Genomic DNA, 144,179 nt, shown 5'->3' on the forward strand with positions numbered 1-144,179 from the left:
AACACAAGCATTTCCAACTTTTATTATAATCAGAAACTAAAATTTTCATTAAATTTAAGATATGTATAAGGAAGGTGTGGCTCGATCTAAGCAGGGTCTATTTCTATTACAAAGGAAATATCTAGTAGACTTGTAAAATAAAAACTAAAATCCTCGATTGCAAGCCTGCAAATGTTACAATTCTGTAGATTAATAAACATAAAGGAGAATATCCCGATCACGTTCCAACAAACAAAGAGCGGTACTATAAGTTGGAGGGTAGTTAATTTACTTTGTCACACACATGACCTGACATTGCACATGAGATGTGAGTGTGGTGAGCATGTTGAGCATGCTCCTTGTGAAGATCAGATAAATGTCCTAATTTGAATTCTTCGACACTTGAAGGCAACTCCAAATGCAAGGGTTTATGTTCACGAAACATAATCATTTTCTTGTGGAGGGACATACTGATGCATATTGAGCACGAAATATTATAGAAAGAAGGTCCACATCCAGTTATTTAACATTTTGTTGAGATGATAATTGTTGATAAAGAGTCTCACATTGATGGAAGGAATGACCTTGCCTAAGTTTATAAGAGGTTGAGCAACTCCCCATATTGCCAATTGGTTTTATGGTGGAACTCCAACTTTCTTCATGATATTAAAGCAAGTTGAACGATTTTTAATAAATTTAGGGGCTTATTTTACCAAAATAATAATCCACAGACTTAATTTTTCACTAAAGTGATAGTTCACTAAATCGGCACTTCACCCTAAGCAAAATAATATAACATGTGTTTGTAATATATAACACGTACATATGTGAGCACTACATGTATGATTGAAATTAGACATGTATAATGTAACTTTTTTTTTCTTCCGAACTTTATAGATGGCTTAGTGTCTGTAAAAATATTACAGACAAATTAGGGACATTTGTATCATATCTCAAAATTAAAATTTGTTTACTCAGATAGATGTTAGCGTGATAAACATGGAATTAAACCCACTAGCTAACTCAACTGATTCAGTTGTTTATTTAATATTATTTTCTCTATTCTTAATATAAATTCAATATAGACTGATTTTATTATGTGAATTCAACTGTTTTAATTGATTTATGAGGGGTTTCTTTTAGCATGATCTATGATTTATTCATTTACTTCAAATATTTGACTTTTCTTTTGTCAATTTACGCATATAAATACATTTAAAACGTGTAAGTCACGCGTAGCATGATTCAAAAAATGCCTTATGCATGCGCATGAGCCCGTGCATGAAGGCTAGTGTATGGAAATTAAACATGTATAATGTAACTTTTTTTTCCTTCCAAACTTTATAAATGGCTTAGTGTTTGTAAAATATTAGAGGCAAAGTAGGGACGTTTGTATCATATCTCAAAATTAAAATTTTGTTGGCATAATCTACATTTTGTTTGTGCAACCAAAAATAAGCACTGAAAATGGACAGAAAACAATTTGTAAGACTCGAATGCATGTTGAGCATGACTAGAATATTTCTGGTGATAATCGATTGATGACTGATCGAATGAAAATACGTACGCCGATAGAAGTTAGCGTGATAAACACAGAATTAAACCTACTAGCTAGCTCGACTGTTTCAATCATACGGATGTACAATAATCGACTTGACTCCATGGATAAGTGCTCTGCCTTGTTGCAATCCAAGGAATGGTTTTGCGATTAACAAGTCTGCTCCTGCAGATTCTTTTGTTTATCCAATGGTGGCATCTTGGACGTAAGAAGAAGGGACGAGTAATTGTTGTCCATCAAAGGAGTACGTAATTTCGGGCAACAACTAGAGATGTTTACTTGTCGCCTAACTAATGGTAAACTCTTGTAGACTAGCTAATGGTAGACTCTTGCAGGCTAGCTAGAGGTGTTTACTTGCAAACGGCTCATATGACTTCTAAGTTTTCAAGTGATCGAGATCGGCATTTTATTGGCTTCATCGTCTCCTTATTTGGTTTTCTTTTTCATTTCTTTTTTGTCACCACTCAATGACTCATCACCCATCCCCATATTTTTCTGGGTTTGTTTTGTGAAGAATAATACTTGTGTTCTCTTTTTTGGGATGAGATTATTTTCCCACTTACAAATAGATAAATATTATAATTGGAATCTTTCAATTTCTTAATCTTCATTTACAAAACATCTCCACAAAAAATTTTCAAATGAAGATTAAGAAATTGAACGATTCTGATTATGAAATTTTTGCAGCGAAAGATACTTTATTTGTAAGTGGGAGAATGAGCTATCTCTCAAGTGGGGGACATAAGTGTTGCCATAAAGTTTTTTGTGATGGAAATATTGGCGATTCGGATGCTACTTCTCCTACAACAAATCACATTTAATTAATATTAGTATATCACAATTTTATCACCACAATTTATTAAATATAACAAACCAAATATGATAAAATACTTATCTCTTGTAGGTAGAGAACTCTCTTCATCGATCACTAATTAGAACAAGATTTTAGGTTGAGGCATGTAAATTCACTGTCCTTAAGAGTTGATTTTGCCCATCTAAGACAATGTCTTGGTGTAACAAGTTATAGCGCCCTACCCTCCATCATACAACAACCTATGATCTTTGTAAGCATACACACGCAATACTTGGATCGAGTAAACAACTCAAAGGATGTCACTTTGAAGAGTGATGAGAATATATTTATATGAAAACAAAATGGTCTAAAACGTTAGACTATATAATTACCCAATTAATGGGTACATCAAGATGGCACTTCACAATGTATAACTCGCTCATTTAACTCTCAATTATAATATGAATGAAATGAGTTGGCTAGCTAGAAATAAGACTATAAGTGAGTGATGAAACGACCATGCAATGATATCAAATAAAAAACAATAATATGGCATAGTGAATGGGAGGAAAAGAAACGGTTGCAATGAATTTGTATTTTGAAATACTCAACAAAATTCCAACATTTTGGATAATATTTGTGTTTGACCCATGGAAGAACTTACTTGTCTGTCATTTACGATTAACGTATCTTCACGTCTTTACCGTACGAACATCATAATCGGAACCATTCTTTCTCTTTATCATAATCATATATGCAAAAAGTCCTTCAATTCAGAGATCTTTTAATCATTCATTCATGGCAAACCAATTAACGATTTTGGTAACAAGTAACATCCTCATAATGAACTATTTATTATTTATTTTATGCATATGAATTGTTAAAAGATCTTCGAATTGAATGATGTTTTGTATGTATGATTTTTAGATGATAATAAAGAGAATAAACGGTGTCGGATTATGATGTTTGTAAAGTGAAGATATGTTAATAGTAAGTGGGAAGACAAGTAGGTTTCTTTATGACAAAACACAAGCATTTCCAGCTTTTATTATAATCAGAAACTAAAATTTTCATTAAATTTAAGATATGTATGAGGAAGGTGTGGCTCGATCTAAGCAGGGTCTATTTCTATTACAAAGGAAATATCCAGTAGACTTGTATAATAAAAACTAAAATCCTCGATTGCAAGCCTGCAAATGTTCCAATTCTGTAGATTAATAAACATAAAGGAGAATATCCCGATCACGTTCCAACAAACAAAGAGCGGTACTATAAGTTGGAGGGTAGTTAATTTACTTTGTCACACACATGACCTGACATTGCACGTGAAATGTGAGTGTGGTGAGCATGTTGAGCATGCTCCTAGTGAAGATCAGATAAATGTCCTAATTTGGATTCTTCGACACTTGAGGGCAACTCCAAATGCAAGGGTTTATGTTCACGAAACATAATCGTTTTCTTGTGGAGGGACACACTGATGCATATTGAGCACAAAATATTATAGAAAGAAGATCCACATCCGGTTATTTAACATTTTGTTGAGATGATAATTGTTGAGAAAGAGTCTCATATTGATGGAAGGAAGGACATTGCATAAGTTTATAAGAGGTTGAGCAACTCCTCATATTGCCAATTGGTTTATGGTGGAACTCCAAATTTCTTCGTGATATTAAAGCAAGTTGAACGATTTTTAATAAATTTAGGTGTTTATTTTACCAAAATAATAATCCACGGACTTAATTTTTCACTAAAGTGATAGTTCACTAAATCGGCGCTTCACCCTAAGCAAAATAATATAACATGTGTTTGTAATATATAACACATGTACATATGTAAGCACTACATGTATGATTGAAATTAGACATGCATAATGTAACTTTTTTTTTCTTCCGAACTTTATAGATGGCTTAGTGTCTGTAAAAATATTATAGCCAAATTAGGGACGTTTGTATCATATCTCAAAATTAAATTTGTTTACTCAGATAGATGCTAGCGTGATAAACATGGAATTAAACCCACTAGCTAACTCGACTGATTCAATTATACAGATGTACAATATGCGATGTTGCAATCCAAGGAATGGTTTGCGATTAACAAGTCTACTTCTCTAGATCCTTTTGCTTATCTGAGTGAGAATATGAAGGTAAAAGAGTCCCGTATTGATGAAAGAGAAACCTTGCAAGGGCTATAAAAGGTTGGGCTATTCCCCATACTGCCAATTAGTTTTATGATGGAACCTCAACTTTCTTCATGGTATCAAAGCAGGTTGGCCCAATAGCCACACGTGCTTCACATCACCCAATTCTTGTTGGCCACGTGTTTGGCTTGAATATTTGCCACATGTGAAGGGGCGTATGAGAATGTGAAGATAAAATAATTCCGCATTGATGAAAGAAAACCTTGCAAGGGCTTAAAAAAATTGGACCACTTCTCATATTGTTAATTAGTTTTATCATATGGTGGAACCTTAACTTTCTTCAATTCAAAAGTTGCGTCTTGGATGCAAGAAGGAGATGGGACGAGTAATTGTTGTTCATCAAAGGAGTACGTAATTTCGGGTTTCAATGCTATTGATGCAACCCTTGTGTTGCCCATTTGTTACTATGGCCGGAGGAACTCAAGATTTTTAAGATGCTATTGATGTAACCCTTGTGTTGGTCTTTTGTATTACTGAATTATAAATGCAATTTCTATTTTTTCTTAATGTTATTTTTAGTATTTATCATGATAAGAACATGAGTGGTAATTACTAATTAGCAATGCCTTAGCAATGCCTTATCATGTGGGACAATTGTCTATTTTTTCTTAATGTTATTTTTTTCTTAAGTTTTTTTTTCTTTCTTATACAAATTTGGCCTTAATAGCTTGACTTCAACTGAGACAATTGTCTGATACCCAATGCCAATAACTAGCAACTACATTAATGGTAGACTTGTAGGTTAGCTAGAGATGTTTACCTGCAAACGACTCATATGACTTCCAAGTCTTCGAGTGATCGAGATCGGCATTTTATTGACTTCATCGTCTCCTTGTTTGGTTTTCCTTTTCATTTCTTTTTTGTCACCACTCAATGACTCATCACTCATCCCCATATTTTTTTTACATATGTTTTGTGAAGAATAATACTTGTGCTTGTTTTTGGAATGAGCTTATTTCTTCACTTACAAATAGTGAATTTTTACAGTATAAATTTTATAAATGGAACATTTCAATTTTTTAATCTTTATTTTAAAACCATCTCCACAAGAAAATCATTTGAATCAGAGGTCGTTTAGATCCAAATGTATCAAACAAATTAACAGTGTAAGTACCAACTAACATATATATGATAAAATGTTGATTTATTTGTTACATTTAGATGAATAAATAATATCTAATTCGAATGATATTTATAGGCATGATTTTTAAATGAAGATTAAGAAATTGAACGATTTTGATTATGAAATTTCTACGGTTAAGATGCTTTATTTGTAGGGTGTGATATCCACACACCCCATTTTACTTCTCACACACCTTTTTAATTTTCAACCGTCGGATCAGATGAATTGAAGAAGATCAACGGACATAAATTATCAAGGGTGTGTGAGAAGTAAAATGGATGTGTGGATAGCACACTCCTATTTGTAAGTGGGAGAATGAGCTCATCTCCCAAGGAGTACAAGTATTATCACACACCTTTTTGGATAATGCTTGTCCCCTCATTTACGATTAACGTATCTTCACGGTACGAACATCATATCGAAACTGTTTATTCTCTTTATCATAATCATATCTGCAAAAATCCTTCAATTCAGAGGTCTTTTAGTCATTCATTCATGACAAGTCAATCAACGTTTATAGTAACAAGTAGCATCTTCATAATGAACTGTTTATTTGTTTTATGTATATGAATGGTTAAAAAATCTCTAAATTGAATAACTTTTAGCCTTTAGGTTTGCGAACGTCTTCCATTGTTCTCTTTGATCCCAAAACCCTAATTAGGATTTAGTTATGCAAGTTATTTTTGGAGTGCATGATTTATTTATTAGTTCATGTTGCGAGAACTTGTTACTCAAGTGATCAACACAGCGTACCGAAAAACTTCGTACATAAATATATGATGCTAAACTAGTGTACCGAAATGTTGCTACCTAAATATATTATACTAAACTAGTGTACCGAAATGACCGTACCTAAACATATTATTATTATACTAACCTTGTATACCTAAATATATTGTAATGAATTAGTGGTACATAAGAAAATGTGGAAAAATATAAATGTACCGAAATGTTCATACCTAAATATATTGTAATGAATTAGTGGCACATAAAAAAATATAGAAAAACATAAGTACTACGAAAAATAATATTGGAGTGAAGAATAATACTTGTGCTTGCTTTTTGGAATGAGCTTATTTCTTCACTTACAAATAGTGAATTTTTACGGTATAAATTTTATAAATGGAACATTTCAATTTTTTAATCTTTATTTTAAAATCATCTCCACAAGAAAATCATTTGAATCAGAGGTCATTTAGATCCAAATGTATCAAACAAATTAACGGTATAAGTACCAACTAACATATTTATGATAAAATGTTGATTTATTTGTTATATTTAGATGAATAAACAATATCTAATTCGAATGATATTATAGGAATGATTTTCAAATGAAGATTAAGAAATTGAACGATTTTGATTATGAAATTTCTACGGTTAAGATGCTTTATTCGTAGGGGTGCGATATCCACACACCCCATTTTACTTCTCACACACCTTTTTAATTTTCAACTGTCGGATCAGATGAATTGAAGAAGATCAACGGATATAAATTATCAAGAGTGTGTGAGAAGTAAAATGGGCTGTGTGGATAGCACACTCCTATTTGTAAGTGGGAGAATGAGCTCATCTCCCAAGGAGCACAAGTATTATCACACACCTTTTTGGATAATGCTTGTCCCCTCACTTACGATTAACGTATCTTCATTGTACAAACATCATATCGAAAATGTTTATCCTCTTTATCATAATCATATATGCAAAAATCCTTCAATTCATAGATCTTTTAGTCATTCATTCATGAAAGCCAATCAACGTTTATAGTAACAAGTAGCATATTCATAATGAATTGTTTATTTATTTTATGTATATGGATGGTTAAAAAATCACTATGAAAAATCATAAGTGTACCGAAAAATCACTACGAAAATATTTTCTTATATAAAATACTTACCATAATGAGGAGAAATTATAGAGTGGTATTGTATCACCACGTCAGTTGTGATACTTCCACTCAAAATTTGCCATGTATACAACTTATTTACAGTTGGAATAAATATTTATTTTATACTTACAAAAAAAAAAATTTCAAAAAAAAAAAAAAGAAAAATGAAAATAATTCTGCAGCCATCGCTGCTGTTGTCGACTTTCCCTTTCTTCTTCGACCTCTTTCTCTCTCTACAACTCTCTATCAAATATCAGGGTCGAAGAGAATAATGACAACTTTCAATAGATGAGAACCCTATTGATGATTTTGTGGATTTTGGTGCTGCATTTCGCAATCTGGCAATGAATTGGAAGGGCATGACCCTTTTTTCTAATTACCTGTCTAAACATTATTTGTAATTGTAATTTATCGGGTAAAGAACTTGTTGAAGTCTGGGGAAGAGATCAAAAGGGGCGGCAGCCTCAGAGCAAGGGGTGGAATTCTGGAGAACTGCACTGAGAATACGTAGGAATCGAGGTGGTTATGGGTATTTTATTTTCTTCAAGTTTTTATTTATTTTTTAAATTTCATTTTTTATGTTAAAATAAGTTTTAATCCCAGCTGTATAACAATTGTACATGTGTCAACTTTTAAGTGGAAGTATCATGTGCTGATGTGGTAGTACAGTACTACCTAATAATTTCGAGAATTAAAAATTATAAATAAAACAGAGAAACATTAAATACATATGCTGACATTAAATAAAATCTAAGGACTAAAATTAAATTTTAATCTTGTATAAGATATTTTTCTAAACTTTATCTTATTTAAATATTAAAATCTAATTTTTTATAAAATTAATCATGTTACATCCTGCAATATATAATTAATATTGTGCGCACCCAAAAATTTGTGTTAAGTGCTGAATAGGATATTAGCTAGCTTCGAAAGACTTCCATCGATTCGTCGGCCTGTATCTTTGAATGCATGGTTAGCTTTACAAGAACGTTTATGTTGATGATCAGTGGCTTATAATCTGGTTCACGAAGACCTCGTGCCCGTGATTAGTGGAACAAAAGCTGCTTTGTTTATGAAAGAGATAGCAGCCTCAGTGACATTTTTATTGGAAGGAGTGACAATTAATTGATTGGTATGTGTGCAAAGCTCGAGAAAATAAAACATTAAACCTAAATTGAAAATAATTAATATTCTCGTACTATTGAATAAATTGTGTGTATATATAGTAAATCCTACTACATGGACGAACTTCAACTCATGTAATTAACATAAGATAAGTAAGTGTAACGATAAATAAATTGAGGTAAGGAGTGTATATATACAGAACTAGAACCTGTATTAAAAAGATAAATAAGCGTTGAGATGAGTCACATATGCAAAAACGATGACTTGACTTCAAGTCTTCATGTGATGGTAATCAGCTGATTCTATCTGCTCAAATTATTATGTTCACATTCTTTAAGATCAAACGAGCATACAGATAAAACTAAACGATCGAGTTTGCAAATTATTACATGCAAACGATGACTTGACTTCAAGTCTTGAAGCGATGGTCTGAACAAATTATTATACAAAAAAAGGGACATCGATTTCTCCACCTTTAATTATGTGACATCCTAAGCATATTTAATTCGGACATAAAAAAATAAAAACAAAAACATACATCATAATCTGAAAAAATAAGGGTCCGTTTGATAACCAAAATTTTTAGTTTTTAATTTTGAGAAATGAAGTCATTTAGTACTACAGTTTAGTGATATTACTCTTTAATTGTAAATGAGAGATTTTAAACTCGAATTTCATGAATAATGAATTCATACCAATTTATTCCCCAACCCTTTTGGGAAATAATAACCACACACTTGTCTCCCCTACAACAAACACGTCATTATATCTAACCAGTGCATTGAAGAGATGAAACAAAAACGACGACTAAGATTAAATAGATGTGTGTACGGTTAGAAAACTAGAGTATTTACAACATTTCTCTTCGATTTTTAGTTTTCAATTTTCAGATTTCTTTGGAAGGATTGAATAAAGGAAATTTAATTGGTAATTGTTCTCAGTTTTCAACAGTTAACTAGTATTTATTAGAAACTATATTTCCGCTGATTGGACTTTGTGGTGCCTTGTTTATTGATTTTCCCATCATGTTTTGATGTTCCAAATGTTAGCATGTTTCTAGAGGATTCTCAAGATTAGGACGTGGCACTAATTCTCCCATTTTTTGAGCGGATTGATTGAAATTGATAAGTTTCCTTAATAATTAATCTATATTCTACTTCAAGGGTTACATGTTCTAATTCGATCCTAATTCGATCCTAATTCTCAAGATTAGGCTGTTACATCCAAACGACTTACTCTGAGCCAAAACAAACGTTTCCTGGCCGCCAGGTAAAGAAGAAGAATCTTCTTCAAAAAGAACTCATGACTTCCAAGTCTTCAATTGATCGAGACATCAATTCACCACCCACTCATCGATCGACTCATACTTTTTTTTTAATTTATGCTTTGCATGAGTCGTGTCTATAAAAGAAGTTAACTTCTCGACTCTTAATTATACGAGAGCCAAAAAACAATATTTCCTATAACTAGAAACACACTGCCATGGAAATGGAATCTTGGTTGTCCAAGTTTACCTGTTTCCATTGTCTTCTTTTGCTATTACTCAATGCTACTCACTGTTTTTCATTTGTGCAGACTCAGACACGAACACTTTGCTACGCTGATGAGCACTCCTTCTTGTTACAATTCAAGGAAAGCTTTATGATAGACAAGTCAGCTTCTTCATCTCCTTTTGCTTATCCGAAGGTTGCATCTTGGGCTCGAGAAGCAGATCAGAATCAAAGTAATTGTTGTTCGTGGGATGGTGTTAAGTGCCATGCGGCGTCTGGCCGTGTCATTGGCCTTGACCTCAAGAGCAGCTGTCTCTATGGTTCTATCAATTCCAACAGCACCCTCTTCCGACTTGTTCACTTGCAGATGCTTGACCTCTCAGATAATTACTTCAATTCCTCTGAAATACCATCGAGATTAGGCCATGACCTTTCAAGTCTATCCTATCTCAACCTTTCACTATCTGCATTTTCCGGCCAAATTCCATCTGAAATTTCAAAGCTATCCAAACTATCTACCCTTGATCTGTCTCACAATAATGGTTTGGAGCTTAGGAAGTCCAACATGAGAATCCTAGTCCAAAACTTGACCAACATAAAACAACTTCATCTTAGTGATGTGGGCATGTACTCCACTGTGCCTAATATCTTGGTCAATGCATCTTCTCTCACATCTCTCAATCTAAGCTACTGTGGGTTGTATGGGGAATTCCCAGTAGGCATTTTCCACCTACCAAACCTAGAGCAGCTTATATTGCATTCGAACATAAACCTAAATGGTTATTTTCCTAATTTTAACAGGAGCAATTCCCTCAAAATGCTGGTTGTTTCAGGGACAAATTTCTCTGGTGAACTTCCTAGTTCTATCGATAACCTTCATTCCTTAAATTACTTTGATATCTCATACTGTGTTTTTGATTCCCATGTTCCATCTTCATTCAGAAACCTTACCCAGCTCAGCTTCCTTGGGATGCATTCATTTTATAACGTGTCCGTAGGCCCATTCTTAGTTCCTGATTCCTTGTCTTGTTTTGAAAAATTAACCAAGCTCAACTACTTGGATCTTTCGGATATTAACTTACAGGGGAATTTCCCACATTTTGTGGCTAACCTGACCCAACTTGCGTTCCTAGATTTGTCTAACAATTCATTAACTGGTGAAATCCCTAAGTCGCTTTTCCACCTCAGAAATCTTGAACGTCTTGACCTTTTCGGTAATGATTTGAGTGGATTAGTTGAGTTTGATGAGTTTTCCAACCTCAAAAAGTTGAAGTTACTTGGTTTATCGAATAACAGGTTATCCATGCGTTTCAAATCTGGTTCAAGTGCTACTCTTCCAAAGTTCGAACTTCTAAAGTTGGGTGGATGCAACTTGACAGAGTTTCCAAAATTTTTGGAAAATCAAAACGAATTGAGAGTCCTAAGCCTTTCTAGTAACAACATTCATGGCCAAATACCAAAATGGCTCTGGAATGCAACTAGAGAAACTTTGGTCAATCTCCACCTCCGTTCTAACTTCTTAACAGGCTTTGAGGAGAATCCAGTCACTCTTCCATGGAAAAATCTACAACTGTTTAATCTTCGTAATAATCGGTTACAAGGGTCATTGCCAATTCCACCACAATCTATCATGGTTTACAAGGTCAACAACAATAATTATAGTGGAGAAGTTTCACCATTGTTCTGCAACTTGAATTATCTTCAAGTTCTTGATTTGGCCAACAACAACCTGAGTGGTATGCTTCCACAGTGTTTGGGGAAGTCCAGTAGCTTGGAAATACTGCATTTGATGTTTAATTCTTTCCACGGCCATATTCCTCCATTTTGTGCTAACAAAAATAGTTTGAAATTTGTTGGGTTGGGTTACAATCGGTTACAAGGGATGCTACCAAGATCAATGGCCGATTGCATTCAGTTAGAGTTTCTTCACATTGGCAACAATCAGATCAGTGACATCTTCCCTTCTTGGTTAGGGGTACTTCCAGTATTGATGTCACGCCCCAATCCCGACATACGTCCAGAATTGACACGTGGCGTCAACAAAAATCCGTATCTATCATATCCCACCTCCGGGATATGGCCAAGCACAACTCAGTAATCGAATCACATAGTTATTTTCGTATGCTTTATGGCTGCATCTAACCTCCCTGTTAGACTGCCTACGTACCCTAGACAGGGATTAAGCCATTCGTAGTTCGTCATGCACAATAATTGACATATAACACAGTCCGATTAAGTCGAAAGGTATAACATTTCTCAATCAGTCAATAGAACTTGACAAGCATGAAAATACTAGACTCAGGGTTACATAACAACCCATCTGAAAATCATGATTTCCCCTCCAACAATATATAGGCCATTATGTCACAACATGATACCGCAATTCACAACATATATCATTTCAAAGAATCAACGATGTATAATACCATTCTCTAGCCACATTTATCAACAAGTCTAGTCATAACAATAACCATGGTATCCAACATAACAATCCCACATGACGATTAACATATCCCACTTCAACCCTCACATAAATTCCTCACGTTTCCCACATAAATTCACGTTTCATAGCGAGTAACATATTTAAGAATTAACAAAGAACATATTAATCTCTAGAAACATTAATCAACTAAAATACTCATGATAACTCCACTCATATCCAACGTCATTCCACAATCACATCAATCAATAATGTCAACCATCACATCATCAATAACACATACAAAAAGTCGAAACGCAAGGCTAGAGCAACACAATTCAATTGAAGACTACATCTTTGGAAAAAGGGGATTTTGGACCGCACAACGGACCAAGGCTCCAAAGGGGATTCCGGACCATCACTCAACGGAATCCAAACAGAACTCAGTTCCAATCCACCCAACCGAATTGAACGGAAGTCCAAGAAACATAACAACGGCTCGAAGGAACAAGACATGATTCAAGTTACCCAATTCACGAAACTCAACGAAACAAAGCAATATTTGAGTAAAATCCACATCACAATGGGTCATCGGTCATTTACTAGCCTTACATCTCCCAAGCAATTCAATATGCATTACAATCATGTGTCATAACCATTTCCAATACCCAAGTTACATCACATTTCACTTCATCATACTAATCACTATACTTCCAACATTATATTTCAATACATAGCTTGTAACATATCAAGGAATCACGAAGTACAATATTAACATTTAATTACGTTAATCAATCAATGAGATACATATCATTTCACGAATTTAATTAAAGAACTCTTCATAATTCCCAATTTGGGTTAAGAATAATAACATGATAATTCTAATTTATTTTCACAATATCTATTGTGGGTAATTCCCATCTACTCGAATTTAGGATTCTAAATCACCTTACGGAATGAACAAGAGCAAGGATTCCGGACCACTCAACGGAATCCAACAACATTGGGTTCCGGACCACTCAACGGAACCCAAACCAAGATACGATTCCGGACCGTCACTCAACGGAATCGCGGAGTGGAGTAGGAAGGATTTCGGACCATCACTCAACGGAATCCAAACCAGGATACGATTTCGGACCATCACTCAACGAAATCGCAGAGTAGAATGTGTAACACCCATCGATAAAACAAGACATGGATCAAGTTACTCAAGGTACAAAGACTCAATGAAACGAGAATGAATAATGACACGAGGGTTGAAACATGTTTCGAAGCAACAAACCCCATAACAATGGGAAAAAAGTCCACTACTAGCTCTCGCATTTCATCACATCAATCCAATCATACAATACAAACCATATTTCCAATCCACAAGTCAAATCATACTTACTGAAAATAGATCACTGGCCACAAATAAAATAACACTTCAATAGAATTCACATTTAATTAACATAGGTCTATGGCGTATGTATATATATAATTCACATTTCAATATGCAATTCGAATCACTTTTCCACAATATTACCCATCCATAATCAAACCACATTTAATAAAAATAGATCGATGGCCAATTATAAAAGAAATCACATTTTAATAGCTTAGTTTGGTTAGTAATGTGTGCTACTTGTATTTATACTCTTGATTGTACTTTTGTGTTCCGATTAGGCTCTTCAAAGGAACAAAATTAATATTATCTAAAGAAAGTACACTGATTATGGAATCTACCACTCAAATAATATCACTCAATTAGTAGTAAAGAAGATTAGAAAGGAAACTGGAAAAGAAAATAGATGTGGCAAAAAAAAGTACTCTACTTCTCCACAAAATCTGCAGAAAACAGCACTATTAGACCAAGTTTAGGCTCCCCTTGGGACATTCCAAACTAAACCAAATCATGTGATATTATATGGGTTTTGAAGCTTGTGTTCTGTACTTTAAAAGCATACAAAGTTTGTAGAAAACGGAGCTCTAAATTGGAAGTTATGCCAAAAGGAAAAACGGAGTCTTGAAACTGGAAACCCAATTTTCTGCTGCTGTTTGGCAGCCCGCGACCCAAACTTAAAGAAGGTTTTGATCAACCAAAACTCAACGAAATTGAGTGAAACCAATTGGGTTACGATCATGAGCATATATACTTTCAACACCCTAAAAATTTTCTCCAAAGGAGCACATGAAGGCCTAGAAATTAAGAGCCAAAGAAGGCTACTCGAAACTTGAGTTTTCTTTGCAAAGAAATCAATTTTCTGCAACTTACGTAACAACCCACTTCCAATTCATATCACACATCCCAAAATACTTCCCGGTAGTCCAGAAGTCATGTACACAACATCCAAAACTAACATGACTCAAAATTAACAAGAAATTGACCTTTGAACCAAACCCTTGATCAAGAAATTTGATCTACACACCCAACAATTGAATCTTTGGAAACCAAGCTAGACATAGGTTCACATGGTCACTAGAAGGTATTTAAAACCTAGACAACGCTCGGGAACGATCCCACGCACTGCCACACGCGGTGGAAGCCAAGATGGAGGGTTTACAAACCCCGAATTTCAACCTTAACTAGAGGAGCTCAAATTTACGTGGTAGCTAGAGCTCAACAAGGGAAACACTTTTCACAACTAGGCCGGCGATAAATTCTAACCGGAAACAGTCCAATTTCACCGGAGAAAACCGGATTTCTAGGTGTTCTAAACACCCAACTCTAAAATGAATACGAAAGCACAAACTAAGCATACCCACTTGAAGATTATGAAGAGTAGATGAAGTTTCATACCTCACTCGAAGGAAATCGTTGCCGGAATCACCGGAAAGATGATAAATCCACCGGTAAGGTCGTGGACTTTGCGACCTCGAACTGCACGGATGGAAAAAGAAATGGGAAAATATAAAATCACAGAGATGTAAAGCTCGTCAAGAGCTTTCCAGGGACACCAAGATCATCCAAAACGGAGCTCGGATGAAAAAGATACAAGCGGGTCAAGTTTGGTGGTTTTATGGGTCAAATTTCCCCCTAAAACGGTTTTGTGCAGTTTTCCCCCCTCCCATTTTCTGAAATCCCCCCAATTTATAGCATTTTGGTAATATAACCAAAATGCCACCAACTTCAAACGACTCTAACTTCTCCGTTCAGACTCGGAAATAAGATCTGTTTGCGCCTACGCGCTCATGGAATCGAACTCTACCTAACCAATTCAAGAGTTGACCGAAAAGGTCGAGAAAATTAGAAATGACTAAAGTACCTCTCACTTCGTTTTCTTAAATTTGGAGAAATAAAGAACTAGTTCCAATCAAATCTTCGAAATACGTCAAGAATAAAATAAAATAATAATTTTGGGGACAGGATACCACAATTGAGGTGTCTCATTTTGGGGTCGAATGCATTTCATGGGATAATTGGGAAGCCTCCAACTGATCATGAGTTCCCAAACTTATGCATCATTGATTTATCCAACAATCTATTTTCAGGTATGTTGCCTTCTAAGTACATGGAGAACTGGAATTTCATGAAATATGTTGTCACGAACAAGGGAAGCCGGTACTTTACAGTCTCATTGAACGCCAGCGCAAATAAATATGGATGTTACCTTCATTTTTCATACGAGATGATAATTCTTGTAAAAGGTGTTGAGTTGGCATATGATCAGACCCCCTATGATCTGAGACTCATAGATTTCTCAAGTAATAGATTTGAAGGAGAGATTCCAGCAAGTATCATTGGGAGTCTAGGAGCACTTCTTGTGCTAAACCTCTCCAACAACACTCTCTCTGGTCAAATCCCCTCATCTCTAGGGAACTTGACTGCTCTTGAATCGTTGGAGCTCTCTCAAAACAAGCTCTCAGGAATGATCCCTGGTTGTTTGGCACAACTTACTTTCCTTGAGTACTTCGACGTGTCGTATAACCATCTTTGGGGGCCTATACCACTTGGCCAACAATTTGGTACATTCCTAGAAGATTCATACCAAGGAAACTCAGGTCTATGTGGAGAGCTTTTGTCCAAGAAATGCGAGGCTTCTGAGAGCTCGAGGCGACTGCCACGATCAAGCTTTGAAGAGGATGAAGAGGCTGGGTTTCCATTTGAGTTTGACTGGTATGTAGTCTTGCCGGGAGTTATTAGCGGACTAATAGTGGGAGTGATTGTTGGAAACACATTGGCAGACAAGAAGCATGAATGGTTTGTGGAGACATTCAGCAGGAGGAGAAAGCCAACAACCGCAAGGGCGACGAGGGGACACCGAACTTAGCTTGATGTGTCTACCGGCTAGAGAAATGTTTGGGCCTTCAAGGCCAATGTCATGTTTTTTATGATTTCTGGTGCTTCAGCATATGTTGTTATGTTATATTACAATAATGGGGTTCTATAAGTTTGCTTTGTATAATATTTCTACTTGATCAAATTCAGTGTTATCAACTAGGTAGTTGGAATTACGTTTCCTGTTTCCATTTGCTTCTAGGTCAAAACTAGCAAAAGCGTCGTGCTCTGCTGTGGGTTTTAAATTCGTAGTTTATAGAAAATATGAATCATTTCCCTAATAAAGAGAGAGTTTGAATAACAAGTACATAATAAGCAATTGATACTCAAAAGCTACCAACACCTTAACTGCATTCATAAACACATATATCACTATACACATAATAGATACTTCTGAAAATTCCATAAATTCACAAATCAACCCATTCATTTCTAAAATAACCCTTTAAGTTACATTACATTTTAGTTACTTTGCATTCAAAGCATAAGTGCAATCCAAATGGGAGATTTCTAAGTTACAGTTATATACATTTCCAAAAGTTTCCCACATTGATTAGTCGTTCATTCTGCACCTGCATTTTACTAATTCTACATTAAGAGTTCTATATACAACTCAGAAAAGCAGATTTTAACAACTACAAGGACGGACAGTAACACCACATGACGGTGTTATGATAAAAAATGATAAACAACATACTAAACAGAAGTGATGTTTTAAGTCTGGAATGAATGCATACCTGAAGAGCTGATTTCAAATTGGCGATCCCTTTCCCAACCTGGTAACATTTATCAATTGGAATCAATAAAATGTCAATTTATTGGAGGTGCTTTTCATTTTGTGATTTAGTTTTATTCCAAGATTTGTTAACCCAATTGCCATTTTACATTTAAGTTAAGTTTATTCCAGGGTTTTTCATTTATGCCTCTGTTACTTTAAAGCTTCATGTTTCTTTAAACTTCGTGTTTTACAAGAATCTAGGGCACAGATGAAACCGTGCCAAACTTGGCATTTGGTCATTCAAACAATTGAATGAAAGAAGAAAATTATGGCAAAAGTGGTTGTTAATGAATCTGGATTCATATGGTTGTTGATTTGAAATTGCTTTTCACTGTGAGCAGGGTGCAAGTGGTTAATTAGTTAATTGTTTTCACTCAAGTTCTGCTGATTGTTCAAATGAGTTTTAATCACCTAAATCATGTTCTGTTTTTAAATAGGGAGGTTACTGGGATCTGTTTTCATAAGTCCCTTTATCTCTCGATGTGAAGCCCACAAACCAATTAGTGACGGTTGAAAGCCTCAAACATTGCGGGCGCGAAATGGAGGTACAGTGGCGGTCAACAACCGCCTCCATTGTCGATGACGGTATGTTGAATTTCTCGAATTTCCCTTATTTGGGTTTCCTCTATCCTTTTTGCGTTTGATTGGGAGTTTATAAATTAGGGTTCTTGGGGATTTTAAGGTTTTCTGACTCCTTTTTTTTTTTTTTTCAGAAATTGCGTTGTATTTCTCAGATCGGAGCTGTTACGAGTGGAGGCAAGCTAGAGCTGGTATAGATTACGAATATTAGTTTGATTGGTAAGGAGGTCATCCTAATTTAAAAAAAAAAAACAGCCATCTTTCAATTCAATAGTAAAGGCCCTCATTCAAATATGAGTTTTGCATAGCACTGTAAATAGTGTGTGTAGTTGCAGAATTCCTATTTTGATTGGTAGCTTTGTTGTTTTTTGTTAAATTGATTTGAATTTATAACGAATTTACTTATTTTTTAGTACAATTATTTGCTTTCTGGTATTTTGAATCTTTGGATGGAGTTAGTCAAGAGAGGATTGTAATTTTTCAAATTTAGGCTCGACAAATGATTGAAATTTTGAAACTTTAAGCAATTGAAGGCGTTTGATTTGAGTTTCCACATTTCATTCACTATGTAGTATATGTGACTGATTATGTTTTTGGTTAAGGATTGGGGATTTTGGGTGATTAGGTTTTAGTTTCTAGCTTTTGGGTTTTTGGGTATATTTTGTGAGAGAGAGAGAGAGATTGGAGATCCAATCGCAGCGACGAATTGAAGAAGGTGAAGATATAGTGATGAACGGAGACGAACAGATCCTCTCCTTAGACATCGATCCTTCTAGAATGTAAAACCCTTACTTTTCACTTCAGCAGAAACCCCCAAATGATATTATAGTTCTTTTGATTAATTTTGAAGTTCAAGTTCTCCTTTTTTTTACTTGAATATTTTTTTTGTGATAGGTTGAGAATATGAAAGCTCTGGTGGAGGTGGAGGTTTTCAATTCATGAAAAGAAACCATATCTACGAGAAGGCCATGCTGTGTTGAAACTCTAAATTTCACTCTTTAGGCCCTCTTTGACTTGAATTCATAGCCAGTGTGACTGCTTTTGCAAATTGAATTCAATTTTTAGCTTGGCAGAAGGCGTTTAAATTGGTGCAACTTTCCACTTCTTGGTTCTCTAATCCTAGGGTTTTGGTTTTGGTTTTTTTTTTTTTTTTTTCTTTTCTCCTCTCTCTTCCTCTTAGTACTTTGATTTGGGGCGACAATGATGTACCCTGATCCACAACAGCACAAACAACAGCACCCGCAACATCAGCAACAACACCCTCAACATCAGCAGCACCACCCTCAACATCACCACCGGCCCCAATGATGCGTCAGCCGTCAGTATGGCCCCTGTGTATCACAACCCGCCTGTGCTCGCTCCTCCTCTTCCTCCTAATGATGGTTTGTACCAAATTATGCCTTTGTCTTTGCTATTTTGTTCTGGTTCTTTCCTGTTTCGGTTGGAAATTAATGGAGAATAAAAGACACAATTTGAATTGTGGGGAAGTACCTAAACAAGAATTTGGTTGCATTATACTTATTTTGTTGACTGGGATTTTCAACTTTAAAGTGCATTAAACCGTTAGAACTGGTTTTGGATCTTGAGGTTATTGAGATTTGCAATTTAAAAGGGTGGGCCAGTGAGGCCAAGGGTGTAAATGATATTTGCAAATAGTGGTTTAATTTTGTTAAGAAGTTTAGTGCAGAATTTAATGAATTTTCCCTTTTTTTATAATGAGTGACAAATGGTTTGTTTGTTGCAGCTCATGCTGACAGTTTTCTTGGATAAAAGATGAGAAAGCTTGCACAGAGGAGAGCAGTTGATTATACTAGCACTTTCGTGCGATATATGCAGGTAAAGTATTCATTTTTTTTAATACTTTTGTTCTTCTCTCTTTGACTTTCTTACCGTCATCATTTCGGCAAGCAGTCATCCTTTAATTTGACTGGCACATGTAATTTTGGGTGTGCATTTATTTGTTCATTTTTCTATGTTATATGAACCCATATATTTTAAAAGTTGTCATGCGATATGGTCTTATCTCTTCTTAAGGAAGGGACCATCATTTTAACATCTGTTCCGGGCCAGTAAACAGTCCAACAGACCTCCCTGGAACGATCCAACCACAACCCCTACAAAGTGCAGATCAGAACAGCAAACACCACACTAAAATTAAAAATAAACTCCAGTCCAGATATTAAACTCACAAAAGAAAACTATGTTATGTCCTTTGGATATGTCTGTTTCATTTTAGGTGTAAATAACCTTTTTAAGGATTCAGGTTGTCATTGTCTCTTAAACTTGCAAATTTATATTAGTGATCAAGTATCCTAAAATCATTTATTAGTGTTCAGTTACTGGTATGATTTTTCTTTTTTGTCAAAATGGTGAGTTTCTCAATACAGTTTTAATTTTTTTTGCAAATAATGTTTGTAAAAAGTGTGTTTTTATTTAGTTCATTGCAGATTCTTATTCTTTTATTTCGTTCCCCATTCATGCTTTTAAAGATAAGAAGTGCAACGCTCTCTCAGATGTTAGTTTTGGGAGGCAAAGTTTTGAGCTTTCTACATTAAATGTACTATTTTTCGGACGAAATTTGGTGTTTTAAGATGTAATGAACAAATTGTTGCTGGTTGGGTTTTGTGTTGTTGCGAATTTACTTGAGATCCTCACTTGATATCCCATTTATGCTTCCTATGCTTCCTTCTGCATAAGGACCAACCCTGGACATCCATTACTCATACACTTCCTCTACTTTATAGCAGGCTGTGCTACCGAATTTGAGTTAATTTCTGGTAACTTTTTTTTAATTGTTGAATTGGCTTCTAATTATACATTTTTGCCTTTTTTATTTACTGAGAAATTGATGAAATTAGAATGGAAAGTTATTTATTTGGTCAAAATAGTTGAAAATTCACATTGCTTATAGCAATTTTATTGGTTGAGGTAGAATTTGGTACTTTTCCATGGGGTGCAAAATTTGTACTATAATATTAACTGGATATGCTCTTACTTTGATCTACCTGTTTAATGGGCAATAATCTAACTATCTGCTGAGTTGAAATTAGTCAAATAGGTTCTTTATTGACTGGGTTTAATAGGTTTTTGGTGGCATTTTTTATGAAGGTAATTTTCTGGTGGGTTTTGTGTTTACTGTAGTGACTTTTGGGTGATTATGTTAGTGGCGTTTGTATTTGGGTTTGGGCTTGATGGGGTTTTTTCTTGATGATTGGTTATTATTGGTTATGAACTTACTTTCTTGGATTTTTTTATATTTTGTTAATTAAATGTGATGTTTTTTTTCTTGGTGAAGAATTAAATGGGATTTTTTATAATGTACCACTAAGATGGGTGCTTTGTTTTTGGATGGTGAGAAATGGGGAGGAAAGGAAGCTGTTTTCATTGTTGTGTTCTTTGAAATTAGAAGAGATAAAGATGCAAAAGGAGCCACATGAACGTATGAGAAGAATAAGAAAATGCAGTTGAGTTTTTTTTTTCCAACTCATTCAGTTTCCAATATTTTATTACTTCCCGTTTGGTGAAATTCATTCCAATCATATGTTTCACCACCACCACGTTCTTTTCTTTTACTTTTCCATTGGTTGTGTCATGTTTGTTTATTTTTTATCAATCAATCTGTTTGGTGCAATTCAAATATTTAACTACTGTTGCTTTCCCTTTTGACGCAGGAGTGTTGATGGTAGGAATATTTTCTACAGTACATAGTTTCCTTCAATTTTGTTAATTCGTTTCTTCTATTTTCTTTCCATTTTATGAACAAATACATATCTATTGTATATCCTACACACACCATAATGATTGCGAGATAGTTTAATCTTTCTCAATTTCATTTCTTATGATCACTCCAATCATAGTGTTTGATATGGTGTTGAAAAGTCTTCAATTTCCTTCTACTTATGTACAACTTTCGTTTATTTTAGATGCACAAGAAATATAAAGGAATAAATTGGAAAGTCAATGTTTTCTCTTTCTCTTTTGATTGCTTTTGGCACCAGGAGCATATCTATTTTTCTACTACTTTGGAATTGGATTTTTGAAGGATCATTCTTATGCAAATATTTTCTTTTCTCTTTGATTCTTATACAGGGAAAAATGATTGGATTCTTTATATATCGTTGCGTCCCTTTGTGAATTGTGTTTTGCATATATTAAGTTGTCTTCTCCCCAATTTTAAATATTTGGAAGTGACCCAAGAAGGGTTAAGATTTCTCTAAGCTTCCTATGTAATAGTGTCCTGAATGCATATGTACGTTTGTTAAATTAGGGCAGTGAGTTCTGCAACATCCTGGAGCTGCATATATTGTCACACTTTTAAAAGTTATATTTCTCAGATATATTGGGAATTTAATTAGTTTTATGTCATTTTCGTAGGGCAATTTAGTAGAGATTTTGCACATAAAAGAAGATGCGTGAATCAATACAATTAACCTAATAGTGTTTTGGTTCAACGTAAAGACTACTGCTAGGGCACTCAAGTCATTTTCTTAATTTATGTGCATATATATATTATACGTAACCAGCACATGTTTTCAAAGGATGTTAGTTAGTGTTCATGCTTTGCTGATATTTTATTCTGTTCTGTTCATTTTGATTTTATTTTTCAGTTGCGGTTATAGGATTGTTCTCTTTTTTTTTTTTTTTTTTTTTTTTTCCCCCTCTGTACAGCTTTTCTAAAATTCAACTGTTCTCAATTTGGTTATTTGAACCGAGGTCAGTTAGGCTGCCTTTGGAAGGTCTCACTGCTTTTAAAGTTGAATGTAATGCAATGTATGTGAGTGCATACAGTGTGCAGTGTGCCAACTCACTTGTGCAATGTGTTTATATGCCAGCTCACTTGAATGTATATAAAAATAAAATTAAAAACTGTTTTATCTTATTGACCTTATTCATTCATGTATCCCTTTGTTCATAATTGTGTTGAATTTATTCAACATAAATGTGTTTTATTCATCCGATTACACCTGAAACAACCGGTTCTTGCAGCAACGCGCGGGCATATTTTCTCGTATTAACTATTGTGGAATTGCTTTAACCCTATTTTGTTGGGAAAATATTTTTTGTAACCTTGAGTTATGTTATCTTAATTTAATTTTAAAAATATTTTAACATAAAAAAATTTAAATTTTGACAAAAAATTTAAAACCGAACAAATCACACCAATCAACCACTTAACCAACCAAAACTTCAATATAGATGATAATTCATAACATAAACTAAAAATTTAAACACTAATTGAAAATATAAATGATAGTTCATATAAGCTAAAAGTAGTCGCTTTGTCCACGTGATGGAATTGGAAAATAATTTTTTAAAGTTGATCGTCTTAAAATTTTTATTTTATTATTTTGATGTTGAAATTAAATTTCATTCGTTGGATCTTTATTCTATATCGTGGATTTGAAGAATTAAAAAATATGGACCACTAGATCAAAATAAAAAAAATAAAAAAAAAGAAAAGGAATTTTAATCTAAAATTTTACCGCGCATGCACCCTAATCCCACCAGAAGGTTTTTGGCAACCTTAGTGGGGAAGTTTCCTTTCCAAAAGTACCTTTAAAAGTTACCACAGTCAGGTTCAATCTACTTTTGATTAGCTTTACAAATTTGTGAGATTAAGTAGTTCATCAGAATTTCTCCAATTAACTCACACAACCTGGGTTTTAAACCAACCTAAGCACAGATTCAAACCATTAAGCAAAAAACAGCAAGCAATGCAAACCATTAAGCACATATGCAATTTATATATGTAATACCTAATTGCACATATTATGAATGTCCATTGTGTGGTTTAGTTCAAATCCTCTAACCTCATACACAACCCATAAGAGCCATTCGGAAACCAAAACAAACCCCCCTTGCAATTTAGCTCACTAACCCAATTGAATCAAAACAAATTCAATCAGGAAGCAGAAAGTTAAGAACAGCCCAAAAACCAAAAGAAACCCACTTGTAGTTTTAACTCACTAATCCATTGAATCAAAACAAATTCAGTTAGAGAAAAACTAGAGTCCAAAATCATATATATATATATATATATATATATATATATATATATATATATATTATCTAAATGTAAACCAATTCTTAGCTAATTAACTGAGTATACCAAAGAATCAAATTAAACACAAATTCTTAAAAGTTTGGCATCCCAATAATCAAATAAGGAAAAACAACAATGTGTGTACTGCGTGTGTGAGCGTATGTGTTGCATAAGTGTGAGTGTATATTGTATTGCCGAGGAAAAACAACAATATCTTCCAAGCGATGAAAAAAGGTATAAGCGTGTGAGTATATGTTGTACGTGTTGTGTGTGTATAAGTGCATGACAGTGTTTGTGTCACACTGCATGTGTATGTATATAAAATGTGTAAGTGTAGGTAAGTGTGTGTACACTGTGTGGACAAGTGTATGTGATGTGTGTGAGTGTATATTGTATGCGTATGCAGTGTGCGTGTGCATATCAAAAAAGGTAAGTGTATGCAGCGTGTATAAAAAGTTACAGTAGGGTAAGGCATATACCAAAATCATTATTGAAGTTAAGAATGATTTCCTAAAGAGATGCAAAATTACAGTAGGGTAAGGCTATACCAAATCACTTAGTCGGAATATACATAAACTCTACTCCTCATAAAAAGAGAGAAAAAAAGTATATATAAAGAATGAGGAACACAAACCTATCCAAACAATAAAGATTCCGTAATAAGTAAGAGCTTGCAAAACACCAAAAACTAATAGTTAGAAAAATAAAACATATATCAGGAAGATGAGACGAATTTGTAAGTCGAAAACTCCACCTATAACAGCTATACTAAAGCATAAACATTCATGAAAACTCATAATCTATAGCTAAAAAGCACAAAGTATTTTTGCGGAAATATAAAGATCCCTTTTGTGCCCCAAACCCCCATCTGTCCTCTCTTCGCCTCCCTCCATCTTTACGTATGATTATTTTTTATTTTTTATTTTTTTCCTGATGTTGGAATTTTGATCTATGGAGTTTAAGGCTCTGAAATATAGTATGATTTCAGAGCATCTGTATCGCTCAAGTATTTTTCGAATTTTTGCTGACCACAATTACAATTTTGAATTTGAAGCTCTATGAAATAAATAGAGTTTGTAAACGCAAAAGATTTGAAACCGACTTCTCACCTTTTTAATCAGCTGAGGTAGGCATGGGTTTCAAATCTCAGTCACTCTCTGCAAGCATGGCCTTCTTTCTCAATTTCCGGCCTTCCTGTCTCTGCGCGCGCTCTCTCTCCCCCCTTCTGTGTCCTTCCCTCCGGCAAGTGTTTGGGTTGATAATTAATCTTGGGCTTAAATCAAAGGAAGCCTAGTTGTGCAAAGCATTTGTTTTGGGCTAGTGACTGCTATGGTGAAGGCAGTGGCCCAAAATATTAAAATGATGGTGCAGGGCAGCTAATAGGCAGCAACCCTACACATAGGCTGACCGAAGGTAAGGGGCAGTAAGGCCTTAGCAGAAAGGCACCTTTTGAATGGTAAAATTGGTAAATAATGGAAGATTTAAGGTGATTCACCCCTTGCCCAAGACAATCACACGGGATTGAAATTGTGCTAGAAAGGAAAAAACTTGAACACTTGGATTAAGAAGTCCATAAAAACAACAAGAAAAGCAAGACAAAATGACACTTTAACTCTCTGAACAAAACAACAAGACTTCCCAAAATGCTCTATTATTTCCTGTCATTTCCCTTACATTCTTTCTGCAACAAAGCTATCCTTTGTAATTTTTAGAAGCTTTGCTACATGTTCTTGTGCAGTATCGATTCTCTTTGTAAACATTCAGTACCATTTTCCTTAAAGAAAGTTTTTACATTGTAAACAAAAGAAGAAGTGCTCAACAAGGCAACAAACCTTGCCCGACAAGGTTGAAACCTTGCATGAGCCTCTTTTATTTACATTTTTGTGTAGTAGATCTGGCTTTTATGTGTTTTCTATAATTTTCAATGCTTATTTCAGGGCTTTACATTCTTAATGGTGTTGAACTAAATGCTTTTACTTACCTTGTCGTTGATTAAAGTTGGTTTCAAGAAAGTAGACAATCTTAATGAACAAAATATTCCTATAAATTGGTATATGATACATGATAAAAAAGTCCTTGTTTACAAGGCATATAAAAGAACTTTTTACAGACTTAACTTATCTGTAAACAATCATTTGGAATTAAGAAGCCTAAGTAAATTGTGGCGCAAGTAATCAACTTATCTGACCACAATACAATTTCCAATCTAAAGCTCTATGAAATAAATGGAGTTTGTAAACATAACCCTAAAGAACAAAGATTTGAAAATGACTTCTCACATTTTTAATTAGCCGAGGTAGGCATGGGTTTCAAATCTCAATCACTCTCTGCAAGCATGGCATTCTTTCTCAATTTCCGGCCTGCTTGTCTCTGCGCGCTCTCTCTCTATCTCTCTCTCTCTATCTCTCTCTCTCTCTCTCTCTCTCTCTCTCTTTCTCTCTCTCTCTCCGTCTCCTTCTCTCTGGCAAGTGTTTAGGATGATAATTAATCTTGGGCTTAATTCAAAGAAAGCCCAGTTGTGCAATGCATCGGTTTTGGGCCAGTGACTGCTTTGGTGAAGGCGGCGGCCCACATAATATTAAAATGATGGTGCAGGGCAGTTAAGACTCCGAATCCTAGACGGATCCTCTTTGTGAGGATTCCGAAGATCCGTTAATTATATTCGTTTATCGTACATTGTGCAGTTAGAAATTATTTTAAATATTTTTATTTAAAATTAAATACAAACAGTACCTTATAAATACTGACCACACGATATACGATGAAGGAATAAGATTCATGGAACTCCAGAATCTTCATCAAAAGAATCTGAAGAGGATCCTGTAGGGGCAGCTAATATAGGCAGCAACCCTACACTTAGGCTGACAAGAGGTATGGGGCGGTAAGGCCTTAGCAAAAAGGCACATTTTCAATGGCAAAATTGGTAAATAACGAAGGATCTAAGGTGGAGACTTGACGTCGTGTTTCATTTTGCCGTGGGATGGTTTTTTCCCTCCCTTTCTTCACAGTGAACTTCAATGCATTATGCATGGGTATTTTTTTTTTAGTATAATGATATCTTACGTTAAGGAAATAAAGAATTCGGCTAAGCCACATAATGAATAACCTAATTTGATATTAAATTTATTGTCTACGAGATTCGAATATAAAATATCTCATTTAAACAGAGTAATCACTCATTTTAGTGATGTAATTACATCGCTCACAATATTTAATTTACCTATTATCTAACATAGAGGGTGTTATTACCACTATAAGACTTTGGGATTTACTATTTTCACTTGCATTTAGTCAAATATCTTAATAGATAGTGTGTTTGGTTTCCATCTATGAATTCTAGATTCAAAACTCCCATCTCTCAAATTATTATAATAGTTTTGAGGCCTTTCCTCTTACTAATAATTTATTTTTGTTTTTTACTATTTACACTTGATAATTATCTGTTCTTACCTAGCAGAACTCAAAGTTTCCATTTTACCCTTTTAAAGAATAAAGATATATATATAAAAAAATAATAAATAAATAAATAAAAACTTAAAACAGTAGTCGGAGCTCTCACTGGAGTCGGCGGCTCCCAACTACCTCCTTTCCCCTCCTCTTCCATCTCCGTTCTAGTCCAACGCGTGGACCCACTTTTACGGCTTAAAGTCTTGAACCAAATTACACACCTTTCACTATCGCCGCAAGCATTCTCGTCAAGGGATTAGTGTGAAACCATATGTTTGCTACTAATTAATTAAGGCTTATAGTCTTGAACCAAATTATACGCCTTTGATTATCACCACAAAGAGCTGCCAAAGACCATTTCTGTAAATTTGAAGTTGGATGATAAATTAAAGGGAGTTAAGATAGATGAAAGTATAGTGGTAGTCATTTTCACTTGTAAGTGAGATCTTATGTTCGATTCTCACCAAATAACCAAATGCGAATTTGAACTACATTATTGCTAGCAAATTATGAGGCTTAGCCTATCCTCTTCCTTTAGTATAGATAATATCGATTGTTAAAAAAAAAATTGGATGAAGGTGAGTCTGGTACATCTTTGTAGTTCGAAGGGAGTGATGCACAGACAAATTTGTTTCAAAACTTAGTAATGCCCTTGTGTATTTCTAATCCTCGCACCCTTACATCCTACTGTTACATATCAATTTTGAACGTATCTTGAGATTGGAGCGTGAGAAAAAGTGTATGTGCAAATGAAGAACAATGAATGACGTTGTCGAGGAAAAAACAAAACAATACCAGGTACAGAAAACAAGTTAAATCACGAAGATTCCATGACTTTTTTTTTTTTTTTTTTTTTGATGATTAAATTGTTTTTCGCTCCCGTGTAATAAAAGTACCTTTAAACTTTTGAGGTTGGAAAGCTGATCAAATTCAACCAATCCTCTCAACTTATTAAGGGAAAGGTCCATATCAGTTAATTGGGTCAAATACCTTGTAACCCAAGATAGGATTTAACCAGTTATTTCATTAGAACACAAGTCGGGAGAGGCTACTGTTGGAGTTGATAGAACCGTAGAGACAACTGCTACCGAGTTCAGGGCCAATGACATGGCCAGACTCTTCATTGCACTCAACATCATCCCACGAACAACAGCTACTTTGATGAATGATAAAATTTACAAAAATGACAACTTTGTTCGCTCAAATTATTGTAATAATTTCGAACTTTCCTCTTACGTTAATAATAATAAAAAAGAATTTAAAAAAAAAATAACTATTTGCACTTAATAATTATCTATTCTTACCTAACAAATTTCAAAGTTTCCATTTTAAAGTTGTTAAAAAAAATAAAAAATAAATTTAAACGGTAGTTGGAGCTCTCACCGGAGTCGGTTCCTTTCCCCGCCTCTTCCATACCATCTCCCTTCTGACTCTACGCTGAACTCATGTTCCACTAATACTTTTCCATTGATTCATATTGCTAAAATGCTAATCTATCTACCTTTGGCAAAGTCTTGAACCAAATTACACGTCCTTGACTATCACCACAAATACTAATCCCTTGAGAGTGTTTGTCCTACTAATTAATTAAGTCTTATAGTCTTGAATCATATTTTCGCTCAACTTGATTAACGATGAAATTTTGAAAAATGACAACTTTTTTCGTCATCGTGGTGAAGTTTCTGAGTCTGTACAAAGGAAAAATAATTGAGTACGTAGCATCGAGTAACAGCAAAATTAAACAATATACAAAAAGTAAACTTCGACCACTGCCACTGCATTACCATGGCAATTTTGTTTTATGTTTAAAGGGATGTCTATGGCTCTCACATAAGAGAAATGCTAAGGGGAAAGTCTATGGCTCTCCATGAACTGCCTGTCACCTAATGTTTTTGGCAAAATGTTTTATAATGTTGGCACGTGAATTGACATTAAACTATAAGGTGGCAGAGAGTCCATTAAAAGTCCCACTTTTGAGGGAGTCTCCTTAGCATTTCCCTCCCATAATTGTGGAGAATCAACGTCATTCATGTTAGTCGAACGTGAAATATTTTACAAGTTAAGAATGATTTTCAAAGTAAGAAAGGCAATCTATCGATCTGCGCCCCTTGGAAGGGATGTATAAACCATTTGGATCTTATTAACCACTCCAACCAATTAGGCGATCTATATTGAACAAAAATTGGTGAAAGTATATTTGATTTCCCCTCCTCTTCCATCTTCCTTCTAGTCGTATGCATAATGCATGGAACCTCTTCCATTAATTTCCTTGGTGTTTATCAAGCTGAACTCATGTTCCACTCATCTTTTTCATGAGTTCATATTGCTAAAATGCTACTCCATCTACCTTTGTTTTCTCCCACTTTTTGTTGACAATATCCAAAGGTTGTTAGAGTTGTTACCAAAATTAGTTAGTTAAATAGCTTAGGCTGCAAGTTAGTCATGATGGCTATATAAACTGTATTCTCATAGTTGTAAAGATTAATTCAGTATCAATGTAATCAATTACTTTCTCTCTCTCTCTCTCTCTCTTATTTTCTTTCTGCATTTCTGTGCTTCTCTACACTACTGTTAATATGGTATCAGAGCTCTTTCTTCATTGAAGGCCGATTGCCGAAGAAGGTTGTGTTTCTTGATTTCTGTGATTGTAAGAAGTTGATTGCTGGATGGTCTGCTTCAATCTCAAACTGGGCAATCCCAGTTGAGATTGAGGGGGGATGTTGACAATATCCAAAGGTTGTTAGAGTTGTTACCAAAATTAGTTAGTTAAATAGCTTAGGCTACAAGTTAGTCATGATGGCTATATAAACTGTATTCTCATAGTTGCAAAGATTAATTCAGTATCAATGTAATCAATTACTTTCTTTCTCTCTCTCTTATTTTCTTTCTGCTTTCTGTGCTTCTCTACACTACTGTTAATACTTTTCAGGCTTAAAGTCTTTGTTGGAACCAAATTACACGCCTTTGACTGTCACCACAAACATTGTCCTCAATAACATAAACAATTATTTACACCAGTTTTAAGGCTTGAACTAAATTACACGCCTTTGACTATCATCACAAACATTCTCGTCAAGGGACAAGTGTTTGTCCCACTATTGATTAAGACTTATAGTCTTGAACCATATTTTTGCTCAACTCGATGAATGATGAACTTTGAAAAATAATAACTTTTTTCGTCATCGTGGCAAAGTGTCTATATCTATACAAAGAAAAAACAGTTGAGTAGCATTGAGAAATAGCAAAATTAAATAAGCTTATTTTTAACTATGTTCCTTGAAACTTCATTTTGATCTCATTTTATCCCTTGTAACTAAAAAATTACAACTTTACTCTCTAAAACTTAAAATTCGTTCCACTTTGACTTGTGGACTCTTTCTTCTTCTTGAAATTTATAGGATGCCTCCTAAGACATATGTGGGACCCAACACCCAATAAGTCTATGCCACATAACAATCAGACAATATCACTACTAGAAAATATAATTTTGCCGACAAATTATAAACCGACAAAGCAAAATTTTGTCGGCACAAGAGTCCTTTCTCGACGAAAATTTTAATTTGTCGGCTAAATACTCACGATAGAATCAATTTATAACACCAATCTTAGCCGAGAAAATTGGAACGTTAGCCGACGATCATTTTGTAGGCGTAAATTTGATGCCCTGACAAATTTTGTTTTGACGGGTAAACTTTGGCGGGAACTTTTCCCGTTATATTGAAATATTAGCCGATGATGTGAGGCAACAAAGTATTTCATCGGCAAATTGATTAAAGAGGCAATAAAGTATGTCATCGGCAAGGTAATAATAACTCTACGTGAGAGGTTTTCACCAGTGCACCTTTCCATTTTTTTCCGAGGAACGCAATCAAAGCTCTTGGCGACTATTTATGCTCTCATTCTGTCTTTCTTGTTTCTCTATACGGACGGAAGCATATATAGATAAAGAGATATCTAGCATTTCATATTTCTGGATTGTAGTTTTATGCCATCAATAATCTATATTGACAATTTGATTTCATAATATGTGAGTGTTTGGAAAAATAAAAAATTCCTTATAGTATTAGTCTTGCAACTTAACCCAATCTCTTTATGTTCGCTTCCATATACATTCCATGCAAACTAACTAATATTCTCATGCGAAAAGTATGTTGTAAAACTGTAAATCTAGATCAAGTAGTGAAAAAGTTCTTCTTATCAATTCTGACTCCAAACTACTTTCTAGCAACAGATAACTTGGTTTAGGTTATGATCAATTATTAGTCAATTACAATTGTAAATTTGAATATGGTTGTATGTAATCATCCATTATAAAAACATAACATATAATTATAAGAACAAACTTATAAATTTGCCAAGGCAATCCAAACCTACATCCCCCAATTGCATGATCTCCCTCCCATTTCTTCCTAATCCTATTTTGCCGCCACATGATCTCCCTCCCATAATCGGTTCACATCCCCCAATTGTCGGTTCACATCATGATCTCCCTCCCAGTTGCATGCTAATCCTATTTTGTCGCCTCATGATCTCCCTCCCAATTGCATGCTAATCCCGACTTCCCTCCCATATTATTCTCTCGCGCCATCCGATTTCAGTTTGATAAGGATTCTTATTTATGAAAAAACTTAGCGGGGTCTTTACCGCTCAAAAATAATTTTAACGATTTCTATCGTAGGTTTATATATTAGATGATTTTCATGGATTTGAACGGTTTAGATTATGAAATTCGTGCGCCTAATAAACAAACATCCATACACTACTAGTCTATTACAAAATATTAAATGTGTAAAGATATAATAGATTCACTAACAATTAAGAGTTTATTCATACTTTCATTAAGTATAATATAAGATTTTGTGGTATCCACTAGTGTAAATATTTTAAATTGAAGATCGAGTTCATTCATTGCACTCGTATAGGGTCAATGAGTGTAGCTGTAAAAAATCATCAAAATCGGAGTTAAAATAACCGTTAAATCGTGATTTTTCATTGATAACCGTCGAAAAATTTTGCCCCATTACTTGATCTCTGAATGTTTGTTTTTTGCAATTTTTGGCGTATGTGATCTCGAAGTATATACAAACATGTTTGACGGTTGGATCGTTGAAACTAGTTTCGTAGAATGCGTATCCCATCAAAATAATAGATTCACTAACACTAAAGAGTTTATTCATACTTTCATTAAGTATAACATACGATTTGTGGTATTCACTAGTGTAAATATTTTAAATCGAAGATCGAGTTCATTCATTGTACTCGTATAGGGTCAAGGAGCGTAGCTGTAAAAAATCATCAAAATCGGAGTTAAAATAACCATTAAATCGTGATTTTTCATTGATAACCGTCGAAAAGTTTTGTCCCATTACTTGATCGCTGAATGTTTGTTTTTTGCAATTTTTGGCATATGAGATCTCGAAGTATATACAAACATGTTTAACGGTTGGATCATTGAAACTAGTTTCGTAGAATGCATATCCCATCAAAATAATAGATTCACTAACACTTAAGAGTTTATTCATACTTTCATTAAGTATAACATAAGATTTTGTGGTATCCACTAGTGTAAATATTTTAAATTGAAGATCGAGTTCATTCATTGTACTCGTATAGGGTCAAGGAGCGTAGCTGTAAAAAATCATCAAAATCGGAGTTAAAACAACCGTTAAATCGTGATTTTTCATTAATAACCGTCGAAAAATTTTGCCCTATTACTTGATCTCTGAATGTTTGTTTTTTGCAATTTTTGGCGTATGTGATCTCAAAGTATATACAAACATGTTTGACGGTTGGATCGTTGAAACTAGTTTCGTAGAATGCGTATCCCATCAAAATAATAGATTCACTAACACTGAAGAGTTTATTCATACTTTCATTAAGTATAACATAAGATTTTGTGGTATCCACTAGTGTAAATATTTTAAATTGAAGATCGAGTTCATTCATTGTACTCGTATAGGGTCAATGAGCGTAGCTGTAAAAAATCATCAAAATCGGAGTTAAAATAACCGTTAAATCGTGATTTTTCAATGATAACCGTCGAAAAATTTTGCCCTATTACTTGATCTCTGAATGTTTGTTTTTTTCAATTTTTGGCGTATGTGATCTCGAAGTATATACAAACATGTTTGACGGTTGGATCGTTGAAACTAGTTTCGTAGAATGCGTATCCCATCAAAATAATAGATTCACTAACACTGAAGAGTTTATTCATACTTTCATTAAGTATAACATACGATTTGTGGTATTCACTAGTGTAAATATTTTAAATCGAAGATCGAGTTCATTCATTGTACTCGTATAGGGTCAAGGAGCGTAGCTGTAAAAATCATCAAAATCGGAGTTAAAATAACCGTTAAATCGTGATTTTTCATTGATAACCGTCGAAAAGTTTTGTCCCATTACTTGATCTCTGAATGTTTGTTTTTTTCAATTTTTGGCATATGTGATCTCGAAGTATATACAAACATGTTTGACGGTTGGATCGTTGAAACTAGTTTCGTAGAATGCGTATCCCATCAAAATAATAGATTCACTAACACTGAAGAGTTTATTCATACTTTCATTAAGTATAACATACGATTTGTGGTATTCACTAGTGTAAATATTTTAAATCGAAGACCGAGTTCATTCATTGTACTCGTATAGGGTCAAGGAGCGTAGCTGTAAAAATCATCAAAATCGGAGTTAAAATAACCGTTAAATCGTGATTTTTCATTGATAACCGTCGAAAAGTTTTGCCCCATTACTTGATCTCTGAATGTTTGTTTTTTGCAATTTTTGGCATATGTGATCTCGAAGTATATACAAACATGTTTGACGGTTGGATCGTTGAAACTAGTTTCGTAGAATGCGTATCCCATCAAAATAATAGATTCACTAACACTAAAGAGTTTATTCATACTTTCATTAAGTATAACATACGATTTGTGGTATTCACTAGTGTAAATATTTTAAATCGAAGATCGAGTTCATTCATTGTACTCGTATAGGGTCAAGGAGCGTAGCTGTAAAAAATCATCAAAATCGGAGTTAAAATAACCGTTAAATTGTGATTTTTCATTGATAACCGTCGAAAAGTTTTGTCCCATTACTTGATCGCTGAATGGTTTTTTTTTTTTTTTTTTTCTTTTTTTTCGATTTTTTGGTGATGCGATCTCGATGGATATACAAACAAGTTTGACGGCTGGATCATTCAAATTAGTTTCGTAGAATTTGTATCCTATCAAGTTCAATGGTGTGTGTGTATATATATATATTTATTATGTAGATTTAAATTTATTTATTTTGTACGTATAACACTTACGAAATTTAATGGTATGTATGATATGAATGATTTGTAAAGATAATTGTTAGGGTCAAAGCACATAACTACTAAAGATTATACATAACAAAAAAAAATTGAATAAGAACCGTCTATTAAAATTAGAAATCAGTACAAGACAAAATTTAATTGCATGAATTGCTAGCCAGTGCTATTTGAATGCAGCATGTCACTCACAATTCTAAACTTTAAGAAAACAGTATTTAACAAATTAAAAGGAGGCGCGGAGTTGAAAAAAAAAATTAAGAATTTAGTCCTTGAAGCAGTTAACTCTCTCCGTCCCACCCTTCTCCCTCTTCCTCTCCCGCTCCACCTTCATCTCCTTCTCCACCTCCATCTCCGTCGCTGCAAATAGACAGACCGACAGCATCCTTCCGGTGGAAATCGAAACCATCGTCAAAGTCAAAGCCTAAAAAGGTTTTTCCCTCCTAATTGTTATCTTCAATTTACGTTTCTGATGGATAAACCCATCAGTTTTCTGTGTAATTCTCTTAGGGTTTTCAATTTTCTTTTTCGATTCTTTTGCAAGTATATTGTGGGTTCTTCCCCTTCTAATTCTCATCTGCAATTGTTTTACCTTCCATTCAATTTTTTTACTGGGTTCTTTTGCGAGTGTATTGTGGGTTCTTTTGCGAGTATATATTGTGGGTTCTTCCCCTTCTAATTCTCATCTGCAATTGTTTTACCTTCCATTCAATTTTTTTACTGGGTTCTTTTGCGAGTATATTGTGGGTTCTTCCCCTTCTAATTCTCTCTAAATTTGTTCAATTTTCCTATACAGAGGGCGGTTACAAGGCTGGGCTTATATACTGAAGAATCTGATTATATTCTAGGCTAGCTGCTTTCTTTGGTAAGGTATGTTGTTACACTGTCACCCTCAGCCTATCTTATTCATTGTTTGATTGCTGGTCCTAATGAATGTTGCATGTAAAATTAAATTTGTAAACAGGGAGTAGATACTTTATATGCCATGGACAGGGAATGGATACGAAATCCGAATCGATTTGTATAATATTGGTAAAAACAATGTCCCTTGACTTTAATTCCAGATTTCCAATGTAATTATTCGATATTGTGGTTTACGTTTGACATATTTGTTTTTCCTTTCTATAACACTTGCAGGTTGTCTATGGCTAAGTGGAATTCTGAGCTAGATAGCTTACAACTGATATCAGCACGGCATGGAGACCAGTGTGAGGATCATTCATGCCAGGTAATTTTGATATTTGAGGATTAACTTGATTAGTAGATGTCTATATCTTCTTGTTTACACTGATAAAGATTATAAACAGTGATGAATTAGGGTGCTTTAGTATCGTTTATTTATGTTTCCAGGTGCATATGCTTATGTTCTAGAGTTATAACCTACTTAGCTAGGTTGGTAGTGTTATGTTTATATACATTATAGACCTTTCAAGGATTTATATCATCTACTTATCATGTTGCCTTGTTTACAGAGTGTGAGAATCATGTTGCCTTGCTGTTATGTTTATCTTGTTGTTTACAGTGATGAATTACGTATAAGTAGTTGATGCTAACTTGATTATTACCTGGTATCTATTAAACATGTAATTTTTCTAGGTTGTGATGCTGCATGGTGTTGGTAAGTTAACTTGATTAGTAGATATCTTTATCTTGCTGTTTACACATTTATGGTTTCATAAGTTATTTGTTTAGAAATACCACTCTAGTGTGGCCTTGCATTTCCTTAGTGTCAATGATATTTAGCACCCTTAAAGTTTGCTAATCAAGTTTTTTTAATTTGTTTTTCTTCTACAGTTGTTTGATACTGGAATGTTTCATGATGATCCTAATCGTTTCCCATTTTCATGATGCTGAATATCAACGTGATGAGGACTATAGTGAGAATGGTGATACTTAAGGATATTTTATCTATATTATAGTAATGTCGAAATGAAAATATAGATTTTTTTGTATTTTGTAACTAAACCGAATTGTGAACCTTACATTATTTTAAATTACATGAATTTTGTGTTGTTCCTACATTAATTCTTCATTCACGCCCCTTCTCGATCTCTTAAGCTTGCTTGTTTGTGATGGTTAAAAATATTATTAAAAACAAATGTGAATAAAAATTAGAAAATATTGGACTTGACATGTTTTGTCGGCACAAAAACAATTAGCCGACAAATGTTTTTGTTCACAAAAGATTCAACCAACTAATTATTTTGTCTACACAAGTAATTTGAGCCAACAAACCAGTTTGTTGGCATAGGACTACGTAGCCGAAAAACCATTTTGTCGCGACAAGATTACTTAGCCGACAAAATGTTTTGTCGCGACAAGATCACTAAGCCGACAAATAACTTCATCGTGAAAAAACAACCTATGTTGACAAAATATTTTGTCGCAATGTTGGTTTGGTGACGGGCACAGTTTGACGGCTGAGATTTGTCGCCTTAAAAATGAGCCAACGAAATATTAAGATTCGTCGAGAAAGATCTTGCGCGACATGCTTTTAGCGACAAAATTGCCGACAAAATTTTTTGTTGGGAAAGGCTCTTTGCCGACGAATTTTGACTTTTGCCGACAAACTAATTTTGTCGGCAAAGTGGAAATTTCTAGTAGTGTATTAAGTTTAAAAGAAATTAAAGAGATGAAAAAAAAAATAAAAATGAAATTGATTAGCTTGGTGCACACAAATCAACCACATAAGAAATTAACAGATGTAAGATAATGTGAAACGAATTTTGAGTTTTATGGAAACGACTTTAAGTTTCAGGGGGCAAAATGGAATCAAAATCGAGTTTCAGGGGGCAAAGTGGAGCGACTTTGAATTTTAGGGAGTAAAGTGGCTACTTTTGAGTTATATGGAGCAAAGTGAGATAAAATCAAGTTACAGAGCCGTAACTAAAAACAAGCCATTAAATAATGCACAAAAAAGAAAGAAAAAAACAAAAACTTCTATCACCGCCACTCCATTATCACGGCAATTTGTTTTATAATTAAGGGGAAGGCTCTCCCATAATTGTAGAGAAATCAACATCATTCATGTTAGTCAAACTTGTAATCTTTTATAAGTGAAAGAAAGATTTTCAAGTAAGAAAGGCAGTCTCACTAGGACCTATGATAATATAGTGTATGTGCTTGAGTGGACTAAAAATTTGTATGAGCCCCTGAGGTCGTTGCAACACTCAAGGGTTTTGAGCTAAGACTGATTAAGCATGCTGAAGAAGGAGGAATGACCAAAAGTGCATTTTTAATCCTAAAATTACAATATAGAGAAAGCTCACAAGCTAGTAATTCTAAGGAGAAGAAATTTTGGAAGAATAACGACAAGAAGGTAGTTTTAAGACTAGTGAGAATTTGGTACAATTGTGAAACACAATAGTAACAGGGAAGGCACAAAAAGAGGCCTGTAAAATGGAAATGGATCCTCTCCGGATCCTTAGTCGTTCTTCGTATATCGTGCGGGTAGTTTTCATCAGGTATTATTTGTGTTTAATTTTAACTAATAAAAGTCAAATGATTTCTGACCGCATGATACACGATGAACGGCTGAGATGTGAGGATCCCTAGGATCCCCACATAATGGATCCAGCGAGGATCCATTTCCCTGTAAAACCTGCAACAAACTGCACTTTGGTGAATGTTGGTATAAGGTTAAAGCCAAGTGCAAAGACTAGGGGTGGTTCCGTATGGGATTTCAAATCGAAAATGGGATCCCAAATCCCAAACAAAAAATTTTCAGGACGAGAATTTGAAGACCAATCCAGAACCGAAATTTCTGTATTCCCAATTTTCAGGATTCCCGAAATATTTTCGGCATTGCTGGATGGTTCGGTATTCTCAAATTTCATACAAATTAAAATACCAATCATTCATACCAAGTTAAATTAACATGGGTAGGGATGAGAATATATATATAAGGATTACACCCCTGGGCGATGTGGGATGTCACATGTATACCGTCACGTGACATTGTATATTTAATCAATGATAGAAAAATTACATATGGTATATTTATGTTTTATGCCTAAACTTTGTATCATATATTTATATTTTTAGTTTGTACCCACTTTTAATTTGCAACATTTTTTTTTTAATTTGTAGTATTTTCTTTTTAGTTTTATTTTGTACCCATGTATTAATTTCTTTTAGCGCCTATATTTTTAAAAATTCATTTGTACTCATAATTTTTAATCTTTTATCTATACCCTAATTTGTTTATAATGTACCCATTCTTCTTTATTAATCTACCACTTTGTTATATGTGAAATGTACCAATTTTTTTAACACTATGGATACATTCTTTTGCCATTTATTATTTCTTATTTTTACATAGTTTTTATCCATTTATTCAATCAAAATGTTTGAATTTTTTTATTGTAACCGTTTCTAGTAGTATTATAATGAGGGATTTTAAATTTATAGGATTATAAATCTCATAAAATATCAAAAAATTAATGTCGAAACTATAAAATATAAATATTAATAGTAATATAATGAGGTGTACAAAGTCAAGGGACCTTGATCAAACTTTGAATACTATTAAAGTTTTAATCAAAGAATGTTAAGAATTAGAAACCGCATTCAAAATATTCCTTTTTTTTATTACATGCCAACGATGAATTGACTTCAAGTCTTCAAGTCTTCTTTTTTCTTTTTCTTTTTTCCTTCTTCCTTTTTTTTTTTTTTTTTTTTCGTCGAACAAGTCTTCAGGTCTTCAAGGGATGGCGATGGGCTAATCTTATCAAACGATGACTTGACTTCAAGTCTTCGAGTGATGGTCTGAGCAAATTATTATGTTCACCTTATCACCGCCCATTTCTCCACCTTCTTGACTTCTTGCATGTTTAGAATTATGATCACCATTTTTTGTATTCTTTTGTAGTCCATGGCTCCCCAAGTTCATTGAAAGAAACAACTTTGTATATACTGTCTACAAAAAAGCGACGTCGATTTCTCCGCCCTTAATTATGTGAGGTCCTAAGCATATAAAATTATAAATAAAACAGATAGTCATTAAATACATATGCTGACGTTAAATAGAATTTAGAAATTAAAATTAATTTTTAATCTTGAACAAGACATTTTTCTAAACTTTATCTATAATCAACTTAAATCCTGCAATAAATAATTAATATTGTGCGCACCCAAAAATATGTGTAAGTGCTGAATAGGATATTAGCTAGCTTAGAAAGACTTCCATCGATTCGTCGGCCTGTCACTTTGAATGCATGGTTAGCTTTACAAGAACGTTTATGTTGATGATCAGTGGCTTATAATCTGGTTCACGAAGACCTCGTGCCCGTGATTAGTGGAACAAAAGCTACTTTGTTTATGAAAGAGATAGCAGCCTCAGTGACATTTTTATTAGAAGGAGTGACAAGTAATTGATTGGTATGTGTGCAAAGCTCGAGAAAATAAAACATTAAACCTAAATTGAAAATAATTAATATTCTCGTACTATTGAATAAATTGTGTGTATATTAGTAAATCCTACTACATGGACGAACTTCAACTCATGTAATTAACATAAGATAAGTAAGTATAACGATAAATAAATTGAGGTAAGGAGTGTATATATACAGAACTAGAACCTGTATTAAAAAGATAAATAAGCGTTGAGATGAGTCACATATGCAAAAACGATGACTTGACTTCAAGTCTTCATGTGATGGTGATCAACTGATTCTATCTGCTCAAATTATTATGTTCACATTCTTTGAGATCAAACGAGCATACAGATAAAACTAAACGATCGAGTTTGCAAATTGACTTGACTTCAAGTCTTGAAGCGATGGTCTGAACAAATTATTATACAAAAAAAGGACATCGATTTCTCCACCTTTAATTATGTGACATCCTAAGCATATTTAATTCGAACATAAAAAAATAAAAACAAAAACATACATCATAATCTGAAAAAATAAGGGTCCGTTTGATAACCAAAATTTTTAGTTTTTAATTTTGAGAAATGAAGTCATTTAGTACTACAGTTTAGTGATATTACTCTTTAATTGTTATTGATTTTTCTGGTTTGAATTGTAATATTTTTCATATCTTAGAAAGCCTTATGGAAGGCATACTTATACAATACAAAGAAAGCTGAAAGCAAAGCTGAAAGCTTTACACCCTACACTGAAAGCTTTACACCCTACACACTTGTAATCTGACAGCACACATGCACTTGCACGTTCCTTGCTGTGCTGTCTGTGCACGTTCCTTACTGAGCTTGCCTGTATGTGCACGTTCCTTGCCTTTTTCTTCCAATACTCCCCCTCAAGCTGGATCCAGCAGGTTGATGGATCCAAGCTTGGAGAGGAGTCTTTGAAACTGATGAGAAGCCAGAGGTTTGGTGAATATATCAGCCAGCTGATTGAGGCTTTTTACATAATGTGTCTGAATCACCTGCGACTGTACTTGTTCACGGACATAATGACAGTCGACTTCAATATGCTTCGTCCTCTCGTGAAAGACGGGGTTTGATGCTATGTGCATGGCAGCCTGGTTGTCACAGAATAAGGTCATTGGTTGAGCTGTGAACACACCTAAGTCACATAAAAGTCCTTTTAGCCATATCAGCTCACACGCGGTTGAGGCCATTGCATGATATTCAGCTTCGGCACTTGATCTTGCGATGACAGTTTGTTTCTTGCTCTTCCACGTGACCAAGTTTCCACCAACAAAGGTACAATAACCAGTGGTGGACTTGCGATCGATTGCGTTTCCTGCCCAATCAGCATCACAGTACCCCATGATTTGAGTGTTGTCATTCTTTGCCATGAGGATGCCACGACCAACAGACCCTTTTAAGTAACGTAAGATTCTTTTGACAAGGTTCAGATGCTCGATGGTGGGAGAGTGCATGAACTGACTGGCAATACTTACTGAATGTGAGATGTTTGGTCTGGTGATCGTTAGGTAGATCAGCTTGCCGACAAGCCTCTGATATAAGCTGATATCCGAGAGTGGCGTGCCTCCCAAGTCAAGCTTGAGCTTGCTATCAAGAGGGGTAAGTGCAGGCTTGGCATCACTCATATTTGCATCTTTAAGTAGGTCCATGACGTACTTTCGTTGATTAAGAAATAGTCCCTTGTAAGAAGATGCCATTTCGATTCCAAGAAAATGCTTCAACACCCCAAGATCTTTAACCGCAAATTGTTGTTGAAGTGATTGTTTGAGTGTGGTGATTTCAGCAGCATTGTCACCTGTAATTATTAAGTCATCCACATATATCAACACAACTAATTTGCTTGCAGCTCTTGTGCGAACAAATAATGATGAATCTGCATTACTCCTTTTGAACCCAATGCTATGAAGAACGGTACTTAGTTTTGCATACGAAGCACGTGGTGATTGCTTCAGTCCATAAATTGACTTATGTAACTTACACACCAAATTAGGCTCTTGGCTTTGAGGGTGTCCTGGTGGCAATCTCATATAGACTTCTTCTTCAAGATCACCATGTAGAAAGGCGTTCTTCACGTCCATTTGATACATAGACCAGCCTTTATTGACGGCAACAGACAATAGAACCCTTACTGAGTTCATTTTTGCAACAGGAGCAAATGTTTCCTTGTAATCCACCTCAAATGTTTGAGTGAATCCTCGAGCCACCAGCCTGGCTTTATGCCTCTCAATCGAACCATCAGAATTAAACTTGATCTTATAGATCCACTTACAGCCCACTGCCTTTTTTCCTTGTGGAAGTTTGGTGATGCTCCAGGTTTTGTGTTGGTCTAGTGCTTTGAGTTCTTCTCTCATTGCTTCTTTCCACACAACTTGATTATTAGCCTCATAAAAGTTTTGAGGCTCACTGTGACTTGAAATGTTGTTAAGAAAGGCAGCATGAGATGGAGTTACCTTTTGATACGACACGTAATTTGAAATTGGATGCCTCGGTTTATATGTGACAAAATCTTGAAACCTTGTGGGAGGTTGTCTATCACGCCGAGGATTGCGTCGAGGTACTAGGAGGTTTGTCTCATCCTCATTCAAATTTCCAACCACTCCTTGAGAATTTTCTATGTTGCCGTTGTCATCATCATGCACCGAGTCATCATCATGCACAGAATTATCAGGATGAGTACCTTCATTATTGACTTCAATGGGAGGTGTAGAAGTACAGATTCTTGGTAGAGGAATTAGGTCTAAGATGCACTCCCCCTGACTTGTGGCTTCATGTGATTTGCTGAAAAAAAGGTTAGCTTCATGGAATCGTACATCTTTAGATACAATTATTTTTCTTAGTTGAGGATCATAGCACTTATATCCTTTTTGTGTTGATGAATAACCAAGAAAAATACATTTGAGAGCTCTAGGGTCCAACTTATCTCGATGGTGTGACTGTATATGAACAAAACAGACACATCCAAAGACTCTAAGATGGGAAAGGTCGATTTTTCTTCCTTTCATGACTTCAAGTGGAGATTTAAACCCCAAGACTCGGCTAGGAAGTCTATTGATGATGTACACAGCCGCCATGACTCCTTGTGACCAAAATCTTTTTGGTACGTTCATTTGTAACATTAATGCTCTCGTTTTTTCCAGAATGTCACGATTTTTCCTTTCAGCTACACCATTTTGTTGAGGTGTGCCGACACAACTTGTTTGATGCATGATACCATGATTGCTCAAATATAATGACATAATATGGGACATATATTCGGTGCCATTGTCAGATCTTAAGGTTTGAATTTGAGAGGAAAAATGGTTCTTAACGAGATTGTGAAAATCCTTAAAAACTTCAATCACTTCACTCTTAGACTTTAAAAGGTACAACCATGTGGCTCTAGAGAAATCATCAACAAAAGTTACATAATACTTATAACCATCAAAAGATTCAAACGTTGGTCCCCATACATCTAAGTGAACTAGTTCGAAAACTTTACTAGTCTTAGATAAGGATGAGGTAAAAGACAATTTGGTGGCTTTAGACAAATGACATGTTTCACACGAAATTAAATCATTACCTAAGTTTGGAAACAAGGAAGACAAAACAGGTTGGGAAGGATGAGCTAAACGTTGATGCCACAATTGACTATCTTGGGATGGACTGGACTTGGCTTGAAATCCTCTGGGACTGTTTTTTGATATGTAATAGAGGCCATCAAGGTAAAACCCTTCACCAATCGTCTTCTTGGTGAGGCAATCCTGAAAAATGACATTGTGAGGAGAGAAAATGGCCAAACAATTTAAGGTATTGGTGATTTTTCCCACAGATAGAAGTTGAAATGGAAAAGAAGGAACAAATAAGGCTACTGACTCAATTTTGTCTGATATTAAGTTGATATTCCCCTTCCCTAAAACCTTAGAACTCTCACCATTGGCAGTTGAGACTTGAGACGGTTTTGAAAATTTTTCAAACTTGTGAAACTTAGAAACATGGTTGGTCATATGATCTGTGGCACCCGAATCAACAATCCACAAATCATGCATCATATTTACATTAAGAGCAGTTTTAAAAGCAGTCATGATACCTTGCATGTCATCTTGGGCCATGTGTTGTGTTTCTGTCAGAAATCCAGCAAACTTGCCTAGCAAAGCTGTTGAACTTCCATCTTCAAAGCCGACCGTTTGGTCATTCTTAATCCTTTCTTTCTTGCTTTGAAGATACACTGCAAACTCATTTATGAGTGCAGCTGGATTTGCAGTGAAGCTCTTGAGTGCATCAGACCTATGAGAGGTTGAGGTAGTTGCATTGTTGGCTCTATGTGGTGCACGGTTCAGTCTTTGTGAGCCCTTGTTATCCTTCATGAACTCTGGCTTTAATTCTGGATGTAAAATCCAGCATGTCTCCTTAACGTGACCAGTATAGTTGCAGTGTTGGCACTTTAAGTGTGGATTCTTCACTTTGTATTTTCTTTCGTTGGCTAGATAAGCCCTTGCTTCAGTTACACTGGTCTTTGTGCCAGTGTTCATGACTTTCCTTCATACTTCTTCACGTTGGATTGTTGCACATACGCTGGTGAAGGAAGGTAGTTCGGGGTTCATGAGTATGTGGCTTCGTAGGTCTTCGTATCCTGGATCGAGACTTGACAAGAGTTGGAATATCTTGTCTTCTTCTGCCCTTTTCAGTAGTAAAGACGCCTCAGTTGTGTGAGGCCGATACATTTCCAGCTCATTCCACATGCTCTTCATGCTGCCTAAAAGTTGAACAAAGGGCTTTCCTTCATGTTGTATGTTGGAAATGTTCTTCTTCAATTGAAACACACGTGCAGCATTGTTCTGGCTGCCATACATTTCCTTGACTGTCTGCCAAAGTTTGAATGATGATTCAGAATAACTGAATATTTCAGCTAGTTTACGTTCCATGGAATTTAGGAGCCATGACATAACTAGCTGATCCTTGCAAAGCCAGATTTCATAAGTTGGTGAAGAAACATCAGGAACTTCGATGCTTCCATTTATGAACCCTAGCTTGGACCTTCCACCTAGGGCAAGACTCACTGCTCTCGACCAAGGTAAGTAATTAAACTCATTTAACAAGACTGAGCTTAATCTTTGATTTGGATTGACATCCACCTCAGACATGGTTGAGGAGGAAGGTATCTGGGAATCTCCAAACAAATAAGAATTCTCTTCCGCCATATAAAGAAATCTTTGGATGAAATCTGTAGCTTCCTCTCACGGAAAAACACTTTTCTTCTCCACCAGAAGCACTTTCTTCCTCCCTGCTATAAAACCCATACCGCCAAATCCATTTCTTTCACTCACAGAGTGTCAGGAAAAAAAAACAGAGGGAAAAAAAATCACCGACGAAATCACCGGGAAAGGCTCGATCGGGCAGGTGTGCCAGATGATCGGAGCCGTCGTCGATGTGAGGTTGAGGAGGGACTTCCCCCGATCTTGACGGTGCTTGAGGTGCTGGACAACTCGATCCGGTTGGTGCTCGAGGTGGCTCAGGACCAGGATTTGTTCTTTTCGATCTGGGTGGTCTCGGATTCGGATCTTCAAACTCTCAAAAAACAGTAGCCTCGATAAGCCTTAGCATTCCAACTCGTTCTCTCCACCGAGTCGACTCAGAAAATGGTTCTAGGCGGTGGAGCAGCTCCCCCAAGAGGAAGTGCAGCAGCTACTGCAAGCATGAGGAGAAGGAGGACGACGAGCGGTGGTGCTTCCGGAGGTGCAGCAGGGACTATGCTCCAGTTTTCATTGTCTTCTCTTCGGCCTCGGCCTTTGACATCGTCAAGCTTCTTGAGAAGCAGTCGGAATTGAGCAGCTTCACACCAACTACCTCAAGGAGACCAAGCTCGGCGACGAGATCAACAAGCGCAGCACCATTACAGTGTTGGCAGTGGACAACGGGGGCATGTCAAGCATCTCCGGAAAATCCCAAGATGTGATCAAGAAGATCCTGAGCGCACACGTTGTTTTGGATTACTTCGACCAGAAGAAACTGACCAGTCTGGCTTCACAGAGCAACGATCACCACCCTCTCTTGGCAGTGGAAGGATAACAGGTCGGTGCCATCCGAATCCGTCATGGATAAGATGATGCAGAAGCAGGTTATTTTTCCTGCTCTGATACCATATTGATTTTTCTGGTTTGAATTGTAATATTTTTCATATCTTAGAAAGCCTTATGGAAGGCATACTTATACAATACAAAGAAAGCTGAAAGCTTTACACCCTACACTGAAAGCTTTACACCCTACACACTTGTAATCTGACAGCACACATGCACTTGCACGTTCCTTGCTGTGCTGTCTGTGCACGTTCCTTACTGAGCTTGCCTGTATGTGCACGTTCCTTGCCTTTTTCTTCCAATAAAATGAGAGATTTTAAACTCGAATTTCATGAATAACGAATTCATACCAATTTATTCCCCAACCCTTTTGGGAAATAATAACCACACACTTGTCTCCCCTACAACAAACACGTCATTATATCTAACCAGTGCATTGAAGAGATGAAACAAAAACGACGACTAAGATTAAACAGATGTGTGTACGGTTAGAAAACTAGAGTGTTTACAACATTTCTCTTCGATTTTTAGTTTTCAATTTTCAGATTTCTTTGGAAGGATTGAATAAAGGAAATTTAATTGGTAATTGTTCTCAGTTTTTAACAGTTAACTAGTATTTATTAGAAACTATATTTCCGCTGATTGGACTTTGTGGTGCCTTGTTTATTGATTTTCCCATCATGTTTTGATGTTCCAAATGTTAGCATGTTTATAGAGGATTCTCAAGATTAGGACGTGGCACTAATTCTCCCATTTTTTGAGCGGATTGATTGAAATTGATAAGTTTTTCTTAATAATTAATCTATATTCTACTTCAAGGGTTACATGTTATAATTCGATCCTATACAATGAGGCCTTAGTGAAAAATAAAGAAAAAAAGTGCAAAATGATATTTTTTTTTGAACGCTTATAATGATTTTCAAAAGTTAGTGTTCGGATTAAATGTTAAAAAATAAATTTGCCAAATTTTTAATACCCTTGTCCTTAATCGCTTGACTTCAACTGAGGTTGCCTAATAGATACGCAAAGCTTTCCTACAGTAGCTAGGCTAGCTAGAGCTGTTACATCCAAACGACTAACTCTGAGCCAAAACAAACGTTTCCTGGCCGCCAGGTAAAGAAGAAGAATCTTCAAAAAGAATTCATGACTTCCAAGTCTTCAATTGATCGATCAATTCACCACCCACTCATCGATCGACTCATACTTTTTTTTTAATTTATGCTTTTCATGAGTCGTGTCTATAAAAGAAGTTAACTTCTCGACTCTTAATTATACGAGAGCCAAAAAACAATATTTCCTATAACTAGAAACGCACTGCCATGGAAATGGAATCTTGGTTGTCCAAGTTTACCTGTTTCCATTGTCTTCTTTTGCTATTACTCAATGCTACTCACTGTTTTTCATTTGTGCAGACTCAGACACGAACACTTTGCTACGCTGACGAGCACTCCTTCTTGTTACAATTCAAGGAAAGCTTTACGATAGACAAGTCAGCTTCTTCATCTCTTTTTGCTTATCCGAAGGTTGCATCTTGGGCTCGAGAAGGAGATCAGAATCAGAGTAATTGTTGTTCGTGGGATGGTGTTGAGTGCCATGCGGAGTCTGGCCGTGTCATTGGCCTTGACCTCAAGAGCAGCTGTCTCTATGGTTCTATCAATTCCAACAGCACCCTCTTCCGACTTGTTCACTTGCAGATGCTTGACCTCTCAGATAACTACTTCAATTCGTCTGAAATACCAGCGAGATTGGGCCATGACCTTTCGAGACTGTCTTATCTCAACCTTTCACATTCTGCATTTTCTGGCCAAATTCCATCTGAAATTTCAAAGCTATCCAAACTGTCTACCCTTGTCTTGTCTTACAATAATGGTTTGGAGCTCAGGAAGTCCATCATGAGAATCCTAGTCCAAAACTTGACCAGCATTAAACAACTTCATCTTAGGGATGTAGGCATATACTCCACTGTGCCTGATATCTTAGTCAATGCATCTTCTCTCACATCTATCGATCTAAGCTACTGTGGGTTGTATGGGGAATTCCCAGTAGACATTTTCCACCTATCAAACCTAGAGGAGCTTAGATTGCAGTTTAACATAGACCTAAATGGTTATTTTCCTACTTTTAACAGGACCAATTCCTTCAAAACATTGGTTGTTTCAGAGACAAATTTCTCTGGTGAACTTACTAGTTCTATCGGAAACCTTCATTCCTTAAATTACTTTGATATCTCAGTCTGTGGTTTTGATTCCCATGTTCCATCTTCATTCGGAAACCTTACACAGCTTAGTTTCCTTGAGATGACTTCATTTCATAACGTTTCTGCAGGCCAATTCATAGTTCCTGATTCCTTGTCTTGTTTTGGAAAACTAACCAAGCTCAACTATTTGGATCTTAGGTATATTAACTTATGGGGAAATTTCCCACGTTTTGTGGCTAACCTGACCCAACTTGCGTATCTAAACTTGGATATCAATTCAATAATTGGTGAAATCCCATCTTGGTTAGCACTAGAGTCGATCCAATTAACTCATCTGCAGCTCGCCGTCAACAATTTGCAAGGAGCAGTTCCAAAGTCGCTTTTCCACCTGAGAAATCTTGAATTTCTTGACCTTTCCTATAATAATTTGAGTGGATTAATTGAGTTTGATCAGTTTTTCAACCTCAAAAAGTTGAAGAGACTTAGTTTATCTCACAACAAATTATCCGTGCATGTTAAGTCTGGTTTGAATGTTACTCTTCCAAAGTTCGAAAATCTAAGGTTGGCTGATTGCAACTTGACAGAGTTTCCAGAATTTTTGAAATATCAATACGAAATGGGAGCCCTAGACCTTCCTGGTAACAACATTCATGGCCAAATACCAAAATGGCTTTGGAATGCAACTAGAGAAACTTTGGTCAATGTCAACCTCGACTCTAACTTCTTAACAGGCTTTGAGGAAAATCCAGTCACTCTTCCATGGAAAAATCTACAACTGTTTGATCTTGCTAATAATCGGTTACAAGGGTCATTGCCAATTCCACCACAATCTATTAGGGTTTACAGGGTCGACAACAATAATTATAGTGGAGAAGTTTCACCATTGTTCTGCAACTTGAATTATCTTGAAGTTCTTAATTTGGCCAACAACAACCTGAGTGGTATGCTTCCACAGTGTTTGGGGAAGTCCAGTAGCTTGGAAATACTGCATTTGATGTTTAATTCTTTCCACGGCCATATTCCTCCATTTTGTGCTAACAAAAATAGTTTGAAATTTGTTGGGTTGGGTTACAATCGGTTACAGGGGATGCTACCAAGATCAATGGCCGATTGCATTCAATTAGAGTTTCTTCACATTGGCAACAATCAAATCAGTGACATCTTCCCTTCTTGGTTAGGGGTACTTCCAGCATTGAGGGGTTTCATTTTGGGGTCGAACGCATTTCATGGGATAATTGGGAAGCCTCCAACTGATCATGAGTTCCCAAACTTATGCATCATTGATTTATGCAACAATCTATTTTCAGGTATGTTGCCTTCTAAGTACATGGAGAACTGGAATTTCATGAAATATGTTGTCACGAACAAGGGAAGCCGGTACTTTGCAGTTTCATCGAATGTCAGCATAAATAAATATGGAAATTTCTATCAATATTCATACGAGATGATAATTCCTGGAAAAGGTGTTGAGTTGAGATATGTTCAGACCCCCTATGATCGAAGACTCATAGATTTCTCAAGTAATAGATTTGAAGGAGAGATTCCAGCAAGTATCATTGCGAGTCTAGGAGCACTTCATGTGCTAAACCTCTCCAACAACATTCTCTCTGGTCAAATCCCCTCATCTCTAGGGAACTTGACTGCTCTTGAATCGTTGGATCTCTCTCAAAACAAGCTCTCAGGAATGATCCCTGGTTGTTTGGCACAACTCACTTTCCTTGAGTACTTCAACGTGTCGTATAACCATCTTTGGGGGCCTATACCACTTGGCCAACAATTTGGTACATTCCTAGAAGATTCATACCAAGGAAACTCAGGTCTGTGTGGAGAGCTTTTGTCCAAGAAATGCAAGGCTTCTGAGAGCTCGAGGCAACTGCCACGATCAAGCTTTGAAGAGGATGAAGAGGCTGGGTTTCCATTTGAGTTTGACTGGTATGTAGTCTTGCTGGGAGTTATTAGCGGACTAATAGTGGGAGTGGTTGCTGGAAACACATTGGCAGACAAGAAGCATGAATGGTTTGTGGAGACATTCAGCAGAAGGAGAAAGCCAACAACCGCAAGGGCGACGAGGGGACGCCGAACCTAGCTTGATGTGTCTACCGGCTAGAGAAATGTTTGGGCCTTCAAGGCCAATTTCATGTTTTTTATGATTTCTGGTGCTTCAGCATATGTTGTTATGTTATATTACAATAATGGGGTTCTATAAGTTTGCTTTGTATAATATTTCTACTTGATCAAATTCAGTGTTATCAACTAAGTAGTTGGAATTACGTTTCCTGTTTCCATTTGCTTCTAGGTCAAAACTAGCAAAAGTGTCGTGCTCTGCTGTGGGTTTTAAATTCGTAGTTTATAGCAAATATGAATCATTTCCCTAATAAAGAGAGAGTTTGAATAACAAGTACATAATAAGCAATTGATACTCAAAAGCTACCAACAGCTTAACTGCATTCATAAACACATATATCACTATACACATAATAGATACTTCTGAAAATTCCATAAAATCACAAATCAACCCATTCATTTCTAAAATAACTCTTTAAGTTACATTACATTTTATTTACTTTGCATTCAAAGCATAAGTGCAATCCAAATGGGAGATTTCTAACTTACAGTTATATACATTTCCAAAAGTTTCCCACATTTATTAGTCGTTCATTCTGCACCTGCATTTTACTAATTCTACATTAAGAGTTCTATATACGACTCAGAAAAGCAGATTTTAACAACTACAAGGACGGACAGTAACACCGCATGACGGTGTTATGATAAAAAATGGTAAACAACATACTAAACAGAAGTGATGTTTTAAATCTGGAATGAATGCATACCTGAAGAGCTGATTTCAAATTGGCGATCCCTTTCCCATCCTGGTAACATTTCAAAATCCAAATCAGAAAATAAAACAAAATTGAATGAACTATGAAGAAAATTTATTCTCCAACAGAAAACTCAGCGCTACACAAAATCATTGAATTGGAATGAAACTAATGAGAATAAATTGAACAAAACCTAACTCAATTGAAGCTATTCTCTGAAAATCTTCCGAATTAAATTAATAAAACAAAAATAAAAATTGTATAAAGTTAGAGATCATAAGAAAGCATATTAGCAGGCAAAAAAAGACGGAGACAGAGCATCAACTAACAGCAGATTTCCTCCAGACTTGCTTAAGAAGTTGAGTACAAATATGTCTTCTAATGCAAAACCATAAAGTGAGTTGTAATCTAAAGGCTCCTACCTTAAAATTAGACGTATTTATCAAATATATCATTTAATAATCCTCACGCATGTAATTATCCTAAATAATCAAATGGGAAACATATATCATAATCTTCGTTTGAGAAAGTCAGTTTGTTTTATGGGGTTTTCACTATTTTCAAAATCAATATCAAATTTTGTAAGGAAGAGAAAAGAATTTACCTCTAGGAAAGTCTGAACGGTTGCGGCGGTTGGTAGAATCGAAGAGATTTTAGCAGATGAGGCGAGGAGGAAGACGTGGAGAGTAGAGGCAAGCAGCGCGGTGAGCGTTTTAGCGGTGAGAAAAACGATGTGGGAACTGGGAAATATCTAAAGAAATGGTGGGTTTACAAATTGGAAAGATTTTTTAATATGTTTGGAACACGAGGTGATGTATCATGTGTTTCTATATAAATTGTAAAATTTTTGTATTAAAAAATTAATAACATAAAAAATAAAAATTTTCACCGTTTATATAATAACATGTAGTGTATCAAATTTCCCGATAAATTGAAGAGGCATGCCTTTTTGGCCATCTTACAATGCAGCTAAAAAAAGTAGCACTGAAAAATGATAATGAAACAGGGGCTTTTTTGTCCCTTCACTGTACTTAGAAACTGTGTTTATTTTCCTTATTGAGCTTTAGTATAGATAATTTATTACGGCTTTTCACGTGTGAATTCTCCATAAGACCAACTTCAGATTTTGGACCTAAATTCAATTTTTTTTTTTTAGTACATCGATATTTTACACTAGGGGAGGGAGAGTTCGGCTATGCCACATAATGAGCAACTTAATTTGGTATCGAATTCACCATCCACAAGATTCAAAGACCTCTCACTTCCAAGTGAAGAGAAATATCAAACTGTAGTACTGAGAGGCCCCAAACTCAAATATTTTAGTTTACTAAAAGACAAAATCTAAGTCTATGAACAGTGAATGTTACTCAACCCTTAAAACCTAAATTTCATGACTTAAAATATATTAACAATTGTGGAATTGCTTTGACCCTATTTTTTTTGGGAAAATATTTTTTGTAACCTTGGGTTATGTTATCTTAATTTAATTTTACAAATATTTTGACATAAAAAAATTTAAATTTCCACAAAAAATTTAAAACCGAACAAATCACACCAATCAACCACTCAACCAACCAAAACTTCAATATAGATGATAATTCATAACATAAACTAAAAATTTAAACACTAATTGAAAATATAAATGATAGTTCGTATAAGCTAAAAGTATTCATCTTGTCCTGAGGATGGGATTGGAAAATAATTTTTTAAAGTTGATCGTCTTAAATTTTTTATTTTATTATTTTAACGTTGAATTTAAATTTCATCCGTTGAATCTGCAATCATACTATAGAGTTCATCTATAGTATGATTTCAGAACCCAAACCTTCCTTTAGATGAACTCTATGTGTGCATGTTCCCAATAAAACAGAACGTTTAACCATAGAGTTCATCTTCAATGAAAGGCCAACTTTATTTTTTCATTCCCCCAATTAAACCGATAAACTCACGCAAGCTGGGTTTTAAACCAACCTAAGCACAAATTCAAACCATTAAGCAAAAACAGCAAGCAATGCAAACCATTAAGCACATATGCAATTTATATATGTAATACCTAATTGCACATATAATGAATGTCCATTGTGTGGTTTAATTCAAATCCTCCAACCTCATACACAACCCATAAGAGCCATTCGGAAACCAAAACAAACCCCCCTTGCAATTTAGCTCACTAACCCAATTGAATCAAAACAAATTCAATCAGGAAGCAGAAAGTTAAGAACAGCCCAAAAACCAAAAGAAACCCACTTGTAGTTTTAACTCACTAATCCATTGAATCAAAACAAATTCAGTTAGAGAAAAACTAGAGTCCAAAATCATATATATATATATATATATATATATATATATATATATATATATATATATATATATATATTATCTAAATGTAAACCAATTCTTAGCTAATTAACTGAGTATACCAAAGAATCAAATTAAACACAAATTCTTAAAAGTTTGGCATCCCAATAATCAAATAAGGAAAAACAACAATGTGTGTACTGCGTGTGTGAGCGTATGTGTTGCATAAGTGTGTGAGTGTATATTGTATTGCCGAGGAAAAACAACAATATCTTCCAAGCGATAAAAAAAGGTATAAGCGTGTGAGTATATGTTGTATGTGTTGTGTGTGTATAAGTGCATGACAGTGTTTGTGTCACACTGCATGTGTATGTATCTAAAATGTGTAAGTGTAGGTAAGTGTGTGTACACTGTGTGGACAAGTGTATGTGATGTGTGTGAGTGTATATTATATGCGTATGCAGTGTGCGTGTGCATATCAAAAAAGGTAAGTGTATGCAGTGTGTATAAAAAGTTACAGTAGGGTAAGGCATATACCAAAATCATTATTGAAGTTAAGAATGATTTCCTAAAGAGATGCAAAATTACAGTAGGGTAAGGCATATACCAAATCACTTAGTTGGAATATACATAAACTTTACTCCTCATAAAAAGAGAGAAAAAAAGTACATATAAAGAATGAGGAATACAAACCTATACAGACAATAAAGATTCCGTAATTGGTAAGAGCTTGCAAAACACCAAAAACTAATAGTTAGAAAAATAAAACATATATCTGGAAGATGAGACGAATTTGTAAGTCGAAAACTCCACCTATAACATCTATACTAAAGCATAAACATTCATGAAAACTCATAATCTATAGCTAAAAAGCACAAAGTATTTTTGTGCCCCAAACCCCCATCTGTCCTCTCTTTGTCTCCCTCCAACTTTACGTGTGATTTTTTTTTTTTTTTTTTTTTTCTTTCTGATGTTGGAATTTTGATCTATGGAGTTTAAGGCTCTGAAATATAGTATGATTTCAGAGCATTTGACAATTTAGTTGTAAGCAAGAAAGTTAATAACTATGGCGGGCATATGAGAGAGAGAGAGAGAGAGTTGTAGGCGGAGCCAATGTATCCCATATAACCACATTAAACGTGGATGCAAATGTAAATATCCGAGGCAATGTTTAAGAAACTTAGAAGATAGATTATTATCCATTAATCGATTGATGCAAAAGAGAGCAAGAAGACATTCAGCGAAAAACTAACATCAACTTTTTGCAACCAAACAGAGGAATCCCAACAAAAAACAATGGTCCTTGACATAGGAAAATGAACTCACCGCCCCAACAGAAGCCTACAACACTAATCCTGAAACACCTTTAATTCTTAAACCTTCAATCACTACCTTTGCATGTTCGATTGCTCTCCGGATCATTCTCTCAGGATCCGTCGGCCCAAGCAGTCTTGGCCAATCAAACTTGATCTTGGGATTAGGAACAAAATATTTTTTTAACTTTCCATTTGATTCTTTGCAGCAGCAGCCATGGAAAGGCCATATGCATCTGCATCCTTGGCTACTTCTTAGACATTCTGTTGACCTTAAAAATTACAAAGCCTACGTGGCGCGCAGGCCGAGTAACTAATGAGTCAACTACGTCCTTCGGTTGATACGGGGCGTGCCAACTTGTCAGCCGGGCTTGGCCAAGGAGTACAATTTGTTGATGTTGCATTGAGCGCATTGCTGACTTCTTGATCTTGCGATTACGGCTAAGGAAGGAACAAGTCTCGACCTTTGGGTTCTCGAGCCTGAAGACAAGGTTACTAGTTCTGCGAAGTTCACGAATCGTCGGCACCGGATTCGGTCACAGTAATTATATTCGTAAGAGTCTAAGCACGTTGAATCGACACCAGACTATATGGACACAAGTACTCGAATGAGATGTATGTCTTGATGGTAAATGTGGTTTGGCCGTCAGAATGCCGAACTCCGAAACTCACTTGTGAGTATCCAATCATAAAATCACTCGGCGTTCAATGTGCCAAATGTCATAACTTGTAACACCTTACTTCACCGGGAAGGCTAATAAGATGACCTCTGCCAATAAGGATTCGGAAACCCTTCTCGACCGAGACTTCGATAGGTAACCAGTCGGCCTCGACACAGTGCTGGTTATCCAAACTGAAGGTGCTCCTCGGTCGGCTGATTCTACGGCAACAATGTTGTTTATCCAAACTGAAGATGTTCGTCGATTGCCTCCACAGTGCTGTTTATCCAAACTGAAGATGTGTCGACGGAAAAAGAAAATAAAAAATCTCAAGATGTTTGAGAAGTTTGTGCAGGGTAGTTGTGTGTTGAATTGGAGGGGGCCTTTCTTAGCATTCAAAGCCTTGTATTTATAGAATTCGTAGTGCTCCGTTGCCGAAATAGATTTTCCCAGTTCCACTCTAACTCTTCTACATCCGAATATTGTGATAAAAACCCTTTGATAATATCACTTTGCCTTAGTTAATGTGTCAATGCTGTGCTCCAATTTGTATTATTATCTTAACATATTAATTGGAAAGATAATTAATTGGAGCGACAATTCACTTCCCAAAACAATCACCTTACTTTTCTCAAGAATCCGTATCCCCCACATGTTGCAAATGCCTATCCAATTTGCAATTCAAATTCATCCCATCTGCAAGTTTCCCATGCATACATGAAGACCACGTATCCCAATAATTCTGATCAAATTGTATTGCCACCTTATCACCACCACGTGTAAAATCTTTTCCCATTGTTCCACGTGGCTTTGTACGCGAGTCCATTCAACCATAGACCCAATGCAGCCGACTAGATACCAAGTTGACATCCATCACCTAACCTTATTAGGTTTCCTTTTCACCATTATCTTTGGTTTGTAGATCCATGTTAGGCCACATGAAGTGTCCAAGAATCTGTATAATTTATTTTGTATAAAAAAATTAAGATAATTATTATGATTAAGAACCATAATATTATCTCTTAACAAGAGCAAATTATCCTAAATTTCTTATCTGATGATTAAGAACCGTGCTCACTCAATGGCCTCGATCGCTTGGACCAATGGTGTAAAATCGAGTCCAAACACATTCAAGTATTTTTTGAATTCTTGCTGACCACAATTACAATTTCGAATTTGAAGCTCTATGAAATAAATAGAGTTTGTAAACACAACCCCAAAGCACAAAGATTTGAAAACGACTTTTCACCTTTTTAATCAGCTGAGGCAGGCATGGGTTTCAAATCTCAATCACTTTCTGCAAGCATGGCCTTCTTTCTCAATTTCCGACCTTTCTGTCTCTGCGTCGCTCTCTCCCCCTCTTTTTCTGTGTCCTTCCCTCTGGCAAGTGTTTGGTTTGATAATTAATTTTGGGCTTAAATCAAAGGAAGCCCAGTTGTGCAAAGCATTTGTTTTGGGCTAGTGACTGCTTTGGTGAAGGCAGTGGCCCACAATATTAAAATGATGGTGCAGGGCAACTAATAGGCAGCAACCCTACACGTAGGCTGATCGAAGGTAAGGGGCAGTAAGGCCTTAGCAGAAAGGCACCTTTTCAATGGAAAAATTGGTAAATAATGAAAGATTTAATGTGATTCACCCCTTGCCCAAGACAATCACGCGGGATTGAAATTGTGCTAGAAAGGAAAAACTTGAACACTTGGATTAAGAAGTCCATAAAAACAACAAGAAAAGCAAGAGAAAATGACACTTAACTCTCTGAACAAAACCACAAGACTTCCCAAAATGCTCTATTATTTCCTGTCATTTCCCTTACATTCTTTCTGTAACAAAGCTATCCTTTGTAATTTTTAGAAGCTCTGCTACATGTTCTTGTGCAGTATCGATTCTCTTTGTAAACATTCAGTACCATTTCCCTTAAAGAAAGTTTTTACATTGTAAACAAAAGAAGAAGTGCTCAACAAGGCAGCAAACCTTGCCCGACAAGGTTGAAACCATGCCTGAGCCTCTTTTATTTACATTTCTGTGTAGTAGATCTGGCTTTTATGTGTTTTCTTTGATCCCTATGATAATTTTCAATGCTTATTTTAGGGCTTTACATTCTTAATGGTGTTGAACTAAATGCTTTTACTTACCTTGTTGCTGATTAAAGTTGGTTTCAAGAAAGTTGACAATCTTAATGAACAAAATCTTCCTATAAATTGGTATATGATACATGATAAAAAAGTCCTTGTTTACAAGGCATAGAAAAGAACTTTTTACGGACTTAACCTATTTGTAAACAATCATTTTGAATTAAGAAGTCTAAGTAAATTGTGGCACAAGTAATCAACTTATCTAAAGACTAAAAAGACAATCTATTAAACAAAGATAACCGTGGCATGCTCAGATCTCCCTTAGTTTTGATTGTGAGCCTAAATGCCTACCAAAGACCGCACAAAGGCACCTTTCAAACTAACTCCAAACTCATGATTCAGAAAAAATAAGCGGCAAACCTTGCCTATCAGGCAAGACAAGAGGAGTTATGCGCGGGACATTCTAGCCTGAGCAGCAAGCACTCTCTTATTTTCTCGCTTGCTTTCTCTGTCCTTGAAGTTGTGCAAGGCCATACCATCGATAGGACCTCACCTTTAACCAAACAGGCGATCTGGATTGAACAAAATTTGTTAAAAAGTTAATTGTGATTTCCCAAAAGAAAAAAAGCGAATTAAGAGACTCTAAAAATCCAAGCAAGTAAAAAAAAAAAAACAAAAAACAAAAAACAAAAAAAAAAAAACAAAAAAACAAAAAAACAAAAAAAACAAAAAAAATCCCTTAGCGGTATGAGTGAAATTTTATTGGTAACAAAAAAAAGAAGTTACACCTAGTCAGAGGGGACATAAACCTTACCCCTCATAATACAAAGAAAAGAAGAAAAAGAACATGAAAAAAAAAGGATGACATAAACCTTACCCCTCCAAAAACGAAAACATAAAAAATACAAGTGAAAAAGGATGGGACGTGAAACCTAATCTCTCTAGAGCCAAACCAAAAAGGTCAAAACCAAGCCCACTTATTGTAAGATACCAGCATGAACCAGACCACACATAATAGTACAACAGACACTACCAACAGCTGCAACATGAATTTCAAGGACTAAGTCATTTGCCCCCTCCAACCTCTTTTGGCTATTAACTGCCTCCTCCTCTTGCTAAATGTCTCTACAAACCATTCATGCTTCTTGTCTGCAAAAGCGTTCCCGGCAACGAATCCGACAAGTAGACCACAAAAAACTCTTGGAAGAACCATGTACCAATCAAACTTAAATGCAATTTCAGGGTCTTCATCTTCTTGGAAGATCGAAGGTGGTAAGGATGTTGAGCTCTTTGAATCCTTGCATTTCTTTGACAGAGGTTTTCCACACAAACCCGAGTTTCCTTGGTATGAATCTTCCTAAAATATATTAAATTGCTGGCCAAGTGGTATAGGCCCCCAAAGATGGTCATGGGATACATTGAAACACACAAGGAAATTGAGTTGGCCAAATTACTGGGGATACTTCCTGATAGCTGGTTTCCAGAGAGATCCAATGATTTAAGAGCTGTCAAGTTCCCAAGAGATGAGAGTATGAGAGCACTGAGAGTGTTGTTGGAGAGGTTCAACAAATGAAGGCCTCTTAGTTTCCCAATGATACCTGCTGGAATCTCTCCTTCAAATCTATTGCTTGATAGATCTATAAGTCTCAGAAGATAAGGGGTCTTCAAATATTTCAACTCAGCTCATTTGGCAAGAATTGTGATCTTGTATTGATAGATATAAGTGGCATTAGTTGCGTTGGTTGAAGATACTTCAAAATAAGTTTGATTGGTTTCATTAACAAATTTCACGAAATTCCAGTTCTCCAAGTAGTTAGAGGGCAACATACCGGAAAAACCATTGTGAGATAGATAAATGATGCATAAGTTTGGGAACTCATGGTTACTTGAAGGCTTCCCAATTATTCCACGAAATTCATTATAAAGCAAAATGAGAGCCTTTAACACTGGCAGTTCCCCTAACCAAGATGAAAATATGTCTCTGATGTAATTATTTCCGAGATTAAGAAACTCCAACCGAGTGCAATGAGCCATAGATCTTGGTTACTTGGTACCTTCCCCTGCAAATGATTGTCGCTTAAATCTACCATTCTCAAACTACTTTTGTTTGGACATAGTTGAGGAATATCTCCATCAAAAGAATTGTTCGACAAGTTAAGTACTTCCAAAGCACTAGAGTTCCCCAAACATTATGGAAGAATACGACTTAGGTTGTTGTCGGCCAAATCATGAACTTGTAGATTCATGCTGCAGAATAGTGGTGAAATCTCACCGTTATAATCATTGTTTGCAACATCATAAGTTATGATTGATTGGGGTGGAATTGGCAGTGAACCTTGTAACAAGTTGGACCTTACTGCAAAAAATACCAGATTTTTCAATGAAAGAATGGGTGGATTTTGGTCAAATGACTCGAGACCTGTTAAGACGTTATGCGACAGAGCCAGATTCTTCAGAGTTTTTCTAGATGCATTACAGAATCATTTTGGTATTTGGCCATGAATCCTGTTGTTAGAAAAGTTTAGGTCATACAACTCGTCCTGGTTTTTTTGAAACCCTGTTAAGTTGCATGAAACCAACCTCATAATTTGAAACTTTGGAAGAGTAGCATTCAAATTGGGTTTAATTTGCAGAGAAAGTTGGTTGGACGATAATCGAAGTTTCTTTAAATTTTTGAGGTTCGAAAATTGATCAAATTCAACTAATTCCCTCAACTTATTAAATGAAAGGTCTAGATAAGTTAATTGGGCCAAATTTCTTGTAACTCAATATGAGATTTGACCAGTTAGTTTATTAGTACCCAAGTTTAGTTGCATAAGTTATGTCAAGTTAGCAAGAAAACATGGGAATTTTCCCATTGAGTTGGTAGACTCAAGGCCCAAATGATCAAGTGCAGTTAACTTTCCAACCCAAGACTAGGATTAATCAGAGAGTAAAGATTGGTATTTTGTTGTGAAAATTTCTTTTCGAGGCCAATACAATGGATCATAAAATGAAGAAATGTCAAGGTAAAAGAGCTGAGTAAGGTTTCTGAGTGAAGACGAAACATGGGGATCAAAATTACAACGACAGATGCCAAATACAGTTAAGGAACGAAGATTTCCGATAGACGTAGGCAGTGGACCAGAGAAACTTGCTTCCCCAACGCTCAATTTCTTGAAGGAATCGTTCCTGTTAAAGTTAAGAAAATAACCTGTTAGTTTAAAGTTCTTGTGAACATAAAGAACCTCTGAGTTTGGTAGATGGAAAACACCAACAGGGAACTCCCCATATAACCCACAATGGGGAAGTTTGAGAGATGTGAGGGATGATGTATTGACAAAGTTATCAGGAAAAGTGGAGAATATTTATACCCAACCAGATGAAGTTGTTTTAAGTGGGTCATGTTTTGGACTAGGATTCTTAGATTGGGTTTTATCAATGTTATATAGACACCATATCGAGTGAAAATTTTATCATTGTATGACAAATCAAGGAAAGATAACTTTGATAGCTTCGAAATTTCAGATGGAATCTGGCCCGAAAATAAGGACTATGAAAGGTTGAGATAGGTTAGACTCGTAAGGTCACAACCTAATCTTTATGGTATTTGAGACAAATTGAAGTTGTTATCCGAGAGATCAAGTCTCTCTGCAAGTGAACAAGTTGGAAGAGGCTGTTGTTGGAGTTGATAGAACAATAGTGACAGCTGTTGCCGAGTTCAAGGCCAATGACATGGCCAGACTCTTCATCGCACTCAACATCATCCCCCGAACAGCAGTTACTCTGATTCTGACGTCCTCCTCATAACGTCCAAGATGCAACCTTCGGATACGCGTAAGTCTCCTCAGAAGCGGAGCTATCAATCAGAAAGCTATTCTTGAATTGTAACAATACAGAGCACTCAACGAAATGTGCAAGTGTCCGCACAAATGAAACAGAGTGAGTGACATTGAGTAAAAGCAAAACAATACAACGTACAGAGAACAAGTTAAACCATGAAGATCTCATTCTCATTCCCATTCCTGCTCCCATGACTGGAATTTTTTTTTTTTTTCCTTCCAATGACTATAAATGTTTTTTCCTTCTCTCGTAAACAAGAAGAGCAACAGAAGTGCTCTTATAAAACAACCAAATTTCTAAAAAGCACTAGACCCTACTACTTTGTTTTTTTTATTGTACATATATTTCCCCTTTGTGCTTCAACACACATCCGTAAGGATGACAAGGATCGAGCTTCAAGCAAGGATTAAGATGCTGCCATGTGTTAGTAAATTAGGCATTGTAGCTGTTAAGTTAGTTATGTTTGTTGTCAAATAGGTTGCTTAGGGAGTAAGCAATGTGACTAGTATAAAAGGAATGATTACTCTTGTATTCTTAGTAGTTAAGAAATATGTCAAAGAATTTATCTCATTTCTTGCTCTCTCTCTCTCTCTCTCTCTCTCTCTCTCTCTAAACTTGTCTCTCTATTTCTTCGATCATACTGTCACCATTGATGAACTTGAAACTTAGTTCACTGCATTTCTACATGGTATCCTCGCCGGCAATAGGGAATTCTCTTCAATCCTGACTTGTTCTGCTTCCGCTACCTTCTCTGATTCTGTTTGTGGTATGCAATCTTCCCCGATCTTTCTATGTTTAGCTGAATCTTGCTCCTATTGAAATCTAGAATCTTGAATATATGATGTTTGATGAAATGCGTTCAAAGATGTCTTCCTTCTCCCTCAAATTTTTGCACCAATCTGTCCTCTGAATAGTTGTTTTTCTTACAAATTAATCAAGAAATAGTGTCTATCTGCAACCCTAATTTCTTCAAGAATTCAAGAAAATATGATTACTGATGCGCAATTACAAGTAGTACAGTCTCCAATTACAAGTTTGGTTCCGAATGTCTCTACTTCTGTTACTGTGAAGTTGGATGATACGAATTATTTGGTCTGGCATTATCAATTACTATTGCTGCTTGAGAGCCATGGTATTCTTGGATTTGTGGATGGTACAAAAATGTGTGCTTCTCGATCTGTTGAAGATTCAGACAACGAAAGTGTTGAAACTGAGAATTAGCAGATATGGAAATTGCATGATTGAGCATTGATAAAATTAATCATTGCTACTCTTTCACCTACTGCTATGTCATGTATAGTTGGTTGCACTAGTGCACATGAGATGTGGATGAGTCTGAGAGATAGGTTCTCTTCAGTCACAAAAGCTAGTATTTTTCAGATGAAACTTAAGTTGCAAAACATTCAAAAAGGTTCTAACTCCATTTCTCAGTATTTACATAGAATTAAGGATGTTCGTGATCACATGTCAGCTGCTGGTGTCTCTTTTGAGGATGATGACATCGTGATTCTTGCATTGAAATGTTTACCCTCTAAATATAACACCTTCAGGACAGTGATTCGAGGCAGAGAAAATGTCATTTCACTTGAGGACTTCAGAGCTCAGTTACTTGCTGAAGAGGTTACAATTGAGAATAATCAACTTTCTAGTTCTTTTGTAATTGCAATGCTTGCCAAGGATAATGAATTAAAGTGCAAACGTCTTATGCTTGAAGAAAGCTCCTCTCACAGTAAGGGCTCATCTCAGACTTCATCAGCTCAATATCATCATGGTGGTTTTTTCCACTCAATGGACTCATTCTGACAACTACAAAACCAATGGTACTACCTATAATTCTGGAGGCTACATGGGTTTTAATAACTATAGAGGTAGAGCACGGGGAAGAAACAATTATGGTCATAATCCTAGAATCTCTGGAAATAATAGCCTTGGCATTCTTGGACCTGCTAATCCCCATATGTCCACTTGCTCAAAGCATGGGAATGATGTTCCTACTTGCCAGATATGTAACAAAAAGGGTCACATTGCTTCTGATTGCTTTTAGAGGAACTCTTCTACAATTGTGGCATCTTCTCCCATGCAATGCCAAATTTGCTAGAAATTTGGACATTCTGCAATACAATGTTGTCACAAGGCAAGCTTCTCCTACCAAGGAAGATCACCACCATCAACATTGACTGCAATGCATGCCAATTATCAACCCTCAGCACCTCAGGAGCAATTTTGGATGGCTAACACATGTGCCACCTCTTACATGACTTCTGAATTGAGCAATCTCAACATGGCTACTCCATTCATTGGTGCTAATACTATAGCGATTGCTAGTGGTTCAGGTTTGCCAATATCTCATACTTGCAGTTCAACTTTACATGTCCCTAAATATGCATTTCAGTTAAAAGAAATATTGCATGTTCCTTAACTCTCTCAACATTTGTTGTCAGTCTATAAGTTGTGTAAAGACAACAAATCTTGATTTATCTGTGATGAATTTTACTTTTGGATTTAGAACAAGATCACGGGGACAATACTTCTCAAGGGACTGTGTAGAGATGGCTTGTGCCCGATCCCATTTCATATACCTCAACATATACTTGTTGGAGTTTGAGACCCTTTTGTCCCACATTGGTCAATAGTATTTTTTCACAAGCCTTTATATAGGCTTATTCACTTTTCTTAGTAATTAGAACTTGGACCATTTGGAAATGGATTGAAGGCTTGGGCCTTATGGTTGTGTGGATTAGGCTTGAATATAATATAGCCTAAATACAATTAATATTAATTAATCAAGACAAGGGCCTTGGGCCTTGGAATTTAAAATTAATCAGATTCATTAATTTTAATTTTTGGATTAAGTTTTTTAATTAATTTATTAATTAAAAAACGTTTTGATTAAAAGACACAGCTATTAGAAAGAGTTGTACTTTTTGATTAAAAGACACAGCTATTAGAAAGAGTTGTGTGCTTTCAAATACACTGAACAGGTATTTGAAAGGGTGTGAAACAGCCTATATATTTGCAATCACAGTATCTAAGTGAGGATCATCTTTTCTTCCTCCTTATCTTCCGTACAAAATTTCCAGAGAGTAAACACACAATGCAATTCGCTAGAGTTCTATAATCCAGTGCGGGTTGTAGAATTTGGTAGTTGTATCATGGTCGAGCAGACGTTGTAGAACCACAAGCACAAGAGTAGGACGGAAATACTGTTCAAATGACATAGCTTTTAAACTAGCCTCTACTTTCTGTGATCAAGTTAGTATCATTGATATTTTTATATTAGTTTATGTATTTATTGTATAATTTCATTCTGCACGTCAAGTATATTTGGTAAATAAAATATTAGAATTTCAAGTTCTGTTTATTTCTGTTATTTTTGTTTATTTCTGAATTGTTCTCCAACAATACTTACTCAAGCATATGAAGCATCTCACTCACTCAAACAACACCAACACTGCTTTCTTGGTCATCAAGTCAATACAAGTTTGTGGCACAACAGATTGGGGAATCCTTCCAATGTTGTTGTTTCAACAATGTTGCACCAATCACAGATACCATTCTCTGTTGATCAATCAAAGCATGTGTGTCTCTTGTCTAGAAGGAAAAATTACTAAGCTTTCATTTCCTTTTCCTACAAATAAAACTGTAAAACCTTTAAAGGTTTTACATAGTGATGTGTGGGGACCATCACCAATTGTATGAGTTGAAGGTTACAAATTCTATGTTACTTTCATTGATGAATGTACTAGGTTTACCTAGATATTTCCTTTAATGAATAAAAGTGAGGTGCTTTAAACATTTGTGCATTTTCATGTTGTTCTGTTAACCCAATTTTCTGCAACTGTTAAAAAATTTCAAAGTGATGGTGGTGGTGAATATTGTACTAAATTCCAACAGTTTTTGCTAGACAAAGGTATTATATATCAAAGATCATGCCCCTATACACCTAAACAAAATTGCCATGCTGAAAGAAAACACAGGCATATTGTTGAAACTACATTAACCCTACTAAGTACTGCACAATTGCTATCTCAATTCTAGTTTCATGCATATGCAAACTTTGCATACTTGATCAACAGAATGCATTGTCACACATTGTCTATGAAATCTCCATACACTTGTATATTTGATAAGCCTCATGTTTTGACACATTTAAAAGTGTTTGGTTGTAGCTGTTATCCATTGTTAAATCCTTACAATACCAATAAACATCAATCCAATACAATTCAATATGTCTTTTTAGGGTATGCAGGTCAATACAAAGGTTATATTTGTTTCAACCCAATTTCAGGCAGGTTTTATGTTTCAAGACATGTCATTTTTTATGAAACTAATTTTATATTGATTTTTTTATAGAGATAATAATACAAAAAGCAATAGAAATATAAAATGTTGACGTGGCTTAACCGTGACCGCACAAATAGGAGGGGATGGGAAGGGCACCCAAACAGGAGGGCAGACAATCTGCCTCTTTTTTCCCTTCCTTTCTTCTCAGTGAACTTCAATGAATTATGCATGGGTATTTTTTTTAGTATAATGATATTTTACATTAAGGAAATGAAGAATTCGGCTAAGCCACACAATGAGCAACCTAATTTGATATCAAATTTGTTATCTACGAGATTCAAATATAAAACATCTCACTTAAATAGAGTAATCACTCATTTTAGTGATGTAATTACATTGCTCACAATATTTAATTTACCTATTATCTAACATAAAGGGTATTATTACCACTATAAGACTTTGGGATTTACTATTTTCACTTACATTTGGTCAAATATCTTAATAGATAGGGTGTTTGGTTTCTATCCATGCATTCTAGATTCAAAACTCCCCTCTCGCAAATTATTATAATACTTTCGAGCCCTTCCCTTCCTCTTACTAATAATTTGTTTTTGCTTTTTATTATTTACACTTAATAATTATCTGTTCTTACCTACCAAAATTCAAAGTTTCCATTTTACTCTTTTAAAGAATAGAGAGAGAGAGAGAGATATATATATATATATATATATATATATATATATATAAAATAAAATATAAAAAAGAAAACTTAAAACAGTAGTCGGAGCTCTCACTGGAGTCGGCGGCTCCCAACTACCTCCTTTCCCATCCTCTTCCATCTCCGTTCTAGTCCAACGCATGGACCCACTTTTACGGCTTAGTCTTGAACCAAATTGCACGCCTTTCACTATCACCGCAAGCATTCTCGTAAAGGGATTAGTGTGAAACCATATTTTTGCTACTAATTAATTAAGGCTTATAGCCTTGAACCAAATTATACGCCTTTGATTGTCACCACAAAGAACTGCCAAAGACCATTTCTGGAAATTTGAAGTTGGATGATAAATTATAGGGAGTTAAGATAGATGAAAGTGTAGTGGTTTTTCACTTGTAAGTGAGGTCTTAGGATCAATTTTCACCAAATAACCAAATTCGAATTTGAACTACATTATTGTTAGCAAATTATGAGACTTAACCCATCATCTTCCTTTAATATAAATAATATCGATTGTTAAAAAAAAAATATAGATGAAGGTGAGTCTGGTACATCTCTATAGTTAGAAGGGAGTGATGCATAGACAAATTTGTTTCAAAACTTAGTAATGCCCTTGTGTATTTCTAATCCTCGCACCCTTACTTCCTACTGTTACGTATCAATTTTGAACGTATCTTGAGATTGGGGCGTGAGAAAAAGTGTATGTGCAAATGAAGAACAACGAATGATGTTGTCGAGGAAAAAACAAAACAATACAAGGTATAGAAAACAAGTTAAATCACGAAGATTCCATGACTGTTTTTTTCCTTGATGATTAAATTGTTTTTCGCTCCCATGTAATAAAAGGAAGAGGAACTGAACTCCATTCATAGTCACAACTCCTCATTGCTTTCTTTCGATAAGCTTAAAGCTAGGTGAGTGGTTACAAATAATGTTGATCTTTAAAGAAAAATAAAAACATTAGACCCTAACCTATAAAATTAAAATTTTCATTGGAGATGACTCTTATGCCAACAAAATTTTTCTTTATCGATTTGAAATTTGTTGGCAAAATGATATTTTCTAGTGTGTCTTTTCCATCTCTATCTCTCATATCATCAAATCCTACCCTTTTAGAGACAACTTTGCTAGTGGATGACTAGTAATGGTGGAAAGAAAATTAATGAACAGATTGGTGAGAAAAAAAAAATTAGCCACTTCTGATCATATTTGCAATTCTTTTTATTTCTGTCGGTAACTAAGATAAGGCATACTTTTTCTATTAAAGACTTGTCGAGACAGAAGTCATTGAACATAAATAAATTAGAAAGTAAAAATAATTCTATTCTGATATTTCCTAGTCTGAGCTTAGTGCTCTTGCAAACCTTACAACGATTCGTATCTTAATGCTTACAACCGAGACAAACTTTTTAAGACACAGCCAATTCCGGAAAGGAATAGGGTGAAGATGGTTGTTTCTTTTTTAGATGGTGATGTGCATGTGCGTTTATGGGGGAACAAATGCAAGAGTCTATATTTCACTCCCTGATCCCGAGCTACGTTCAGGATCACACGACATCACCACGTTCTTGATCATCAAACCTCTATGTTAGACTGCCTACATACCCTACAACAAGATCAAGCCATTTATAGTTCACCCTTCCTTTAAGCTCTAAAATTCTCAAGGCATTAATTGACAAGAACATCGAGTTCCAAAATCACACAAGGGAACCAATTGAGCATGCCTTGCTAGATTTTCGTCTACATAATGAAATCATATGTGAAACAAGATTGTCATTCACCTATATCACAATATTTTCCAACACAATCCACAATGACAATAATTAAGTGATCCAACGAATCAAAGATGCACAATGTTAACATTTAACTACGTTAATCAATCAACAAAATCACATATCATTTCACGAATTTAATAAGGAACTCACCATAATTCCCTACCTGGATTCCAAGCAATAACATGAAAACTTTAATTTACAAACATATCCACTGTGAGCAATTCCTATGCACTCGAATCTAGGTTTTCTGACTAACTTAATGGAGACTAACAAGAACAGGGATTTTGGACCACTCCACGGAATCCAACTAAAATATGGTCGCCTATCGAAATTAACCAAGTACAACTAATCCTCACAACCCTAGGTAGGCAGTGATCACCCATCGCATTTACACTAAGCATGATCACCCCCATCATATGTACGGTCCTCAATCGCGAATATAACAAGCAGAACCGGATTCTAACTCTAGGTAGTGATCACCCATCGCGGATATACCAAGCATGGTCATTCCTAGAATGCGTATAGTCCCACATTGCAGATATACCAAGCAAAACCATAGGCATAGTCTAATCATGCAGGCAATGATCACCCATCGCGGATATACCAAGTATGATCACCCCTATTATACGTACAATCCCCCATTGCGGATATACCAAGCAAAACCATATCCTAATTCTAGGTAGCGATCACCCATCGCGGATATACCAAGCATGATCACTCCTAGAATGCGTATGGTCCCTTATTGCAGATACACCAAGCAGAACCATAGGCATAGTGTAATTGTGCAGGCAATGATCACCCATCGCGGATATACCAAGCGTGATCACTATCATATGTACGGGCCCCTTCACGGATATACCAAGCAGAACCGTATCTTAACTTTAGGTAGTGATCAATCATCGTGGATATATCAAACATGATCACTCTTAGAATGCGTATGTTGTCCCCCATGGCAGATATACCAAGCGGAACCATATGTATAGTCTAATCGTGAGACAGTGATCACCCATCACGGATGTACCAATCATGATCACCCTTGAAAACGTATGATCTCCTATCGCAGATATACCAACCATAACCATCTTTGTACCACTAAATGCAACCGATCACCACACATCTTATCGTCTACCTCAGCACTTATGATTTACAATGTGAGCGCACACACTATCAATTTCACATGACAACTAAATATATTGACATACAAACATACAAGTTCTATAGAATACTTCTAATAAGGTTCGAGGCTCATATTTTCGTACTAGTAATCATATACATCATTCGTAACAACTGTAAGCTCAATAAACATGTATATCAACCGTAGTTGTTTTCAAGTAAGGTGCCATTGTGATTCCAACTAAATACCAAGAATAATGGGTTCCTCTAATTGGAGAAATTTTTTACTCATCAAGATTCATATCAACTCTAGTTGTTTTCAAGATGAAGGGTGAGATTTTTCTAGTGGAGGAGACTCATGGAAGACCAAATATGGATCAATTTTAACTATAAAAGATAAAGAAAATAAAATGTTTCAAATCTTGAAAAAAAAAAAATTAAAGTTTCACATTGGTAAGAAAAAAAAGTTGTCACTTTTCATCACACTAGCAATTTTTTTATTTCTGTAAGTGGACTCGTGTGTCACCTGCCGTGGTGGTGAATGAAACGCCAAAGATCCCCTTCTAATTTGTATATAACTGAGGGGGTGGGTTGAGATGGTTATTTCCTTTCCTTTATTCTTAAGTGAATTTTAATGAATTATACATTCTGAGTTTAAAACTCTCAATTTCCAAATTATTGAAATAGTTCCAAATTCTCCTCCTCTCCTTAATAATTTTTTTTTTTTACTATTTGCACTTAATTAATTATCTGTTATTACTTAGTAAAATTCAAAGTTTCCTATTTACCCTTTTAAAGAATAAGTTGTAAAATAAAAAATAAAAAATAAAAAAAACAGTGTGGGAGCTCTGACCGGAGTCGACGGCTCCCAACTACCTCCTTTCCCCGCCTCTTCCATCTCCCTTGTAGTCGTATGCATGGATCCACTTTTAAGGCTTAAAGTCTTGAACCAATTACACGCCTTTCACTATCAGCGCAAAAATTCTCGTCATGGGATTAGTGTGAAACCATATTTTTGCTACTAATTGATTAAGGCTTATAGTCTTGAACCAAATTATACGCCTTTGACTATTACGACAAAGTGTTTGGAGGTGTTTGTTATAGTCGCATTCCTGAACAATTGAGACACAAGCTGGAGGAAGCTTCAACCAAAGGTATTTTTGTTGTATCTGTTAAAACCAATGCTTAAAATATCAGTAACTGTGGAAATATTGATAAGTAAATTTGTGGAAATATCAACGGACATATTAAATATCAGTTGCTTTCTATAATTCTTAAACATTGATTTGGACGAAGTATAAGATTTTTTTTCGATATTTAATAGATGTAGAAAAAAATATCGACGATATATGTCGATTTGATCCTAAAGTTAAGAGTTTTTCCAATACAAGGTGAAGTTTAGACTTCACCCCCCATCTCCATATCTTTATATGATTTTTTAGATATTTCTATGAAAATATCGACTGCATCAAAGAAATTTTAAACCCTGGTTAAAACAATGAGTGACTTTGAAGGAAAACAAAACAATACAAGGTATAGAAAACAAGTTAAACCACGATGATCCAATGATCTTTTTTTTTTTTCTTGATGATTAAAGAAAAATAAAAATATTAAACCCTAGCCCGTAGAATCATGTACTTTTCCATCTATATCTGTCATATCATCAAATGCTTCCCTTTGGAGACAACGCTAGTGGATGACTAGTAATGGTGGAAAGAAAATGAACAGATTGGTGAGAAGAAGAAAAAAGTCACTTTGCTCTCCTGCGGTTTAGAGAGGACTCAGCCTAACATAATACATCTTCGTAATGAAAATTGAGTGGAAACATGAAAAAGCCTTTGGAGAACAATAACAAGAGTAATTAATGACAGATTCTCACTCAAATCATGCTTCTGAAGAAGATAAAATGTTTCACTTGCCATAAAGACTCTATCTCCACAGCCGCCTTCTTTTGCTTCTTCCTTCTTTCTGCTGGAAAATAGCTCTCCGCGTCATATTTGCATTTCTTTTTAGGGGTGTGCTCTCCACACACCCTTTTTTACTTCTCACACAACTCTTGTTGATTTATGTCCCTTTATCTTCTTCAATTCATCTGATTCAATGGTCGAAAATTAAAAGGGTGTATGCGAAGTAAAAAGGGATATGTGAATATCACATCCCTTCTTTTTATTTCTATAGGTTACGTGCCATGGTGATCGATACGCCCATAAGCCCCTTCTGATTAGTATATAATTAAGAGGGTCGGATGAATAATGGTATGGTATTTATAACTAGCTTAGAAAATTTTTACTTGTATATGTTAAGATTTTGTTTTTAGATGAGTACATAAATTTTCAGTCTTACAGTGAGACGCTTTTTTTTTTTTTTCTTTTGGTCAAAGGTGAACATAATAATTATTGCATGCAAATGATGAATTGACTTCAAGTCTTCAATAAGCGTTGTGATGAGTCACATATGCAAACCACGACTTGACTTCAAGTCTTCAAGTGATGGTGATCACCTAATTTTATCTGCTCGAAGTATATTATGTTCACATTCTTTAATATCATATGAGCGTACATATAAAACTAAACGATCCAGTTTGCAAATTAATACATGCAAACGATGAATGACTTCAACTGAGGTTGCCTAATAGATACGCAAAGCTTCCCTATAGTAGTTGCATCCAAACGACTTACTCTGATCCAAAACAAATGTTTCCTGGCCGACAGGTAAAGAAGAAGAATCTTGAAAAGAATTCACGACTTCCAAGTCTTCAATTGATTGAGACCAATTCTCCCATTTTTTGAGCGGATTGATTGAAATTGATAAGTTTCTTTAATGAGTAATCTATATTCTACCTTCAAGAGTTACATGTTCCCATTCAATCCTAGACAAAGAGGCTTTAGTGAAAAATAAAGAAAAAAGAGTGCAAAATGATACTTTTTTTAACGCTTATAACGATCTTCAAAAGTTAGAAAATAAATTTGCCAAATTTTTAATACCCTTGTCCTTAATCGCTTGACTTCAATTGAGGTTGCCTAATAGATACGCAAAGCTTTCCTATAGTAGCTAGGCTAGCTAGAGCCGTTGCAATTCATCAATTCATCACTAATCAATCGACTAATCAATTCATGACTTCCAAGTCTTCAATTGATTGAGACATCAATTCATCACCCACTAATCAATCGACTCATGCTTTTTTATTTATTTATGCTTTGCATGAGTTGTGTCTATAAAAGGAGTTAACTTCTCTACTCTTAATTATACGAGAGCCATAAAACAACATTTCCTATAACCAGAAACACACTGCCATGAAAATGGAATCTTTGTTGTCCAAGTTTGCCTATTTGCATTGCCTTCTTTTGCTATTACTCAATGCTACTCACTGTTTTTCATATGTGCAGACTCAAACACAGACACTTTGCCATGCTGACGAGCATTCCTTCTTGTTACAATTCAAGGAAAGCTTTACGATACACAAGTCAGCTTCTGGATCTTCTTTTGCTTATCCGAAGATAACATCTTGGGCTCGAGAAGGAGATCAAAATCAGAGTAACTGTTGTTCGTGGGATGGTGTTGAGTGCCATGCGGAGTCTGGCCGTGTCATTGGCCTTGACCTCAAGAGCAGCTGTCTCCATGGTTCTATAAATTCCAACAGCACCCTCTTCCGACTTGTTCACTTGCAGATGCTTGACCTCTCAGATAACAACTTCCATTCGTCTGAAATACCATCGAAATTGGGCCATGACCTTTCGAGTCTATCCTATCTCAACCTTTCACTGTCTGCATTTTCTGGCCAAATTCCATCTGAAATTTCAAAGCTATCCAAACTGTCTACCCTTGATCTGTCTCACAATCATGGTTTGGAGCTTAGGATGTCCAACATGAGAATCCTAGTCCAAAACTTGACCAGCATAAAACAACTTCATCTTAGTGGTGTAGGCATATACTCCACTGTGCCTGATATCTGGGTCAATGCATCTTCTCTCACATCTCTCCATCTAAGCTACTGTGGGTTGTATGGGGAATTCCCAGTAGGCATTTTCCACCTACCAAACCTAGAGGAACTTAGTTTATACTCGAACACAAAGCTAAATGGTTATTTTCCCACTTTTAACAGAACCAATTCCCTCAAAACATTGGATGTTTCAGGGACAAATTTCTCCGGTGAACTTCCTAGTTCTATCGGAAACCTTCATTCCTTAAATTACTTTGGTATCTCAAACTGTGGTTTTGATTCCCATGTTCCACTTTCTTTTGAAAACCTTACCCAGCTTAGTTTCCTTGACATGACTTCATTTCATGACGTTTCCGCAGGCCAATTCTTAGTTCCTGATTCCTTGTCTTGTTTTGGAAAATTAACCAAGCTCAACTACTTGGATCTTTATGATAATAACTTACGGGGAAATTTCCCACGTTTTGTGGCTAACCTGACCCAACTCATGTTCCTATATTTGTCTAACAATTCATTAACTGGTGAAATCCCTAAGTCGCTTTTCCACCTCAGAAATCTTGAACATCTGAGCCTCACGTCCAACTATTTGCAAGGAGAATTTCCTAAGTCGCTTTTCCACCTCAGAAATCTTGAACGTCTTGGCCTTTCCAGTAATAATTTGAGTGGATTAGTTGAGTTTGATGAGTTTTCCAACCTCAAAAAGTTGAAGGTACTTGGTTTATCGAATAACAGGTTATCCGTGCATGTCAAATCAGGTTCGAGTGCTACTCTTCCAAAGTTCGAATATCTAAAGTTGAGTGAATGCAACTTGACAGAGTTTCCAGAATTTTTGAAAAATCAATACGAATTGGGATCCCTAAGCCTTTCTATTAACAACATTCATGGCCAAATACCAAAATGGCTCTGGAATGCAACTAAAGAAACTTTGGTCAATCTCCACCTCCGTTCTAACTTCTTAACAGGCTTTGAGGAAAATCCAATCACTCTTCCATGGAAAAATCTACAGATTTTAAATCTTGCTAATAATCAGTTTCAAGGGTCATTGCCAATTCCACCACAATCTATCACGTCTTACATTGTCAGCAACAATAGTTATAGTGGAGAAGTTTCACCATTGTTCTGCAACTTGAATTATCTTCAAGTTCTTAATTTGGCCAACAACAACCTGAGTGGCACTCTTCCACAGTGTTTAGGGAAGTCCAGTAGCTTGGAAATACTGCATTTGATGTTTAATTCTTTCCACGGCAATATTCCTCCATTTTGTGCTAACAAAAATAGTTTGAAATTTGTTGGGTTGGGTTACAATCAGTTACAGGGGAAGCTACCAAGATCAATGGCTGATTACACTCGGTTAGAGTTTCTTCAAATTGGCAACAATCAGATCAGTGACACCTTCCCTTCTTGGTTAGGGGTACTTCCAGTATTGAGGGGTCTCATTTTGGGGTCGAATGCATTTCATGGGATAATTGGGAAGCCTCCAGCTAATCATGAGTTCCCAAACTTGTGCATCATTGATTTATCCGACAATCTGTTCTCAGGTATGTTGCCTTCTAAGTACATGGAGAACTGGAATTTCATGAAAAATGTTGTCGCAAAAGAGGGAAGCCAGTACTTTGAAGTCTCATCCAACGACAGCACAAATAAATATGGAAATTTCTATCAATATTCATACGAGATGATAATTCCTGTAAAAGGTGTTGAGTTGAGATATGTTCAGACCCCCTATGATCTGAGACTCATAGATTTCTCAAGTAATAGATTTGAAGGAGAGATTCCAGCAAGTATCATTGCGAGTCTAAGAGCACTTCAGTTGCTTAACCTCTCCAACAACACTCTCTCTGGTCAAATCCCCTCATCTCTGGCGAACTTGACTGCTCTTGAATCGTTGGATCTCTCTCAAAACAAGCTCTCAGGAATGATCCCCGGTAGTTTGGCACAACTCACTTTCCTTGGGTACTTCAACGTGTCGTATAACCATCTTTGGGGGCCTATACCACTTGGCCAACAATTTGGTACATTCCTAGAAGATTCATACCAAGGAAACTCAGGTCTGTGTGGAGAGCTTTTGTCCAAGAAATGCGAGGGTTCTGAGAGCCTGAGGCCGCCGCCACCATCAAGCTTTGAAGAAGATGAAAATGCTGGATTTCCCCTTGAGTTTGACTGGTACGTAGTCTTACCGGGAGTTGTTAGCGGACTAATAGTGGGAGTGGTTGCTGGAAACACGTTGGCAGACAAGAAGCATGAATGGTTTATGGAGACATTTAGCAGGAGGAGGAAGCCAACAACCGCAAGGGCGACGAGGGGACGCCGAACTTAGCTTGATGTGTCTACCGGCTAGAGAAATGTTTAGGCCTTCAAGGCCAATGTCATTTTTTTATGATTTCTGGTGCTTCAGCATATGTTGTTATGTTATATTACAATAATGGGTTTCTATAAGTTTGCTTTGTATAATATTTCTACTTGATCAAATTCAGTGTTATCAACTTAGTTGGAATTGCGTTGCCCGTTTCCATTTGCTTATAGGTCAAAACTAGCAAAAGTGCCGCGCTCCGCTATAGGTTTTAAATTCGTAGTTTATAACAAATATGAATCATTTCCCAAAAAAAGAGAGAGAGAGTTTGAATAACAGTACATAATAATCAATTGATACTCAAAAGCTACCAACAACTTAACTGCATTCACAAACACATATATCACTATGCACATAATAGATACTTCTGAAAATTCCATAAAATCACAACTAAACCAACATGGTAAAATAAGTCTTTAAGTTACATTACATTTGATTTACTTTGCATCAAGAGCATACGTGCAATCCAAAAGGGAGATTTCTAAGTTTCCCACAAAAAAGCATTTTACTAATTCTACATTAAGAGTTCTATGAACAACTCAAAAATGCATATTTTAACAACTAAAAGGACAGACAGTAACACCGGACGACGGTGTTATGATAAAAAAAAAATGATAATCAACATACTAAACGGAAGTGATGTTTTAAATCTGGAATGATTGCATACCTGAAGAGCTGATTTCAAATTGGTGATCAATAAAATTTTCTTGATGAGGGCAAAGCTAGGAGTCTCAATTTCAAAATTCAAATCAGAAAATAAAACAAAATTGAATGAACCATGAAGAAAATTTATTCTCCAACAGAAAACTCAGCGCTACACAAAATCATTGAATTGGAATGAAACTAATGAGATTAAATTGAACAAAACCTAACTCAATTGAAGCTATTCTCTGAAAATCTTCCGAATCAAATTAATAAAACAAAAATAAAAAATTTTAAAATTTAGAGATGAGAAGAAAGCATATTAAAGCAGGCAAAAAAGACGGAGGCAGAGCATCAACTAAGAGCAGATTTCCTCCAGACTTGCTTAAGAAGTTGAGTACAGATTATCTTCTAATGCAAAACCATAAAGTGAGTTCTAATCTAAAGGCTCCTACCCTAAAATTAGACGTATTTATCAAATATATCATTTAATAATCCTCACGCATGTAATTATCCTAAATAATCAAATGGGAAACATATATCATAATCTTCGGTTGAGAAAGTCAGTTTGTTTTATGTCGTTTTCACTATTTTCAAAATCAATATCAAATTTTGTATGGAATAGAAAAGAACTTACCTTTGGGAAAGTCTAAACGGTTGCAGCGATTGGTAGAATCGAAGAGATTTTAGCAGATGAGGCGAGGAGGAAGACGGCCGGAGTAGAGGCAAGCAGCGCTGTGAGGGTTTTAGCGGTGAGAAAATAGACGTGGGAACTGGGAAGTATCTAGAGAAATGGTGGGTCAACAAATTGAAATTTTTTTTATTGTACTCATGAGGTAGTTTATCATGTGTTTTTCTAGATATAATAAGATTTTTGTATTAAAAAATTAATAATATAAAAATTAAAGTTTTTTACTACTTATATAAAACACGTGTTTCGTGCACAAGAAAAAATTTCTCGACAAAATGAAGAGGCAGGGCCTTTTTGGCCATGTAACTATGCAGCTAAAAAAATAGCATTGAAAAATGATAGTGAAACAAGGGCTTTTTTGTCCCTTCACTGTACTTAGAAATCGTGTTTATTTTCCTTATTGAGCTTTAGTATAGATAATTTAGGGGTGTGTTACCACACACCCTATTTTACTTCTACACACCTTAATAGTTTATGTCCGTTGATCTTCTTTAATTCATCCGATCCGACGGCCGAAAATTAAAAAGATGTGTGAGAAGTAAAATAAGGTATGTGGATATCACATCCCATAATTTATTACGGCTTTTCACGTGTAAATTCTCAATAAGAGCAACCTAAATTTTTTTAGTACATCGATATTTTACACTAGAGAAAGGGGGAGTTCGGCTATGCCACATAATGAGCAACCTAATTTGGTATCGAATTCACCATCCACGAGATTCAAACTGAAGACCTCTCACTTCTAAGTGAAAAGGAATATCATATCGTAGTACTGAGAGGCCCCAAACTCAAATATTTAAGTTTACTAAAAGACAAAATTTAAGTCTATAAACAGTGAATGTTACTCAACCCTTAAGACCTAAATTTCATGACTTAAAATATATTAACAATTGTGGAATTGCTTTAACCCTATTTTTTTGGGAAAAGATTTTTTGTAACCTTGTGACATCCCACATCGTTCAGGAGAGTGATCCTTAAATGTATATTCTCATCCCTACCTAGCGCGAGGCCTTTTGGGAGCTCACTGACTTCGGGTTCCATCGGAACTCCGAAGTTAAGTGAGAAGAGGGCTTGAGCAATCCCATGATGGGTGACCCATTGGGAAGTTGCTCGTGAGTTCCCAAAAACAAAATCGTGAGGGAATGGTAAGCCCAAAGCGGACAATATCGTGCTACGGTGATGGAGCGGACCCGGAAAATGATCCGTCCCGGGCTGGAATGTGACAACCTTGAGTTATATTATCTTAATTTAATTTTACAAATATTTTAAGATAAAAAAAATTTTAATTTCGGCAAAAAATTTAAAACCGAATAAATCACACCAATCAACCACTCAACCAACCAAAACTTCAATATAGATGATAATTCATAACATAAACTAAAAATTTAAACACTAATTGAAAATATAAATGATAGTTCATATAAGCTAAAAGTATTCGCCCTTGTCCTAGTGATGAGATTGGAAAATAATTTTTTAAAGTTGATCGTCTTAAAATTTTTATTTTATTATTTTAACGTTGAATTTAAATTTCATCTGTTAGATCTTTATTGTATATCGTTGGATTTGAAGAATTGGACCATTAGATCAAAATTTAAAAAAAAAATGAAAAAAAAAAAGGAATTTTAATCTAAAATTTTACCGCGCATGCACCCTAATCCCACCAGAAGGTTTTTGGCAACCTTAATGAGGAAGTTTCCTTTCCAAAAGTACCCTTAATTCCACAAGTATAACTCCCTCTCTTGCGAGTTTCCAGGAACCACAACATGGTAAAACCTCTATGTTTCTAGAATTTTGTTTGGTATTCTCTCTTTTTCTCTCTTCCGCCCAATCTATCATCGTATGTTGTTTCAGAAATGTGGCGATCAGGACTTGACCTTGATTTTATTCAGTGTAGCAGAGCTCGATAGCAATTTTGGGTGAGTCTCAATTGCCCAATACATATATTTTTGTTTCGATTTGTTCATCTTCTTCCGGGTATCTGTGTAGTTTTTTTTGTTTATATTGTTTTGGGATATGTGAATGTAAATTTTTGGACATTTTTTTGCTTCAACACTAAGTTTTCTTCTTCATCATCTGCAGTTTTTAACATTCATTGTAAATGAATTTCATGCCAAAATCTGATGTGGAGGATGAGAAATTGTTTGCTGTTGTTCTCATTTCAGTTTTGTAGGCGATGATCTTTTACCAATTGTCAAGGACCTTCCATGGGACATGCTCTATGCTCTCGCTTCCCGGTTGCCTCTGTTGGTGCTGGAAAAGCTACAGATCACAATGTAAGTCAAAAACAAATAGAAAGGTTTTAGAAATTTTGAATTTTTTTGATGATTTGGTTTCGAAAATTCTAATTATTTTTTAATTTTTATCTGGTTTCGTGTTCGAGCAAGGCTTATGATGACTAGATGACTGTGAGTTTGCAGATAAAGGTCCCTGGCCAATTTTCTATGACCTAGAAAGCATTAACCAAATTGGGTTTTGTTTGTTTGGTAACAGGGGTTGTTCAGGTTAGTACATATACTAAAACCCAACAGAAATGCACTGTTCATTGACTGTGACGTAATTACCCTTCATTTGCTAACAATTCTCAACTTTTTTTTGTGCATTGTTTAGTAAAATCACGGAATTACCCTTTTGTACGTGTGTCCGCCATCGTAGAAAGGAAGGGGACGGGTGGCACTCTTTTTCTGCTTCTCTTGGGTGGATCTCTGGAATTCTCCTTTGGTTTAAAGAACTTTGTGGATCTTTTGACTGAGGAGTTGAAGCCTTGGAAAATCAGCAAAGAGCTCATATGGCTCTGCTGGAGGCTAAGAAGATTGCATCCCAGTATCAAAAGGAAGCGGACAAATGCAGTTCAGGGATGGAAACATGTGAAAAAGCAAGGGAGAAGGCTGAAGCAACATTAGAGGCACAGCGGAAACAGACTGCACGTGCTGCCTCTTCCGTTCTGATTTGAAGAAGATTTCTCAAGCGGCCATAATTTCATGGCAGGTTGCTTTAAAGCAGTTCCAAAATTTGGCATCGTTTGGGATATTTTAAGGTTTTTCTGATTCTTGAAAAAACCATATAATCTTAATATTCTTGAGGTATTACATACAAATTTTTATTAACAAAGTAGTGTTAGTTTTTACGTTGTTTCGAAAATTATGATCAATTTTTCGCTACGCTTGCCTTAGATCAAGTTTTGTATGGTACTTTGGTCACTGAACAAAAATTGCCACAGGTGCATGATCCTGCTGAGAATGAGAAGCTCTGCGTGTTTTTAATTGAGAAGGCGTTGGGTGCCTGTCCAGAAGGGAGGGGAGAAATACTAGGAATCTTCAATCTACGTTGGGTCCAGCAAAGGTAATAGGCATACAAAAGATTTTTTTTTACTTACTTTGAAAATTATTTTAAAGTAATGGATGTGGACATTCTTTTAGACATTGAAACTGCGGGTTTGTACAAAACATGTTTGATTTTACTCGAATCAGAGTCTCCAAGGAGGAGAAAGAGAAGGATCCGAATGGAAAGCAAGGCACAACATCGAACAAGCAATCTTCCTTTTTGACATTTATTTAAACTTACCACGACTTCAATAGAAAAGTAAACTTTAATTAGAGAAAGAGGAAGAGGAAGCATAGGAGTTTGTCACTACTCCAATGATTTATCGGTAAAATCCTCAAACCCAATTCTCAATTTTCAGTTTTTTTTTTTTTTTTTTTTTTTCCACATCAATTAATTCCAGTAATGTTAGGGGCTCAATTTTTTAGGTTAGTGGACTTTTTCGCACATAGATTTTCTTTCTAATCATTTTGCGTGAAATAAATGGATATGGGTCTTTAATAAGTTATTTTTATAATATTATAGTTTTATTTCACAATTAAATGACATCTTGCTGTTTTTGGTAGGTTTTTCTGTGAGTTTATTTGCATTGCATATTTTGTTTACAAATGTTCGGTTTAATGTTGTGGTAATATATGCTATTATTACCACCATAGTCCAACTGAGGGCCTTATTAATTTGGTAAATTTTTTCAGATTTAATCTCTGCAAACCTCAGGAAGTCTAATATTAAATTGTGAAAGTTGGACTGTGGCTTAGACCTGGTTTGGTACTGAGGTGATTCTGAAAAAAGCTGCTATCAAAAAAAGCTGAGAGTTGTTTTTGTGTTTGGTAAACACTCAGCTTCAGCTTTTTTTCACAGTTTTGGATGAAAAAAAGCCAAAAACAAGAAGCTGCAAAACCCAGCTTTGAAAAACCGGCTTTTTTTCACATCTGTTTTACATAAAAATTTACCAAACACTTTAATACTGCTTTTTTTTTTCAAAAACATTTTTACAAAAAGGTTTACCAAACACTTTGCTGCTTTATTTCACAGCTGTTTATTCTTACAGCACAGCAGAAGCAGCTTTTTTTCAAATGACAGCAATACCAAACCAGCCCTTAGTTAGTTCTACTTCTGCATTTCCTCTTCATTAAAATGTTTATTTACCTCCTTTAAGCGTCTTTATTTATGTATCTATTTTTTAAAATTCAATTTATGTATCTATTCTTTAAAATGAATTTTAAAGATGTTATAGAAAGTGGAAAGAGCAGCAGTTTGAGAACATGGTATGGGAACTTTGTGAAGGAATACTCGAAAGGAAGACTGACAATGTGTTAGCGGTAACTCTTTTTAGATCATGTTCTATTCCGTAATATTACACCATAGCGTCTGGAATAGCAACATTTATTTGGTGTCATCAAGAAAGTTTGTTGCTGTATCATGTCATATGTTTTTTTTTAAGTTGGATATTTTGTAGGTAGCCAGTTCGAGGAAATGGCCCTCAGTCTCTAATTACTGAGCTAAAGTTCATGCTCAATCACCAAAGTAGAAATGATTGCTTCTTTGTTCAAGCCTGTGTTGAATAAAAATGAAGTTATAATTAAGATAGCTTCTCTCACCACTTACATTTACTTTGCCACATTGATATTTTTGTATTCTATTATCTAATTATAAAAAAAATTTACTTCTGTTGTATTTGTTTTATGGAGAGAATAAAGTTGCATAATTTTTCATATAATTTTCCATCCCGCAGAAACGCGCGGGTACAATTTCTAGTATTATCTAAATGTAAACCAATTCTTAGCAAATTAACTGAGTACACGAAAAAATCAAATTAAACACAAATTCTTAAAGTTTGGCATCCCAATAATCAAATAAGGGAAAACAACAATGTGTGTGCTGCGTGTGTGAGTGTATGCGCTGCATAAGTGTGTGAGTGTATATTGTATTGCCAAGGAAAAACATCTTCCAAGCGATAAAAAAAGGTATAAGCGTGTGAGTATATGTTGTATGTGTTGTGTGTGTATAAGTGCATGAACAGTGTTTGTGTCACACTGAATGTGTGTTACTGTGTATGTATATAAAATGTGTGTAAGTGTAGGTAAGTGTGTGTACACTGTGGACAAGTGTATGTGATGTGCGTGAGTGTATATTGTATGCGTATGCAGTGTGCGTGTGCATATCAAAAAAGGTAAGTGTATGCAGCGTGTATAAAAAGTTACAGTAGGGTAAGGCATATACCAAAATCATTATTGAAGTTAAGAATGATTTCCTAAAGAGATGCAAAATTACAGTAGGGTAAGGCATATACCAAATCACTTAGTTGGAATATACATAAACTTTACTCCTCATAAAAAGAGAGAAAAAAAAGTACATATAAAGAATGAGGAACACAAACCTATACAGACAATAAAGATTCCGTAATAGGTAAGAGCTTGCAAAACACCAAAAACTAATAGTTAGAAAAATAAAACATATATCAGGAAGATGAGACGAATTTGTAAGTCGAAAACTCCACCTATAACAGCTATACTAAAGCATAAACATTCATGAAAGCTCATAATCTATAGCTAAAAAGCACAAAGTATTTTTGTGCCCCAAACCCCCATCTGTCCTCTCTTTGTCTCCCTCCATCTTTACGTGTGATTTTTTTTTTTTTTTTTTTTTTTCCTGATGTTGGAATTTTGATCTATGGAGTTTAAGGCTCTGAAATATAGTATGATTTCAGAGCATTTGACAATTTAGTTGTAAGCAAGAAAGTTAATAACTATGGCGGGCATATGAGAGAGAGAGAGAGAGAGAGTTGTAGGCGGAGCCAATGTATCCCATATAACCACATTAAACGTGGATGCAAAATGTAAATATCCGAGGCAATGTCTAAGAAACTTAGAAGGTAGATTATTATCCATTAATCGATTGATGTAAAGAGAGCAAGAAGACATTCAGCGAAAAACTAACATCAACTTTTTGCAACCAAACGGAGGAATCCCAACAAAAAACAATGGTCCTTGACATAGGAAAATGAACTCACCGCCCCAATAAAGGCTACAGCACTAATCTTGAAACACCTTTAATTCTTAAACCTTCAATCACTACCTTTGCATGTTCGATTGCTCTCCGGATCATTCTCTCAGGATCTGTCGGCCCAAGCAGTCTTGGCCAATCAAACTTGATCTTGGGATTAGGAACAAAATATTTTTTTAACTTTCCATTTGATTCTTTGCAGCAGCAGCCATGGAAAGGCCATATGCATCTGCATCCTTGGCTACTTCTTAGACATTCTGTTGACCTTAAAAATTACAAAGCCTACATGGCGCGCAGGCCGAGTAACTAATGAGTCAACTACGTCCTTCGGTTGATACGGGGCGTGCCAACTTGTCAGCCGGGCTTGGCCAAGGAGTACAATTTGTTGATGTTGCGTTGAGCGCATTGTTGACTTCTTGATCTTGCGATTACGGCTACAAAATGAACAAGTCTCGACCTTCGGGTTCTCGAGCCTGAAGACAAGGCTGCTAGTTCTGCGAAGTTCACGAATCGTCGGCACCGGATTCGGTCACAGTGATTATATTTGTAAGAGTAAGCATGTCGAATCGACACCAGACTATATGGACACAAGTACTCGAATGAGATGTATGTCTTGATGGTAAATGTGGTTCGGCCGTCAGAATGCCGAACTCCGAAACTCACTTGTGAGTATCCAATCATAAAATCACTCGGCGTTCAATGTGTCGAATGTCATAACTTGTAACACCTTACTTCACCGGGAAGGCTAATAAGATGACCTCTGCCAATAAGGATTCGGAAACCCTTCTTGACCGAGACTTCGATAGGTAACCAGTCGGCCTCGACACAGTGCTAGTTATCCAAACTGAAGGTGCTCCTCAGTCGACTGATTCTACGACAGCAGTGTTGTTTATCCAAACTGAAGATGTTCATCGGTTGCCTCCACAGTGTTGTTTATCCAAACTGAAGATGTGTCGGCGGCAAAAGAAAATACAAAATCTCAAGATGTTTGAGAAGTTTGTGCAGGGTAGTTGTGTGTTGAATTGGAGGGGCCTTTCTTAGCATTCAAAGCCTTGTATTTATAGAATTCGTAGTGCTCCGTTGCCGAAATAGATTTTCCCAGTTCCACTCTAACTCTTCTACATCCGAATATTGTGATAAAAACCCTTTGATAATATCACTTCGCCTTAGTTAAAGTGTCAATGTCGTGCTCCAATTTGTATTATTATCTTAACATATTAATTGGAAAGATAATTAATTGGAACGACAATTCCATTCCCAAAACAATCACCTTACTTTTCTCAAGAATCTGTATCCCCCACATGTTGCAGATGCCTATCCAATTTGCAATTCAAATTCATCCCATCTGCAAGTTTCCCATGCATACATGAAGACCACGTATCCCAATAATTCTGATCAAATTGTATTGCCACCTTATCACCACCACGTGTAAAATCTTTTCCCATTGTTCCACGTGGCTTTGTACACGAGTCCATTCAACCATAGACCCAATGCAGCCGACTAGATACCAAGCTGACATCCATCACCTAACCTTATTAGGTTTCCTTTTCACCATTATCTTTGGTTTGTAGATCCATGTTAGGCCACATGAAGTGTCCAAGAATCTGTATAATTTATTTTGTATAAAAAAAATAAAGATAATTATTATGATTAAGAACCCTAATATTATCTCTTAACAAGAGCAAATTATCCTAAATTTCTTATCTGATGATTAAGAACCATGCTTACTCAATGGCCTCGATCGCTTGGACTAATGGTGTAAAATCGAGTCCAAACACATTCAAGTATTTTTCGAATTCTTGCTAACCACAATTACAATTTCGAATTTGAAGCTCTATGAAATAAATAGAGTTTGTAAACACAACCCCAAAGCACAAAGATTTGAAAATGACTTCTCACCTTTTTAATCAGCTGAGGCAGGCATGGGTTTCAAATCTCAATCACTTTCTGCAAGCATGGCCTTCTTTCTCAATTTCCGACCTTCCTGTCTCTGCGCGCGCTCTCTCTCCCTCTCTTTATGTGTCCTTCCCTCTGGCAAGTGTTTGGTTTGATAATTAATCTTGGGCTTAAATCAAAAGAAGCCCAGTTGTGCAAAGCATTTGTTTTGGGCTAGTGACTGCTTTGGTGAAGGCAGTGGCCCACAATATTAAAATGATGGTGCAGGGCAACTAATAGGCAGCAACCCTACACGTAGGCTGACCGAAGGTAAGGGGCAGTAAGGCCTTAGCAGAAAGGCACCTTTTCAATGGCAAAATTGGTAAATAATGAAAGATTTAATGTGATTCACCCCTTGCCCAAGACAATCACGCGGGATTGAAATTGTGCTAGAAAGGAAAAACTTGAACACTTGGATTAAGAAATCCATAAAAACAATAAGAAAAGCAAGAGAAAATGACACTTAACTCTCTGAACAAAACAACAAGACTTCCCAAAATGCTCTATTATTTCCTGTCATTTCCCTTGCATTCTTTCTGCAACAAAGTTATCCTTTGTAATTTTTAGAAGCTCTGCTACATGTTCTTGTGCAGTATCGATTCTCTTTGTAAACATTCAGTACCATTTCCCTTAAAGAAAGTTTTTACATTGTAAACAAAAGAAGAAGTGCTCAACAAGGCAACAAACCTTGCCCGACAAGGTTGAAACCTTGCCTGAGCCTCTTTTATTTACATTTCTGTGCAGTAGATCTGGCCTTTATGTGTTTTCTTTGATCCCTATGATAATTTTCAATGCTTATTTTAGGGCTTTACACTCTTAATGGTGTTGAACTAAATGCTTTTACTTACCTTGTTGCTGATTAAAGTTGGTTTCAAGAAAGTTAACAATCTTAATGAACAGAATCTTCCTATAAATTGGTATATGATACATGATAAAAAAAGTCCTTGTTTACAAGGCATAGAAAAGAACTTTTTACGGACTTAACCTATTTGTAAACAATCATTTTGAATTAAGAAGTCTAAGTAAATTGTGGCGCAAGTAATCAACTTATCTAAAGACTAAAAAGACAATCTATTAAACAAAGATAACCGTGGCATGCTCAGATCTCCCTTAGTTTTGATTGTGAGCCTAAATGCCTACCAAAGACCCCACAAAGGCACCTTTCAAACTAACTCCAAACTCATGATTCAGAAAAATAAGCGGCAAACCTTGCCTATCAGGCAAGACAAGAGGAGTTATGCGCGGGACATTCTAGCCCGAGCAACAAGCACTCTCTTATTTTCTCGCTTGCTTTCTCTGTCCTTGAAGTTGTGCAAGGCCATACCATCGATAGGACCTCACCTTTAACCAAACAGGTGATCTGTATTGAACAAAATTTGTTAAAAAGTTAATTTTGAGTTCCCAAAAGAAAAAAAGCAAATTAAGAGACTCTAAAAATTAGGGGTGGTTCGGTATGGGATACCATACCGAAATTAGTATCCCGAATCCCAAACCAAAATTTTTTGGGACGAGAATTTGAAGACCAATCCCAAACCAAATTTTCGGAATCCCAAATTTCGTGAATCCCGAAATATTTTCGGGATTTTGGGACAAATCGGGAATCCCAAATGGAAATATGAAATTATGAATTGTTCTTCAAATATATAATTCAAGAACACATTCATGAACTAGGAATTTCATTTCATTCACACTACCATTTAATTGAACACTGGCATGCCTGACTGTTTTTATCATAGTCAAAATTCAAATTAATTAAACCCTTTTTGCAATCTGTTGAGAGACAAAAGAATCAAGTCTTCTGAAATCATCAACCATGGCAGCAGCAATAATAAAATCCACATGAATATCAAATAGAAGATGAAAAATATGCAAGGTGTAGGGCATTCCAGGTTGTAGAGCATGAATTAGAAACTACTAGCATCAATTATAAAAGAATAATATATACATGTATAAATATATATATAATAATAATTAACATTATATATTTTTGGTTCGGTATGGGATTCCCAAAATATTGAGAAGCCAATCCCGAATCCCATACCGAAATTTTGGGATCGGTTCGGGATAGCATCCCGAAAATTTCGGGAATTTCGGTTTGGGAAATTTTTGGTTTGGGATCGGGATTTTTTCGGTTCGGTTCGGGATTTTTGGGAATTTTTTCTATCCCTACTAAAAATCCAAGCAAGTAAAAAAAAATAAACAAAAAAAAAAAAAAAAAAAAAATCCCTTAGCGGTATGAGTGAAATTTTATTGGCAACAAAAAAAAGAAGTTACACCTAGTCAGAGGGGACATAAACCTTACCCCTCATAATACAAAGAAAAGAAGAAAAAGAACATGAAAAAAAAATGATGACATAAACCTTACCCCTCCAACAACGAAAACATAAAAAATACAAGTGAAAAAGGATGGGACGTGAAACCTAATCTCGCTAGAGCCAAACCAAAAAGGTCAAAACCAAGCCCACTTATTGTAAGATACCAGCATGAACCAGACCACACATAATAGTACAACAGACACTACCAACAGCTGCAACATGAATTTCAAGGACTAAGTCCTTTGCCCCCTCCAACCTCTTTCGGCTATTAACTGCCTCCTCCTCTTGCTAAATGTCTCTACAAACCATTCATGCTTCTTGTCTGCAAAAGCGTTCCCGGCAACGAATCCGACAATTAGACCACAAAAAACGCTTGGAAGAACCATGTACCAATCAAACTTAAATGCAATTTCAGGGTCTTCATCTTCTTCGAAGATCGAAGGTGGTGAGGATGTTGAGCTCTCTGAATCCTTGCATTTCTTTGACAGAGGTTTTCCACACAAACCCGAGTTTCCTTGGTATAAATCTTCCTAAAATATATTAAATTGCTGGCCAAGTGGTATAGGTCCCCAAAGATGGTCATGGGATACATTGAAATACACAAGGAAATTGAGTTGGCCAAATTACTGGGGATACTTCCTGATAGCTGGTTTCCAGAGAGATCCAATGATTTAAGAGCTGTCAAGTTCCCAAGAGATGAGAGTATGAGAGCATTGAGAGTGTTGTTGGAGAGATTCAGCAAATGAAGGCCTCTTAGTTTCCCAATGATACCTGCTGGAATCTCTCCTTCAAATCTATTGCTTGATAGATCTATGAGTCTCAGAAGATAAGGGGTCTTCAAATATTTCAACTCAGCTCCTTTGGTAAGAATTGTATTGATAGATATAAGTGGCATTAGTTGCGTTGGTTGAAGATACTTCAAAATAAGTTTGATTGGTTTCATTAACAAATTTCACGAAATTCCAGTTCTCCAAGTAGTTAGAGGGCAACATACCGGAAAAACCATTGTGAGGTAGATAAATGATGCATAAGTTTGGGAACTCATGGTTACTTGAAGGCTTCCCAATTATTCCACGAAATTCATTATAAAGCAAAATGAGAGCCTTTAACACTGACAGTTCCCCTAACCAAGACGAAAAAAATGTCTCTGATGTAATTATTTCCAAGGTTAAGAAACTCCAACCGAGTGCAACGAGCCATAGATCTTGGTACCTTCCCCTGCAAATGATTGTCACTTAAATCTACCATTCTCAAACTACTTTTGTTTGGACATAGTTGAGGAATATCTCCATCAAAAGAATTGTTCGACAAGTTGAGTACTTCCAAAGCACTAGAGTTCCCCAAACATTTTGGAAGAATACCACTTAGGTTGTTGTCGGCCAAATCATGAACTTGTAGATTCATGCTGCAGAATAGTGGCGAAATCTCACCGTTATAATCATTGTTTGCAACATCATAAGTTATGATTGATTGGGGTGGAATTGGCAGTGAATCTTGTAACAAGTTGGACCTTACTGCAAAAAATACCAGATTTTTCAATAAAAGAATGGGTGGATTTTGGTCAAATGACTCGAGATCTGTTAAGACGTTATGCGACAGAGCCAGATTCTTCAGAGTTTTTCTAGATGTATTCCAGAATCAGTTTGGTATTTGGCCATGAATCCTGTTGTTAGAAAAGTTTAGGTCGTACAACTCGTCCTGGTTTTTTTGAAACTCTGTTAAGTTGCATGAAACCAACCTCATAATTTGAAACTTTGGAAGAGTAGCATTCAAATTGGGTTTAATTTGCAGAGAAAGTTAGTTGGACGATAATCGAAGTTTCTTTAAATTTTTGAGGTTCAAAAACTGATCAAATTCAACTAATTCCCTCAACTTATTAAATGAAAGGTCTAGATAAGTTAATTGGGCCAAATTTCTTGTAACTCAATATGAGATTTGACCAGTTAGTTTATTAGTACCCAAGTTTAGTTGCATAAGTTATGTCAAGTTAGCAAGAAAACATGGGAATTTTCCCATTGAGTTGGTAGACTCAAGGCCCAAATGATCAAGTGCAGTTAACTTTCCAACCCAAGACTAGGATTAATCAGAGAGTAAAGATTGGTATTTTGTTGTGAAAATTTCTTTTCGAGGCCAATACAATGGATCATAAAATGAAGAAATGTCAAGGTAAAAGAGCTGAGTAAGGTTTCTGAGTGAAGACGGAACATGGGGATCAAAATTACAACGATAGATGCCAAATACAGTTAAGGAACGAAGATTTCCGATAGACGTAGTCAGTGGACCAGAGAAACTTGCTTCCCCAACGCTCAATTTCTTGAAGGAATCGTTCCTGTTAAAGTTAAGAAAATAACCTGTTAGCTTAAAGTTCTTGTGAACATAAAGAACCTCTGAGTTTGGTAGATGGAAAACACCAATAGGGAACTCCCCATATAACCCACAGTGGGGAAGTTTGAGAGATGTGAGGGATGATGTATTGACAAAGTTATCAGGAAAAGTGGAGAATATTTCTACCCAACCAGATGAAGTTGTTTTAAGTGGGTCATGTTTTGGACTAGGATTCTTAGATTGGGTTTTATCAATGTTATATAGACACCATATCGAGTGAAAAAATCATCATTGTATGACAAATCAAGGAAAGATAACTTTGATAGCTTCGAAATTTCAGACGGAATCTGGCCCGAAAATAAGGACTATGAAAGGTTGAGATAGGTTAGACTCGTAAGGTCACAACCTAATCTTTATGGTATTTGAGACAAATTGAAGTTGTTATCCGAGAGATCAAGTCTCTCTGCAAGTGAACAAGTTGGAAGAGGCTGCTGTTGGAGTTGATAGAACAATAATGACAGGACAGCTGTTGCCGAGTTCAAGGCCAATGACATGGCCAGACTCTTCATCGCACTCAACATCATCCCCCGAACAGCAGTTACTCTGATTCTGATGTCCTCCTCATAACGTCCAAGATGCAACCTTTGGATACGCGTAAGTCTCCTCAGAAGCGGAGCTATCAATCAGAAAGCTATTCTTGAATTGTAACAATACAGAGCACTCAACGAAATGTGCAAGTGTCCGCACAAATGAAACAGAGTGAGTGACATTGAGTAAAAGCAAAACAATACAACGTACAGATAACAAGTTAAACCATGAAGATCTCATTCTCATTCCCGTTCCTACTCCCATGACTGGTTTTTTTTTTTTTTTTTTTTCTTCCAATGACTATAAATGTTTTTTTCCTTCTCTCGTAAACAAGAAGAGCAACTGAAGTCCTCTTATAAAACAACCAAAGTTCTAAAAAGCACTAGACCCTACTGCCTTGTTTTTTTTGTTCTACATATATTTCCCCTTTGTGCTTCAACACACATCCGTAAGGATGACAAGGATCGAGCTTCAAGCAAGGATTAAGATGCTGCCATGTGTTAGTAAATTAGGCAGTGTAGCTGTTAAGTTAGTTATGTTTGTTGTGAAATAGGTTGCTTAGGGAGTAAGCAATGTAACTAGTATAAAAGGAATGATTACTCTTGTATTCTTAGTAGTGAAGAAATATATCAAAGAATTATCTCACTTCTTGCTCTCTCCCTAAACTTGTCTCTCTACTTCTTCGATCATACTGTCACCATTGATGAACTTGAAGCTTAGTTCACTGCATTTCTACATGGTATCCTTGCCGGCAATAGGGAATTCTCTTCAATCCTGACTTGTTCTACTTCCGCTACCTTCTCTGATTCTGTTTGTGGTATGCAATCTTCCCCAATCTTTCTATGTTTAGTTGAATCTTGCTCCGATTGAAATCTAGAATCTTGAATATATGATGTTTGATGAAATGCGTTCAAAGATGTCTTCCTTCTGCCTCAAAATTTTGCACCAATCTGTCCTCTAAATACTTGTTTTTCTTACAAATTAATCAAGAAATAGTCTCTATCTGCAACCCTAATTTCTTCAAGAATTCAAGAAAATATGATTACTGATGCGCAATTACAACTAGTACAGTCTCCAATTACAAGTTTGGTTCCAAATGTCTCTACTTCTGTTACTATGAAGTTCAATGATACGAATGATTTGGTCTGGCATTATCAATTACTATTGCTGCTTAAGAGCCATGGTATTCTTGGATTTGTGGATGGTACAAAAATGTGTCCTTCTCGGTTTGTTGAAGATTCAGACAACGAAAGTGTTGAAACTGAGAATTAGCAGATATGGAAAATGCATGATCGAGCATTGATAAAATTAATCATTGCTACTCTTTCTCCTACTACAATGTCATGTATAGTTGGTTGCACTAGTGCACATGAGATGTGGATGAGTCTGAGAGATAGGTTCTCTACGGTCACAAAAGCTAGTATTTTTCAGATGAAACTGGAGTTGCAAAACATTCAAAAAGGTTCTGACTCCATTTCTCAGTATTTACAAAGAATTAAGGATGTTCGTGATCACATGTCAGCTGCTGGTGTCTCTTTTGAGGATGATGACATAGTGATTCTTGCATTGAAATGTTTACCCTCTAAATATAACACCTTCAGGATAGTGATTCGAGGCAGAGAAAATGTCATTTCACTCAAGAACTTCAGAGCTCAGTTACTTGCTGAAGAGGTTACAATTGAGAATAATGAACTTTCTAGTTCTTTTGTAATTGCAATGCTTGCCAAGGATAATGAATTAAAGGGCAAACGTCTTATGCTTGAAGAAAGCTTATCTCAAGTAATGGCTCATCTCAGACTTCATCAGCTCAATATCATCATGGTAGGTTTTTTCCACTCAATGGACTCATTCTGACAACTACAAAACCAATGGTACTACCTGTAATTCTAGAGGCTACATGGGTTTTAATAACTATAGAGGTAGAGCACGGGGAAGAAACAATTATGGTCATAATCCTAGATTCTCTGGAAATAATAGCCCTGGCATTCTTGGACCTGCTAATCCCCATATGTGTAACAAAAGGGGTCACATTGCTTCTGATTGCTTTCAGAGGCACTCTTCTACAACTGTGGCATCTTCTCCTATGCAATGTCAAATTTGCTGGAAATTTGGACATTCTGCAATACAATGTTGTCACAAGGCAAGCTTTTCCTACCAAGGAAGATCACCACCATCAACATTGACTGCAATGCATGCCAATTATCAACCCTCGGCACCTCAGGAGCAATTTTGGATAGCTTACACAGGTGCCACCTCTTACATGACTTCTGAATTGAGCAATCTCAACATGGCTACTCCATTCATTGGTACTGATACTATAACCATTGCTAATGGTTCAGGTTTGCCAATATCTCATACTGGCAGTTCAACTTAACATGTCCCTAAATATGCATTTCAGTTAAAAGAAATATTGCGTGTTCCTCAACTCTCTCAACATTTGTTGTCAGTCTATAAGTTGTGTAAAGACAACAAATGTTGATTTATCTGTGATGAATTTTGCTTCTGGATTTAGGACAAGATCACGGGGACAATACTCCTCAAGGGACTCTGTAAAGATGGCTTGTACCCGATCCCATTTCATATACCTCAACATATACTTACTCAAGCATATAAAGCATCTCACTCAGTCAAACAACACCAACACTGCTTTCTTGGTCATCAAGTCAATACAAGTCTGGCACAATAGATTTGGGAATCTTTCCAATGTTGTTGTTTCAACAATGTTGCACCAATCACAGATAACATTCTCTGTTGATCAATCAAAGCATGTGTGTGTCTCTTGTCTAGAAGGCAAAATTACCAAGCTTTCATTTCCTTTTCCCACAAATAAAACTGTAAAACCTTTAAAGGTTTTACATAATGATGTGTGGGGACCATCACCAATTGTATTAGTTGAAGGTTACAAATTCTATGTTACTTTCATTGATGAATGTACCAGGTTTACCTAGATATTTCCTTTAATGAATAAAAGTGAGGTGCTTTAAACATTTGTGCATTTTCATGCTATTCTGTTAACCCAATTTTCTGCAACTGTTAAAAATTTTCAAAGTGATAGTGGTGGTGAATATTGTACTAAATTCCAACAGTTTTTTCTAGACAAAGGTATTATACATCAAAGATCATACCCATATACACCTGAATAGAATTGCCTTGCTGAAAGAAAACACAGGCATATTGTTGAAACTACATTAACCCTACTAAGTACTGCACAATTGCTTTCTCAATTCTGGTTTCATGCATGTGCAAACTCTGTATACTTGATCAACAGAATGCATTGTCACACATTGTCTATGAAATCTCCTTACACTTGTCTATTTGATAAGCCTCATGTTTTGACACATTTAAAAGTGTTTGGTTGTAGCTGTTATCCAGTGTTAAATCCTTACAAGACCAATAAACATCAATCCAATACAATTCAATATGTCTTTTTAGGGTATGCAAGTCAATACAAAGGTTATATTTGTTTCAACCCAATTTCAGGCAGGTTTTAAAGACGGAGCCAATGAAGGCTCACTGGGGGCATATGCCCCCACTCAAGTGATTTGTTTGTTGAGTCGCAGACTACAATTATATAATATACACGTATTATTTTTGAAGAAAATGTATGTACCTAGTATCCAACATACTTTCATACTGCGTTTACTCCATATCAAATATTATATGAGCAAAAGTGGTCTTGTTCTGTCATTCAAACCAAAAAACCTCACTCTTGCATAATTATGTATTAACATTTTTCTTATCACTTTGCCACTTTCTACTACACTAAATTTTTTGTAACATTGGAATTGTGATACATTATCATTTGAAATAATCCCTATTTTCATATTGGTTATAAGTCATATTATAATAAGGTTTTCTTAATTGATTTTCAGGTTGCCCCCACTAAAAGAAATTTATAACTCCGTCTCTGGGTTTTATGTCTCAAGACATGTCATTTTTTATGAAACTAATTTTATATTGATTTTTTTTATAGAGATAATAAGACAAAAAGCAATAGAAATATAAAATGTTGACGTAACTTAACCGTAACTGCACAAATAGGAGGGATGGGAAGAGCACCGAAACAGAAGGCATACAATCTGCCTCTTTTTTCCCTTCCTTTCTTCTTAGTGAACATCAATGAATTATGCATGGGTATTTTTTTTAGTATAATGATATTTTACATTAAGGAAATGAAGAATTCGGCTAAGCCACACAATGAACAACCTAATTTGATATCAAATTTGTTATCTACGATATTCGAATATAAAACATCTCACTTAAATAGAGTAATCACTCATTTTAGTGATGTAATTACATCGCTCACAATATTTAATTTACCTATTATCTAACATAGAGGGTATTATTACCACTATAAGACTTTGGGATTTACTATTTTCACTTACATTTGGTCAAATATCTTAATAGATAGAGTGTTTAGTTTCTATCTATGCATTCTAGATTCAAAACTCCCCTCTCCCAATTTATTATAATTCTTTCGAGCCCTTCCCTTCCTCTTACTAATAATTTATTTTTGTTTTTTACTATTTACACTTAATAATTATCTGTTCTTACCTAGCAAAATTCAAAGTTTCCATTTTACCCTTTTAAAGAGTAAAGATGTGTGTGTGTGTGTGTGTAATAAAATTAAAAAAAAACCTTAAAACAGTAGTCGGCGGCTCCCAACTACCTCCTTTCCCCTCCTCTTCCATCTCCGTTCTAGTCCAACGCGTGGACCCACTTTTACGGCTTAAAGTCTTGAACCAAATTACAAGCCTTTCACTATCACCGCAAGCATTCTCGTTAAGGGATTAGTGTGAAACCGTATTTTTGCTACTAATTAATTAAGGCTTATAGTTTTGAACCAAATTATATGCCTTTGATTATCACCACAAAGAGCTGCCAAAGACCATTTCTGTAAATTTGAAGTTGGATGATAAATTAAAGGTTGTTAAGATAGATGAAAGTGTAGTGGTAGTCATTTTCACTTGTAAGTGAGGTCTTATATTCGATTCTCACCAAATAACCAAATACGAATTTGAACTACATTATTGCTAGGAAATTATGTCACATCTCGGCCCGGGGGGGACCACTTCCCGGGCCCGTTCCACCACCGTAGCACAATATTGTCCGCTTTGGGCTTACCATTCCCTCACGGTTTTGTTTTTGGGAACTCACTAGCAACTTCCCAGTGGGTCACCCATCATGGGATTGCTCTAGCCCCCTTCTCGCTTAACTTCAGAGTTCCCATGGAACCCGAAGCCAGTGAGCTCCCAAAAGGCCTCGTGCTAGGTAGGGATGGGAATATATATTTAAGGATCACTCCCCTAGGCGATGTGGGATGTCACAATCCACCCCCCTTAGGGGCCCGACGTCCTCGTCGGCACACACGCGACCAGGGTTAGGCTCTGATACCAAATTGTCACATCCCGGCTCGGGGGGGGGGGGACCACTTCCCGGGCCCGCTCCACCACCGTAGCACGATATTGTCCGCTTTGGGCTTACCATTCCCTCACGGTTTTGTTTTTGGGAACTCACGAGCAACTTCCCAGTGGGTCACCCATCATGGGATTGCTCTAGCCCCCTTCTCGCTTAACTTCGGAGTTCCCATGGAACCCGAAGCCAGTGAGCTCCCAAAAGGCCTCTTGCTAGGTAGGGATGGGAATATACATTTAAGGATCACTCCCCTAGGCGATGTGGGATGTCACAAATTATGAGGCTTAGTCCATCCTCTTCCTTTAGTATAGATAATATCAATTGTTAAAAAAAAAAAAATGGATGAAAGTGAGTCTGGTACATCTCTGTAGTTAGAAGGGAGTGATGCACACACAAATTTGTTTCAAAACTTAGTAATGCCCTTGTGTATTTCTAATCCTCGCACCCTTACATCCTACTGTTACGTATCAATTTTGAACGTATCTTGAGATTGGGTTGTGAGAAAAAGCATATGTGCAAATGAAGAACAATGAATGACATTGTCGAGGAAAAAAACAAAACAATACAAGGTATAGAAAACAAGTTAAATCACGAAGATTCCATGACTTGTTTTCAAGTAAGGTGCCATTGTGATTCCAACTAAATACCAAGAATAATGGGTTCCTCTAATTGGAGAAATTTTTTACTCATCAAGATTCATATCAACCCTAGTTGTTTTCAAGATGAAGGGTGAGATTTTTCTAGTGGAGGAGACTGATGGAAGACCAAATATGGATCAATTTTAACTATAAAAAATAAAGAAAATAAAATGTTTCAGATCTTGAAAAAAAAAAATTAAAGTTTCACATTGGTAAGAAAAAAAAGTTGTCACTTTTCATCACACTAGCAATTTTTTTTATTTCTGTAAGTGGACTCGTGTGTCACTTGCCGTGGTGGTGAATGAAACGCCACAGATCCCCTTCTAATTTGTATATAACTGAGGGGGTGGGTTGAGATGGTTATTTCCTTTCCTTTATTCTGAGTGAATTTTAATGAATTATGCATAGTATTAGAAGAGTAATGTTTATCTATATCGATACTATAAAAATTCTTTTTTGTCAACTAAAGAGTGAAAAACAAATACTAAAGAGGGTATTGTTACCACTATAAGACTATTTACTATCTGCACTTGCATGTGCTCAAATATCCTATTTGATATGGTGTTTGATCTCTACCCATGCATTTTGAGTTTAAAACTCTCAATTTCCAGATTATTGAAATAGTTCCAAACTCTCCTCTTCTTAATATTTTTTTTTTTTTTTACTATTTGCACTTAATTAATTACCTGTTATTCCTTAGTAAAATTCAAAGTTTCCATTTTACCCTTTTAAATAATAAAGTTGTAAAAAAACAAAAAACAAAAAAAATTAAAACACTGTCGGAGCTCTGACCGGACTCGGCGGCTCCCAACTACCTCATTTCCCCGCTCTTCCATCTCCCTTCTAGTCGTATGCATGGATCCACTTTTAAGGCTTATAGTCGTCATGGAATTAAACACGCCTTTCTCTATCAGCACAAAAATTCTCGTCATGGGATTAGTGTGAAACCATATTTTTGCTACTAATTGATTAAGGCTTATAGTCTTGAACCAAATTATACGCCTTTGACTATTACCACAAAGTGTTTGAAGGTGTTTGTTATAGTCGCATTCCTGAACAATTGAGACATCCTAATGTAGAAATTTAGAGTGTAGAATGAGATTTTTGAAGTGCTAATAACAATTCCTTATTAGAAAATGATACATTTGTTTTCAACAACAATACAATTAAGTGTACTTCCATATTATAACATTCAACCGACTATCTATTTGATGAAAATGAACTTGCCCCACTAATAAAATCGTTAACCTTAAAAAGAAACCATATAGACGTTTAAATAGGCCCTAGCTAATTACATTTACATGCATGGCTCAATTGCATTGTATCTTAGCTACAGTGCCACCCCTCTCCAAGTTTAGAATAGAGTAATGTTGACCTATTTATGTGGCACATACTTTACAAACAACAAAGTACAAATGACAGACTTCAGGGGAGTGAGTGAAAAACTGTGAAAATTTCATGTGCCTTAAAGGTTTGATCTGCTTGTAGTTTTGCAATTATATATCAAATTCTTTCTTCACTGCAAAAGAATAGAAAACAGTGCTCTCTCTTTCAAGTGAATCCAACATACAAGTCCAACACAATACAAAACAACTCCCCATGTGTGGGGTAGTAGTCCTCCTCCTATCTTTATAAAATCTAATGTCAAATCTCAAAGCCTTTTATTTTATTGGTATTTTTTTTCTTTCGTTTGTTATATGCTTTCTGTCTAAGAGGACTTGGGGGCTTCATTTCTGAGCCAAATTCCAACCTCATGAGGACAAGCAGATAGTTGCTGACTCGCATCTAAAAAGTCTGCTGCTGCTGTGGTTGGTATCCAATGCCCCTTGTCTCAATTATTTTTCCTGCAGAGGAAACTTGTAAACACATCCTCCTATGTGATATAATATCACTTTTCTGTGTTACTTGGAAGAAGAAGAAGAAACCATCATCTGAATCTGATGCAGCATGCAGCATGCAGTTCCTTTTATCCTTCCATTTGGCCTCCACCACTTAAGCAAATCATAATTAGTTGAGTCATGAACTTATTAGAGCTCAATTTAGTGCGAGTGGATTATTTTTACTACAACTATGAAATACATATATATACATCTTGTTAAGATAGTGGCATAATGCCACCGCTAATCGCATATTGCTGCGTTTATTTTGATAAAAACTACAAAATATATATCATTTTGAAACAATGCTATAGGCAATCGTATGCGAGTATGCAAAGAATTAGTGATCGTTGATAATTGTGCGGATCCCTTCATGGGTTTGCTTTTTATATTTAGAGGCCAGGAAGTTATTAGTCCTTAGAATTTGTTCACACACACACACGCCACAAAACCCTAGCTACTACCCTACTTACTATATGGTCCACAACTTAGCTTAATATAGACGAAGACACGCAGCGAAGCAATAACCATAGACTTTCACAACGGGCTTAAAACCAAAGTCTTGAAGTATTCACAGCTGCACACACAATAACAATATAAAAACAACAAAAACAACAAACGACAAATCTAGCTACTTAACCCCAAAAAACAATATTCAAAAGCAGAAAATGAAAGAAAAAAAAGAGCCGAGCAATATTCAGCATCGGTTCCAGTTATCTGTGCCTTGGAACTTTTCCTTTGGCCCCTTCTCTCTTCCCTCGATACCCACACAAGATACACAGACTCTACTAGGTATCCCTCCTCCTTCTCCAACCCAAAGCTTCATTTTTCTTTTCTTTATTAATTAAACTTACTCGTTAACCGAACAGTATAGCTAAGAGTTCTATTAGGGAGGGACTCTAAACATATTCATCCAACTTATTCATCAAATGACGTGGTGTTCAAAGTTTGTATCCTATATTGTTAATAAGTGAACTATTAACATGTATACGAAGACATCATTTAGTGATACAAATTTGATAACTTAAAACATTTGCTAAGATAAACATCCGTTTTTAAAATTATATGTTGTCGATAGTAGTAATTTACAGTATCTCGTGAATATTGACCAGTATTAACAACAGGTTGATCAAACAACCTCAACCCTAACCAAAAACCAAAAGAAAACTCTCTCTCTCTCTCTCTCTCTCTCTCTCTCTCTCTCTCTCTCTCTCTCTCTCTCTCTCTCTCTCTCTCTCTCTCTCTCTCTCTCTCGTGCACAAGTCAATCCCCCGTAACAGCTAAACCTCACTTTATGACTACAAATTACACCTTCATGCATAAGCCTATATAAATATATAAACCCTTAAAATTAGACGTATTTATCAAATATATCATTTAATAATCCTCACGCATGTAATTACCCTAAATAATCAAATGCGAAACATATATCATAATCTTCGGTTGAGAAAGTCAGTTTGTTTTATGGGGTTTTCACTATTTTCAAAATCAATATCAAATTTTGTAAGGATGAGAAAAGAATTTACCTTTGGGAAAGTCTGAACAGTTGCGGCGATTGGTAGAATCCAAGAGATTTTAGCAGAAGAGGAGAGGAGGAAGACGGGGAGAGTAGAGGCAAGCAGCGCGGTGAGAAAAACAATGTGGGAACTGAGAAGTCTCTAGAGAAACAGTGGGTTAACAAATTGGAAAGATTTTTTAATGTGCCCAGAACACGAGGTGGTTCATCATTTGTTTTATATAAATAGTAAGATTTTTGTATTAAAAAATTAATAACATAAAAAATAAAAAATTTGTAAGGGTTGACCAGCTTGCTAGTTAGTCAGTCTAGTCAATTAATAAAATGATGTCACATTGTTAGTTACTTATCGTGTGAATTTCTACTAACAAACATATGACACGATATCAAAAACTATGTTATTGATGAATTGATAAAATTTATTAATATGAACGACATGTCGATAAACTATTGATATGCTCTTGATTTTAATTGGTCAGATCAGCCAGCTAGTCAGTCTAAACCAAGTTTGTCTCTATGTTGCGTTACTAATCTACCCATCATCTAACTATTTAATGAAAGAATAGGGTCTTTGCTCTTTGGTATGGTGAATGAGCTATATCATGATCATCCACGGAAAGTTAAAAAATCAAAACATTTAAGCTTTTGTTTTTGGGTAGAAGATGGAATAGTATTTGATGATCTGTCTGGAAGATTTCAATTTAATACCAGACAGAACTTATGGGCCAAAAGAAGAAGAATATAATACCAATTGAAAAAAAGAAAAGAAAAAGAGCACCAGTAATTCATTAACATCTCTTCAGCATGATCAAAGAACAAGTGATAGTAGACAAAATTTATTAGTTTCACAGGGGAAAAAAAAAAAAAGTTTATCATAATAATTGAAAGAAGAAATCAGTTTATTCAGTACCTCGAGCAGTAGCATCTCCTTCATCTACATTCCAGTCTGGACAGATAAGTGGAAAAGCCAAATTGTCCTGTTTAAAAACCAAAAAGTCCGCAAATGCATGCTTAATTAATAGTCCATGCTATATTGAAAGCATCTCCTATATAGTCAAATGAAATAACAAGCTCAAAAAATTACTATATACACAAATATATAAAACAATTACTCATAGTTGTTTACATACAGATTTCAGGTGAATCTAAATGGGGCTGTTGCTTGCATTCTAAGGAAAACATTCTTACTTGCAGGCAGTATATAGAGCCTCAGTTCGGGTCAGAAAACCGATTCAATCTTTTCCCTTTTAATGCACTTTACTCTAAGGTCATCCCAGTCTCGCCTTTTTTTCCATTTCCGGATTCTAAATTCCACTCTAGCTACACTCAAAGCTTAAAAATTCAAAATTTCTTCAAGCAATTTCAACGAGTTTAAGATATCAGAAAGAAAGCAACTTTGAAAATGTAAAGGGGGACTGACCATAACCCTGTAAGGGTGATTGCATTTGTGAGGTGTAAGCTCAGCTCCAACAGAGAGGCACTCAATGCAAAGGTCAAAATCTGGACAGACCACACACTTTATCCGAATTTTCCCAGAAATATCCTTGTTGCAGTAATTGCAATGGTAGAAAGCCCCTTTCGGTTCGCTGATTTCTTGGGCCAGAGCTTTCCGAGCTGTACCGCTATTCTCCGCCACCTCCGCCCCCGAAGCCGTTCTCTTTCTTTTGCCCCTACTGCAAATTATCCAACAAATAAACAACTTTCTGTGAGACGTAATTGGGAAATTTGAATTGCTTAATTATCTGATAAAGCTTGAAAATTTGCCGCAAATTGGTGAAAATTGCACTGACATCTGATTGTGATTGTCGACGGCGGCCTGAGAGACTGCGCGGGACCGACCCATCGGTTCAATTTCACCAACGAACCGAATGCAAAACCCTAGAAAATGAAAACCCTAATTTTTCAACAGGTGAAGATTTGGGACACTTTGGGTTAGGGCCAGTTGATGTGCTGGATGAAAACGGGTACGGGTCTCATCCCCTAACCAGCGATGTGCGCGCGCTACGTCATCGTCTACTAATCTGACGGTTGAAAAAGGCAATACATAAGCATATATCGTCCGTTGGATTTAGTTCAAGACACGAGGCGTTTAACTAGAGCGTCTCACGGAATAAAAGATGGGGAACATTCTTTACATTAAAATGAGTTTAACGAAAATCTCGCGGTTCTATCATTTTAACAAAAAATCACATTTTTACACTAAAAAATCAATCTTTGTATTATTTACTTTACCCTTTATTTTATTCTTATCGTTAAAACCCAAAATTTTTAAGTTCTTTTATTTAGTTTTCCATTCATTAAAACCTTGTCGTTTTTAGAGGAAGCAGTTCCCGCTAAAAAAAAAAAAGTTATTATCCAAAATAATCTCTGAGATTTGCATGATCAATAGAAATGATCCCTGGGATTGAAAATCAATAGAAATGGTTCCTGAAAATCAATAGAATAAGATTATACCTATTTGGAAGCCCAATGGTTACCGGAGATGGTCGAAAAATAGCCTGAAATGTGACTGGTGCGGGAAAACTGGAAAACTCGCCAGAAACTGAGTAAACTTTAAACGTTCATAACTTCTTCAATACTCAACCAAATCTAGTAATTCAAAAATGAAAATAATACTTCTTGACGAGACGAAGAGAAAGGTGCCTTTTTCGAAGGCTAACTCACCGTGGTTTGGTTGGACAATGGCTCGAAAGTGGCTACCCATTTTCGAGTTAGCCACTTTTGAGCAGTTTTCCAGTAAAACCACGACGAGTTAGCAGTAAAGAAAGATATTACTCTCTTCGTCCCGTCGAGAAGTATAATTTTCATTTTTAAATCACTCGATTTTGTTGAGTATTGAAGAAGTTATTAACGTTTAAAGTTTACCCAGATTCCGGGAGTCTTCCAGTTTTCCCGCAGACAAGTCACCTTTCAGGCTATTTTCCCGCCATCTCTGGCAATCATTAGGCTCCAAATAGGTATAATCTTGTTCTACACTTTCTTATCTTCATTTTGATATATTATGGGTCGAATTTGGTTAAGAATCGATTGAGTTACGAAGCCTTAAAAATTGTCCAAAGAGTTTTTAACGCAAGGACCAAAATCATGGATGGTGGATAATCTCAAAGACCATTTCTATTGATTTTCAACTTCAGCGATGATTTCTATTGATAAAAAAAAAATAAAAAAAATAAAAAAAAAGGTCAGTAAGTCGCTTTCAGCTGCGAAATGTAATTAACTGAGTATACCAAAGAATCAAATTAAACACAAATTCTTAAACTTTGGCATCCCAATAATCAAATAAGGAAAAACAACAATGTGTGTACTGCATGTGTGAGTGAATGTGCTGCATAAGTGTGTGAGTGTATATTGTATTGCCGAGGAAAACCAACAATATCTTCCAAGTGATAAAAAAAGGTATAAGCATGAGTATATATTGTATGTGTTGTGTATGTATAAGTGCATGACAGTGTTTGTGTGACACTGCATATGTGTGTACTGTGTACGTATATAAAATGTGTGTGTAAGTGTAGGTAAGTGTGTGTACTCTGTGCGGATAAGTGTATGTGATGTGTGTGAGTGTATATTGTATCTGTATGCAGTGTGTATAAAAAGTTAACAGTAAGGTAAGGCATGTACCAAATCATTTAGTTGGAATATACATAAAATTACAGTAGGGTAAGGCAACAATGTAATCAGGCTACGGAATATACATAAAATAATGACATCACTAAACTTTACTCCTCAACAATGTAATCAAGCTAACAGATTTTAAAATACTTATTCCTAAAGAGATGCAAAATTACAGTAGAGTAAGGCAAATACCAAATCACTTAGTCGGAATATACGTAAACTTTACTCCTTATAAAAAGAGAGAAAAAAAGTATATATAAAGAATGAGGAACACAAACCTATCCAAACAACAAAGATTTTGTAATAGGTAATAGCTTGCAAAACACCAAAAACTAATAGTTAGAAAAATAAAACATATATCAAGAAGATGAGACGAATTTGTAAGTAAAAAACTCCTCCTATAACAGCTATATTAAAGCATAAACATTCATGAAAACTCATAATTTATAGCTAAAAAGCACAAAGTATTTTTGCGGAAATATAAAGATCCCTTTTGTGCCCCAAACTGTACTCTCTTAGCCTTCCTCCATCTTTACGTGTTGGAATTTTGATCTATGGAGTTTAAGGCTCTAAAATATAATATGATTTCAGAGCATTTGACAATTTAGTTGTAAGCAGGAAAGTTAATAACTATGGTGGGCATATGAGAGAGAGAGAGAGAGAGAGAGAGAGAGAGAGAGAGAGAGAGTAGAAGCTCGTGAGGTTGTAGGTGGAGCCAATGTATCCCATATAACCACATTAAACGTGGATGCGAATGTAAATTTCCGAGGCAATGTTTAAGAAACTTAGAAGATAGATTATTATCCATTAATTGATAGATGCACACACAATAACAAATGGTTGGATTATGACTCTTTTCAAGCAAGCAAAGAGATAAAAAATAACAATCATTCAGGAAAAAAAATGAGCAAGAAGACAGATTCAGCGAAAAACCAACATCAACTTTTTGCAACCAAACTGAGGAATCCCAACAAAAAGCAATGGTCCTTGACGTAAGAAAATGAACTCACCGGCCCAACAGAAGCCTCCAGCACTAATCCTAAAACGCCTTTACTTCTTAAACCTTCAATCACTACCTTTGCATGTTCGATTGCTCTATAAAAATTAGAGAGAATAGGAGTTTGTGTTCGAACACAGTATCAGGAGAATTGAAAAAACAGACTCTGTAAACCTCACAAACGGGGTGAGATCCTCTCCGGATCATTCTCTCAGGATCCGTTGGACCAAGCCAATCAAACTTGATTTTGGGGTTAGGAACAAAATATTTTTTTAATTTTCCATTTGATTCTTTGCAGCAGCAGCCATGGAAAGGCCATATGCATCTGCATCCATGGCTACTTCTTAGACATCTGCATGGCTCAAGTATTTTTCGAATTCTTGCTGACCACAATTACAATTTCGAATCTGAAGCTGTATGAAATAAATAGAGTTTGTAAACACAAAAGATTTGAAAACGACTTCTCAACTTTTTAATCAGATGAGACAGGCATGGGTTTCAAATCTCAGTCTCTCTCTCTCTCTCCACCCTTCAGCGTCCTCCTCTCTGGCAAGTGATTGGGTTGATAATTAATCTTGGGTTTAATCAAAGGAAGCCCAATTGTGCAAATCCTTTGTTTTGGGCTAGTGGCTGCTTTGGTGAAGGCGTTGGCCCACATAATATTAAAATGATGGTTCAGGGCGGCTAATAGGCAGCAACCCTACACCTAGGCTGACCAGAGTTATGGGGCAGTAGGACTCAGATCCTCTCCGGATCATGAGGATCCTCCTAACCGATTAATATCAACCGTTGATACAAATCCAACGGCCAAATTATTTTCACCTCTTTCTCTCTCCTTCCCTCCACTCTTTTCTTTCTCCCTCACTTGGAAGCACCCACCACCACCACACCTGCATCTTCTCAATCTTCTTCAGCCCCCACCCTCTCCAATTAAATTCCTTGTTAGCTTTTGTATTTCTTATCTCTGAATTTTAATTTTTGCAGTATGTTCAATGATATTTTTGTAGGTCCTTTGAATTCAACAGGAAGAGGAAGAATTTGCAGCAGGGGAGGTTGGGGTAGGAGACAGCCGGAAAGGGTTGCTGGGTTGTGAGACCACTAAGTTCAATGATTCAAGAGCTGTCAAGTTCCCAAGAGATAAGGTTATGAGACCACTAAGAGTGTTGTTGGAGAGGTTCAACAAATGAAGGCCTCTTAATTTCCCAATGATACTTGCTGGGATCTCTCCTTCAAGTCTATTGCTTGATAGATGTTACAACCCGTCTATAATTTTACTGTAATTTATTTTTTTGAAAAATGTTAAATGATCAAAATGCTCTTAGATGGTATGTGTCAGTTTTCATTTATTTAGTATTCAGGACACGTATGAGATATTAATTAGTATATTACCCGTCATTACAAACGATTGAGTACATGGTAGCGAAAATTAGAACTTGGAACCAGGAAGATTTTAAAAAACAAGTATCAATCATTTTATTAAAAGTGGAGGAAAGAGATAATATCACTGGATATAAAATATTAATGATAGAATAAAATAATAATAAAATAAGAAAGAGAGGAAGGGTGGAGAACCATCGAGAAAAGAAAGAAGGGAAAACGGAAGGGGAGAGGCCATTTTCTTCTTCTTCCTCCCTTCACCCCTTGCAAACTATTTTCAACATAACTTCCTCATACGATAATGAAATCACACGAGGCCGGAAGCTATACCTTCGTAGCACAGCCGTCTTCAATCTGATACCATACCCACCCTTTGAAAACGGGTGTACAAAGAAAACGAGGCCCAAACATATGGACGTTTTCCGGCGACTTTCCTCCGATTTCGGCCGACCCCGCTGGAACCTGGCCTCGACCCAAGTGAAAATAATGATTCTTTCCCCGTGGGCTCTCCTATAGCGTAAGTTTTTCCCAAGGTATTAACTTTCAGTTTTGGGATCAGTTCTTGAATTTGAATTTGAATTTGGTATTCTGTATGAATATTTGAGATGATACTCGTTGTATAGTTTAGGAGTTGAATCGAACTGGGCAATAAGGATTGGTTGCATATTTAGGGAAGAACCTTGAAATCCTAACCTTAACTTGGTTCTCTTTAGAAATGTAAGAGTTGGGTTTGTTTTATAAGTATTAATGTTATTCCAGAATCGAGGCCAGATATATTTGAATATTTGTCCTACCCTTGAAGAACATTGCTGAATTTGTATGTGTTGTAGCCTAGGTTTGTGTAGATAATTAGAGTTCTAAAACTACAGAGTGGTTCTATATTTTTCCATGGCATTGTCAGATGCTGATGCTAAATACTTGATTGGACAATGCTATTACTAGAGCAGTATATGACTCTTGGTTTTGGTCATTGATTTATTGGTGGTTCTTTATTTCATTCTTTCAGCGGATGAAGAGCTTAAGACTGCTAGGAATTTATATTTTATTTTGAGGCACTTGGATAAACAGTTTGGTTTTCTATGTTAATTATTAAGAATCATTGATATGGTTTGGCTGGTGTACTAGTTACGAATAATTATTCGAATGTTATCGTTTAGGGATTGCATGTTATTCTATGGCCTGAGAACTAGTTCCTTGATATCAAACATTATACCTATTCTCTAGTTGAACATGACTATGTTCTGAATTCAAGACCAATTTAATATGGCGGGTCAAGTTCTTGTGGTTTGTTTGGCATGCTTATTTGATTAACTAGTGCAAATAAATGTTATCAAATTTAGTGAAGTTATAAATATACTGGATTCTATGTGAGGTGGTTGTTTTCAAACTATTATATGCTAAATACATAACTACTTATACAGAGAAAATGTAGGCAGCTAGTTTTATCTGCCTATATATCAAATTATACGTATCTTCCTCACTCAATTTCATTATATACTCCAATTGGATTAGTTCTAACGAACCATTTTATTTGCTATAACTAGTCCAGCTAGTTATTATTAGATTATAGTTATATTATTGCTTTTATATGTACTAGTGGGTTTGTATTTTGGTATAGAATTTGAAAGGGGTATGCTTATAGTAGTTGATTACAATTTATCTAAAGTATATTGGTTAGTAATGTCATGGCTGGTATAGATATCAATACTCGACAGATCCAATGTGGTGTGATTACTATTCGATTAAGTTCTTCGCCTTTACACGTATCATGTTGTTTGCTTAAATGGTAGAATGATGTCCCATTAAACATAAATATCTATACGCATGCCTATACTGAAACCAAAATCAAGTTGATGATTCACGTACTGAAGCTATATGTATATATGTCTCATTTGCCTAGACAAGCTATACAAAGAAAACATACAGTTTTTAATAGTTATTCTGATTACATGTATGTAGTAATGTCTTGCAGTAGTCATAGGAGTTTATTGCACTGGTGAACTACGAATGGCTTAATCCCTTCTTAGGGTACGTAGGCAGTCTAATGCTAAACTTAGATGCAGCCATAAAATAAAAGAAAATGGCTGCATGGTTAAATCATTGATTGTGTTGTGGTCTTGTCTCAGAGGCGAGACGTGATAGATAAATAGGAATGTGGTGATGTCATGTGTCGATCTTAGACGTATGTCGGGATCAGGGTGTGATAATAGATCTATAAGTCTCAGAAGATAAGGGGTCTTCAAATATTTCAACTCAACCCCCTTGGCAAGAATTGTGATCTTGTATTGATAGATATAAGTGGCATTAGTTGCGTTGGTCGAAGAGACTTGAAAATAAGTTTGATTGGTTTCATTAACAAATTTCATGAAATTCCAGTTCTCCAAGTAGTTAGAAGGCAACATATCGGAAAAAGCATTGTGAGATAGATCAATGATGCACAAGTTTGGGAACTCATGGTTAGTTGCAAGCTTCCCAATTATTCCATGAAATTCATTATGACCCAAAATGAGAGCCTTTAACGCTGGTAATTCCTCCAACTGAGTGCAATGGGCCAAAAATCTACCATCCTCAAACTATTTTTATTTGGACATAGTTGAGGAGTATCTTCGTCAAAAGAATTGTTCGGCAAGTTGAGTACTTTCAAAGAACTGGAGTTCCCCAAACACTGTGGAAGCATACCACTTAGGTGGCTGTTAGCCAAATCAAGAACTTGTAGATTCATGCTGCAGAATAGTGGTGAGATCTCTCCATTATAATCATTGTTTGCAACATCATAAGTCATGATTGATTGGGGTGGAATTGGTAGTGAACCTTGTAACAAGTTGGACGTCATTTCAAAAAACAACATATGTTTCCATGGAAGAATGAGTGGATTCTGGTCAAATGACTCGATGCCCGTTAAGAAGTTATTCGATAGACCCAAATTCAACATTCTCTAAATGCAATCCAGAACCATTTTGGTATTTGGCCATAAATATTGTTGTCAGAAAGGTGAAGATTGTACAACTCGTCCTGGTTTTAGAAAAACTCAGTAAACTTTGTTAAGTTGCATGAATCCAACCACAGAAGTTGACACTTTGGAAGAGTAGCATTCAAATTGGGTTTAATTTGCAGAGAAAATTAGTTGAACGATAACTGAAGTGCCTTTAAACTTTTGAGGTTGGAAGGCTGAACAAATTCAACTCATCCTCTCAACTTATTAAGGGAAAGGTCCATATCAGTTAATTGGGTCAAATTCCTTGTAACCCAAGATGGGATTTAACCAGTTTGTTCATTAGAACCCAAGTCTTGTTCTGTAAGTTGAGACAAGTTAAAACGGTAGTTGGAGCTCTCATCGGAGTCGGTTCCTTTCCGCACCTCTTCCATACCATCTCCCTTCTGACGCTAGGCTGAACTCATGTTCCACTAATACTTTTCCACTAATTCATATTGCCAAAATGCTAATCTATCTACCTTTGGTAAAGTCTTGAACCAAATTATACGCCCTTGACTATAACGACAAACACTAATCCCTTGAGAGTGTTAGTCCTACTGATTAATTAAGTCTTATAGTCTTGAATCATATTTTCTCGATGAATGATGAAATTTTGAAAAATGACAACTTTTTTCGTCATCATGGGGAAGTTTCTAAGTCCATACAAGGGAAAAATAATTGAGTAGCATCGAGTAACAGCAAAATTAAACAATATACAAAAATTAAATTTTGACCACTGCCACTCCATTACCATGGCAATTTTGTTTTATGTTTAAAGGGAAGTCTATGGCTCTCACATAAGAGAAATGCTAAGGGAAGTCTATGGCTCTTCATGAACTGTCTGCCACCTTATATTTTTAGCACAATGTTTTATAATGTTGGCACGGGAATTGATTAAACTGTGAGGTGACAAAGAGTTTATTAAAAGTCCAATTTTTGAGAGAGTCTCCTTAGCATTTCCCTCCCATAATTGTGGAGAATCAACGTCATTCATGTTAGTCGAACTTAAAATATTTTACAAGTGAAGAAAGATTTTTCAAGTAAGAAAGGCGGTCTATCGATCTGTGCCCCTTGGAAGGGATGTATAAACCATTTGGATCTTATTAACCAAATAGGCGATCTATATTGAACAAAATTTGTTGAAAGTATATTTGATTTCCCCTCCTTTACCATCTCCCTTCCAGTCGTATGCATAATGCATGGACTCTTCCATTAATTTCTTTGGTGTTTATCAAGCTGAACTCATGTTCCACTCATACTGTTCCACTAATTCATATTGCTAAAATGCTAATCCATCTACCTTTGGTTTCTCCCACTTTTCAGGCTTAAAGTCTTTGTTGGAACCAAATTACACACCTTTGAGTGTCACCACAAACATTCTCCTCAATTATATGATTCAATCAGTTGTTTATTAAATATTGTTTTCTTTATTCTTAATATAAATTCAATAGAGACCGATTTTATTATGTGGATTCAGCTGCTTTAATTGATTTATGAGGGGTTTCTTCTAGCATGATCTAAGATTATTCATTTACTTCAAATATTTGACTTTTCTTTAGTCAATTTACGAATATAAATACATTTAAAACGTGTAAGTCACGCGTAGCATACCGTGATTCAGAAAAATGCCTTCTACACGCGCTCATGCGCGTGCATGAAGGCTAATGAATCATAAACTAAACACAATAGTTTGGTTGTAGTTGGACGTGCGTGGGTGCTTGGTGAATCAAGAAACTTCATGGATCCGGGATACCCAACAGTCAACACGCATACAATATAAGTTAGAAATGAAGACTGTCGTATCAATTAGCTATACCAAAAGATTTTTTGGCATCCGGAGGATTATTCTTCCATAGAAATTTCAAAAGAAGAGAAAGTTGAACTAATCAAATTTCAACAAGTTTGAAAAATCAACTATTTATATACATGAGTATCCTGATTGTTGGGTTATGTTTATTTGAAGAACGGTCTTCAAGTTATGGAGTGAGACATTCATTTAAAATTAACAAAACAATGTAATAATTAGAAAAAGGGTTGTCTAGACTCTAAATGGTGGGGTACTCATTGACACATGACCTAAAATAAAGGAAAAATCATACCGTTTACTTTTTAAGTCAACAAAAGTGACAAGTTCCAAGTTGGAATAATGCAATTTTCATCTTAGGAGGCTGTAATGCTGGTTATAAAACCATAGAGACAGCAGCTGCCGAGTTCAAGGCCAATGACATGGCCAGACTCTTTATCGCACTCAACACCATCACACGAACAACAGTTACTCTGATGAATGATGAAGTTTCCATTTTAAAGTTGTAAAAAAAAAAAAAAAAAAAAAAAAAAAAAAAAAAAAAAATTTAAAACGGTAGTTCGAGCTCTCATCGGAGTCGGTTCCTTTCCCCACCTCTTTCATACCATCTCCCTTCTGACGCTAGGCTGAACTCATGTTTCACTAATACTTTTCCACTAATTCATATTGCTAAAATGCTAATCTATCTACCTTTGGTAAAGTCTTGAACCAAATTATACGCCCTTGACTATAACGACAAACACTAATCCCTTGAGAGTGTTAGTCCTACTCATTAATTAAGTCTTATAGTCTTGAATCATATTTTCTCGATGAATGATGAGATTTTGAAAAATGACAACTTTTTTCGTCATCGTGGGGAAGTTTCTGAGTCCATACAAGGGAAAAATAATTGAGTAGCATCGAGTAACAGCAAAATTAAACAATATACAAAAAGTAAATTTTGACCACTGCCACTCCATTACCATGGCAATTTTGTTTTATGTTTAAATTGAAGTCTATGGCTCTCACATAAGAGAAATGCTAAGGGAAGTCGATGGCTCTTCATGAACTGTCTGCCACCTTATATTTTTAGCACAATGTTTTATAATGTTGGCACGGGAATTGATTAAACTGTGAGGTGACAGAGAGTTTATTAAAAGTCTCATTTTTGAGAGAGTCTCCTTAGCATTTTTCTCCCATAATTGTGTAGAATCAATGTCATTCATGTTAGTCGAACTTAAAATATTTTACAAGTGAAGAAAGATTTTTAAAGTAAGAAAGGCAATCTATCGATCTGTGCCCCTTGGAAGGGATGTATAACCCATTTGGATCTTATTAACCAAATAGGCGATCTATATTGAACAAAATTTGTTGAAAGTATATTTGATTTCCCCCTCCTCTTCCATCTCCCTTCTAGTCGTATGCATAATGCATGGACTCTTCCATTAATTTCTTTGGTGTTTATCAAGCTGAACTCATGTTCCACTCATACTTTTCCATTAATTCATATTGCTAAAATGCTAATCCATCTACCTTTGGTTTCTCCCACTTTTCAAGCTTAAAGTCTTTGTTGGAACCAAATTACACACCTTTGACTGTCACCACAAACATTCTCCTCAATAACATTAATAATTATTTACCTTTGTTTTGTACCAGTTTTAAGGCTTGAACCAAATTACACGCCCTTGACTATCATCACAAACATTCTCGTCAAGGGATTAGTGTTTGTCCCACTATTAATTAAGACTTATACTCTTGAACCATATTTTTGCTCAACTCGATGAATGATGAAATTTGAAAAATAATAACTTTTTTCGTCATCGTGGCAAAGTGTTTGTATCTATACAAAGAAAAAACAATTGAGTAACATCGAGAAATAGCAAAATTAAATAAGCTCATTTTTAACTATGCTTCCTAAAACTTTATTTTGATCTTGTTTTGCCCATTGTATCTAAAAACTTGCACTTTACTATCTGAAACTCAGAATTCGTTCCACTTTGACTTGTGGGCTATTTTTTCCTTTTAAACTTATAGGTAGCCTTCTAAAACATATGTGGGACCCAACACCCAATAAGTCTACGCCACATGTGCAATAAATTTGATTATAAATTTCCACTATACGTTAACATATATTCAACAATCAAACAATATTATGTTTAAAAGAAATTAAAGAGATGAAAAATATAAAAATGAAATTGATTAGCCTGGTGCACACAAATCAACCACATAAGAAATTAACATATCTAAGACAACGTGAAGTGAATTTTGAGTTTTATGGAAACTACTTTCAAGTTTCAGGAGGTAAAATGGAATCAAAATCGAGTTCGAGGGGGCAAAGTGGAGTGACTTTTGAGTTTCAGGGAACCAAGTTGCTACTTTTGAATTATATGAAGCAAAGTAAGATGAAATTGAGTTCCAGAGTCATAACTAAAAATAAACCATTAAATAATTTGCCAAAAAAAAAAAAAAAAAAAAACTTCTATCACCGCCACTCCATTATCAAGGCAATTTGGTTTATAATTAAAGGGAAGTCTATGGCTCTCCCATAATTGTAGAGAAATCAACGTCATTCATGTTAGTTGAACATGTAATCTTTTTTAAGTGAAAGAAAGATTTTCAGAGTAAGAAGGGCAATCTCACTAGGACCTATGATAATTTAGTGTTTGTGCTTGAGTGGACTAAAAATTTGTATGAGCTCCTGAGGTTGTTGCAACGCTCAAGGGTTTTGGCCTTAATAGCTTGAGTTCAACTGAGAACAATTGGCTGATACGCGACGCCAACAAGTAACAACAACTAGAGATGTTTACTTGTCGCCTAACTAATGGTAAACTCTCGTAGACTAGCTAATGGTAGACTCTTGTAGGCTAGCTAGAGATGTTTACTTGCAAACGACTCGTATGACTTCTAAGTTTTCAAGTGATCGAGATCGGCATTTTATTGGCTTCATCGTCTCCTTATTTGGTTTTCTTTTTCATTTCTATTTTGTCACCACTCAATGACTCATCACCCATCCCCATATTTTTCTGGGTTTGTTTTGTGAAGAATAATACTTGTGTTCTCTTTTTTGGGATGAGATTATTTTCCCACTTACAAATAGATAAATATTATAATTAGAATCTTTCAATTTCTTAATTTTTATTTACAAAATATTTCCACAAAAAATCTAATGAAGATTAAGAAATTGAACGATTCTGATTATGAATTTTCTATAGCGAAAGATACTTTATTTGTAAGTGGGAGAATGAGCTATCTCTCAAGTGGGAGACATAAGTGTTGCCATAAAGTTTTTTGTGATGGAAATATTGACGATTCGAATGCTACTTCTCCTACAACAAATCACATAAAATTAATATTCGTATAGCACAATTTTATCACCACAATTTATTAAATATAATAAACCAAATATGATAAAATACTTATCTCTTGTAGGTAGAGAACTCTCTTCATCGATCATAATTAGAACAAGATTTTAGGTTGAGACATGTAAATTCACTGTCCTTAAGAGTTGATTTTGCCCATCTAAGACAATGTCTTAGTGTAACAGGTTGTAGCGCCCTACCCTCCATCATACAACAATCTATGATCCTTGTAAACATACACACGCAATACTTGAATCGAGTCAACAACTCGAAGGATATCACTTTGAAGAGTGATGATTCAATAATGGATAAAGGGATGGCTTCAGCGGTGTTTTTTTTAGGGGAAAGGAATGGATGAGAATATATTTATTTGAAAAATGGTCTAAAACGTTAGACTATATAATTACCCAATTAATGGGTTAATCAAGCTGGCACTTCACAATGTATAACTCCCTCATTTAACTCTCAATTATAATATGAATGAAATGAGTTGGCTAGCTAGAAATAAGACTATAAGTGATGAAACGACCATGCAATAATATCAAATAAAAAACAATAATATGGCATAGTGAATGGGAGGAAAAGAAACGGTTGCAATGAATTTGTATTTTGAAATACTCAACAAAATTCCAACATTTTGGATAATATTTGTGTTCGACCCATGGAAGAACTTACTTGTCCCTTATTTACGATTAACGTATCTTCACATCTTCACCGTACGAACATCATAATCAGAACCTTTCATTCTCTTTATCATAATCATATATGCAACAAGTCCTTCAATTCAGAGATCTTTTAATCATTCATTCATGGCAAACCAATTAATGATTTTGGTAACAAGTAACATCTTCATAATGAACTATTTATTATTTATTTTATGCATATGAATAGTTAAAAGATCTTCGAATTGAATGATGTTTTGTATGTATGATTTTTAGATGATAATAAAGAGAATAAACAATGTCGGATTATGATGTTTGTAAAGTGAAGATACGGCGGTAGGAATGAAGGAGGCGGGAAGCTACCGATTCTGGAATGCAAGCTTATCCTTGACTTTTTTTTTGGAGAAGATAAGGTCATACCAAGGTAAATTCTTTCTATAAGCCCTTATCAGACAACCAGAAATCAGACAATGACAGAGTGTCCTGTGATAGATTGATTGACGCCATTTGTTAGAACAGCTTCCATTGAGTCTCTGCACCTATCCTTTTTTATAACCCCGAAAGTCATTGTCTCCTGGTTCGTTCTTCCTGTGGATTCTCACAAGTAGGTTTCTTTATGACAAAACACAAGCGTTTCCAACTTTTATTATAATCAGAAACTAAAATTTTCATTAAATTTAAGATATGTATGAGGAAGGTGTGGCTCGATCTAAGCAGGGTCTATTTCTATTACAAAGGAAATATCTAGTAGACTTGTAAAATAAAAACTAAAATCCTCGATTGCAAGCCTGCAAATGTTACAATTCTGTAGATTAATAAACATAAAGGAGAATATCCCGATCACGTTCCAACAAACAAAGAGCGGTACTATAAGTTGGTGAGTAGTTAATTTACTTTGTCACACACATGACCTGACATTGCACGTGAGATGTGAGTGTGGTGAGCATGTTGAGCATGCTCCTAGTGAAGATCAGATAAATGTCCTAATTTGAATTCTTCGACACTTGAAGGCAACTCCAAATGCAAGGGTTATGTTCACGAAACATAATCATTTTCTTGTGGAGGGACACACTGATGCATATTGAGCACGAAATATTATAGAAAGAAGGTCCACATCCAGTTATTTAACATTTTGTTGAGATGATAATTGTTGATAAAGAGTCCCACATTGATAGAAGGAAGGACCTTGCATAAGTTTATAAGAGGTTGAGCAACTCCACATATTGCCAATTAGTTTTATGGTGGAACTCCAATTTTTTTCATGGTATCAAAGCAAGTTGAACGATTTTTAATAAATTTAGGGGCTTATTTTACCAAAATAATAATCCACAGACTTAATTTTTCACTAAAGTGATAGTTCACTAAATCGGCACTTCACCCTAAGCAAAATAATATAACATGTGTTTGTAATATATAACACATGTACATATGTGAGCACTACATGTATGATTGAAATTAGACATGTATAATGTAACTTTTTTTTTCTTCCGAACTTTATAGATGGCTTAGTGTCTGTAAAAATATTATAGACAAATTAGGAACGTTTGTATCATACCTCAAAATTAAAATTTGTTTACTCAGATAGATGTTAGCGTTATAAACATGGAATTAAACCCACTAGCTAACTCAACTGATTCAATTATACAGATGTACAATAATCGACTTGACTCTATTGATGAGTGCTCTGCGATGTTGCAATCCAAGGAATGGTTTGCGATTAAAAAGTCTACTTCTGTGGATCCTTTTGCTTATCCAAGTGAGAATATGAAGGTAAAAGAGTTCCGTATTGGTGCAAGAGAAATCTTGCAAGGGCTATAAGAGGTTGGGCTACTCCCTATATTGCCAATTAGTTTTATGATGGAACCTCAACTTTTTTCATGGTATCAGAGCAGGTTGGCCCAATAGCCACACGTGCTCGACATCACCCAATTCTTGTTGGCCATGTGTTCGGCTTGAAAATTTGTTACACGTGAAAGGGCGTATGAGAATGTGAAAATAAAAGAGTTCCGCATTGATGAAAGAAAACCTTGCAAGAGCTTAAAAAAATTGGACCACTCTTCATATTGTCAATTAGTTTTATCATATGGTGGAACCTTAACTTTCTTCAATCCAAAAATTGCGTCTTGGATGCAAGAAGGAGATGGGACGAGTAATTGTTGTTCATCAAAGGAGTACGTAATTTCGGGTTTCAATGCTATTGACGCAACCCTTGTGTTGCCCATTTGTTACTATGGCCGGAGGAACTCAAGATTTTTAAGATGCTATTGATGTAACCCTTGTGTTGGTCTTTTGTATTACTGAATTATAAATGCAATTTCTATTTTTTCTTAATGTCATTTTTAGTATTTATCATGATAAGAACATGAGTGGTAATTACTAATTAGCACTGCCTTATCATGTGGGACAAGGCAAATTTGGCCTTAATAGCTTGACTTCAACTGAGACAATTGCCTGATACCCAATGCCAATAACTAGCAACAACATTAATGGTAGACTTGTAGGTTAGCTAGAGATGTTTACCTGCAAACGACTCATATGACTTCCAAGTCTTCGAGTGATCGAGATCGGCATTTTATTGACTTCATCGTCTCCTTGTTTGGTTTTCTTTTTCATTTCTTTTTTGTCACCACTCAATGACTCATCACTCATCCCCATATTTTTTTTTACATATGTTTTGTGAAGAATAATACTTGTGCTTGCTTTTTGGAATGAGCTTATTTCTTCACTTACAAATAGTGAATTTTTACGGTATAAATTTTATAAATGGAACATTTCAATTTTTTAATCTTTATTTTAAAATCATCTCCACAAGAAAATTATTTGAATTAGAGGTCGTTTAGATCCAAATGTATCAAACAAATTAATGGTATAAGTACCAACTAACATATTTATGATAAAATGTTGATTTATTTGTTATATTTAGATGAATAAACAATATCTAATTCGAATGATATTATAGGGATGATTTTCAAATGAAGATTAAGAAATTGAACGATTTTGATTATGAAATTTCTACGGTTAAGATGCTTTATTTGTAGGGGTGTGATATCCACACACCCCATTTTACTTCTCACACACCTTTTTAATTTTCGACCATCAAATCGGATGAATTGAAGAAGATCAACGGACATAAATTATCAAGGGTGTGTGAGAAGTAAAATGAGCTGTGTGGATAGCACACCCCTATTTGTAAGTGAGAGAATGAGCTCATCTCCCAAGGAGTACAAGTATTATCTCCTTTTTGGATAATGTTTGTCCCCTCACTTACGATTAACGTATCTTCATTGTACAAACATCATATCGAAACTGTTTATCCTCTTTATTATAATCATATCTGCAAAAATCCTTCAATTCAGAGATCTTTTAGTCATTCATTCATGAAAGCCAATCAACGTTTATAGTAACAAGTAGCATATTCATAATGAATTGTTTATTTATTTTATGTATATGAATGGTTAAAAAATCACTACGAAAAATCATAAGTGTACCGAAAAATCACTACGAAAATATTTTCTTATATAAGATACTTACCATAATGAGGAGAAATTATAGAGTGGTATTGTATCACCACGTCAGTTGTGATACTTCCACTCAAAATTTGCCATGTATACAACTTATTTACAGTTGGAATAAATATTTATTTTCTACTTACAAAATAAAATTTTCAAAAAAAAAGAAAAAGAAAAATGAAAATAATTCTGCAGCCATCGCTGCTGTTGTCGACTTTCCCTTTCTTCTTCGACCTCTTTCTCTCTCTACAACTCTCTATCAAATATCAGGGTCGAAGAGAATAATGACAACTTTCAATAGATGAGAACCCTATTGATGATTTTGTGGATTTTGGTGCTGCATTTCGCAATCTGGCAATGAATTGGAAGGGCATGACCCTTTTTTTTAATTACCTGTCTAAACTAATGGTTATTTGTAATTGTAATTTATCGGGTAAAGAACTTGTTGAAGTCTGGGGAAGAGATCAAAAGGGGCGGCAGCCTCAGAGCAAGGGGTGGAATTCTGGAGAACTGCACTGAGAATACGTAGGAATGGAGGTGGTTATGGGTATTTTATTTTCTTCAAGTTTTTATTTATTTTTTAAATTTCATTTTTTATGTTAAAATAAGCTTTAATCCCAGCTGTATAACAATTGTACATGTGTCAACTTTTAAGTGGAAGTATCATGTGCTGATGTGGTAGTACGGTACTACCTAATAATTTCGAGAATTAAAAATTATAAATAAAACAGAGAAACATTAAATACATATGCTGACATTAAATAAAATCTAAGGACTAAAATCAAATTTTAATCTTGTATAAGATATTTTTCTAAACTTTATCTTATTTAAATATTAAAATCTAATTTTTTATAAAATTAATCATGTTACATCCTGCAATATATAATTAATATTGTGCACACCCAAAAATTTGTGTTAAGTGCTGAATAGGATATTAGCTAGCTTCGAAAGACTTCCATCGATTCGTCGGCCTGTCACTTTGAATGCATGGTTAGCTTTACAAGAACGTTTATGTTGATGATCAGTGGCTTATAATCTGGTTCACAAGACCTCATGCCCATGATTAGTGGAACAAAAGCTACTCTGTTTGTGAAAGAGATAGTAGCCTCAGTAACATTTTTATTAGTAGGAGTGACAACTAATTGATTGTTATGTGTGCAAAGCTCGAGAAAATAAAACACTAACCTTAAATTAAAAACTAAATTAATTAATATTCACGTACTATGAATAAATTGCGTGTATACATAGTAAATCCTACTACATGGATGAACTTCAACCCAAGTCATTAACATTAGATAAATAAGTGTAACAATAAATAAATTGAGTTAAGGAGTATATATACACAGAATTAGAACATGTATTAAAAAGATAAATAAGCGTTGAGATGAGTCACATATGCAAACGACGACTTGACTTCAAGTTTTCAAGTGATGGCGATCACCTGATTTTATCTACTCAAAGTATTACGTTCACATTTTTTAAGATCAAACCAGCGTATAGATAAAACTAAACGATCGAGTTTGCAATTATTACATGCAAACGATGAATGACTTCAAGTCTTCAATTGATCGAGACATCAATTCACCACCCACTCATCGATTAACTCATACTTTTTTTATTTATGCTTTGCATGAGTTGTCTATAAAAGCAATAAAACAATATTTCCTATAACCAGAAAAACACACTGCCATGAAAATGGAATCTTGGTTGTCCAAGTTTACCTGTTTGCATTGTCTTCTTTTGCTATTACTCAATGCTACTCACTGTATTTCATTTGTGCAGACTCAGACACGGACACTTTGCCACGCTGACGAGAAATCGTTCTTGTTACAATTCAAGGAAAGCTTTACGATAGACAAGTCAGCTTCTTATTCTCCTTTTGCTTATCCGAAGGTTGCATCTTGGGCTCGAGAAGGAGATCATAATCAGAGTAACTGTTGTTCGTGGGATGGTGTTGAGTGCCATGCGGAGTCTGGCCGTGTCATTGGCCTTGACCTTAAGAGCAGCTGTCTCTATGGTTCAATCAATTCCAACAACACCCTCTTTCGACTTGTTCACTTGCAGATGCTTGACCTCTCAGACAACAACTTCAATTCGTCTGAAATACCATTGAGATTGGGCCATGACCTTTCGAGTCTATCCTATCTCAACCTTTCACTATCTGCATTTTCTGGCCAAATTCCATCTGAAATTTCAAAGCTATCCAAACTGTCTACCCTTGATCTGTCTCAAAATAATGGTCTGGAGCTTAGGAAGTCCAACATGAGAATCCTAGTCCAAAACTTGACCAGCATAAAACAACTTCATCTTAGTGATGTAGGCATATACTCCACTGTGCCTGATATCTTGGTCAATGCATCTTTTCTCACATCTCTCAATCTAAGGTACTGTGAGTTGTATGGGGAATTCCCAGTAGGCATTTTCCACCTACCAAACCTAGAGGAACTTAGTTTATACTCAAACATAAAGCTAAATGGTTATTTTCCTACTTTTAACCAGACCAATTCCTTCAAAACATTGGATATTTCATCGACAAATTTCTCTGGTGAACTTCCTAGTTCTATCAGAAACCTTCATTCCTTGAATTACTTTGGTATCTCATACTGTGGTTTTGATTCCCATGTTCCATCTTCATTTGGAAACCTTACCCAGCTCAGTTTCCTTGAGATGACTTCATTTCATGACGTTTCCGCAGGCCAATTCTTAGTTCCTGATTCCTTGTCTTGTTTTGGAAAATTAACCAAGCTCAACTACTTGGGTCTTTCAGATAATAACTTACGGGGAAATTTCCCACGTTTTGTGGCTAATCTGACCCAACTTGCGTCCCTATATTTGTCTAACAATTCATTAACTGGTGAAATCCCTAAGTTGCTTTTCCACCTCAGAAATCTTGAACATCTGAACCTCGCCTCCAACGATTTGCAAGGAGAATTTCCTAAGTCGTTTTTCCAGCTTAGAAATCTTAAACGTCTTGGCCTTTCCGATAATAATTTGAGTGGATTAGTTGAGTTTGATGAGTTTTCCAACCTCAAAAAGTTGAAGGTACTTGGTTTATCGGACAACAGGTTATCCGTGCGTGTCAAATCTGGTTCGAGTGCTACTCTTCCAAAGTTCAAATTTCTAAAGTTGGCTGAATGCAACTTGACAGAGTTTCCAGAATTTTTGAAAAATCAATACGAATTGGGAGGCCTATACCTTTCTCATAACAACATTCATGGCCAAATACCAAAATGGCTCTGGAATGCAACTAGAGAAACTTTGTTCAATCTCGACCTCAGCTCTAACTTCTTAACAGGCTTTGAGGAAAATCCAGTCACTCTTCCATGGAAAAATCTACAACTGTTTCATCTTTCTAATAATCGGTTACAAGGGTCATTGCCAATTCCACCACAATCTATCACGGTTTACTTGGTCGGCTACAATAATTATAGTGGAGAAGTTTCACCATTGTTCTGCAACTTGAATTATCTTCAAGTTCTTGATTTGGGCAACAACAACCTGAGTGGTATGCTTCCACAGTGTTTGGGGAAGTCCAGTAGCTTGGAAATACTGCATTTGATGTTTAATTCTTTCCACGGCCATATTCCTCCATTTTGTGCTAACAAAAATAGTTTGAAATTTGTTGGGTTGGGTTACAATCGGTTAAAGGGGATGCTACCAAGATCAATGGCCGATTGCATTCAGTTAGAGTTTCTTCACATTGGCACCAATCAGATCAGTGACATCTTCCCTTCTTGGTTAGGGGTACTTCCAGTACTGAGGGGTCTCATTTTGGGGTCGAATGCATTTCATGGGATAATTGGGAAGCCTCCACCTGATCATGAGTTCCCAAACTTATGCATCATTGATTTATCCAACAATCTATTTTCAGGTATGTTGCCTTCTAAGTACATGGAGAACTGGAGTCTCATGAAATATGTTGTCGCGAACAAGGGAAGCAGGTACTTTACAGTCTCATCGAACGACAGCACAAATAAAGATGGATATTACTTTCAATTTTCATACGAGATGATAATTCCTGTAAAAGGTGTTAAGTTGACATATGATCAGACCCCCTATGATCTGAGACTCATAGATTTCTCAGGTAATAGATTTGAAGGAGAGATTCCAGCAAGTATCATTGGGAGTCTAGGAGCACTTCATGTGCTAAACCTCTCCAACAACACTCTCTCTGGTCAAATCCCCTCATCTCTAGGGAACTTGACTGCTCTTGAATCGTTGGATCTCTCTCAAAACAAGCTCTCAGGAATGATCCCCGGTAGTTTGGCACAACTCACTTTCCTTGGGTACTTCAACGTGTCGTATAACCATCTTTGGGGGCCTATACCACTTGGCCGACAATTTGGTACATTCCTAGAAGATTCATACCAAGGAAACTCAGGTCTGTGTGGAGAGCTTTTGTCCAAGAAATGTGAGGCTTCTGAGAGCTCGAGGCGACCGCCACGATCAAGCTTTGAAGAAGATGAAGAGGTTGGGTTTCCATTTGAGTTTGACTGGTATGTAGTCTTGCCGGGAGTTATTAGCGGACTAATAGTGGGAGTGGTTGCTGGAAACACATTGGCAGACAAGAAGCATGAATGGTTTGTGGAGACATTCAGCAGGAGGAGAAAGCCAACAACCGCAAGGGCGACGAGGGGACGCCGAACTTAGCTTGATGTGTCTACCGGCTAGAGAAATGTTCGGGCCTTCAAGGCCAATGTCATGTTTTTAATGATTTCTGGTGCTTCAGCATATGTTGTTATGTTATATTACAATAATGGGGTTCTATAAGTTTGCTTTGTATAATATTTCTACTTGATCAAATTCAGTGTTATCAACTAAGTAGTTGGAATTACGTTTCCTGTTTCCATTTGCTTCTAGGTCAAAACTAGCAAAAGTGTCGTGCTCTGCTGTGGGTTTTAAATTCGTAGTTTATAGCAAATATGAATCATTTCCCTAATAAAGAGAGAGTTTGAATAACAAGTACATAATAAGCAATTGATACTCAAAAGCTACCAACAACTTAACTGCATTCATAAACACATATATCACTATACACATAATAGATACTTCTGAAAATTCCATAAAATTACAAATCAACCCATTCATTTCTAAAATAACTCTTTAAGTTACATTACATTTTATTTACTTTGCATTCAAAGCATAAGTGCAATCCAAATGGGAGATTTCTAAGTTACAGTTATATACATTTCCAAAAGTTTCCCACATTGATTAGTCGTTCATTCTGCACCTGCATTTTACTAATTCTACATTAAGAGTTCTATATACAACTTAGAAAAGAAGATTTTAACAACTACAAGGACGGACAGTAACACTGCATGACGGTGTTATGATAAAAAATGATAAACAACATACTAAACAGAAGTGATGTTTTAAATCTGGAATGAATGCATACCTGAAGAGCTGATTTCAAATTGGCAATCCCTTTCCCATCTTGGTAACATTTCAAAATCCAAATCAGAAAATAAAACAAAATTGAATGAACTATGAAGAAAATTTATTCTCCAACAGAAAACTCAGCGCTACACAAAATCATTGAATTGGAATGAAACTAATGAGAATAAATTGAACAAAACCTAACTCAATTGAAGCTATTCTCTGAAAATCTTCCGAATCAAATTAATAAAACAAAAATAAAAACTTTATAAAGTTAGAGATCATAAGAAAGCATATTAAAGCAGGCAAAAAGAGACGGAGACAGAGCATCAACTAACAGCAGATTTCCTCCAGACTTGCTTAAGAAGTTGAGTACAGATCTGTCTTCTAATGCAAAACCATAAAGTGAGTTGTAATCTAAAGGCTCCTACCTTAAAATTAGACGTATTTATCAAATATATCATTTAATAATCCTCACGCATGTAATTATCCTAAATAATCAAATGCGAAACATATATCATAATCTTCGGTTGAGAAAGTCAGTTTGTTTTATGGGGTTTTCACTATTTTCAAAATCAATATCAAATTTTGTAAGGATGAGAAAAGAATTTACCTCTGGGAAAGTCTGAACGGTTGTGGCTGTTGGTAGAATCGAAGAGATTTTAGCAGATGAGGCGAGGAGGAAGACGGGGAGAGTAGAGGCAAGCAGCATGGTGAGCGTTTTAGCGGTGAGAAAAACGATGTGGGAACTGGGAAGTATCTAGAGAAACGGTGGGTTTACAAATTGGAAAGATTTTTTAACATGCCCAGAACACATGATGTAAGTCGTTATATGTTTTTATATAAATAGTAAGATTTTTGTATTAAAAAATTAATAATATAAAGAATAAAAATTTTCATCGCTTATATAATAACATTTAGTGTACCACTTATGTTATGAACAATAGAAAATTTCTCGACAAGTTGAAGAGGCATGGCCTTTTTGGCCATCTTACAATGTAGCTAAAAAAAATAGCACTGAAAAATGATAGTGAAACAAGGGCTTTTTTGTCCTTCACTGTACTTAGAAACTGTGTTTATTTTCCTTATTGAGCTTTAGTATAGATAATTTATTAGGGCTTTTCACGTGTAAATTCTCCATAAGACCAACTTCAGTTTTTGGACCCAAATTCAAATTTTTTTTAGTACATTGATATTTTATACTAAGGGGAGATGGAGTTTGGCTATGTCACATAATGAGCAACCTAATTTGGTATCGAATTCACCATCCACGAACTTCGAACTTAAGACCTCTCACTTTCAAGTGAAGAGGAATATTAGACCGTAGTACTGAGACCCCAAACTCAAATATTTAAGTTTACTAAAAAACAAAATTTAAGTCTTTAAACAGTGAATGTTACTCAAGACCTAAATTTCATGACTTAAAATATTACTTTAATCTAAAGAAGGCTTTTCAATTTAATAAGTGTTTTTCTCAATTTGTTTTGTTCTGTGCATTTCAATTTAATTGTTTTTCTCAAATTTTTTCGTAATTTGTTTTTCTCAGTTTCGGTGATTTGAACACCTAAATCATGTTCTGTTTTTTATCATGTTGATTCAAAGAATGGCCCTTTCTCCTGCCAATCATTTGAACCTAAATGATTAAAAACAGTTCACATTTGCTTCCATTTCCAAGTTGTCATTTGGTTTAAGGTTTTGTAATTTGCTTTGCTTCTGTGCATTTCAATTTCAATGTTTTTGTCAATTTGCATTTTATTTGCATATTCCAGCAAAGATAGATATTTTTTGGCCAGCCAAAAGTATAAAATGTCAATTTATTGGAGGTGCTTTTCATTTTGTGATTTAGTTTTATTCCAAGATTTGTTAACCCAATTGCCATTTTACATTTAAGTTAAGTTTATTCCAGGGTTTTTCATTTATGCCTCTGTTACTTTAAAGCTTCATGTTTCTTTAAACTTCGTGTTTTACAAGAATCTAGGGCACAGATGAAACCGTGCCAAACTTGGCATTTGGTCATTCAAACAATTGAATGAAAGAAGAAAATTATGGCAAAAGTGGTTGTTAATGAATCTGGATTCATATGGTTGTTGATTTGAAATTGCTTTTCACTGTGAGCAGGGTGCAAGTGGTTAATTAGTTAATTGTTTTCACTCAAGTTCTGCTGATTGTTCAAATGAGTTTTAATCACCTAAATCATGTTCTGTTTTTAAATAGGGAGGTTACTGGGATCTGTTTTCATAAGTCCCTTTATCTCTCGATGTGAAGCCCACAAACCAATTAGTGACGGTTGAAAGCCTCAAACATTGCGGGCGCGAAATGGAGGTACAGTGGCGGTCAACAACCGCCTCCATTGTCGATGACGGTATGTTGAATTTCTCGAATTTCCCTTATTTGGGTTTCCTCTATCCTTTTTGCGTTTGATTGGGAGTTTATAAATTAGGGTTCTTGGGGATTTTAAGGTTTTCTGACTCCTTTTTTTTTTTTTTTCAGAAATTGCGTTGTATTTCTCAGATCGGAGCTGTTACGAGTGGAGGCAAGCTAGAGCTGGTATAGATTACGAATATTAGTTTTGCATAGCACTGTAAGTTTGATTGGTAAGGTCATCCTAATTTAAAAAAAAACAGCCATCTTGCAATTCAATATTAAAGGCCCTCATTCAAATATGAGTTTTGCATAGCACTGTAAATAGTGTGTGTAGTTGCAGAATTCCTATTTTGATTGGTAGCTTTGTTGTTTTTTGTTAAGTTGATTTGAATTTATAACGAATTTACTTATTTTTTAGTACAATTATTTGCTTTCTGGTATTTTGAATCTTTGGATGGAGTTTCCGCATTTCATTCACTATGTAGTATATGTGACTGATTATGTTTTTGGTTAAGGATTGGGGATTTTGGGTGATTAGGTTTTAGTTTCTAGCTTTTGGGTTTTTGGGTATATTTTGTGAGGGAGAGAGAGAGAGATTGGAGATCCAATCGCAGCGACGAATTGAAGAAGATGAAGATCATAGTGATGAACGGAGACGAACAGACCCTCTCCTTAGACATCGATCCTTATGAGAATGTAAAACCCTTACTTTTCACTTCAGCAGAAACCCCCAATTGATATTATAGTTCTTTCGATTAATTTTGAAGTTCAAGTTCTCCTTTTTTTTACTTGAATTTTTTTTTTTTTTTTTTTTTTTTTTTTTTTTTTTTTGTGATAGGTTGAGAATGTGAAAGCTCTGGTAGAGGTGGAGGTGAGAAATTTAATTTAATTCATGATTTATTGTTGTTTTTTATACTTTATTTTTGTGGGATTGTGCTGTTTTGGGGAAAACAATATTAAATTGAAATAAAGTTTAGGTCTTTCTGTAATTGGGATTTAGACTAAGAGATGAAGAACTGAATATGATTGTAGAATTAAAAGTTCAGAACTTTTTTGGTTTGGAAGCTAATTTTAAATTTAGTTAGCTGATTAGTTAATAGAGAAATGTATAACGAATGCGTGATATGTTTTTCGACGCGTTTGAGCACACATGGGTGCTGCTTCATGCGTTTAATTGGAGGGGGGGGAGGGGTGATGTCGGTGTCACAAAGAGGTTTGCATGGTTTGCAGTCACAGGGGTGGGTGTAGGATTTCAGGAAGAAAAGGGGGGGGGGCCTGAGCGGTGATGCTCGAATTGTGGGGGGGGGGGGGGGGGGGTGTGTGTTTCTGCGTGTGTGGTCTTTAGTGAAATATGGATCCATAACAGCTTTAAATTTTTGCTTTTTACATGCTTTACTACTCTCTAATTGTTCAAGTCTGTCAATCAACTGATGGGTTTTTCTTTCAATTCATGAAAAGAAACCATATCTACGAGAAGGCCATGCTGTGTTGAAACTCTAAATTTCACTCTTTAGGCCCTCTTTGACTTGAATTCATAGCCAGTGTGACTGCTTTTGCAAATTGAATTCTTGGCAGAAGGCGTTTAAATTGGTGCAACTTTCCACTTCTTGGTTCTCTAATCCTAGGGTTTTGGTTTTTTTTTTTTTTTTTTTTTTTTTTTTTTTTCTTTTCTCTCTCTTCCTATGTACCCTGATCCACAACACCACAAACAACAGCACCCGCAACATCAGCAACAACACCCTCAACATCAGCAGCACCACCCTCAACATCACCACCGGCCCCAATGATGCGTCAGCCGTCAGTATGGCCCCTGTGTATCACAACCCGCCTGTGCTCACTCCTCTTCCTCCTAATGATGGTTTGTACCAAATTATGCCTTTGTCTTTGCTATTTTGTTCTGGTTCTTTCCTGTTTCGGTTGGAAATTAATGGAGAATAAAAGAAAACAATTTGAATTGTGGGGAAGTACCTAAACAAGAATTTGGTTGCATTATACTTATTTTGTTGACTGGGATTTTCAACTTTAAAGTGCATTAAACCGTTAGAACTGGTTTTGGATCTTGAAGTTATTGAGATTTGCAATTTAAAAGGGTGGGCCAGTGAGGCCAAGGGTGTAAATGATATTTGCAAATAGTGGTTTAATTTTGTTAAGAAGTTTAGTGCAGAATTTAATGAATTTTCCCTTTTTTTATAATGAGTGACAAATGGTTTGTTTGTTGCAGCTCATGCTGACAGTTTTCTTGGATAAAAGATAAGAAAGCTTGCACAGAGGAGAGCAGTTGATTATACTAGCACTTTCGTGCGATATATGCAGGTAAAGTATTCATTTTTTTTTATACTTTTGTTCTTCTCTCTTTGACTTTCCTACCGTCATCATTTCGGCAAGCAGTCATCCTTTAATTTGACTGGCACATGTAATTTTGGGTGTGCATTTATTTGTTCATTTTTCTATGTTATATGAACCCATATATTTTAAAAGTTGTCATGCGATATGGTCTTATCTCTTCTTAAGGAAGGGACCATCATTTTAACATCTGTTCCGGGCCAGTAAACAGTCCAACAGACCTCCCTGGAACGATCCAACCACAACCCCTACAAAGTGCAGATCAGAACAGCAAACACCACACTAAAATTAAAAATAAACTCCAGTCCAGATATTAAACTCACAAAAGAAAACTATGTTATGTCCTTTGGATATGTCTGTTTCATTTTAGGTGTAAATAACCTTTTTAAGGATTCAGGTTGTCATTGTCTCTTAAACTTGCAAATTTATATTAGTGATCAAGTATCCTAAAATCATTTATTAGTGTTCAGTTACTGGTATGATTTTTCTTTTTTGTCAAAATGGTGAGTTTCTCAATACAGTTTTAATTTCTTTTGCGAATAATGTTTGTAAAAAGTGTGTTTTTATTTAGTTCATTGCAGATTCTTATTCTTTTATTTCGTTCCCCATTCATGCTTTCAAAGATAAGAAGTGCAACGCTCTCTCCAATCATAGTGTTTACTGTAATGAACAAATTGTTGCTGGTTGGGTTTTGTGTTGTTGCGAATTTACTTGAGATCCTCACTTGATATCCCATTTATGCTTCCTGTGCTTCCTTCTGCATAAGGACCAACCCTGGACATCCATTACTCATAGACTTCCTCTACTTTATAGCAGGCTGTGCTACCGAATTTGAGTTAATTTCTGGTAACTTTTTTTTAATTGTTGAATTGGCTTCTAATTATACATTTTTGCCTTTTTTATTTACTGAGAAATTGATGAAATTAGAATGGAAAGTTATTTATTTGGTCAAAATAGTTGAAAATTCACATTGCTTATAGCAATTTTATTGGTTGAGGTAGAATTTGGTACTTTTCCTTGGGATGCAAAATTTGTACTATAATATTAACTGGATATGCTCTTACTTTGATCTACCTGTTTAATGGGCAATAATCTAACTATCTGCTGAGTTGAAATTAGTCAAATAGGTTCTTTATTGACTGGGTTTAATAGGTTTTTGGTGGCATTTTTTATGAAGGTAATTTTTTGGTGGGTTTTGTGTTTACTGTAGTGACTTTTGGGTGATTATGTTAGTGGCGTTTGTATTGGGTTTGGGCTTGATGGGGTTTTTTCTTGATGATTGGTTATTATTGGTTATGAACTTACTTTCTTGGATTTTTTTATATTTTGTTAATTAAATGTGATGTTTTTTTTTTTTTTGGTGAAGAATTAAATGGGATTTTGTGTAATGTACCACTAAGATGGGTGCTTTGTTTTTGGATGGTGAGAAATGGGGAGGAAAAGAAGCTGTTTTCATTGTTGTGTTCTTTGAAATTAGAAGAGATAAAGATGCAAAAGGAGCCACATGAACGTATGAGAAGAATAAGAAAATGCAGTTGAGTTTTTTTTTTCTAACTCATTCAGTTTCCAATATTTTATTACTTCCCGTTTGGTGAAATTCATTCCAATCATATGTTTCACCACCACTACGTTCTTTTCTTTTACTTTTCCATTGGTTGTGTCATGTTTGTTTATATTTTATCAATCAATCTGTTTGGTGCAATTCAAATATTTAACTACTGTTGCTTTCCCTTTTGACGCAGGAGTGTTGATGGTAGGAGTTTAGTGGAAAGAGTTCTCAAGCTGATTCTGCAGATTAAAGGATTGACAGACGCTACCGACAGAAAAAAGTTAATTGAACCACTCACTGTTTGTTTGATCTCTTACTCCCTATTTGTTATTTATTTTTTGTCTATTTTTTAATTTTAAATTCCATATACTTAATGTAATCCACACGGTCAAGAGAACCATGTCTTCTTCTCATATATATTTTCTACAGTACATAGTTTCCTTCAATTTTGTTAATTCGTTTCTTCTATTTTCTTTCCATTTTTATGAACAAATTCATATCTTTTATATATCCTACACACACCATAATGATCGCGAGATAGTTTAATCTTTCTCAATTTCATTTCTTATGATCACTCCAATCATAGTGTTTGATATGGTTTTGAAAAGTCTTCAATTTCCTTCTACTTATGTACAACTTTCGTTTATTTTCGATGCACAAGAAATATAAAGGAATAAATTGGAAAGTCAATGTTTTCTCTTTCTCTTTTGATTGCTTTTGGCATCAGGAGCATATCTATTTTTGTACTACTTTGGAATTGGATTTTTGAAGGATCATTCTTATGCACGTATTTTCTTTTCTCTTTGATTCTTATACAGGGAAAAATGATTGGATTCTTTATATATCGTTGCGTCCCTTTGTGAATTGTGTTTTGCATATATTAAGTTGTCTTCTCCCCAATTTTAAATATTTGGAAGTGACCCAAGAAGGGTTAAGATTTCTCTAAGCTTCCTATGTAATAGTGTCCTGAATGCATATGTACGTTTGTTAAATTGGGGCAGTGAGTTCCGCAACATACTGGTGCTGCATATATTGTCACACTTTTAAAAGTTATATTTCTCAGATATATTGGGAATTTAATTAGTTTTATGTCATTTTCGTAGGGCAATTTAGTAGAGATTTTGCACATAAAAGAAGATGCGTGAATCAATACAATTAACCTAATAGTGTTTTGGTTCAACGTAAAGACTACTGCTAGGGCACTCAAGTCATTTTCTTAATTTATGTGCATATATATATTATACGTAACCAGCACATGTTTTCAAAGGATGTTAGTTAGTGTTCATGCTTTGCTGATATTTTATTCTGTTCTGTTCATTTTGATTTTGTTTTTCAGTTGCGGTTATAGGATTGTTGTCTCTTATTTTTTTTATTTATTTATTTTTTTTTTTCCCTCTGTACAGCTTTTCTAAAATTCAACTGTTCTCAATTTGGTTATTTGAACCGAGGTCAGTTAGGCTAACTGCTTTTAAAGTTGAATGGTGCTAACTGAATATAATGTGTTCATTCTTCAGTGTGTGCGAGTGTATGTGTATGCAATGTATGTGAGTGCATACAGTGTGCAGTGTGCCAACTCACTTGTGCAATGTGTTTATATGCCAGCTCACTTGAATGTATATAAAAATAAAATTAAAAACTGTTTTATCTTATTGACCTTATTCATTCATGTATCCCTTTGCTCATAATTGTGTTGAATTTATTCAACATAAATGTGTTTTATTCATCCGATGACACCTGAAACAACAGGTTCTTGCAGCAACGTGCGGGCATATTTTCTCGTATTAACTATTGTGGAATTGCTTTAACCCTATTTTGTTGGGAAAAGATTTTTTGTAACCTTGAGTTATGTTATCTTAATTTAATTTTAAAAATATTTTAACAAAAAAAAATTTAAATTTTGACAAAAAATTCAAAACCAAACAAATCACGCCAATCAATCACTTAACCAACCAAAACTTCAATATAGATGATAATTCATAACATAAACTAAAAATTTAAACACTAATTGAAAATATAAATGATAGTTCATATAAGCTAAAAGTATTCGCTTTGTCCTGGTGATGGAATTGGAAAATAATTTTTTAAAGTTGATCGTCTTAAAATTTTTATTTTATTATTTTGATGTTGAAATTAAATTTCATCCGTTGGATCTTTATTCTATATCGTGGATTTGAAGAATTAAAAAATATGGACCATTAGATCAAAATAAAAATAAAAAAAAAGAAAAAACAAAAAGGAATTTTAATCTAAAATTTTACCGCGCATGCACCCTAATCCCACCAGAAGGTTTATGGCAACCTTAGTGGGGAAGTTTCCTTTCCAAAAGTACCCTTAAAAGTTACAACAATCAGGTTCAATCTACTTTTGATTAGCTTTACAAATTTGTGAGATTAAGTAGTTCATCAGAATTTCTCCAATTAACTCACACAACCTGGGTTTTAAACCAACCTAAGCACAGATTCAAACCATTGTCCAAAAACAGCAAGCAATGCAAACCATTAAGCACATATGCAATTTATATAAGTAATACCTAATTGCACATATTATGAATGTTCATTGTGTGGTTTAGTTCAAATCCTCTAGCCTCATACACAACCCATAAGAGCCATTTGGAAACCAAAACAAACCCCCCTTGCAATTTAGCTCACTAACCCAATTGAATCAAAACAAATTCAATCAGGAAACAGAAAGTTAAGAACAGCCCAAAAACCAAAAGAAACCCACTTGTAGTTTTAACTCACTAATCCATTGAATCAAAACAAATTCAGTTAGAGAAAAACTAGAGTCCAAAATCATACATATATATTATCTAAATGTAAACCAATTCTTAGCTAATTAACTGAGTATACCAAAGAATCAAATTATACACAAATTCTTAAAGTTTGGCATCCCAATAATCAAATAAGGAAAAACAACAATGTGTGTACTGCATGTGCTGCATAAGTGTGCGAGTGCATATTATATTGCCGAGGAAAAACAACAATATCTTCCAAGCAATAAAAAAAGGTACAAGTGTGTGAGTATATATTGTGTGTTGTGTGGGTATAAGTGCATGACAGTGTTTGTGTGACACTGCATATACATAAACTTTACTCCTCATAAAAAGAGAGAAAAAAAGTATATATAAAGAATGAGGAACACAAACCTATCCAAACAATAAAGATTCTGTAATAGGTAATAGCTTGCAAAACACCAAAAACTAATAGTTAGAAAAATGAAACATATATCAAGCAGATGAGACGAATTTGTAAGTCGAAAACTCCACCTATAACAGCTATACTAAAGCATAAACATTCATGAAAACTCATAATCTATAGCTAAAAAGCACAAAGTATTTTTGCGGAAATATAAAGATCCCTTTTGTGCCCCAAACCCCCATCTGTCCTCTCTTCACCTCCCTCCATCTTTACGTGTGATTTTTTTTTTTTTTTTTTTTTTTTTTTTTTTTTTTTTTTTTTTTTTTTTTTTTTTTTCTGATGTTGGAATTTTGATCTATGGAGTTTAAGGCTCTGAAATATAGTATGATTTCAGAGCATTTGACAATGTAGTTGTAAGCAAGAAAGTTAATAACTATAGCGGGCATATGAGAGAGAGAGAGAGAGAGAGAGAATAGAGGCTCGTGAGGTTGTAGGTGGAGCCAATGTATCCCATATAACCACATTAAACGTGGATGCAAATGTAAATATCCGAGGCAATGTTTAAGAAACTTAGAAGATAGATTATTATCCATTAATCGATTGATGTAAAGAGAGCAATAAGACATTCAGCGAAAAACTAACATCAACTTTTTGCAACCAAACAGAGGAATCCCAACAAAAAACAATGGTCCTTGACATAGGAAATGAACTCATCGCCCCAACAGAAGCCTACAGCACTAATCCTGAAACACCTTTAATTCTTAAACCTTCAATCACTACCTTTGCATGTTCGATTGCTCTCCCCGGATCATTCTCTCAGGATCCGTCGGCCCAAGCAGTCTTGGCCAATCAAACTTGATCTTGGGGTTAGGAACAAAATATTCTTTAACTTTCCATTTGATTCTTTGCAGTAGCAGCCATGGAAAGGCCATATGCATCTGCATCCATGGCTACTTCTTAGACATTCTGTTGACCTTAAAAATTACAAAGCCTACGTGACGTGCAGACCGAGTAACTAATGAGTCAACTACGTCCTTCGGTTGATACGGGGTGTGCCAACTCGTCGGCTGGGTTTGGCCGAGGAGTACAATTTGTTGATGTTGCGTTGAGCGCGTTGCTGACTTCTTGATCTTGCGATTGCGGCCGAGAAAGGAACAAATCTCGACCTTCGGGTTCTCGAGCCTAAAGACAAGGCTGCTAGTTCTGCGAAGTTCACGAATCGTCGGCACCGGATTCGGTCACAGTGATTATATTTGTAAGAGTATAAGCACGTCAAATCGACATCAGACTATATGGACACAAGTACTCAAATGAGATGTATGTCTTGATGGTAAATGTGGTTCGACCGTCAGAATGCCAAACTCCGAAACTCACTTGTGAGTATCCAATCATAAAATTACTCGGCGTTCAATGCGCCGAATGTCGTAACTTGTAACACCTTACTTCATCGGGAAGGCTAATAAGATGACCTCTGCCAATAAGGATTTGGAAACCCTTCTCGACCGAGACTTCGGTAGGTAACCAGTCAGCCTCGACACAGTGCTGGTTAACCAAACTGAAGGTGCTCCTCGGTCGGCTGATTCTACGGCAACAGTGTTGTTTATCCAAATTGAAGATGTTCGTTAGTTGCCTCCACAGTGTTGTTTATCCAAACTGAAGATGTGTCGGCGGAAAAAGAAAATAAAAAATCTCAAGATGTTTGAGAGGTTTGCTCAGGGTAGTTGTGTGTTGAATTGGAGAGGGCCTTTCTCAGCATTCAAAGCCTTGTATTTATAGAATTCGTAGTGCTCCATTGCCGAAATAGATTTTCCCAGTTCAACTCTAACTCTTCTACATCCAGATATTGTGATAAAAACCCTTTGATAATATCACTTCGCCTTAGTTAAAGAGTCAATGCCATGCTCCAATTTGTATTATTATCTTAACATATTAATTGGAAAGATAATTAATTGGAACGACAATTCACTTCCCAAAACAATCACCTTACTTTTCTCAAGAATCCATATCCCCCACATGTTGCAGATGCCTATCCAATTTGCAATTCAAATTCATCCCATCTGCAAGTTTCCCATGCATACATGAAGACCACGTATCCCAATAATTTTGATCAAATTGTATTGCCACCTTATCACCACCACGTGTAAAATCTTTTCCCATTGTTCCACGTGGCTTTGTACGCAAGTCCATTCAACCACATACCCAATGCAGCCAACTAGATACCAAGCTGACATCCATCACCTAACCTTATTAGGTTTCCTATTCACCATTATCTTCGTTTTGTAGATCCACGTTAGGCCATGTGAAGTGTCTAAGAATCTGTATAATTTATTTTGTATAAAAAAAAAATTAAGATAATTTATTAAAAGATAATTATTATGATTAAGAACCATAATATTATCTCTTAACAATAGCAAATTATCCTAAATTTCTTATCCGATGATTAAGAACCATGCTTACTCAACGGCCTCGATCGCTTGGACCGATGGTGTAAAATCGGGTCCAAACACATTCAAGTATTTTTTGAATTCTTGCTGACCACAATTACAATTTCGAATTTGAAGCTCTATGAAATAAATAGAGTTTTTAAACACAACCCCAAAGCATAAAGATTTGAAAACGACTTCTCACCTTTTTAATCAGCTGAGGCAGGCATGTGTTTCAAATCTCAATCACTCTCTGCTTTGGTGAAGGCCGCCCACAATATTAAAATGATGGTGCAGGGCAACTAATAGGCAGTAACCCTACACGTAGGCTGACCGAAGGTAAGGGGCAGTAAGGCCTTAGCAGAAAGGCACCTTTTCAATGGCAAAATTGGTAAATAATGAAAGATTTAATGTGATTCACCCCTTGCCCAAGACAATCACACGACATTGAAATTGTGCTAAAAAGGAAAAACTAGAACACTTGGATTAAGAAGTCCATAAAAACAACAAGAAAAGCAAGAGAAAATGTCACTTAACTCTTTGAACAAAACAACAAGACTTCCCAAAATGCTCTATTATTTCCTGTCATTTCCCTTACAGTCTTTCTGCAACAAAGCTATCCTTTGTAATTTTTAGAAGCTCTGCTACATGTTCTTGTGCAGTATCGATTTTCTTTGTAAACATTCAGTACCATTTCCCTTGAAGAAAGTTTTTACATTGTAAACAAAAGAAGAAGTGCTTAACAAGGCAGCAAACCTTGCCTGAGCCTCTTTTGTTTACATTTCTGTGTAGTAGATCTGGCTTTTATGTGTTTTCTTTGATCCTTATGATAATTTTCAATGCTTATTTCAGGGCTTTACATTCTTAATGGTGTTGAACTATATGCTTTTACTTACCTTGTTGCTGATTAAAGTTGGTTTCAAGAAAGTTGACAATCTTAATGAACAAAATCTTCCTATAAATTGGTATATGATACATGATCAAAAAGTCCTTGTTTACAAGGCATAGAAAAGAACTTTTTACAGACTTAACCTATCTGTAAACAATCATTTTGAATTAAGAAGTCTAAGTAAATTGTGGCGCAAGTAATCAACTTATCTAAAGACTAAAAAGACAATATATTAAACAAAGATAACCGTGGCATGCTCAGATCTCCCTTAATTTTGATTGTGAGCCTAAATGCCTACCAAAGATCCCACAAAGGCACCTTTCAAACTAACTCCAAACTCATGATTCAGAAAAATAAGCGGCAAACCTTGCCTATCAGGCAAGAGAAGAGGAGTTATGCGCAGGACATTCTAGCCCAAGCAGAAAGAACTCTCTTATTTTCTCGCTTGCTTTCTCTGTCCTTGAAGTTGTGCAAGGCCATACCATCGATAGGACCTCACCTTTAACCAAACAGGCAATCTATATTGAACAAAATTTGTTAAAAAGTTAATTTTGATTTCCCAAAAGAAAAAAAGCGAATTAAGAGACTCTAAAAATCCAAGCAAGTAAAAAAAAAAAAAAAAAAAAAAAAAAAAAAAAAAAAAGAAACCCTTAGCGGTATGAGTGAAATTTTATTGGAAACGGAAAAAAAAAGTTACACCTAGTCAAGGGGGACATAAACTTTACCCCTCATAATACAAAGAAAAGAAGAAAAAGAACATGAAAAAAAAATGGTGACATAAACCTTACCACTCCAAAAACGAAAACATAAAAAATACAAGTGAAAAAGGATGAGACGTGAAACCTAATCTCTCTAAACCCAAACCAAAAAGGTCAAAACCTAGCCACTTATTGTAAGATACCAGCATGAGCCAGACCACACATAATAGTACAACAAACACTACCAACAGCTGCAACATGAATTTCAATAAGGACTAAGTCCTTTGCCCCCTCCAACCTCTTTTGGCTAGTAACTGCCTCCTCCTCTTGCTAAATGTCTCTACAAACCATTCATGCTTCTTGTCTAAAAAAGCGTTCCCGGCAACGAATCCGACAATTAGACCACAAAAAACTCTTGGAAGAACCATGTACCAATCAAACTTAAATGCAATTTCAGGGTCTTCATCTTCTTCGAAGATCGAAGGTGGTGAGGATGTTGAGGTCTCTGAATCCTTGCATTTCTTTGACAGAGGTTTTCCACACAAACCCGAGTTTCCTTGGTATGAATCTTCCTAAAATATATTAAATTGCTGGCCAAGTGGTATAGGTCCCCAAAGATGGTCATGGGATACATTGAAATACACAAGGAAATTGAGTTGGCCAAATTACTGGGGATACTTCCTGATAGCTGGTTTCCAGAGAGATCCAATGATTTAAGAGCTGTCAAGTTCCCAAGAGATGAGGGTATGAGAGCACTGAGAGTGTTGTTGGAGAGGTTTAGCAAATGAAGGCCTCTTAGTTTCCCAATGATACCTGCTGGAATCTCTCCTTCAAATCTATTGCTTGATAGATCTATAAGTCTCAGAAGATAAGGGGTCTTTAAATATTTCAACTCAGCTCATTTGGCAAGAATTGTGATCTTGTATTGATAGATATAAGTGTCATTAGTTGCGTTGGTTGAAGATACTTCAAAATAAGTTTGATTGGTTTCATTAACAAATTTCACGAAATTCCAGTTCTCCAAGTAGTTAGAGGGGAACATACCGGAAAAACCATTGTGAGATAAATAAATGATGCATAAGTTTGGGAACTCATGGTTACTTGAAGGCTTCCCAATTATTCCACGAAATTCATTATAAAGCAAAATGAGAGCCTTTAACAGTGGCAGTTCCCCTAACCAAGATGAAAAGATGTCTCTGATGTAATTATTTCCGAGATTAAGAAACTCCAACCGAGTGCAATGAGCCATAGATCTTGGTTACTTGGTACCTTCCCCTGCAAATGATTGTCGCTTAAATCTACCATTCTCAAACTATTTTTGTTTGGACATAGTTGAGGAATATCTCCATCAAAAGAACTGTTCGACAAGTTGAGTACTTCCAAAGCACTAGAGTTCCCCAAACATTGTGGAAGCATACCACTTAGGTTGTTGTCCGCCAAATTAAGAACTTGTACATTCATGCTGCAGAATAGTGGCGAAATATCACCATTATAATCATTGTTTGCAACATCATAAGTTATGATTGATTGGGGTGGAATTGGCAGTGAACCTTGTAACAAGTTGGACCTTATTGCAAAAAACACCAGATTTTTCCATGTAAGAATGGGTGGATTTTGGTCAAATGACTCGAGACCTGTTAAGACGTTATGCGACAGAGCCAGATTCTTTAGAGTTTTTCTAGATGTATTCCAGAACCATTTTGGTATTTGGCCATGAATCCTGTTGTTAGAAGAGTTTAGGTTGTACAACTCGTCCTGGTTTTTTGAAAACTCTGGAAACTCTGTTAAGTTGCATGAAACCAACCTCATAATTTGAAACTTTGGAAGAGTAGCATTCAAATTGGGTTTAATTTGCAGAGAAAGTTGGTTGGACGATAATCGAAGTTTCTTTAAATTTTTGAGGTTCGAAAACTGATCAAATTCAACTAATCCCCTCAACTTATTAAATGAAAGGTCTAGATAAGTTAATTGGGCCAAATTTCTTGTAACCCAATATGAGATTTGACCAGTTAGTTTATTAGTACCCAAGTTTAGTTGCATAAGTTATGTCAAGTTAGCAAGAAAACATGGGAATTTTCCCATTGAGTTGGTAGACTCAAGGCCCAAATGATCAAGTGCAGTTAACTTTCCAACCCAAGACCAGGAATAATCAGAGAGTAAAGTTTGGTATTTTGTTGTGAAAATTTCTTTTCTAGGCCAATACAATGGATCATAAAATGAAGATATGTCAAGGTAAAAGAGCTGAGTAAGGTTTCTGAGTGAAGATGGAACATGGGGATCAAAATTACAACGATAGATGCCAAATACAATTAAGGAACGAAGATTTCCGATAGACGTAGGCAGTGGACCAGAGAAACCTGCTTCCCCAACGCTCAATTTCTTGAAGGAATTGTTCCTGTTAAAGTTAGGAAAATAACCTGTTGGCTTAAAGTTCTTGTGAACATAAAGAACCTCTGAGTTTGGTAGATGGAAAACACCAATAGGGAACTCCCCATATAACCCATAGTGGGGAAGTTTGAGAGATGTGAGGGATGATGTATTGACAAAGTTATCAGGAAAAGTGGAGAATATTTCTACTTAACCAGATGAAGTTGTTTTAAGTGGGTCATGTTTTGGACTAGGATTCTTAGATTGGGTATTATCAATGTTATATAGACACCATATCGAGTGAAAAATTTATCATTGTATGACAAATCAAGGAAAGATAACTTTGATAGCTTCGAAATTTCAGATGGAATCTGGCCCGAAAATAAGGACTATGAAAGGTTGAGATAGGTTAGACTCGTAAGGTCACAACCTAATCTTTATGGTATTTGAGACAAATTGAAGTTGTTATATGATAACCAGTAATGTTTTATCCTCTCCCAAAAATGCATACTTCAAATGTTCAGGAATCGGTTTAAGCTCCAATTTGGGTGCCTGAATCACAGAAGGAAGAATTTTTTCATTAGAAGTAGGAAGAGAAATAAAATAGGAAGAAGACTTACCATGAATTGGTGAAAGAGACTCAAGGGTTGCCACTGTCTGGATTAATTCTTCTTCAATGTGCTTAGAATAATTAAGTTTTATATGTGTAATGTTATGCACTAACGCCTTCTCTAAATTGTCTTGTCCCACACCTTCATTAAAACAATCCTGCATAAAATAGTCAAACGCATCAATAGACAATCAAGATTCAAAATCACTAGGGTACTTCATAGCATTGAAGATTTTGAACTTGATGCTTTCTCCATCAATTTCCATGGTTAAAGTACCATCGTAAACTTCAATCTTCGTACGTGCCGTTCTAAGGAATGGTCTTCCCAATATAAGATGAAGTGCAGTAGGCATAGGGTCATGTTCTATCTTAAGAACAAAAAAGTCAGCGGGAAAAATATGCTCATTCACTTGCACAAGTACATCCTCCAATAGGCCTTTGGGATATCTATTTGAACGATCTGCCAATTGGATTACTACCTTTGTTTCCTTCAAGTCTCCAAGGTTTAGTGATTCATACACTGAACATGGCATCAGATTGATGGATGCCCCTAAATCACACAATGCTCTCCCAAACTCTTTCCCTCAATTACAGATGGAATGGTAAAGCTACCGGCATCCTTCAACTTCGGTGGTAGCTTTCTCTGCAAAACAATTGATACTTCCTCGCTTAATGCCACAGTTTCTTGATCATTGAATCTCCTCTTGTTCATACAAAGCTCTTTAAGGAACTTTGCATACTTGGGCACTTGTTTTATGGCATCTAAAAGAGGTAAGTTCACTTGGACTTTTCGGAAGTATCCAAGATTTCCTTATTAGTTTGCTCTTTCTTAGACTTCATAAACCTATGAGGAAAAGGAATAGGGACACATGAGTTAAATGAATTTTGAACTTCTTTACTTACCTTATCATAATCTTTTTTGTTCAATTCTGTATCTTTAGGAAACTTTTCAGTTTTTATTGAAGCTTCATCTTGCTCAAGATTTTTGGTTTGTTGCTCCCCTTGCTCATTTGTATCTTTTCTAGTCCTCTTTTGCATCCTTGGCTGCTCAAAAACTTCTTTTCCACTCCTTAAAGTCACAACATTCATCTGCTCCACATTTGGATTCACCACGGTTTGGCTAGGCAACCTTCCTGGTTGATGTTATTGCCCCATCAAACTTGCTAACTGACTTCCTTAAAGTCAGGAACAAAACCGTTCGTATGGTGAAACTCTTATGGAGAAACCACTCTGTTGAGGAATCTACCTGGGAGACAGAGGAGCGTATGCGAGATCTTTATCCACGTCTGTTCTTTAATTATGATATTCAATAGTGTTGAAATTTCAAGATGAAATTTTCTTAAGGGGGTAGATTGTGAAGACCCGTCCCTAATTTGTTATGTAATTTTCTCCCTATATGTGTAAATTAACGTTTATGCCCTTTTTGGTAAAAGTGGATTGGCACATCCCGGCCCTGGACCTTACCATATCCCGGGTCAGGATGTGTCAATTTGGTATCAGTGCCTAACCCTGGCCTTGTGTGTGCCGAGGAGGATGTCGGGCCCCTAAGGGGGGTGGATTGTGACATCCCACATCGCCCATGGGAGTGGATCTTGTAAGCCTTATATGTATATTCCCATCTCTACCTAACACGAGGCCTTTTAGGAGCTCACTGGCTTCGGGTTCCATCAGAACTCCGAATTTAAGTGAGTTTGCGCGAAAGTAATCCTAGGATAGGTGACCCATTCGGAAGTTCTCGTGTGAGTTCCTAGAAGCAAAACCGTGAAGGCGTGATAGGGGCCCAAAGCGAATAATATCATGTTACGGTGGAGTCGAGCCCGGGATGTGGTGGGGGCCCGGATCGGGATGTGACAAGTAGGTCCCAAGATCAAAATCTGGCTCTGATACCAAATTGTCACATCCCGGCCCGGGCCCCTACCATATCCCAGGCTCAACTCCACCGTAGCATGATATTGTCCGTTTTGGGCCCTGACCACGCCCTCACGGTTTTGTCTCTGGGAACTCACACGAGAACTTCTCAGTGGGTCACCCATCCTGGGATTGCTCTCGCGCAAACTTGCTTAACTTCGGAGTTCCGATGGAACCTGAAGCCAGTGAGCTCCCAAAAGGCCTCGTGCTAGGTAAAGATGGGAATATGCATATAAGGCTTACAGGATTCACTCCCCTGGGCGATGTGGGATGTCACATGGAACTTGACATGGACGTAGTTATTCGGCTTTAAATTTTTTTCTCGTTATTGTAATTAAATAGTACTTGTTGTTATGATCGAGTGAGCGCAAGTTAGACCCGAATCGGATTTTTAATGAAAAAGTTACGTTTAGTTAAAGTATGTAAACAATGGGTAGATTTGTTCACGTGTGTGCTAATTATTCAGTGTCGGAAACACTGTTTCAGATAGGGTGAGTTAGATTTTACAGATTTTATTTACATTTTATATTGTACAAAACCCTATCCTTTCTCTCTTTAAAAAGTTGTCCTGTGAACTTCACCACCAATCAGCCACTCTACTTTTTTCCCTCACCTAATCAAAAACCCAGTTTTTGACCAATCAAAAAACCTCACCTTTCTCTCTCTTCTTATTTTCTCTCCCTCACTCGTCATACTCTCTTCTCTGCAACAATAAGGACCATCATCAACATTCAAAAATCGACATAAAAACCACCACCATCATACTTTACTCGTCACCACGAACCCACCCGTACCAACCAATCCTAAAATGGACGAGTTTTGAGTGCCCAACTTGGAGCAACTGGGAGCTCCGACTCGGGTGTCCATTCTCCGATAAGTTTTCGTTCAATTGGCACAGTCTTGGGAGTTTTGGAAGCATTTAGGCAACTCCCCGAGGCCATTAACCTAGTTTTGAAGTGGAGCCGACGAGGAAACTCATGGTTTTGGGACGTCGAGTTTAGGTCCAAAGATTTCAAGGCTTTTTTAGCCTTTTTTTCAGTCTCGAGATGTACAATCTTGTTCTCCTCATCATGTGCTTCGATTCCATATAAATTTTGCTGAAAATGGTTAAGAATTGACAAAGTTATAGCGTTTTGAAATGTTTTCCAGAAACCGGCGAAGCAGAGGCGAAGGTCAAATGGAGAAGACAAAGAATATTTCGTTAAAGTTAACGCAATATTCTAACATCGTTAGGTAACGCCATTAGAATTTGACGGAATATTCTGACACCGTTAGGTGACGCTGTTAGACTTAACGGAATATTCCCCGGAATCTGTCAGTTCTGCCAGCACGTGGCTTGCGCGTTGCCCATGACGGCGAGTGAGGACTCATCCGGCCACCGGCCGGTGTGTGCTTGATGTGTATGGGTATGTGACGTTGAGTAAAATGTTTTCGTATATTTAAACCCTCATTTTGAACAAATTATGGGAAATTTTCCTAGCCTTTTAGTATATGTCCTATTTAATTAATTAGTTTTAGTTATTCCACATATGCTTTTGGATTGATTTTACGCCTAACATGCCATGATTTATTTAATCTTAAAAGTGTAATTATTTGGTGTGATTTATATGTATTCATGACATGCTCATATAAATTATACTTGCTCATCATCATGCATGCTTGCAACCAGTGTAGTACTTGCCCTGGCCATGGCCAAGCTTCGCATGTTTGTTCACATCGCACCGCACACTCACCTTGGATCCATTGTAGGTGCCAGTTTTGTCGTACAGGTTGCAATAGGCAACTCCGACTCGTATGTGATGCACTTAGCTCTAGTCTTCACATGATTGTAGTAATAGAGCGTATATTATGATTACACCCAATCTTGTTCATGTCAGATCCCCTCTACATGAACTCGTGTGTTAGCATAGATTGATGAGCACCTGATTTTATTATGCTAATGTTGAGATATTGTGATTTGGCGTATTTCTAGATTTACTGTTGATTTGCATTTGATTTCATACTTATACGTAGTATGATTTTCCGGAAACTATACATGTTTTATGGCGAGGGGTTAGTATGTCAGAAATAAATGTATTTACAAACCTTTGTTTTTGCCCACTCACCCTTATGTTTTTTGCTACTCCTAGACCTAGATAGCTGAATTCTCTGTGGTATTACAAGGAATTTGCAACGGTTCTAACATACCCCT

General features: G+C 35.7%; 5 protein-coding genes, 4 long non-coding RNA genes and 4 pseudogenes across 42 annotated transcripts; 9 read left to right on the top strand and 4 right to left on the bottom strand.

The window, feature by feature from the left end:
* The first annotated feature begins 9,676 nt into the window (after nt 1–9,676).
* Nucleotides 9,677–16,970, top strand: LOC137741096 (receptor-like protein 7). The gene is made up of 2 exons (XM_088699442.1): nt 9,677–12,142; nt 15,931–16,970. Exons 1-2 carry the CDS (start codon nt 10,143–10,145, stop codon nt 16,817–16,819), a joined length of 2,889 nt encoding a protein of 962 aa, XP_088555568.1. The 5' UTR covers nt 9,677–10,142; the 3' UTR covers nt 16,820–16,970.
* Nucleotides 16,971–17,631: 661 nt separating this feature from the next.
* On the top strand, nt 17,632–50,865 carry LOC137726735 (receptor-like protein 6). Of its 10 annotated transcripts, XR_015966861.1 has the most exons (6): nt 17,641–18,190; nt 18,319–18,375; nt 19,365–19,566; nt 19,929–20,020; nt 21,591–21,647; nt 21,856–22,843. XR_015966861.1 is itself a non-coding variant. In XM_088700414.1 (5 exons), exons 4-5 carry the CDS (start codon nt 19,958–19,960, stop codon nt 50,712–50,714), a joined length of 2,934 nt encoding a protein of 977 aa, XP_088556540.1. In that variant the 5' UTR covers nt 17,632–18,190; nt 18,319–18,375; nt 19,365–19,566; nt 19,929–19,957; the 3' UTR covers nt 50,715–50,865. The 10 variants fall into 10 exon arrangements, 2 of the variants coding, with proteins under 2 accessions (XP_088556540.1, XP_088556539.1); XM_088700414.1 differs by lacking the exons at nt 21,591–21,647; nt 21,856–22,843 and adding an exon at nt 47,844–50,865 and having other exon boundaries at nt 17,632–18,190; XR_015966857.1 differs by having other exon boundaries at nt 17,636–18,190; nt 19,929–21,647.
* LOC137736665 (uncharacterized) lies at nt 35,181–37,002 on the top strand. Its single transcript, XR_015966317.1, has 5 exons — nt 35,181–35,415; nt 35,780–35,853; nt 35,948–36,015; nt 36,121–36,211; nt 36,778–37,002. It is a non-coding gene; the product is annotated as an uncharacterized LOC137736665 (long non-coding RNA).
* A 7,984-nt stretch (nt 50,866–58,849) lies between the features above and the next one.
* Nucleotides 58,850–61,803, bottom strand: LOC137740459 (receptor-like protein 6; annotated as a pseudogene).
* A 404-nt stretch (nt 61,804–62,207) lies between these two features.
* On the top strand, nt 62,208–64,030 carry LOC148694354 (uncharacterized; annotated as a pseudogene).
* An 8,500-nt stretch (nt 64,031–72,530) lies between these two features.
* On the top strand, nt 72,531–75,904 carry LOC137740278 (receptor-like protein 7). Its single transcript, XM_088699457.1, has one exon. The coding sequence runs from the start codon at nt 72,792–72,794 to the stop codon at nt 75,750–75,752; it is 2,961 nt and encodes a 986-aa protein (XP_088555583.1). The 5' UTR covers nt 72,531–72,791; the 3' UTR covers nt 75,753–75,904.
* A 2,935-nt stretch (nt 75,905–78,839) lies between these two features.
* Nucleotides 78,840–82,113, top strand: LOC137711454 (uncharacterized). Of its 9 annotated transcripts, none has more exons than XR_015966165.1 (6): nt 78,840–78,884; nt 78,970–79,034; nt 79,198–79,391; nt 79,536–79,619; nt 79,726–80,103; nt 80,336–82,113. It is a non-coding gene; the product is annotated as an uncharacterized LOC137711454 (long non-coding RNA). The 9 variants fall into 9 exon arrangements; XR_015966161.1 differs by having other exon boundaries at nt 79,281–79,391; XR_015966162.1 differs by having other exon boundaries at nt 79,008–79,034; nt 79,281–79,391.
* A 7,658-nt stretch (nt 82,114–89,771) lies between these two features.
* On the bottom strand, nt 89,772–90,869 carry LOC137740449 (uncharacterized; annotated as a pseudogene).
* Nucleotides 90,870–97,534: 6,665 nt separating this feature from the next.
* Nucleotides 97,535–102,009, bottom strand: LOC148694355 (transcriptional adapter ADA2-like). 8 transcript variants are annotated; one of them, XM_088699420.1, is made up of 5 exons: nt 101,842–102,009; nt 101,472–101,724; nt 100,962–101,028; nt 100,062–100,191; nt 97,535–97,565 (listed from the first exon to the last, which is right to left on the bottom strand). In XM_088699420.1, exons 1-5 carry the CDS (start codon nt 101,892–101,894, stop codon nt 97,550–97,552), a joined length of 519 nt encoding a protein of 172 aa, XP_088555546.1. In that variant the 5' UTR covers nt 101,895–102,009; the 3' UTR covers nt 97,535–97,549. The 8 variants fall into 8 exon arrangements, with proteins under 8 accessions (XP_088555546.1, XP_088555539.1, XP_088555542.1 ...); XM_088699413.1 differs by lacking the exon at nt 97,535–97,565 and adding an exon at nt 98,093–98,641; XM_088699416.1 differs by lacking the exon at nt 97,535–97,565 and adding an exon at nt 98,093–99,112.
* Nucleotides 102,010–106,211: 4,202 nt separating this feature from the next.
* Nucleotides 106,212–109,115, top strand: LOC148694356 (uncharacterized). Its single transcript, XR_015966287.1, has 2 exons — nt 106,212–106,554; nt 107,044–109,115. It is a non-coding gene; the product is annotated as an uncharacterized LOC148694356 (long non-coding RNA).
* Nucleotides 109,116–119,838: 10,723 nt separating this feature from the next.
* LOC148694357 (receptor-like protein 7) lies at nt 119,839–123,158 on the top strand. The gene has a single exon (XM_088700282.1). It carries the CDS (start codon nt 120,014–120,016, stop codon nt 122,972–122,974), a length of 2,961 nt encoding a protein of 986 aa, XP_088556408.1. The 5' UTR covers nt 119,839–120,013; the 3' UTR covers nt 122,975–123,158.
* A 1,230-nt stretch (nt 123,159–124,388) lies between these two features.
* Nucleotides 124,389–130,411, top strand: LOC148694358 (uncharacterized). Of its 10 annotated transcripts, XR_015966763.1 has the most exons (8): nt 124,593–125,810; nt 125,915–126,062; nt 126,191–126,760; nt 126,903–126,935; nt 127,780–127,922; nt 128,286–128,377; nt 128,979–129,941; nt 130,150–130,411. It is a non-coding gene; the product is annotated as an uncharacterized LOC148694358 (long non-coding RNA). The 10 variants fall into 10 exon arrangements; XR_015966765.1 differs by having other exon boundaries at nt 124,389–126,062; nt 126,191–126,247; XR_015966762.1 differs by having other exon boundaries at nt 124,577–126,062.
* A 6,967-nt stretch (nt 130,412–137,378) lies between these two features.
* On the bottom strand, nt 137,379–139,979 carry LOC148694359 (receptor-like protein 6; annotated as a pseudogene).
* Nucleotides 139,980–144,179: the final 4,200 nt, after the last annotated feature.

The sequence above is a fragment of the Pyrus communis genome, chromosome 9 (assembly GCF_041283825.1).
Source record: "Pyrus communis isolate YQ-2024b chromosome 9, ASM4128382v1, whole genome shotgun sequence".
NCBI lineage: Eukaryota > Viridiplantae > Streptophyta > Magnoliopsida > Rosales > Rosaceae > Pyrus > Pyrus communis.

Excerpts from the sequence above, each read along its gene's own strand:
- LOC137741096 (XM_088699442.1), top strand. The coding sequence starts at position 10,143 with ATGGAAATGGAATCTTGGTTGTCCAAGTTTACCTGTTTCCATTGTCTT. Across the intron at positions 12,143-15,930 it reads GGGGTACTTCCAGTATTGAT|GTGTCTCATTTTGGGGTCGA; the intron begins GTCACGCCCCAA and ends ACCACAATTGAG.
- LOC148694357 (XM_088700282.1), top strand. The coding sequence starts at position 120,014 with ATGAAAATGGAATCTTGGTTGTCCAAGTTTACCTGTTTGCATTGTCTT.
- LOC137726735 (XM_088700413.1), top strand. The coding sequence starts at position 47,751 with ATGGAAATGGAATCTTGGTTGTCCAAGTTTACCTGTTTCCATTGTCTT.
- LOC137740278 (XM_088699457.1), top strand. The coding sequence starts at position 72,792 with ATGAAAATGGAATCTTTGTTGTCCAAGTTTGCCTATTTGCATTGCCTT.
- LOC148694355 (XM_088699413.1), bottom strand. The coding sequence starts at position 101,894 with ATGGGTCGGTCCCGCGCAGTCTCTCAGGCCGCCGTCGACAATCACAAT. Across the intron at positions 101,029-101,471 it reads ATCACCCTTACAGGGTTATG|GACAATTTGGCTTTTCCACT; the intron begins GTCAGTCCCCCT and ends GTTTTTAAACAG. Across the intron at positions 98,642-100,061 it reads CTGTTCAGACTTTCCCAAAG|GCCAAATGGAAGGATAAAAG; the intron begins GTAAATTCTTTT and ends TAAGTGGTGGAG.